The sequence below is a fragment of the Capsicum annuum genome, chromosome 6 (assembly GCF_002878395.1).
Source record: "Capsicum annuum cultivar UCD-10X-F1 chromosome 6, UCD10Xv1.1, whole genome shotgun sequence".
Classification (NCBI taxonomy): Eukaryota; Viridiplantae; Streptophyta; class Magnoliopsida; order Solanales; family Solanaceae; genus Capsicum; species Capsicum annuum.
The window spans coordinates 164,793,999-164,916,092 of record NC_061116.1 but is presented as its reverse complement, the minus strand read 5'-3'; the positions used below and the strand labels follow the sequence as shown (position 1 = coordinate 164,916,092).

Sequence of the window (122,094 nt, the reverse complement as noted above, 5' to 3'; positions counted from 1 at the left end):
TAATCATTTTCAAGTGACTAAGTCACCAAACTAAACCACATTCAAAACAAAAATTCACATTTCAACTACTTACACATAATCAATTTCAACTCACTAAGTCATCACCCAAGTCACCAAACTAAACCACGTTCAAAAAAAAAATTCACCTTTCACCTACTTACACTTAATCATTTTCAAGTGACTAAGTCACCTCACAAGTCACCAAACTAAACCACATTCAAAACAAAAATTCACCTTTCAACTACTTACACTTAATCTATTTCAACTCACTAAGTCATCACCCAAGTCACCAAACTAAACCACATTCAAAATAAAAATTCACCTTTCACCTACTTACACTTAATCATTTTCAAGTGACTAAGTCACTAAATTAAGCCACATTCAAAACAAAAATTCAGATTTCAACTACTTACACATAATCAATTTCAACTCACTAAGTCATCACCCAAGTCACCAAACTAAACCACGTTCAAAAAAAAAAATCACGTTTCACCTACTAAGTCACCTCCCATATTACCAAGCATAGCAAAATTCATAATAAAAAGTTCACATTTCAAGTACCTGCGCTTCAACAAAATTCAAAATATAAGTTCACCTTCAAGTAACTACACTTATTCACTTTTAAGAAACATATTCATTTATAGTATAATAAGTCAAACAACTGAACAAGTGTAACAAAATAAATAAGTAGAGGCGTCGCATGTCCCTCTCACACCATATAATCATCACAAAATTCCTATGGCGTTCAAAGCCTTCTACAACGAACAATCCCAAACTAAACTACATTTAAAGACTTCATTATAAGAAAATAGAGAGAAATCAACTTACCTTTGCTTGATCTAAATTAAAGAGAAAGAGATAAGCGGTCACCGAAAAAATAGCAAAGCAATCCTTTTCTCGACTTCGGATTCTGTCAAACAGTAACATCAAATTCCAAGCAACCCATTAGGCAATTAGAATAAAAAAATCTTGATCATTAGGCAAAATAACAAAAATTTTGACATCCTTATTTTATCATATTCTTAGCTTAAAATCACCATAAACAAACCACCAAAATATTAAAACTATAATGGAGTATCAACACATGACAAATTACACTCACACAATGTCAAAATGAAGAAATAAATGAAATCTTGATAAACCCCAAGTGACCAAAAAACACACAAAAATTTACAAAATATCAAAATAAAGAAACAAATTGAATCTTGATAAGATCCTAGTTGACAAAACACACACACTGTACATAAAGTGAATATATAGTAAAAAGATTGAAATCCCAGCTCACAAAACACACACATACACTCACAAACTGAGAATGAGCAAGAAAATGAATCTTGATAAACCCCAAGTGACAAAACACACACACTGTGACAATGTGAAACAATTTTGATGAAAAATAACACAATCCCACAAAAAAATTATCAAAAAGAAACTATTTTCAGCTTAAAAAAGGCTAAAAAAAAAAAAAAAAACATATCTGCTCAGGTCGCAGGCGTCACTCTGATCGGCAGCGACAAGGATCAGCGGCAAAGGGTGGAGTCAATTTTTTTTTGTGTGTGTATGTCGACTGTGTGTGTGTATATCGAGTGTATGTGTGTGTTTTTCAATTTGGGGGTTTGTTGCATGTGTGTGTTAAATCTGAGTGGGTCGGGTCGGGTCGGGTCGTGTGGGGTGGGATCAAGTAGAGTTATTTTATAAAATAATTTTTTTAATTAATTTCTCGAAAACCGACCATATATGATCGATTTTTTGGATTTTTTTTTGAAAACCAACCACATGTGGTCGATTTTTACAAAAATTTTTAAAAAGTAAAATGTAAGTGTTCGATTTAGTTTTAAAATAGTTATTATCAGAAAACGATCACATGTGGTCAATTTTAATAAAAAAGTTAAATCATATAATTAGTTATTTTATCATCATATTAACATGAGTAGTATATTTTCTTAATCGTATAATACCAAAATACGTGTATAATATTTATAACAACATTCAAATAATTTAACACAATGCATATATGTATAAATCAGATAATTAGGTTTTTTATCATCACATTAACACGAGTAATATATTTTCTTAATCGTATAATAATATCAATGAATTTTCCAAATTACAATAAATTTTTGGTTAATTACCTTTTAAATATGATATATATATATATATATATATATATACACACACCTCGTAATACTTGTCTTACGTTATTACAACTTTAACAACATACGCGTGTCTACACTGACATAAGATAGTATATCTGTTTCCTCAATAGTATGATATATATCAACCTATCATTTAAAATATTTTAATATATAGATTAAGTTATCTAGCTTTCGATTACTACATACGTCACTATACGAGTTATACATATATATACATATATTCAATTGTCAATCAGATTTCAAATACGTACTATAAACACTACATGCACAATTTTACTATTCTATAATAATATACAATGTATTTCACATATACTCAGATACAAAATTTGTAAGTGAAAAAACTCAAATTCATCGCCAAAATTTGGCGGTCGTTCAAAATTTGAAATTCAAAGCAAATGGTAAGTATATGCCAGTTTCAGAATTTAATTTTTCGTCCCCCCCCCCGTTTCCCCCCCCCCCCCCCCCCATCCCAGATATATACCTCGTAATACTTGTCTTACATTATTACAACTTCAATAACATATGTGTGTCTATATTGACACAAAATAGTATATCTATTTCCTCAATAGTATGATATATATCAATGTATCATTCAAAATATTTTGATATATAGATTCAGTTATCTAGATTTCGATTACTGCATACATCACTACACGAGATATACGTATATATTCATATATTCAATTGTCTATCAGCTTTCAAATACGTACTGTAAACATCACATACACGATTTTACTACCCCATAATAATATACAACGTATTTCACATATACTCAGATGAATTATCGGTTAGTTTATCTTATGTCATTAATATACCTTCACTAGATAATATGTATATACTATATATATACTTATACATACACACACATAGACACACTATCGGCTATATCCAATTCTAAATACATACTATATACATCACATACGTACACGAGTATATTATCTAATAATATAATGCGACGTATTTTCATATACATGCTCTGATGTGTGATCGATTAATTTGATTAACTTAGATTAATATAACTTCAACATACAATATATATTATTACTTCTGTCGTTTCAAATCAAGGTTTTCAATATGGTTGGATAGATTCTACTAGGATTTGACTACATTGCTCATCAATCGATCACTACATTATATATATATATATATATATATATATATATATATATATATATATGAACTCTTGAATGCGTACTACATACATCACATCCAAAAGTATATTACCTTATAATAGAACACGTTCATTATATTCTGATGAATTATCGGTTGTATATTACATTATTATGACTGCAATAGTAGCATAATATCATTATCCCAATAGTATGATATATATATATATACATGTTTTACGTCATTTAACGTATATACAAAGGAAAATATTTATTTTATATATTGAAACATAAGTAAAAGATAATGATTATGTTTAACGTAGTTTGTTTATTCTATTTGATATATTTCTAAGTGTAATTTTTTCACAAAATCTAAAATTGATTGATTTTTATTTTTCTAATATTGGCTATTGATTACGTGTGATCAGTGTAATTTTATAAAATAATATATTAGAGTATACATATAATTATTTATTAATAAAAATCGACCACAAGTGGTCGGCATCCTAAAAATTATTTTTCTTTTTAATTCCAAAACCGACCACAAGTGGTCGATTTTTTTTATTTTTTTTTTTAAAATCGACGACAAGTGGTCGGTTTCTTAAAATTATTTTTTTCAATTTTAATTAAAAATCGACCACAAGTGATCAGTTTTTTAAAATTATTTTTTTTATTTTATTTAAAAACCGACCACAAGTAGTCGATTTTTTAAAATTATTTTTTTAATTTTAATTAAAAATCGACCCCTTGTGGTCGCTTTTTTAAAACTATTTTCTTTTTTATTTTAATTAAAAACTAACCACAAGTGGTCGATTTTTTAAAATTATTTTCTTTTTATTTTAATTAAAAACCGACCACTTGTGGTCGGTTTATCATTTTTTTTAAATCGACCATAAGTGGTCGTTTTTCTATTTTTTTATTTTTTTGTAAAAGAAATAAAAATTAATATAAAAAAATTATTAAATTAATATTTTGAAATTTTAAAATATTAAAGCGACCACTTGTGATCGGTTTTAAAAAACAAAATTAAAACTATAAAACCGATCACATGTGGTCGATTTTTTCCGACCACAATATGTGATCGATTTTTTGTGGTCGGAAAAACTATTTTTTAGTAGTGCAAGTGTCATGTTTCAAGTCTATCTCTATCTTCTTACATATGACTCCGATCCATTCAAGGAACAGACAAAACTTTATTGCATAAAGATGACAAGGTGCGGATAGCAATATTGTCCATGAAGCAAAAAGTTGATTATATAAGGATTGTAGCACAAAGGTTCTACATCTTCTAAGCCCGCATATAGGCTAGATGGTTTTTTCTTCGAGTTTAGTAGAGTTACTTTTGAAGAACTAATTACTATGTTTATGTTGTGTGAAGCTTTTGTTATTTTGTCATGAACAATTTGATTAGTTTCAATCAATATTTAGAATAACTTATGAATTTATCCGATTTTATATAGTATGTTGTTATTTGTCTAACAATATCTAATTTTAATTACGCAACTACATTTGGTATTTGGTGTATCAGGAATTAAATTGAATTATTCAATGAAAAATTTAAATTTAATGATATTTTTAGAAGAACAATTAGATGATTTTGTCAATATAGATTAATATTAGATAAAATTTTTAAATGATAATTGCACGTGTTCTTGAAAGTTTGGGCATCCACTTATCCTCATCGCAACTCACTTGATCCTGGTAGTAAGAAACCGTTGATATATGATCAAAGTTGGTTGTTACCGAACCTGAAGGTAGTTGATCTTATTTCTATTTTCTCTTTATTTAACATTTGGGAGCTCATAAAATTATGGTCAAATGATGTATCAAGTGACAATCTTATAAAAACGTATTTATTTGTCTTAATAAACTTTTTCTCACATTTTTTTCATTTGTTAAATAAACAAAATTCTCTAATTACAATCGACTTTTATCTTTCACCTATAATTATTACATAGATATTAGAATGTCAATTTATGTGATATTTATGACATCAAGATACACGTGCATTTTTCGTTAGTGTATTTGTGCTCATGCAATTATCTATATCTTCATTATTCGTTGATCAATACGTTTTTCTTTATTGAAAAATATGTCACTTTGTTAGTATTTTGTATGCAAAATGAGAAGAGCATTTTACTATTGTTAAGTAAATTATCATATTAGATGTATTTTTACCTCCTAATTTACATGTTTTTCACCATTTTTAATCTCTTCCCTCTCAAGAAGTTTGCCCATTTTTCTTCTTTTTTTTAAATCAAATGTGTGAAGTAAGAAAAATATGATTTTGCTATTACTATTTTTAGCAATTATATTTGGATAAATAAGTTCCTAATTCTATAGCAAGCAAAGTTTGTCATCAATTTCATTCCATAGCAAAGTTTCATGTGTATGAATAATACAAAATCGAAAGAGGACATCAATTAAATGGAGGCGAGATTCAATTCTTAACTATTTTCAAAGCTTTCTCTATAAATTTTCGTTTTGTATTAAATTTTCATGTTCTTTTCTTTACAAAATCACATTATAGTTACCAACTCATTACAATTACTCAAACTTCTTTTCATTAGAAATCAAGAAATTTAATTAATTAAAACATACACATCAAATTTTCATATATTAATTGGCTCATTCGTAGAAGTATGAATCATTACAGTTTTAAGATGTAGCGTGCTTGAAGCACATTGTACCATAAAAATTTAATATTATTTAAATTTTATAAGCACGCACATTGTACCATAAAAATTTAATATTATTTAAATTTTATATTTGTTATTTGATCAATACATATGTGTATGTGAAAAATCTTTTTTGTCTCAATTAAATTTATAAACTATCATTTTTAAAAGGAAAAGGGTCAAATATACCCCTTAACTTTGTGAAAATGTCCAAATATACCATCTGTTATAAGTTTGGTCCAAATATGCCCTCGCTGTTAAAGTTTAGGAGCAAATATACCCCTAAACTTTACGAAAAGGTTCAAATATACGTACTCTCCGTTACAAGTTTAGTCCAAATATGCCCTCGCTGTTAAAGTTTAAGAGCAAATATACCCCTTAACTTTGCGAAAAAGGTCCAAATATACCCTCTGTTATAGCCCATAACACAAACCACTAAGTTGGACCACCCATAAACTAACCCAAATTTTGTTTATCAAAATTTCAATCTTATAATGTTATCGAAATATTCATCAGTTCAATGACTCTTCAAATATTATGTTAATGTTGCATTTTTCTTATTACCAGAGTGTTTTACTTTAAATATTGTGTTGATATTGCATTTTTCAAACTTTGATTTGTTTTCATATTGTTTGATTTTATCACGAAGGACTCTAATCAACAGAAATATTTCAAAATAGTTGTAAAATGTGGAAGAATCAGGGTCATGGCTTCTCCAGCTGTTTCAGCTCCTAAGAGAGAGACAGACCCCCAAAAATTGGATTGTCATATTCGAAATAGGCCTTATTTCAATCTTTGAAAGTAATATCGATAACTTTTACAACAAATTTCTCTAGGGGCAAAGTAGAATCACTTTAATATATAAATTTAATGCCTTAAGTTACACAGTTAGGTTCGCGGAACAGATTCGTAATTTCTCCTCCGAAGTCTAGACAAACGGAAAAAATGATCCTCGTTTAGATGACTATTAGAGATATTGTCTTATTGCTGGAAAAAGGGCCCTCAGTGATGGAAAACAAAATTTGAGTTAGGTTATGGATTGGTCCAAATTGGTGGGTCAGGTTATAGGTTGGTCCAAATATGGGTTGGTCCAAATTGGTAGGTCGGGTTATGGGTTGTAACGTAGGGTGTATTTAGACCTTTTCGCAGGGTTAAGGGGTATATTTGCTCCTAAACTTTAACAGCGAGGGCATATTTAGGCTAAACTTGTAACAGAGGGTATATTTAGACCTTTTCGCAAAGTTTAGGGGTATAATGGCTTCTAAACTTTAACAGTAAGGGCATATTTAGACCAAACTTGTAACAGAGGGTATATTAGGACCTTTTCGCAAAGCTAAGGGATATATTTGACCCTTTACCCTTTTTAAAATTTACTAATATGTCTTTTAATTGCGCGAAGCGTGGACACATTCATTAATTTAGTGAGAAAGAAGGCGTTAAGTTCTATTAACCTGACAAAACACGCACACTGTAACTAAGTAAAGATACGTGTGCACACAACACATGACAGAAAAAATAAAACAACTAACAACCTGTTTGGATGGTGGTTTGACATGGTTTCATAATGTATGGTATGGTGTAGTATGGTATGGTATGATACAGTACTATGTTTGGATGGACTATATCGTTCACTGCGGTTTAATAATAGATTTTTTGTTTGGTTTGATGGTATGGTACGGTATGGTAACAGGTAAATTTACTAAAATGCCCCTACTTGTAATACATTTGAGATATCAACTCTTTTATTCATATCAGTGCTAGCGTAACCAGTTGTCATTTTTTTCTTGATGCTTCTCATAGCTACCCGATGATCCTTTTAAGACGCTAAATTCACAAGGGTATTCGCTAAACAAAGATTTGATGAACGCAAATTAATGCAATCGGGAAGTACTTCCCAATCAATAAAACAATTGGTATACATGTATGTATCTTAGAGTTCAAAAATCACTTACCATGTATATGCTTTTTGTGCATTCACTCTGTTTCCCTCCATTTCAGTTTTTAATTTTTTTTGATCGAATTGAGTTTTTATTGACATTAAAAACTACTACTAAATAACTGTGATCATTTTTCTCACTCTTTGAATTTTTATATAGCTGACAAGAAGTCTTGCAATCTTCTATCTTGTTAATAAATGCGTAGCCTTAGCATGTATTTTGTTGATAAAGATAATATAGGATTAAAGAAAATTATACAAAGATATAGTTGGAAAAGAAAAATGAAAACCATGGCACACCATCAATTTAGTGGTTCAATAAATTACTTCATTCCATGATTATCAAATCATGGCATAGTAACATACCATACCACCATTTTTAGAAAACTATGAAAACAAACATGTTTCTATGGTAACCATACCATACCATGCGAAACCACCATCCAAACAGGCTGTAACAAAAAGCCATTTCTCTTTTGTCTCTCCAAAATATACTTTTGTAACGCCTTTTGTCATTTGATCAAAACTCATTTCACACTTCTCTAAACTCATTTCACACTTCTTTACTTCTCTTCTCTCCTTCTCTCTTTGTTGTATAGGTGTTTATAGTTAATTTAAGGCAAAAACACAGAGATGTATAGTGATATCCAGCCAATGGACACTGCTCCGGTGACAGAAATGACTTTCTCCGGCGCCGAAACTGGGCTCGAAGGCGAGTTACTCTCTTACCTGCATTTGAATTCCATTTAAGCTATATTGCTCGACACTTCAAAAATATCGATGGAGTGTGTGTTGGTGCAACAATATTTTTGGAGAGTCCGAGCAAATTAGCATTTTAGAACACTAATTCAAGTAAATGTGGACGGTGCATGTGACTCATTTTATTTTGTTTTTCTCGCTGGGTGTAATGCTGTAGAGCCACTCGATTGTGGTTATTACCTGAGGAATGGATTCTGCGGCTATGGCGCTCGTTGTCGGTTCAATCATCCTCGCAACCGTAGTTTGGTACTCCTTCAGTCCCATTTTGGAGTAAATTCCTCGAGTGGTTCACCAAATTGTATATAAATATTATTTTTATTTTATTTAGGATAAGAATATCATTCAATTTTTATTTTTTTTAAATATACTTTCCCCATTTTATTTTACTTGCCTCAAATTTTTTAATTTAATTTTCTATTTTACTTATAATTTTTATAAATTAAGAAGAGATAATTTTTTTTTATATTTTACTATTTGCATTAATTATTTTTTCTTCAAATTAAAATGTAACTATTATTTAATAACAATACTATGATAAAATAATCAATGTATCAAGTTAAATTAAGACAAATAAAATAGGACGGAGGGAGTACTTAATATCTCAAAATCTTTTTCTCTCCTACTTGAAATGTCATGTCATTAAAATTTCTTTCCTTTTTTTGATAAAATGTATAGCTTATCAAACTTATTTAACTAAAATTTTATTTTAATTCTTTTATTAAAAAAATTACACATGATATATTAATCATTGACGATTAATTTAATTATACTAAAAGTTTGGATTATTTTATTTAATATGTAATCTTTACAGTTTATTTTATTTACTTATTTATTTCACCACTTAATAATAATTTTAAACTACAAGTACTTATTCGAATTGGTACAATAATTTTTTTTATCGTTTATTTTATATAAAAAAAAATTTAGAATGTAAAAGAAATAAAACGATTGATTTCAGACTTTAGATATTAAATTTGTTATTTGTACGAGAATAAAAGAATAAAATCTCCTTTTTTGAAGGAAAGAAAAATTGTGTAGTCTTGAAACAAATTGAATTTTGTAAGAAATATTAACAAAATGATACCTTCTTCGGTACTATTACAAATGGATTTTTAAAATATCACACCATCAATTATTCGTTGCTTTTGTAAATTAGTGTTTAATTGTATAATAAAATAAAATATAAATATAATGATCACAAAAAAAGTGAAGAAACTAAATTAATAATAATTTTTTTCTAAATATATGTTTAATTGTAAAAGATCTATAAGAAAAAAAAATATTTTCACTATATATTTATCAAAAATTATCTTGCATAAAAAATTGCAAGTAATCTATGTCCAAATTGAATTTTTCAGGTAATAATACATATTAAAATTTTCTTATTGAATTTTGTTTGGCAACAAAAAATACCATAGGTTTGCCATCAATACTTTTAAATAACAAATTATATTCGTTTATTCTCTACAACAACAACAACAACAGCATATCCAGTATATTTCCACCAAGTGGGGTCTGAGGAGGGTAAGTGTACGCAGTCCATACCACTACCTCAGATGTGAGCCGATAGATCCCCGACTCAAAATAAAACAATCTAGACAAGGAAAAAGTCAGATGCTATAACAGCTCAAAAACAATCTTTCATCATGAGATTTTAAGATTAGTTTATGCAGCTAAACCAAATTGCATACACCACAAAAGAATAGAAACCAAAAACCTTAAAAAGGACAACAAATTCTGTTACTCTATATTAGAAGGAAATCTAATATCTTTGGATTATATTAATCCAAAAATTCTTTTGTATAATTCAAAAAAGTGAATTTTATTTTTTTATTTTCATATAAATAACAAATTTAATGTCTAAAATATGAAATCCGTCATTTTTATTTCTTTTACATTTTAAAATTTTTTAATATATAAAGCAAATAGCAAAAAAAATTAGATGAGTATTAATTTTTATAGGTACTTGAGTTTTAAATATTATTAAGTGGTGAAATAAATAGTAAATAAAAGAAACTTTGAAAAGTACATATCAAATAAAATAATTTAAGCTTTTGTTGTAATTAAATTAATCTTCAATAACTAGTATATTATGTGTTATTTTTTTTTAAAAAAGGTTAGGATAAAACTTTAGTAAAATAAATTTGATAAGTTAAATAGATCTATTTATTAAAAAAAAAAAATTTAATGACATAAAATTGCAAGTAGGAGAAAGAAAGTTTTTAAAGTGTTAAGTATATTTTAAGAAAAATAGAAAGAATTGAGTGATATTTTTGTCTTAAATGAAAAAAATGATATTTGTAGATAATTTTCCAAACATCATAATCATTAGGCAATTTACTCCCCATTTTGAAATGGGACACACTTTTTTTCTTTTTAGTTGTCCAAAAAAATATCACGTTATTATAATTAATTTCTTTTAAAAATTTTGAAATGGGACACACTTTTTTTCTTTTTAGTTGTCCGAAAAAATATCTCGTTATTATAATCAATTTTTTTTAAAAGAATTTCTCTTTTATTTTTTAATAAAATAATTTATGACCACACAAATATTCAATGATCATTAGGGCTGTCACATAAAATGGTAGGGAGGGCATAGTTTTTGTATAAGACCCATTAAAAGTCATGTAATTCTAATATGCTTGATCACTTGATTTACTTTGTTACTGTTCAATTCAGATTGATCTTAAATTGTTTTTTTCTTTTCCTATCGTCATTATGATTTTTTGTTTGTTATTAATTCTTTAAAATTGTAGTCCGAAAGAAGAAAGATTTTTTTTTGTTTTTACATTTTGCACTGTTGATATTTAGTGAAGTTAGAAGGAAAGATTTGAAATTTCATGTATGCAAACTGGTAACTGCTTATGGAAGCACTAAGAGCTACTATAGGAGAACATCCTGAGAGGTTCGGTCTAGCTGTTTGCCAGTTAGTTTTCATTAAACGTGATAGCAATCAGTTTGGAATTTGGTGTTGGTAAATGATCAAGAGTGTTTGGTATGAAGTTTCCAATTTTCTCATGGCCTTAATGTTAGGAAAATATTTTTCAAAGCAGCTTGTTTATCTCAAATTTAAGGAAAAAGACTTAAAAAAAAAAAAAAATTCAAAACTTTTCTTTAAACTAATTCTCATGTTAAAATGTTCATACAACTCTTACAATCACTCATCTCTACCCCTACCCCCAATCCCCTACCACCTTCATCCCAAACAAAATATTTAATTTTTAGAAAATATTTCAAATTTTTTCTTACTCCATCTCCTAATCCGATCGGAAACCCCTACCAGCCCCCTCTCCTTCCAGAAAGATATTTATTTTTTTCTAAAAATATCATTTTTTTTCTAACCCCACCCCCTATCCAACTAGAGTTGTCAACCTAACCCAATCCAACTGGGCTATAGAATTAAATGGGATAGGTCGGACTAGTCCTTTTAACTAAAGGGCCTTTACATAGCGGTCCAACCCAACCCTAAATGGGCCACGGGTTAAAACGGGTTGGTCTTTCAAAAAAATAAAAACAAATGAAAATATTGTAAGTATCAGACAATCACCAACTTTTATGATTTCACTTTAATATGTCTGCTAGTAATTTTAGCATGTTATAGGCATTTTATTGATACCTTTAAGGGTCGTTTGGTTGGGAAAAAGTTATCCTGAGATAATTAATCTTGGGATTAGTTATTCCAAAATTAGTTATCCCACCATGTATATGGGATAATTTATCTCATCAATATGGTATAAATGGTGTGATAGATAATGTCGGTACTAACTAATACCTCACATCAAACATGAGATAAAATAGTCCTTCATTTTATCTCGGACTATTTATCCATTATATCTCATAGCAAATGATCCCTTAGTTGTAATTAGCTCATGACTTTTACTGTAATAAGTAGAGAAATGATGATTAGCTACAAATTCCATAGGAAAATTCTAATATGATTAAGCTAATAAATACAGATATCTACATAAAAGCAGCAAGATATAACAGGTGAGAGCCTAAATTTAAATAACAGGCAATAACTACTAAACCATCACAAGTAAAAGCAACTTTTTGAAGTTCACAACTAACAGCAGCTTACCAATCATTTCAAGCACACACTAAGACTTTAAAAAAATTAGTAGCAAGCAAAGAATGGATAAAGAAATAAGTAGCTAGTTAGAAAAGATTGACAAAATCCTAATTCCTAAAAAATAAATGATCGATTTAAAAATATTTAATAATTATTTTTAATGCCCCAGCCCACGGGCTGACCTCTGAGGCTGACGGGCCAAGTGAGACCTGGCTTATAAGCCTCGTTTCTAAATGGGCTGAAAAAACTTAATCCAAACCCACTTAATTAAAGAATTGGGTTGGGACGACCTCACGGGCCAAGTCCATTTTGACAGCTCTATATCCAATCCTCTACCCCTACCATCCCTCCTCCCTCCAAAATAAATAAATAATTTTTTTAAATTTATTTTTCTTACAGAATTCAATTCTTTTCTTACCTCATCTTCACTCCCCTATCCCGACCACCCTACTAACCCCCCTCCCACCCCACACAATTTTTTATTTTTTTTTAAATTCTGAACTTTTTTCTTATCGACTCCTGCCACCTATTCTGACACCCCACCCCGCTAAAAAAACAAATTTAATTTTTAATTTATTTTTAAAAAGAGTTTCAATTTTTTTTTACCCCGCTCTTTATCATATTCGTTCTCATTATTTTTTGCTAAATATATATAAAATTTTAGAAAACATTTTCCTATTTCATAACAAACACAAGAATATAAGTGAAAAACAATTTATTTTCCTAGAAAATATTTCCCTCCCCACACCGAACACACCCTAAAAAAAAATTTTCTAAAAGGTATTTTCTACTCTTTAGCTAAATACTAAAATGCATTTTATGATAAATATTTTTTTATCCACCAACTAAATACTAAAAAATATTTTCGAAAAAATACTTTGCACTCACCAATCAAACGTAAGAAAATAAGTAAAAAACCAAGTTATTTTCCATGAAAACATTTTCTAGAAAAATATTTTGCATGGAAAAGATTTTCCTTGGTACCAAACACACCCTACATTCGAGAGAAAATATGTGCCACTGGATTTGGCTCTCAGTAACTTTGTTTACGTTTCTTTGCTGATCTTGTACCAATTGAGCTGCCATTTTTGTTAACGAATGAAGATTTGTGTGTTACCATCTTATCAGATTTCTAATGTGGTGTATGACATCTTGTGTCGTCCTAGAATGTTAGTATGCTATTTATAATTTTGATCATGCTGAGATTTCTCATCTCATCTTTTAAATGCTCTATGGATGATCTAGTTTACTAGACATGCTGTGTCATAATGTTCATTATTTTGCTGTATCTAGTAAATGTTTACCCTAGAAGTATTTAGCAGAGAATTATATTTTAAATATTGATTTTCCAATTTGTTTGCTTATACTTGTATCATTTTCTTCCAATTATGATTGATCATGGTTGTATAATGTTGGTGCATGAGATGAATTTAAATAGAGAAACATGATCAATATGAAGTCATAGCAGACCCAACTTGTTTGGGACTAAGACATAATAGTTAATTTTTATTTTTTTTTATATATGTTATGAATGACCATTGTATGACATTTCTCTCTTCCATTAGCTCCCCATTTCATGATTTACAAAATCTTGTAGTTAGTTGTCATATATATGTCCAAGACTTTCTTGATACTCAAAAATGCACACACTTGGCTGTCTCTGCTTTCTCACGAGTGTCTGCTGTTTGTCCAGGGAGAAGGAACTTTTTCTCTGTTTTAATTTGCTTCTTTTTCTTACTCCACTGCTAGAATGTTCTAAGTTACATTTTGACATTCTGTTCTGCTCTCAATATATGTTCTACTAAGTTCATATTTCTATTTTTTAAAATTCCTTTTGGTCTTTTGGAATATGTTTTTGAATTGGGCTACTGGTAAGTGCTTTAGTTTAAATAATCGGAGTTAGTTTGTACTTTTTACTGTTGAGGTGCTACTGTCGAGCTTCTGTTGGAGGAAATGCTTCTGAGACTTTTTACATTACCTCGATTCATCTGGCCACTTGCCTGTCTAGAGTGATGTTATGGTTTTCTTTTATTTTTTTTTATTTTTGTATGAAAGAGTGAGGTTATGGTTTCCTTGTAGCGAATCAATCACTTTTTTATTATGAGTGTTTAATTTTCTGGAAGATTTCAGTGTCTTTGTCTCTCTATCATCTATAGTGTTTTGACACATATCAAATGTTTAATTTTACAGAGTTCATTTATGCACAGTTCTTTTGGAAAGTGTAAAGTCTTTTGTCGCGTCTTCTAGCATTTACATATGCGTACGGACTACCTTCATCAGATTTCACTTGTGGGATCACAACGAGTTAGTTTTTTGTTGTTGTTCTTGCTGTTGTTGTCATTCTTACCATTTTTTCATGTCTCATGCTGAAGCTGTTGTTCTTTGGAAAATTTTCCTTCTACTTTATGATATAATTTTAGAATGTGAACCTATTGCTATTTTGTGGTTTAGATAAATATGCTGTTGAAACCTACTGTGTTTTTTTCTTTTTTGATCTGTTACTTATTGGTTTTGATAGGTTTAGCTCTTTTTCGGTTTTGCCTTGTCTTTATCTGTTGAAGAAATTACTTTTCTTGTAATTAAGGATCACTAATCAGAGGGAAAAAAATTGTTTCGTCTGCTATGCTATTCCATTTCTTATCTTGTACTAAATGATCTATCAGCTGTATGCATTCTATTCCTAACTATGGTTCAGATTCATAGTTTTTTTTTTAATATATGATTATGATCTATCACCTGTATGCATTCTATTCCTAACTATGGTTCAGATTCATAGTTTTTTTTTTAATATATGATTTGCTGCTAATTAACCTAAGTGATTGTTGAATATGAGAATTATCGGTCACTAAAGTTAGATGGTTATTTGTCATGCTTTTGGAATTCTTGCAAAACTTTCACTGTCTCAATGCTAGTTATTCCTGGTTATGATTTACAATTACAGTACTATATGATGACGGGAATGTGTAAATTTGGTGCTTTCTGCAAATATCACCATCCAAATCAAGGAGAGGGATATCCAAGCCTGGTGAGACATAACATTCATGGTTACCCCTGCGACCGGTTTGCCTTCTTTTCATGTTCATTATGTTCCTTCTATCTTCTTATATTGCTATCTCCATTCATTTGTGTTTTCATTCCTTTTTCGTGTCTTCTCTAAAATTTTTACCATTAAATTATTTTTTTGATTCGACTCATTGAGTTATGAAAGAAAATGTTTGCACTATTTGAGAATGGGGCAGTGTAAATATGGCATCACCTATAAATTTCACCATCCACTGCTAGCTGGGGTGCAAGCGCCAGCATCAGTAGCTGGATCTTTTCCTTTTCTAACAGGGGAACCTTTTCCTTTACCAGCGGCTATTCCCCACCATCCACTTATCCAGCACTGCATTCTCCTTTTGTTCATTCAACCGAACAATATGGAATGGTTGTTGGCAACTAGCCAGTTGTAAGGCCTACTCTGCTTTCAGGTTCCTATCTACCTAGCACATATGGTCCTATGCATTTTCCTCCTGAAATGGTTTCCATGTTGGATTGGATTCCTTGTCTGGTATGTATATTATTAATGTTTCTTGCAACTGTTGTTATTGATCTTTCCTATAATGCACTATTTGTGTGCCAAGTATTAAATTATATAGATAGTTACCCACAAATACCTTTCAATCATCTGGTTAATCAAATTTGTCCAATTATTAGTTTATTACCCATAACTTCTTATTTTAGCATTTTAACCAGATTATTTTTCAATCCACTTCTCTTACCCCTTTTCTCTCTTTTAATGACATTTGTTATTGTGGGAGAAATTTGAAGAACGATTCTATGCTTTCTTTCTCTTCTTCTTTCATCTTCTATTATTTGACAATAAATTATATGTCTAGCGTAGTAGCTTTTAAAATAATGAAATATATCAGTTAATTTATTTGTAATATTTATTCAATGTAATGATGCAAGTTCTCGTAAAAGATACATCAAGTTTCAGGAACTTTAATAGGTTGTAAAATGAAAAGCAATAAAACTCTTTGTGTTTTAATCTAATCGCTCCCCTTTTGGCTTCAAATTAACTAGAAATAGTGTGAATATATTGTTTATACATAGTTCTACAAAACATATACGTTACTCAATACATTAAACGTAATGTATAAAAAGTGTATCATCTTGTACATATTCTTAAAAATGAAAAAATAAACAATGAAGAGGGTTCTATGGTACACAAAAGAACTTGAAAAATAACATAAAAAGAGATTTGATTTCATATTTTTCATGGTCTCTGAAAAATATTTAAAGTTATTGGGCCATGGCTATAACAAAGTTATTTTTCATGGCTATAACAAATCTACATATAAAAAGTTGTTGGGCCATGGTCTCTGAAAAATATTTATTTGAGCTGTACATATGAGTGATTAGTCCTAAATTATATGGTACAGGCTTCGGCTAGTCTAGTGGCCTCTCAATCTACTCAGTCTGCTGGTGGAGCAGGTCCAGTTTATGGACCTATGATAGTCTGCAACTATCTGCTTCAGCACTTGCCTACACGGGACCGTGTATGTCTCTTACTGCTTTTGCTGGTGCTTCGCAACATCCAGAAGGAATTTTCATTTCCAGATAGTCCTAGATAGACCTGACCAGCCTGAATGCCGCTACTACATGAAGTTTGGAGAAAGCTAATATAGATCTTCATATAAATACCATCATCCACCTTCATCCTGTAAGCAACTTGACATTTAATCCTTAGATTGAGATTCTTCATTGCAAGTTAATGCTTTGTTATTTTGGTCTTGCTTGTTAGTTAGTTAGATAATAACAGGCTGTCTGGCAACATTTCGTTAGTGTTTTTAAGTGCAAATTTCCAATTTACTGTTCTATGGAAAATATATTAACAATGAAATGATATCTTAGGTGTGCTTCTCCTATCTAATCTCAATTAGGCAGTTGGGGATTCATTTTCTTCCTTTCTTTCCTTCTTGATATTGAAATATCTATAGCGTGCAAGTTCTGGTAGTTGATGCAGGACTTCACTTTATTCATCTCTCCTAGTATTTTATTGTGTTTACCCGTGGCATTTGGCCTGTGCTACGCCTTAGCCCAACCAACATTAAAATTTATATTTGCAACTTTTTCTGTTAATTTGTTACTCTTGTTTTTTGTGACATATATTAGTTGTAAAGGTAGTTTGATATTTTTTTAATATTTCTAAATTATAAATCATATAGAAGTTTTTGTAAGTTAAAAAAACAACCATTTTCTTAGAGTATATTTTACACTTTCTTTTTATTTTTAAACAAATGCATGCACCAAAGCTCTTCTCTTTTTTATTTTACTTTAATGATTCAAATTGTGTTTCACCTTATGTTGGATTAACTTCATTATCTTTTTCCTACTAGACTTATATTGCCTAACTCAGGTTTTACATAAAAGAAAGACGATGTTCAAGTAATACAAAAAATAATTAATGCCGCATGTTGTTTGATGATGTCGATGAAGTTTAACTTATAAATAAAGGTTTAAAATTAGATAATTAAAAGTCTTGATATATGTTCCTTCAAATAAAACCATACAAAAAGAGTTGGAAAGTAAATAAAGTTTTTTTGTTTTTCTTACTTTAATCCTTCTTTCTCCTTAAAGAATGCATGTTTAAGATGTAATGTAGTTTTGCGCCTAAGGGTGTGGCCTAGTGGTTCAATAAAGTTGAGTTGAGCACCATGAGGTTTCAGGTTCAATTCCCAATAGAGATAGACACTAGGTGATTTCTTCCCATCCGTTCTAGCTTGGAGAATAGGGTTACCTGACACCTGTTGCCCTTGGGAGGTGGCAGGTATCTTGTCGAATTAGTCAAGGTGGGCGATAGCTGGCTCGGACACCATGATTATCAAAAAGACATAATGTACTTTCAAATTTTTCTTAGTATAATATATTTTTGTAATAAATCTATGTTATAATTTCTTAGATCTGTATAGAGCTATAGTATTTTTTTCTGATAACCATATGGAGCTATAGTATTTTGTATTTAGCTTAACTATTTTGTCCTAAATCAAACTCCTTCCGTCCTATTTTATGTGGCTCTCTTTCTTTTTTAGTTCGTCCCAAAAAAGAATGTCACCTTACTGTAATTAGAAATAATTTAACTTTAAAATTCCTCTTTTACCCTTAATGAAATGATTTTCAACGGCACAAATACTCTAAGGATTGTTTTAGACCACAAGTTTTAAGAATCTTTCGTTTTTTCTTAAATACCATGTCAAATCAAATGGTGCCACATAAAACAGGACGAGGGGATCAGAGTATAAAACATCGATTATCCCATTTTTTGTAAAACCTTTAAATATTCAAAAATATGAAGAAGAAAAAACTTACTCTCATTTGCAATTATTTAGTGTTATTACTATTTGGAGAGTTAAACTGTATTTTTAATTATTTTTTAAACTTTCTTAGCTATATTTTAAAAAGTATTTTAATTTAATAATCAAGCATGTATAAAGTAGAAAGGGAATGCCACGATAATTCTTTTACGTGTCTATAATAAATTTCTTAAGAAAAAGAATAATGTGTACTAAGTTTAGTTATCAACAACAACAACAAACCCAGTGTATTCCCAGATAGTGAGGACTAAGTTTAGTTATCATTTCCACATAAAGGAAAGACTGTTAACTTTTGGATCAATTTCAAATTTGGTCGAATAAACAGATATTATGTGGTGTCACTATCACCTTATCCATGACATCATCACTCCTGGTAGCATTTAAGAGCCTCATATAGATATTCAAATTTACCAAAATGGGTGAGAACTTGCAAGGTCGTTATAGCTTCAATTAGGGATAAAATGAACAAGAAAATTTCCTTTGAGGACTACAAAGGTTGGGTCTTCTTTCGTATATAGTAGTAATATAACACCTTTCTTGGTTCATGTTTCCAAAGTAATGCTAACGAGTTTCATTGTAATTTCCTAAATAATGTTGTGGTCTCCCCACCCAAACCAAGGGCAATGCTAAATCTAATGGGAGTTTAAATCTATAAAGACTTATGATGAATTATAGCTTTAAAACGACCAAAAAAGGCCACGTGTCAACTTCAAGCTAGTTAAATTCAGCTAATGTGAATCCTCACCATCCATTTTGCTTCACTTGGACCTACTTCATTCCAATATTCAATCATTTAGGTTCTTTATTAACTAGAGGTTATCTACATTTTCCATTAATATACACATCACTACCTAAGAATAAAAGGACTCTAGCAATCTCTGGACCTAATGCAAAGTATACCAACATGGTAAGCATTAACTCCAGCCGATTGCTATTTCCTGTACAAATGTTTTGCTTTCAATGTATTCTACTTTCTTGAGAAGTATATCTATTCAAAAGATTGTAGGTCCTTCGAGACAAACTTCCTTCCTTGAGATTCTAGCTCTAGCTTGTCCTCTTTTTTTTACATTGCCTTATAGAAAAGGTCTAGCTCGTTTACACTTTTAACACTTCCAATCATCATGATTTTACACTATAGGCGGATGCATTTATTGGCATACATAGGACGTAATCAAATCATATCAAGCGACATTTCATTTATCCGCTATGTGTGTTGCTAGTACCTTCTGTCGCGTTCTGATCCATACATCCATTTGCAGGTCTGCATAGTATCTAACCAAAATATCTCAAAGTGACCTCTCGTCTTACTCTCTATGTGTATTGTTTGCACCTTTTATAGGAGGTGATCATTCCGATATAGTCTAATCTTGTATGAGTGCACATTCATCTTAACATTCTTATTTGAACATTATGTTCCCATAACAATCACCTTGTGGAACAATGTTGAAGGATTCATTTAGTGTAGAAATTAAATACTCCTTGTACATGTGATACAATTGATCAGGTGTTATTCCTAGTTTTGCAAGTTTGGTACCTTCCTTATCTATCTTTTAGGTCCATTTCATAATAAACGTGCAAATATAAATCAGTTTTATTTTCTATATATATTTCATGATATTTAAGAAACCTATGTCAATCAGCTATTAGAAATGCTATCTTGCAGTGGTCTATGTTGTACACAGCTGCATGTTTTTTTTCACCTATTACAGCCTCTAAGTGCCGTCTCCAACGTTCCATGGAATTTCACATAAGTTCTTTTACAATTTTTCTTAAGATTTTGAAGTTGAGTTGGGGTACTTGAAATGTTCGTCCAGCTCAAATCATCCACTTTCCCAGTTAGTGAAGCAACTGTCCTATAACATTTTATGTAACGCACTTTCCTTTTTAGTTTTATCCCGAAAAGAATGATATCTTTCTAAATTCATTGTGTTAGAAAGTCAGAATTTGTCTAGTTTGGTTGCATGGACTCTTCAAATATGTTAACAGGTGCGTGTCAGATTCACGAAAACTAGTGTATTTTGGAGAATCCGACACGGGTACAGCATCGGAAGCAACTTAGGTTTGGTCAACATGTCAATTTGGATTATGGACTATATTTGGACATGCTGCTTATCAATGATTAAACACCATATTTACTGACTTTATGATGCCATGTTATCATCCTTATTATGTTATTTATGCATCCATTACCAAGTTGATGTTGTGTTCTTATTCTAATTATGAAAAGAGATTACTAGCTGTCCGTTGATCTTTTGGCAAGATGCATCTTGTTATCCAATCATCAGCTATCTGGTGGTCAGTTTCCATGAATGATTCTGTACTAATATAGTACTTTGACTAGTTTCTATGTTAACTACATGGTCCAGCAATTGGTTCGTCTTTTGATCTCCTTCTCTATTCTAAACAGTTGTTTCTTACTGAGGCATATTGATGTTTCAACAGAGTGCATTTTGTGCTTTAATAATACCTGTGCTCAAACGGGAAGATAATTTTTTTCTGTTCTTTCTATTGTTATTAGGGTGCACCAATTTGCTGTCACTACTCACAAGTAGGAGTGTGCAAATTTGGACCTTCGTGCAAGTTTGATCATCCACTTGGAATAAGTTACAGTCCCTCGGCATCTTCTCTCACTGATATGCCTGTTGCGCCATACCCTGGTGGATCTTCTGTTGGTACTTTGGCTCCATCTTCCTCTTCCTCAGACTTGAGGCCTGAACTTGTTTCTGGATCCAGCAAGGAAGTCTTCTCTACCCAAGCATCTTCTATGAGAGCTGCGAGCGGTCCAGTTGGTTCAATGTTCTCAAAAGGTGATTCTGTTTCTCATTCTGGTGTTTGCCATAGTTATACCTCTTCTAGTTGTAGCAGGAGTACAGGCCACGATGGTGAGTCCCACACATCAAGTGAGAGAAAATATTGAGTGATCATAAATGAAGATCCCATTTTTGATGCTAGTCCTTGCTAGGATGCTTTTGCTTTACTCATCTTGGTCCTTCCACACACTAGTTATGTCTTTCTGTGTTCATAAAATCACCGTACGGGCTTTTCTCAATAGCAAATGACAAAAACCGCCTTCCACATTAGATATCATTTGGAATTATGCCAACATCTTGGACCTTCTTGTCCTTATGATTCCTCCTATGTCATTCTCCTTCCAATTAGACCATCTTTACGCCGATCCTGCTTGTGCCCTTTAAAAACTAGGGACGAATTCCAACTTTTCTTTAGGAATGATGTATACCTTGGTCTTGTTGTTTTGATCTGGGATTTTCTTGTAAATAAAACAGTTGATTAATAGATTACGAGAGAGGCAATATTTTACTGCCTTTGCGGGATCTGGTTGATACTTGTGTTGTGATATGGGATATTGCTCAACTTTTTCTAATACTCCTATTTATCACCGTATACAGCAAAATTTCCAAGTGAAACATTTGACTACGTAATTCATTTTGATGCTCTTAGTTTGTTCTGCCTTTCTATAAGTCATCCGGTCAATATAAATAAGGGCTTGATAGTTCGATAATACCTGACCTTGACACCTTTTACGGTGTATGCTTAAATTATTTTTGGTCCAAAACCCTGTATAATTGGCTATTTGATAGTCACCCCCTGAGACGACCTCAGACAAAGAGGTGTGCTACACTAGCTGCCCTGTGGATATTGATATTTAAATATATTATTATTTTTCTTCATTCTCATTCGTTTCAAAGAGTGTATCCACTCTCTTTGCCATGTCAACGTTCACCCGTGAATGCTATCAAATTGACAAGTTCAAAGAGAAATTTGATAAAACAATAGTATTATTTTACTGCTCCTTCCAGTTTTGCATGTTATGAACAACCACATTGAAACGAAATTGTCCAAAAAAGTACTCCTCGGTTTTACTCTCCGTGTATTAGTTGTCATGATTTCTTTACTGTCATATTTTTTTCATTACTTTGATTTGATCTACTTGAGCCAAGGGTCTTTCCAAATAGTCTACCTCCACGAGGCAGGGTTAAAGTCTACGTGTACTCTACTCTCCGAGACCCCACTTACGGAATTATACTGGGTATTGTTGTTATTGTTCTGCTATTTTTCGAGTAGAAGTAGGGATAATAAGTTTCATAAATGACATGGTGAATTCATTATCTCCTTCACCCATCCTAATGCTTGAATGGTGCCTCCTAGGGCGCAGTTGATGGGTGGAAGGAGTTCATTAGAGCTCCTTTCGCCAAAAAATTCAACTACATATGTAAGGTTAAAATTTTATTTTATGTATGTATAGTAGATATTGAATTTTTTCTATACTGTTTTGTGTGTTTAGTTTTTCTATATTTTAAACCTCCTAACTGAAAAATCCTGACTCCATCACTGGTGTCACCGCTTGACCACTCCTCCCCGCTGCTCACCACCTCTTAGGAAAAGCTTTTGATGACTCCTAGCTACTATACATGCCTAGATACAAAATGGAGATAGTGTGTCTCATGTATTTTTTTAAGATAGGATAGTAATTGTATTTCCACAAAAAGGAAAAACAGTTAACTTTTGGATCAATTTCAAATTTGGTCGAATAAACAGATATTATGTGGTGTCACTGTCACCTTATCCATGACATCAACACTTCTGTTAGCATTTAAGAGCCTCATATAATTATTCAAATTTACCAAAGTGTGTGAGAACTTGCAAGGTCGTTAGAGCATCAATTAGGGATAAAATGAACCAGAAAATTTTCTGTGAGGACTACAAAAGTTGGGTCTTCTTTCGTATATAGTAGATTAGTAGTAATATGACAGCTTTCTTGGTTCATGTTTCCAAGTAATGCTAATGTGTTTCATTTTAATTTTCTAAATAATGTTGTGGTCTCCCCACCCAAACTAAGGGAAATGCTAAATCTAATGGAAGCTTAAATCTATAAAGACTTTACTTATGACGAATTATAGCTTTAAAACCTATGTTAGTCGGACTCTTTAAAAATGACAATGGGTGCGTGTCGGATTCTCCTAAAGTAGTGTATTTTTAGAGAATCTGTCATGGGTGCAGTATCGAAAATGAAGAATCCGCGCAACTTAGTTTAAAACGGCCAAAAAGAAAAAGGTCACGTGTCAATTGCAAGCTAGTTAAGTTCAGCTAATGTGAATCCTCATCGTCCATTTTTCTTCACTTGGGCCTATTTCATTTAAATATTCAATCGTTTAGGTTCTTTCATAACTAGAGGTTATCTACATTTTCCATTAATATACACATCACTACTTAAGCTAAAAGGAATCTAGCAATTGCATTAACTCCAACTGATCGCTATTTCCTGAACAAATGTTTTGCTTTCAGTGCGTTCTACTTGCTTGAAAAGTATATCGATTCAAAAGATTGTAGGTCCTTTGAAACAAACTTCCTTCCTTGAGATTCTAGGTCTAGCTCCTCCTCTTTTTTGACATTACCTTATAAAAAAAGGTCTAGCTCGTCTACACTTTTAACACTTCCAATCATCATGATTTCACACTAAAGACGGATATATTTGTTGACATTAATAGGACGTAATCAAATCATATAGAGCGACATTTCATTTATCCTCTATGTGTGTTGCTAGCACCTCCTGTTGCATTCTGATCCATATCCATTTGTAGGTCTGCATAGTATCTAACCAAATTATCTCAAAGTGACCTCTCGCCTTATTCTCTATGTGTATTGTTTGCACCTTTTATAGGAGGTGATCATTCTGATATGGTCTAATCTTGTGTGAGTGCACATTCATCTTAACATTCTTATTTGAACATCTATGTTCCCATAACAATCACCTTGTGGAACAATGTTGAATTCATTTAGTGTCGAAGTTAAGTGCTCCCTGTACATGTTATGCAATTGATCAGGTGTTATTCCTAGTTTTGCAAGTTCAGTACCTTATCTATCTTTCGGTCCATTTCATAATAAAAACGTGCAAATATAAATCAGTTTTATTTTCTCTCTCTCTCTATATTTCATGAGATTTAAGAAACCTTTGCCAATCAGCTATTTGAAATGCAATCTTACAGTGGTCTGTTTTGTACAGAGCTGTATGTTTTTTTTCACCAGTTACAGCCTCTAGTGCTGTCTCTAGCGTTCCATGGAACTTCGCATATGTTCTTTGACATGTTTTCTTAAGTTTTTGAAGTTGAGTTGGGGTACTTGAAACGTTCCACTTTCCTAGTTAGTGAAGCAACTGTCCTATCCCATTTTATGTGTCACGCTTTCCTTTTTAGTTTATCCCGAAAAGAATAATATTTTCTAAATTTCGAAACATCATAACTTTAGGCCTTTCATTTTACCCTTAATGACATGATTTTATAGCCAAAATAATGTATATTGCATGTTTTTAGAGCATAAGTTTCATGTAAATGTGTGATAATCTAAAGTTCCAGCTGTTTAGTTGCTTCTTTTTTTGTTCATTGTGTTAGAGAGTCAAAATTTGTCTACTTTGGTGTCAATTTGGATAGTGGACTATATTTGAACTTGTTGCTTATCAATGATTAAACAACATATTTACAGACTAGTCACAAATAGATGGCTATTTGTCATGCTTTTGTAATTCTTGCAAAACTTTCATGTATAGGACTATAGTGTTCATCGTAAAAATGCTAATTATTCCTGTTTATGATTTACAGTTTTATATGAAGACGAGGATATGTAAATTTGGTGTTTCCTGCAAATATCACCATCCAAGACATGGAGAGGGATCTCTAAGCCTAGTGACACATGACATTCATGGTTACACCATGCGACTGGTCTGCTTATTTTCATGTTCATTATATTCCTTCTGTCTCCTTGTATTGCTATCTCCATTCTTTTATGTTTTCGTTTCTTTTCCGTGTCTTCTATAAAATGTTGTACCATTAAATTATTTTTCTGGTTTGACTCGTTGAGTTCGTTTCACAGAATGAAAGGAAATGTTCTAACTATATGAAAATGGGTAGTGTAAATATGGATCACCTGTAAATTTTGCCATGCACTGCCAGCTGGTGTGCAAGTACCAACATCAGTAACTGGATCCTTTTCTTTTCCAACCAGGGAGCCTTTTCCTTTGCCAGTGACGGTTCCCCCACCAACCTCTTATCCAGCATTGTAATCTCTTTATGTTCGTTCAATTGAACAATATGGAATGGATGTTGGCAACTGGGTAGTTGTAAGGCCTAATCTGCTTTCAGGTTCCTATCTTCTTGGCTCATATGGTCCTATGCTTTTCTCTCCTGAAATGGTTCCTATGTCGGATTGGACTCCTTGTCCAGTACGTATATTGTAAGTGTTTCTTGCAGCTGTTATTATTGATCTTTCTTGCAATGCCACTATTTATCTATCAAATATTAAATTATAGAGATAATTATGATACCTTTCGTTCATCTAGTTAATCAAATTGGTCCCATTATTTGTTTATTACCCATATTGTCTTATTTTAGCATTTTAACTAGTTTGTTTTTAAACCCTTGATTCACACGCCTTTTCTCTCTTTCACTGACTCATTGCTCATTAGCAATCAATGGAGACATTTGAAGAACTATTTTGTGCTTTCTCTCTTTTCTTCTTTCACCTCTTTTATTATTTGGCAATAAATTAGATGTCCAGCATAGCAACTTTTAAAAGGTAAAACATCTATGCTATGTAATTTTTCCTGTTTAAAATAATGTAAATAAGTTATTAATTAATTTATTGATAATATTTATTCAATATAAAGATGCAAGTTCCCGTGAAAGATACATCAAATTTCAAGACCTTTAATAGGTTGTAAAATGAAAAAGTAATAGAGTTCTTTGTGTTTTGATCTAATCACTCTCCTTTTGGCTTCAAATTCTCTCGATATAGTGTGAATTTTTTGTTAAGCACAGTTGTATATTGTTTATGCATACTTATACCAAACAGATACATTACTTAATACATTATATATAATGTATATGTAATACATCATGTTATACATATTTTTTAAAAGGAAAAACAAAAAAATGAAGAGGGTTCTACGGTACGCAAAAGAAGTTAAAAAATTAACACAAAAAGGGATTTGATTTCGTATTTTCATTGTGAATATATGTTGGCTAATCTACATATAAAAAATTATTGGGCTATGGTCGCGGAAAATTGGTTATTTGACCTGTACATATGGATAATTATCCCTAAATTATATGGTATAGGCTTCGGCTAGTCCAGTACCCTCCCAAACTAAACTACTCAGTCTACTGCAGTAGTAGGTCCAGTTTATGGGATTCTGCAACTATCTGCTTCAGCACCTGCCTACACAGAATTGTATATGTGTATGTCTCTTAGTGCTTCTCCCGGTGCTTCAAGAAGAATCCAGAAGGAATTTGTATTTCCAGAAAGATTCGGGCAGCCCGAATGCCACTACTACATGAAGTTTGGGGAATGCAAATATGGATCTTCGTGTGATTACCATCATCCACCTCAGTTCTATTGGTCTTCCTCTTCGTCCTGTAAGCAACTTGGCATTCAATCCCTAGATTGATATTCTTCATTGCAAGTTAATGTTTTGCTATTTTTTTCTTGCTTGTAAGTTAACTAGATAATAACAGGTTGTCTGCCAACATTTCGTTAGTATTTCTAAGTGCAAATTTGCAATTTCCTGTTTTATTGGAAAAATATTAACAATGAAGCAATAACTAAGTTGTGCTCCTCCTCTATATCTCAATTAGGCAGTTGTAAATTCCTTTACTTCCTTTCTTTCCTTGTTATTGAAATATCGATTGCTGATTACAAATGAGTTGGTGAAAGAGAGAAGCGTGGTGAGAGCCAAGGGGTTAAAAATAAACTGGTTAAAATGTTAAAATAAGCAAATATAAATTTTAATATTGTTTGGTCCAAGGCTTAGCATAAGGCCAAATACCACAGGTAAACACAATAAAATGCTAGGAGAGACTGACAAAAAGAACTCCTGCATCAACTACCCAAACTGCATCAACTACCCAAACTTGCACGTAATAGGTATTTCAATAACACGAAGAAAGAAAATGAATCTCCAACTGCCTAATTGAGATTAGAGAGGAGGTGCACCTTAGTTATCGTTTCATTGTTAATATTTTTCCAATAGAACAGGAAATTGCTAATTGCACTTAGAAACTCTAACAAAATTTTGGCAGACAACCTGTTATTATCTAGTTAACTTACAAGCAAGACCAAAACAACAAAGCATTAACTTGCAATGAAGAATCTCAATTTAAGGATTGAATGCCAAGTTGCTTACAGGACAAAGAGGAAGACCCGTAGCACTGAGATGGATAATGGTATTTATGTGAAGATCCATATTTACATTCCCCAAATTTCATGTAGTAGTGGCGTTTGGGCTGCTCGGGTCTATTTGGAAATGCAAATTCCTTCTGGATGTTGCTTGAAGCATCAGGAGAAGCAGTAAGAGACATACACGGTCCTGTGTAGGGAGGTGCTGAAGCAGATAGTTGCATAAACCCATAATCTGGACCTGCTCTAGCAGCAAATTGAGTAGTTTGGAAGGCCACTGGACTATCCAAAGTTTGTACATATAATTTAGGTATAATTACCCATATGTACAAGTCAAATTAACCGTTTTCCGGGACTATAGACCGATAATTTTTTATATGTAGATTAGCCAACATATATTCACAATGAAAAATATGAAATCAAATCTTTTTCTATGTTATTTTTTAACTTCTTTGTGCTGTAGAACCCTCTTCATTTTTTAAAATATGTATATATAATGTATCTTTTGGTATAACTGTGTTTAAACAATATATTCACACTATTTCTAGGGACTTTGAAGCCATAGAACGATTAGATCAAAGCACAAAGAACTCCATTGCTTTTTTATTGTACAACCTATTAAAGTTCCTCAAATTTGATATTCTTTTACGGGAACTTGCATATTTATATTGAATAAATATTATGGCAGAATGGTCTACTGGACTCTTGTATTTATTTGAATTTGTAAAGTGAACACCTCTACTTAGTCTTTAGTCATCTAAATCTTTTAACCTATCAAAACATAAGATTTTAAACCCCTAAAATAAATGATACGTCAAATTCACGTCAATAAATTAATGTCATGTCATAATTATTTTCATTAATTATTTTTAAAAATTATTAGTCTAACAACTAAGTTGTACAAACTCTTCATTTTTTATGCCACACCCATGTCAAATTCTTAAAAATACACTAATTTTGACAAATCCAACATGCACCCATTGACAATTTTGATGAGTCCGAGCAACATAGATCAACAATATTAAATAAAAAACAAACACCTTCCTCCACCTCTCCAAACACACAACCACTGACCCCTCCACCTCCACCTCCCCCAACCCACAACCACAGACACCACTATCCCCATCTCCCTCACACTATTTTTATTTTCTTTTGTTTTACACATAACAATTAGAACAACAACCAATACTCCATCTATTAACAATAGCAGAAAACACCTGCCTCCTATTTTATTTTATCTTCCCCATTTCACGTTAACACCGCCAGCCGTTGAATTAATGTCGCCACTCACCCTCTCATCCTCCTCTCCTCCCTTCTTCTCCCCCAACAACATCATGAATAATCTCCATTAAACCTTCAAATAACTAACTCAGTAACCTCCACCATTGATGCTTTCCTCCGTCGAGAAATCATGATTAATCGGTGACTAGCTCCATCCAAATTAACTGATCCGCCATTGATCCTTGACCAGTGAAACACCACAAGTAGCCACCTCACTGATTCTATTAGAACAATAATTCATTTATCGATTAAAAGTGTAGTACTCTAATTTAAGGAAAGAATCAAAACAATGAGTTTCTTGTTAGGGTCCACCGTCGAGGTTCTCCCTTAAACAATGTTCCTTTTAAGATATCAATTGAAGTGTTTTGAAAGAGGGAAATGGAGGGTGTGAGTAAAGGAACAAGGGTGGATGGAGCAAAGAAGAATGAAAGTTACATTTTTCTTTTTTTTTTTTCTTTTAAAAAGAAATTTTAATCAAGATTTTGTGTATACGTGCCCTATATGTATGAAATTGCTCATTTGTTCCAATTCACCCATTAAGTTACCACTTAAACTTGATCAACGGTCATGAGGGTTTAAAATCTTGAATTTTAATGGATTGACGGGTTCATATGACAAAGGGCTAAGTAGAGTGTCCACTTTATAAACTTGGACAAATACAAGGGTCCTATAGACCATTTTTCCTAAATAAATTAATTGATAACTTATTTGTATTGTTTTAAAAGCTACTACGCTAGACATGTAATTTATTGTCAAATAATAAAAGAGGTGAAAGAAAAGAAAAAGAAAGCACAAAATAGTTCTTCAAATTTCTCCACTGATTACAAATGAGTCAGTGAAAGAGACAAAAGGGGGTGAGACTCGAGGGTTCAAAAATAAACTGGTTAAAATGCTAAAATAAGATAATATGGGTAATAAATTAATAATTGGATCACTTTTGATTAACTAGATGACCGAAAGGTATCCGTGGGTAATTATTTCTATAATTTAACACTTTATAGATAAATAGTGCATTGCAAGAAAGTTCTATAATAACAGCGGCAAGAAACTCTTATAATATACATACCGAAGAAGGTGTTCAATCCGACATGGGAACCATTTTAGGAGGGAAAAGAATAAGACCATATGTGCAGGATGATAGGAACCTGAAAGCAGAGTAAGCCTTACAATTGGTCAGTTGCCAACAACCATTCCATATTGTTCAATTGAATGAACAAAAGAAGATTGTAGTGAAGGATAAGTGGCTATTGGGGGAATAGCCGCTGGCAAAGGAAAAGGTTCCTTATGAGAAATGGAAGAGATCCAGCTACTGATGGCACTTGCACACCAGCTGGCAGTGGATGATGAAATTTACAGGTGATGCCATATTTACACTGCTCCATTTTTATATAGTACGAACATTTTCTTTCATTCTGTAAAACGAACACAAATGAGTCAAATCGGAAAAATAATTTAATGGTAAAACTTTTTAGAGAGGAAAAGGAATGAAAACGCAAACGAATGGAGAAAAGAAGGCAGACCGGTCGCAACGGGTAACCATGAATATTATGTATCACTAGGCTTGGAGATCCCTCTCCCTGTCTTGGATGGTGATATTTGCTGGAAGCGGGAAGTTTACACATCCCCGTCTTCATATAGTACTGTAAATCATAACTAGCATTGTGACAGTAGTGAACAGTATATACTCATACATGAAAGTTTTGCAAGAATTCTAGAAGCATGACAAATAGCCATCTAACTTTACTGTAAGTTTGACTAGTTTCTACGTTAACTACATGGTCCAGCAATTGATTCATCTTTTGATTTCCTTCTCTATTCTAAATAGTTGTTTCTTACCGAGGCATAGTGATTTTTAATAGAGTGAATTTTGTGCTTTAATAATAACTGTGCTCAAACTGGAAGATCATTTTTTTCGGTTCTTTCTATTGTTCTTAGGGTGCACCAATTTGCTCTCACTACTCACTAATTGGAATATGCAAATTTGCACCTTCTTGCAAGTTTGACCATCCACTGGGAAAAAGTTACAGTCCCTCGGCATCTTCTCTTGGTGATATGCCCGTTGCTCCTTACCCTGTTGGTACTTTGGCTCCATCTTCCTCTTCCTCAGACTTTAGATGAACTTGTTTCTGGATCCAGCAAGGAAGTCTTTTCTACCCTAGTATCTTCTATGAGCACTGCAAATGGTCCAGTTGGTTCAATGTTCTCAAAAGGTGATCCTGTTTCTCATTCTGGTGTTCAACAGAGTTGTACCTCTTCTAGTGTTAGCAGGAGTACAGGCCACCTAGGTTAGTCCCACACATCAAGTTGAGAGAAAATATTGAGTGATCAAATTTTTCTATTGCTCAATGATCATAAATGCAGATCCCAATTTTGGTGCTAGTCCTTGTTATGATGCTTTTGTTTTAGTCATCTTGGTCCTTCCATTCACTTCTACCACACAGTAGTTATGTCTTTCTCTGTTCATAAAATTACCATACGGGTGTTTCTGAATAGCAAGTAACAAAAACCGCCTTCCACATTAGATATCATTGGGAATTATGCCAACATCTTGGACATTATTGTCCTTATAATTCCTTCTATGTCCTTCTCGGGCTATCTTTACGCCAGTCTTGTTTGTTCCCTTATTACGAATGATGAATACCTTGGTCTCCTTGTTTCGATCTGGGACTTTCTTGTAAAGAAAATAGTTGATTGACAGATGTCAAGCAAGGCAATGTTTTGTGAGTCCGGAGCCAAAATGATAACTTTTTTAAACAAAAATTCCAAAAGGAAGCTTATTTCTGAAAGAGAACAAATGGGTAAAAGCATGGGGCGATCCACGATTTAGTTCTTCCGTTTAACAGCAGCCGTTAGACAACTTTTTTTTTTTAAATTTTCTTTACTAAGGCATGCAGCTCCACACGATTGAGTCAAAATATTTTGATTTAAGTCGTAAGAAGCCACACGCCTTGATGGGGAAATTTATTCTTCCCAATTGATTTGAATGAAGATTGCAAGTCGTGTACCAGCACACGACTAGGTAGATGAATCAGGCGTTCTGTTTTTCTTGTATTGACCTCGTTCATTCCCTGCGTCTTTGCAATTAGAATACGGACCCCCAAATATGATCCTTTTGTGGTTAATAGTTCTAACCAGAACTGCTGTCTGTAAATGCTTGTCTAGTTTGACGTGTAGGCCATGAAGCATGAGCAAATTCTTCTTTCCTAGTAAGGCCTGCAAACAATAGAATAAGTTCAATAAATTAATTTTATTTTTCTGTTCTCTCATAGTGATGTTTAGTTATTCACTAATTTATTAAGGTAAATCCAATGCTGCTAATTATCCTCAAGTCTTATCATTATGCGTATGGCAACTGCCGCAGATAACAACATAAGATTGGGTTGGATCCTCTCCAACAAGAAATGCTGCAATTCGTCCAAGCCATCCCTCGTCTTGTGTGCTCAAACCTGTAGGATTGTAATGCTCGATAATCATTTGCTGATGTTGGTTCATACTAGAGCCTTCAAGTTGTACCACACGAAGCATTTCTCCTTTGGAATGATCCAATACAATACTGTCTGCGCTACCAGATCTGGCTTGCTTTCTATTTCTCAGTCCAGTGGACTGCACAATTTCTACATCATTGCTCTTTCCAATAGGGGCATTAAGCTTAGACTCATCTCCCAAATAAACTTTTAAGCCAGTATTTGCAGCAAGCTTGCACGCAAGCACAGAGGCTGCGGCTGAAAGGTCAGAGGCTCATACCTCTGGATAAAGGATTGAAAAATGAAATACGTGCATCTCATACCAACATTGAACAAAGACGTGCTTTATAGCGGCGACAAAGACTGGAGAGTGATAAACAGTAGTAAGCATGTCTTCCCTAATGCACCTACATGGTTAACTTATACGTAAAGAGCTTATCATAAAGCCCAAAAACACGTGTATTGCCATCAGCTGAATGAGCTGCCTAATGCAATTGAATGGAAAATCATCTGTGAAGAGCTCAGCAGAAACCCTGAAGCTTGCATTTTGCTATCTCACCTGAATGAGCTGATGCGTTGTATAGTAATTTGTCTTCTCTTTGAGTTCATCAATCTTTGCTTGCCTTTCAGCTCGAAGCCTTTCCAAAGTTTTCTGATCCTTGCGTTCATCTGCAAGGACACGTGTGAAGGATTTAAAATTGAAAATCAAAGAAAGGATTGTTCATTCCAAGGCAAAACCATCAGTAGTGTGAATACTCAGCAACTTTAGAAGCAATGTTTTCAATGAATATCGTTTGAGGTGGATCAAAATGACTAAGTTGAAGACCTTTGGCATTCATGGAGTTTTCACACATTCATCAAATTGCCAAAACGAAGTTACTCTTAACAATTTGATCTAACATATTCAAAAGACACAGAAAGGAGAATCTCAATGTTGAGGAATTGGAACTTATTGTAGTAAGCAGGGATTTGTCCTGATCTTCTACAACCTTTTCACTCCTAATTTTCCTGAGAAGAAAATGCAAACTAGAGTTATATCACCTTATACCGCCACTAAGTTTCACTTAAAAGTCCATGGTCTTTTTTCTTCACTTAAAAAGTCCATGGTCTTTTTTCTATCTTCTCATACCCGCTGAACTGCTATTTGCCAAACGAGAAGTAACAAAACTTTTCAGTCTTTTTCTTAAACTGGTAATGTCTATTCCTCAGCATTAAGGAGATGCTGGAGACCACCGCAAAATTATTACAATCAATCTAGATTACCTACTGAGAACCTAAAAGATCAACCAACTATTCAACTTTTCCTGTCTTCCCAACATATCTAGCCATAGTCCATCTAATCAAATAAATATCGCATCCGTAGGCTGATTTTTTTGAATAGGTTAAAATTTGGGAAAAGGACATGGGGTGGCTATTTTTACAAAAAATGGACACAATTTGAAAAGATGGACAAATGTAACTTATCGGCTAAATTTAATTCCTTTTTTAGCCATTTGGCCCAATTGGGCACATGCAGTTTCTACACTCAATTGATACACTTTTATACCAAATTGATACACTTTTATATTATATTGATACGCTTTTTAAAAAAGAGAAAGGAAATTCTATTGAAGCACATGCAATCCCTATACCCAATTGGTACTCTTTTATACCATATTAATACACTTTTATACTACATTGATACACTTTTATACTACATTAATATACTTTGATACTGCATTGATACACTTTTATACTAGATTGATACACTTTTATATCACGTTGATACAATATATATACCATATAAATACATCTTTTACAGAGAAAATCTGTGCAAGCATGTATAGTAATTCGTTATTCATGAATTTGTTAACTTCACCTAAATTTTTGTGAAAATTTGTACAAGCATATACAAAATTTATTAAACCCTGTACCTTTACTGTCCAAACATTCCTTAATTTTTTTGATTAAAAAGCGAGAGATAGCAAAAAAAAAAAAGTCAAAGTGTCACTATAGTGTTAACTCATATGAAAAGAGATAGAATAATTATGGGTGGACTTGTATTTCATGTTTTTATTTTCGTGATCGCATCTGAAAAAATAAATGGGTGGACAGAGTGGACTTTTTTCAAAAAAATAAAATAAATTAACAACATTAAAAGAATAAAATAGTGAAAATCAAGCAAAAAAAAAAGTACGAAGAAAGAGAACGTAACATGTAAAATAATTGACATTAAAAATTAAATAATAAATAAAGAAAAGACTAAAAAAAAGGGGTAGTAGCAACAGAAAAACCTAAATGGCTATCTATTGGAATTGCCAAATCAATGGCTATATCAGTGGAAATATTTGGGCGAGCTGACATTTGTATCCTTTCCCCTAAAAACTTTTCATAGGGATCTCACTCCTTGCACTACAAAACATTACATACTTGGGGCAGGGGTGGGCGTTCGGCATTCAGTTTGGCATTTTCAAATTTTGGGTTCGTTAATCGATATTTGAAAGTAGATACCACATACCATACTTATAAACATCGGTTCGATAATTCAGTAATCGGTAAATTAAACTTCGGTTCGGTACGATTTTTGGTAGTACCATATTAAAGTTGAAAATGTCCACATGTACATCTAAACTTCAAAGAGTATATCTAATATAAACTCTATTTAGTATTCCTTTTGTTACTTTTTACGAATATATAACCAAGATCCAGGAGATTATTTGGGATTGACTAATACTATTGAGTTGTTTATATATATATATATATATATATATATATATATATATATATAGAGAGAGAGAGAGAGAGAGAGAGAGAGAGAGAGAGAGAGAGAGAGAGAGAGAGAGAGAGAGAGAGAGAGAATTCGATATTCAGTAAAATACAGAATACCAAACTGTATTAATATCTTTTACCAAACCCAATCCCAAATATCAACATATTAAAATTTTACTCCCAAATACAATACCGTATACCGAATATCAATTATCAATTTTTTTAGTTCGGTTCAGTAATTTGGTTTTCGGTAATTTATGCCCAGCCCTACTTGGGGGTGTTTGAATTAGCCCTTTTTAAGAGACTCATAAGCTAAAAGCTAAAAGCTAAAAGCCAAAAATTAATTTTTTCTTTAAGCTTAAAATAAAATGCTTAAAAGTTTGTTTTGTATTTACCATACATCTCCAAAAATATAAAAATATTTAAAAGCTAAAAACACCTAAAAAATAAGTCAATCCAAACATTCTCTAAATACACAACAAAAGAAAGCTACAACGAGTGACAAAGTCATCTTGCCGAAGATTATACAAACTAAAATAGGATGAAAACGTGTTCTCCTTGCCCCAAAGGAGAAGGTGAATGTGAAGCTCCATTTAAATTTATTAAGGATCCATTCGACCACAAATAGTCGACTCCCAAAAATATTAATAAAACACCTTCATTGTTGGAATTCAATATTTTTTCCTTGTTGGGATTCAATATTTTTTCTTGTTGGAATTCATTGTGAATATTTAATCAATTATTGTGAATATATTTTAGGTACATACTAATTTTTTTTTTCCTTTTTCAGATGTACAAAATATTTTTTTCTTTTATTATGTAGGATTATTGTATTAGGATGACTATAAATAGGGGTATTTTGTACAAAGAATTCATCAGTCGATAAAAAGGAAAATTTCATACTTTGCTTTGTTTATTTTTGCATGGTATCAAGAGCAAGTTTTTTAATTTCTGTCCTTAATTTCTGACTTCTTCTTTGTCATTTTTTTAAGATGAATGATGTTGTATCACCCTCAAAATCACCTTTTGTTGTTAACACTTCACAATTTGAAAGAAGTGATAGTGTCCCTACAATCAATATAGTAGACTCTTCACATGTTTTCTACATTCACCCTTCTGATTATCCAGGTATGAACTTTGTTTCCACCATCTTTAATGGGAGAATCTATGATGGATGGAGAAGGACAATTATTATAGCTCTCTCAGTAAAGAACAACCTAGAATTCGTTGATGGATCCCTAACTTATCCTAATGCTGATACAGACTTTAACGAGCTTGGTTAAGATGTAATGATATGGTCCTATCCTGATTATTGAATTCTCTTTTCAAAGAAATTGTTGAGTCTGTTTTGTATTTCAAAAGTGCTAAAGTGTTGTGGTCTGACCTTGAAGATAGACAGACTAATGGGGCTAAATTATTGCAATTTCAAAAAGATTTAAATGCAGTAGTTCAAGAAAAATTTCAGTATCTCTACCTATTTTACAAAAATGAAGAGTCTATGGAATGAGTTAGATGCACTAAATACGCTCTCTGCATGTACTTGTAAGTGTAAATGTGGAGCAAAAGAAAAAGGTGCAAAGGCTGATCAACATGAGAGTCTTTTCCAATTTCTTAATAAGTCTTAATGACATTTTCATAGGTTTTAGGAGTAATATTTTGTTGTATTCTCCTCTACCCACTATTGGTCAGATTTATTCCCTTTTTATTCAAGATGAAAAGCAAAAGAAATTCATATTACCTCTTGTTTATCCAGGAGAATCAACCCCTTTTTTTGTTGGTAATAGTGAGGAAAAGAAGTCCAATAAGTATAAAACTCAAACTGAAAATTTTATTAAGAAAAGTTCTCTAATGTGCAATTATTGTAAGAAAATAGGACATGACATCGACCACTGTTATAAGATCTATGGTTTTTCCTCTGATTATAAATTGACTAAATCTAAAAAATATTAAAAGAAATTTGCTGCTCGTAATATTTTTAACATAATTGAAGGATCTCAACAGACTATAGATAATGTCACAAATCTGAACTTTTTAAGACAAGATAATGTTGCACAACTCTTGCAACTTTTACAAAAGTTGAGTCAGAAATCTGTTGGAAATGTAAATGCATGTGCAAACATAACATTCGCTGGTATGACTAAGTTCTTTAATTCTTATGCTTTTTTGTTTACAATTGACGGTGATGCTTGTATATTAGATAGTGGAGCATCTGAGCACATGACTTTTAATAAAAAATATTTTAAAAACTTTAATATTCTTCATAAATTTGTAACAGTAATCCTTCCTAACTCCCAAAAGGTCAAAGTTACTCATTCAAGATCTGTTTCTCTCCTGCATAATCTAACTTTGCAAACTGTTTAATACATTCCATCTTTTAGGTTCAATCTATTTTTTATTCATAAGTTGTGTAAACAACATCAGAAATTTATTCTTATCACTCCCAACACTTGTTTTATGTTGCAGGGCCCTTCAATGAAGAGCTCTCAGGTGCTTAGTAGAGAGCAAGAAGCTCTATATATTCTCAAGTCAAGTCATTTGGAAGTTTCTATAAAGAGTCTACCTAATTTTAATCCTCATAGTCTTTTCTTTTCTAGTTAATTTTAATCCTCATAGTCTTTTCTTTTCTAGTTATTTACAAGATAAATTTACTTTTTGTTCAAGTTGTTTTGATTTCAATGTAAACAAAAAACTATGACACAATAAATTAGGGCATATGCCAAGAAATAATATGAAGAAAGTTTTTCTAAATTCTGCATCTTGTTCAATTTTTTGTCTCCTTGTGTTATTTGTCCTATTTCAAGACAATCTAAGCTATATTTTCCTTCTAGTATTATTTCAACTAAATCTGTTTTTGATCTAATACATGCGGATACTTGGGGACCTTACAAATCTACTACCCATGATGGTTTCAAAATGCTATCTTACAATTGTTGATGATTTTAGTAGAGCTACTTGGACACATCTTCTAAGTACTAAGTCTAATGCTTTTTCATCCTTCAATCTTTTCATTCTATGGTAGAAAGACAATTTAATTCTAAAATTAAAATTACAAGAACTAATAATTCTCTTGAGTTGGGAAATGAAAAAGTGCAATCTGATTTCTTTCTTTCCAAGGAAATTATTCATCAAACAACTTGCGTTTATACTCCACAACAGAATGAAGTAGTGAAGAGAAAACACAAGCATTTATTGAAAACATCAAAAGATCTTTTATTTCAATCTCATTTTCCTATTAGTTATTGCGGGGGAAGGTCTTTTAATTGCAACTTATCTAATAAAGAGATTTTCCTCAAGTGTTTTGAATTCAGAAGCTCCTTTTGAAGTTTTATTCAAGAGTAAACCATCCTATGATCATCTAAAATATTTTGGTGCTTATGTTTTGTATCTACTCTATCTATCAATAGAACTAAATTTGATCCTAAAATAACACCTTGTGTTTTTATAGGATATTCATATGGAAAGAAATGGTAAAAAGTATTAGATTTGCAACCTAATAAAATTACAATTTCCAAGGATGTTATTTTTATGAAGAATATTTTTATTTTATGTCACAATCTGCCTTCCCTTCTACTATATTTTCTTTTGATATGTTGAATTCTTTTGCTTCTCTACCACAATATTTTATTCCATCATTAGATTACTCTACTGATTCTGAATCTACTCTTGATTCACTATTTTTACAACCTACTATGCCTTAACTTCCATCAAGTTCTATTAGTATGCCATCCACTAGCTCTACATATGATATGACTCCAAGTTCTCCTCCATTACCTATTCTTCAAACTATAGTAAGAAAATCTTTTAGGATTTATAAGAAGCCTGATTATTTGGAAGACTATATTTGTAATGTTGTTCACCTTATAGATGTGGTTGCTACCCATTTTCTCAGTCCTGTTACTCCTAGTTCCTTATTTTTTAATGCCTTATATTCTAATAATCAAGTCATGCTCAACTCTATTACTAGTATACAGGAACCTATTAATTATATTCAAGAAACATATCATCTAGGTTGTCAAGAAGTCATGGATAAAGAATTTGCAGCTTTGTAGTTAAACAACACATGAGGTATTATTATTCTTCCTATTGGAAATAAAGCACTTCCTTCTAAGTGGGACTATAAAGTTAAACAGAACTCTGATGAAAACATTGAAAGGCTAAAGACTTGATTGATCATTAGAGAACGAGAAGGTATTGATTATAATAAAACTTTCTCTCCAGTAGTCAAGATGACTACCATCAGATGTATTTTAGATATTACACTGAAGAATAATTAGGAGGTTTTTCAATTAGATGTTAATAATACTTTTTTTCATAGTGATCTTTATAAAAAAGTTTATATGTATAATACCCCAGGTTTGGACTCTAAAAATTTTAGGGGTTTTGATGAACACTACCCAGGCAATGACTCAGGTGACGAGTCGTACCTACTCGTCATGAGTCGTACCCACTCATCACGAGTCATATAGGGCCTATCGTAATCTAACTAGTAAGGTTGTCCAGTGTTTTTGTTGGGATCCCGATTTGGCCCTCACGAGTCATAGGATACGGTCACGAGATTTTATATAAAGGCATATGTTATATCATTATTCATGTGATTTCAATATTTGATTTTAGAATTGGGTTAAGGGTTTTTGGATGGTATTTACTTGAATTGGATTTTTATGGTTTTAAATGCATTGTTTATGCTTTATTTGGTTAATTTTGGAACTATTTGGGTGCACGGGCATGGTGAACGGGATGGAGGTTGTGGATTCCCCTAAATTGATGGATTTTGGTATTAGAATTGGTATTAACCTCAACCCACTTTATGAATTTGGTTTTAAAATATGGATAGATGCATAATATAACTTGCTTTTGGAATTTTGCATTGCATAAAAGGTTAATGGAACATAAACATAGTTTTGAAAGGCTGTGCTAGCCATGGATTGGTTTAAAATTGGAACTTGGGAGTTTAATTTGGTTTAATGGTTTGTAATAATACAATGGAATTAGCTTGCAAGCTTAATTGGTATGATGATACCATTTGGTAAATACCTTAATGGATGGCTCCTTGGTCTAATGGATGAGTTTATGTGCAAATATTTTAAATTGGTCTTAAAGGGGGTTGTGTAGTTCATTGTGAAGGTGAAGGTCTTGGGTAGACCAATATTGAAAACCACGCTTGTCAGTGTAAGGGTCTTGGTGGTCGTATGCATAGTTCACACATTGATATATATATATATATATATTGGGATGGTTGGAGCCATGGTATCTTCGACTCTCCATCACATTTCTCTAGTTCGTGCATCTAACACGCACTGGTGGCCCTTTTAACAGGGGGAGCTAATCTCATATAGCCCGTGGGTGCCCTTACGACAAACAGAGATACATAGTCTAGGTTAATGGTTTTAAATCTCATGCTTAAATCCAGTACCCCATCCTATCATCTTATATATATTTATATATGTATGTGAACATGTATATGGAGTTTTAATGTATTTTAGAACTGATATTATTTTGTCCCTTATCCTGAGTTATATGCTAGTTCTCATCCCACTTACCGTCCCCGAACGCTGCATCATTTCATGATGTAGGTTCCTAAGGGTTTCTCTATTGCCTTGTTTAGTGATAGGTGATTCGGTTCTTTGATTGGTCTGCTTTGAAATGTTGAGCTTTCATCTTTTAGAAGGCCATCATTTATTTGGTTTTATTATGTTCCCTTAGTATCTTATTTTGGATTTTTTTGGTCATGGTTAGGGGCATGTCCCAACCAATTTGGTATTCTGGATTGTAGAGGCTTTTATGGACAAGTGTGGGATTGACTGTTATTTTGACTCTTATATTCTGTTTGAGTTACATTAACTATTTTATCTTTATGTATTAGTTATCTTTTGCTATTTATTTTGATTATGCTCGGTTGGTCAGGCTATGAGGGTGCTCTCTAGCCTTGGTAGGATTGAGATACCCGTCATGAGTAGGCGCTAGTTTGCATCATGACAAGCTTGGTATTAGAGCATGGTTCAAGGTCTTTGGGCATCCACAAAGCCGTGTCGAATAGAGTCCCTTTTATGAGTGTGTAGTATGCCACACTTATAAAGGGGAGGCTATAAGGCAATTAGGAATGTTTTCCTTTCTTGTGTTCTTGTTCAGGCTATAGAGTCTGGTATCTTGGAATTCCTCTAACTACTAATTTAATCACATTGTAGATCATGTCTCCTTGAAGATCTAATGTTTATAGAAACTCTTCTGGAACATTTTCCCCACCTGAGGGATATGTGGAAAAGATATTCCCTACTTATAGAGTACAAAAATAGTCTAGGATCCCTGCTCCTGATTGTGATGCTCCACCTGGGGTCCCATGGTCCCCACTAGTCTTTTTCTGGTGACACTAATGCTCAGTCACCTCAAGGAGATATCTCTAATGTGGAGTTCCACTGATCTATTCATCTTCTTACTCAGTTGGTAGCCTCTCAATCATGTCGGTCTGGTCCTGGTGGTTTTATGGTTACTTTATCTGAGGTTACTCAGGTTGGCCAATTCATGAGATTGAATCCCCCAACCTTTACAGAAACTAAGGTTGAAGAGGATCCTTAGGGGTTTATTGATGAGATGGAGAAGATCTTTAGGGTGATGCATACTTATGATTTGAAGGTGTGGAGTTTTTTACATATCAGTTGAAGGGTGTACCATATTAGTAGTATGAGGACTGGGAATAGTTGAGGGGTGATGATGCTGAGCTGGCATTATGAGATAAGTTTTTTGGTGCTTTACTTGTTCGTTTCTTTTCTCAAGAGTTGAGAAAAGCTAAGGTAGAGGATTTTGTGAACCTAAAATAGGGTAGGATGAGTGTGAAAAAGTATTCCTTAAAGTTCTATCAGTTGTCTCGTTATGCTTTGGAGTTAGTGTCAAGTATGAGGGCTAGAATAAGAAATTTTGCTTTTGGGTTGTCTCGTGACCTGGTGTTAGAGTATAAGGATGGTATATTGAATAATGATATGGATATCTCTAGACTTATAGTTTATATGCAACAGGTTAAAGATAAAAAGAAGAAGCAGGTGGAAATAGGGGAGAGGTAGAATAAGAAGTTTAGATATTCAGAGCAAGACACAAATTAGTAGAATGGTGGGAGAGATGGTAGGCAGTGGACCAAGAGAAAGAAATAGGGGAGTTTAAACTCCCATCCGACTGCCAACGCTCCTTATCCTAAGCTATCTGGTGATTGTCTTTTTTAGACTAGCAGTGGTATTAAGGCACGTGGTGCCCAATCTCAGTCTAGTAGAGCACAGTCAGCCCCAACTTCTCCTTCTTGTTGATTTTGTGGACAACTCTACTATAGTTACTGTAATGAGAGGAGGAACTTATGTTTCAATTATGCTCAGCCAAGGCACATGGGGAGAAACTATCCTGCAGCTAAGGTAGCCATGGGGCTAATAAGGTCTCGGTCCATACTTCATCATCTCTTGCACCAAAGGGTGCTACTTCAGGTATCAAAACTAACCGAAATCATCTATATGCTTTTTCCATTTGTCAGAAGTCCGAGACATTTTTTAATGTTGTTACTAGTATATTACATCTCGTCTCTGATGATGTTTATTATCTGTCTGGGGTCTATCCTTTCTTATGTAACACCTTATATGGCTGTGGATTTTGGTTTTGGTCCTAAAACTATTTTTGAGCCTTTCTCTATCTATTCCAGTGGGTGACTCTTTTATGGCTAGAAAAATCTATAGGGGTTGTGTGGTGTCCATCATTCATAGGAAAACATTGGTGGATCTGATAGAGCCGGACATGGTAGATTTTGATTTTATCTTGGGGATGGATTTGATCCATTCATGCTGTTCTTCTCTGGATTGTAAGACCCGAAAGGTTAGTTTCTATTTTTCTAATGAACCGGTAATAGAATGGGAGGGGAGTTCCGTAGTACCTAAAAAGAGATTTATTTTTTATCTTAGAGTCCAAAATTTGATTTCTAAAGGGTGTCTCTATCATTTGGTTCGGGTTAAAAATTCTAACTCTGAAGGTCCTTCCTTGTAATCTATCCCCGTGGTTAATAAATTTCCCGAAGTGTTCCCCGATGATCTTCTTGGCAATTCTCCCGATAGGGAGATAGCTTTTGGAATTGATCTTTTATTGAAAACCTTTCCCATTTTTATTCCTCCTTATAGGATGGCTCCGGATGAATTGAAGGAGCTGAAGGATCAATTGAAGTATCTTTTTTCATAAGGGATTTATCCATCCTAGTATATCTCCATGGGGTGCTCCTGTGCTTTTTGTTTGAAAGAAAGATGGGTCTCTTCGAATGTGTATAGATTATCGACAGCTGAATAAGGTTACAGTGAAGAATAAGTACCCTCTTCCTAGGATTGATGATATTTTTGACTAGCTTCAGGGTGCTAGATATTTCTCTAAAATTGATCTTTGTTCCCATTATCATTAATTGAAGATTAGGGAGGTTGATATTCCTAAGACTGCTTTTCGTACTCGACATGGGCACTTTGAGTTTCTAGTTATGTCATTTGGTTAATGCTCTGGCTGCTTTTATGGATTTTATGAATCAAGTATTTTGGTAGTTTCTGGATTTTTTTGTGATAGTCTTCATTAATGACATCTTGGTATATTCTAAGAGTGAGAAGGATCATGCCAATCACCTCCAAATTGCATTATAGACTCTTAAGGATCAATGGTTGTGTGGAAGATTTTCTAAGTGTGTGTTTTTGTTGAATGCTATAACTTTTCTTGGGCTTATTATTTCTAGTGAAGGGATCAAGGTGGATCTACAGAACATTGAGGCGGTTAAGAGATGGCCTAGACCCCTGACTCCAACCGATATTAGGAGCTTCTTGGGCTTGGATGGGTGCTATAGGAGTTTGTAGAGAGTTTTTCTTCTATTGCTACTCCATTGATGAAGTTGACTCAGAAAAAGGTAGAATTCTTATGGTCTGATGCTTGTGAAGGTAGTTTTGAGAAGTTAAAGGATAAGTTAACTTTGACTTTGATTTTTACCTTGCCCAAGGACACTGAGGGATTTGTTATGTACTGTGATGCACCTTGTGTGGGACTAGGTTGTGTCTTGATGCAACATATTAAGGTTGTGGCCTATGCTTCTAGATAACTTAAGGTTCATGAAAGGAATTATCCGACTCATGATTTAGAGTTGGGTTGGTTGTGGTATTTGATTTGAATATTTGGCACCATTATTTTATATGGTTCATGTGGATATCTACTCACATCATAAGAGCTTACAGTATGTGTTTACCTAGAAGGAATTGAATCTCAAGAAGAGGCAGAGGCTTGAGTTACTTAAGAATTATGATATAAGTCTTCATTACCATCTAGATAAAGCTAATGTGGTTGTTGATACTCTTAGCAGGTTATATATGAGGAGCTTATCTTATGTGGATAAGGAGAAAATAGGACTGGTGAAGGACATTCACTGGTTGGCTAATTTGGGTGTTCATCTCTTGGACTCTGAGAATGTAGGAGTAATTGTTCAAAAGGTGGAGAAATTATCTCTTGGTACAGAGGTAAAGGAGAAACAGGCTTTGGATACAATAATTATGTAGATTAAGAATGATGTAGACTAATAAAAGGTTATGGTTTTTAAGATTGGTGGTGATGGCATCTTGAGGTATCAAGAAAGGTTGTGTGTTCCTTATGTTGATGGACCGTGGGAAAGGATTTTGAATGAGGCTCATGAATCTATATATACAGTACATTCAGGTTCAACTAAGATGTATCATGACTTAAAGGAAATCTATTGGTGGAACAATATAAGGAGAGATGTGGCAAAATTTTACTGCCAAGTGTATGGTTTGTCAGCAAGTCAAGGTTGAGTACTTGAGGCCTGGTGGCATATCTTAAGAGATAGAGTTACCCATATGGAAGTGGGAGATGATCAATATGGATTTTGTTACAGGTCTTTCGTGGTCTCACAATAAGTATGATTCAATTTGGGTTATTGTGGATAGGATAACTAAGTATGCTCATTTTTTTCCTTTGAGGACTACCTACTCTGGAGAGGATTATGCTAAACTTTTCATTGAGGAGATAACTAGATTGCATGGGGCATCGATGTCAATTATTTCAGAATGAGGTACACAATTTTCTTCTCACTTTTAGCATTTATTTCAGAAAGGTTTGGGGACTATGGTGAACGTTAGCACCACTTTCGACCCTCAAATAGATGGACAAGTGGAACAAACTATTCTAATATTGAAAGATATTCTAAGGGCTCGTGTGATTAACTTTTGAGGTAGTTAGGTTGATCATTTACCTCTTATTGAGTTTCTATGCAATAATAGCTATCATTCGAGTATTTAGATGGCTCTAGACCTTTATGGTAGAAGGTGTAGGTATCCTATTGGGCGGTTTGAGGTTGGTGAGACTAAGTGTTTTGGATTTGATTTAGTTCACCAAGCCATGGAAAAGGTGAAGGTAATAAGGGATAGTCTTAAGACTACTCAGAGTCGCCAGAAGTCTTATGGGGCTGTGAAGCGAAGAGAGTTGGTGTTTTTTGTTAATGATTAGGTATTCTTAAAGATTTCTTCTATGAAAGAAGTCATGAGGTTTGGGAAGAAGGAGAAGCTTAGTCCCTGTTATGTTGGTCCGTATCAGATCTTAAGAGAGTTGGTAATGTAATACCCCAGGTTTGGACTCCAAAAATTTTAGGGGTTTTGATGAACACTGCCCTGACAATGACTTAGGTGATGAGTCATACCCACTCATCATGAGTTGTATAATGCCTATCATAGTATAACTAGTAAGGTTGTCCAGTGTTTTTTTTGGGTTCACAATTTGACCCTCATGAGTCATAAGGTAAGGTCATGAGCTGTGGTAAGGGGCTTATGCCCTATCAGTAAGATTGTCTAGGTTTTTTCTTTGGGTACGACTCAACCTCATGAGTCATAAGGTCTGGTCATGAGTATTTGGGTTTGACTCGTGACCATAAAAGTGAAGGGTCAGGGTTTGGGGCCTTAGATGACGAGTCAAGGTAACAACTCGTCACTAGTCATTATGAGTCATTACCCAACCCGTAATGACTGGGGGTAACTTTTCCGACACATTTCTGATTAAGGGCACTTTGGTTATTTTACTTTCTTTTACACTTAACTCCTACGAGCTAATTACACTAAGGGACCCTATTTTCCTCTATTTTTCACATCAAACACTCTTTTTCTCTCTCTCAAACTTCCAAGGTCAAGAACAAGATAGGGTTTCTAAGGATTAAGCATTCAGGGTTCAAATGATGGTTTCCTCTTCAAATTTCTTTAGTTTTCTAGGCGTGTATCTCTCCCCTAACTTGATTTTATATAAAGACATGTGTTGTATCATTATTCATGTGATTTCAATGTTGGATTTTAGAATTGGGTTGAGGGTTTTTGGATGGTATTTACTTGAGTTGGATTTTCATGGTTTTAAATGCATTGTTTATGCTTTATTTGGTTAATTTTGGAACGAATTGTGCGGATGGGCACAATGAATGAGACGGGGGTCGTGGATTCTCCTCAATTGATGGATTTTGGTATTGAAATTTCTATTAACCTCCACCCACTTTATGAAATTTGTTTTGAAACATAAATATATGCACAATTTAACTTGTTTTTGTAACATTACATTGTATAAAAGGTTAATGGAATATAAACATGGTTTTGAAAGACCTTGGTGGCCATGGATTGGTTTTAAATTCGAACTTGGGAGTCTAATTTGGTTTAATGGTTTGGAATGGTACAATGAAATTGGCTTGCAAACTTATTTGGTACGACAGTACAATTTGGTAAATGCCTTAATGGATGACTCCTTGGATTAATGGTTGGGTTTATGTGCAAATATTTTAATTTGGGCTTAAAAAGGTTGTCTAGCGCGTTGTGAAGGTAAAGGTCCCAGGGGGACCAATACTGGAAATCACGTATGCCGTCGAGGGGGTCTTTGTGATCATGTACATAGTTCACACATTATATATATATTTTGGGATGGTTGGAGTGACGGTGTCTCCGACTATTCCTCGAATTTCTTCAGTTCGTGCAGCTAACATGCACTGGGGCTCTTTCAGCGGGGGGATCTGAACCTATATAGCCTATGGGTGCCCGTAGGATGGACAGAGCTATATAGTATAGGTTAATGGTTTTAAATCTCATGGTTAAACCCGTACCCTATACCAATATCTTATATATATATATATATATTTATGTATGTGAACATGTATATGGAGTTTTGATGTATTTTGGAACTGACATTATTTGGTCCCTTATCCCAAGTTACATGCTCGTGCTCATCCCACTAACCGTCTTTAGATGCTGCATTATTTCATGATGTAGGGTCCTAGGGGCTTCTCTGTTGCCTTGTGTAGTTTCAGATGATCTGATTCATTGGTTGGTCTACTTCGAAGTGGTGAGCTTCCATCATTCGGAAGGCCGTCATTTCTTTGGTTTCATTATGTTCCTTAGTATCTTACTTTGGATTTTTTTGGTCATGATCAAGGGTATGTCCCAACCAATTTGGTATTCTAGTATTGTAGAGGCTTTTGTGGACAAATGTGGGATTGGATGTTGTTTTGAATCTTATATTTTGTTTGAGTTACATTAACTATTTTATCTTTATGTTCTGGTTGTCTTTCTCTATTTATTTTGATTATGTTCAGTTGGTCAGGCTATAAGGGTGGTCTACAACCTTAGTGGGCTTGAAATATCCGTCATAACTAAGCCTTGGGTCGAGTCGTGACGATATAGAATTTTCACCTAGTGTTATGCCACCCTCTCCAAATCATGTTTGTTTGCTGAAGAAATCTATTCATGGGCTTAAACAAGCATCTAGACAATGGTATGTTAAGCTTCCTTTCACTCTCAATTTTAAGGGTTTCAATTACTCCCTCAATGATTATTCACTTGTTTTTAAGAAGTCTGGTGATTCTATCTCTAGTGTAGTAGTGTATGTAGGTGACATATTGTTGACAGGCAATAATGAAGGTGAACCACAAGCTTTAAAGTTGTTTTTAGACAAGGAGTTCAAATTTAATGATCTTGGTCCTTTGCATTTATTCTTGGCAAGGACGCTGTTCGAGAATCTACAAGGATACTTATTTCGCAAAGAAAATATACACTAGATTTATTTAAAAAAATTTCACTCTTCATTTATCTTATGTTTCCTCCATTTTGGATCACAGTGTCAAACTACAGGCTAATCAAGGGATTCCTATGCAGAATCCTACTTTATACAGACCTTTATTGGGTAAACTCAATTATCTAACGCATACAATGCTTGATTTGTCATTCACAGTGCAACATTTGAGTCAATTTATGTAGTATCCATGTGAACCTCATTTTAAAGCTATATTGCGAGTGCTTCATTAATGGCTCAATAATCTGGGTCTTGGTATATTCATGTCTACTTTCGCTTCTTTTGAATTGATGGAATTTGTAACTCTAACTAGGTTACCTGTCCAGATTCAATAATCAGTAAGTGGGTATTATATTTTTCTTGGTTCCTCTTCTATTTAATGGAAATCAAAGAAACAAACATCTATCTCAATCAGCTCGGCTGAAGCTGAGTATCGCTCTATGAGGAGGGTCATAGCTGAGCTTATCTAGCTGATTAGCCTTTTTGAAGATCTCAGCATCTCAATTCCTTTGTCGGTACCTCTTCATTCAGACAGCCTTGCCTCCTTCATTCATAACATAAAAAATCCAATTTTTCGTGAACGAACGAAGCATGTTGAAATTGACTCTCACTTCGTTCATCAGTAGTAACTTGCCGGATTAATCTCATTATCGTATGTAAAATCTTCTTCCGAGCTCTCATATATATATATTCACTAAGTCATTTATGGGGCCTTTGCATTATCAACATCTCAACAAGTTGGGCTTCTCTTCCACACCTCCAACTTGGGGGGGGGGGGGGTTGGAATTCAATATCTTTTCCTTGTTGGAATTTATTGTGAATATTTAGTCAATTATTGTGAATATATTTAGGTACATACTAGATATTTTTTTTTCTTTTTTAGATGTGCATAGTATTTTCTTCCCTTTTATTATGTAGGGTTATTGGATTAGGTTGGCTATAAATAGGGGTATTTTGTACAAAAGATTCATCATGTAATAAAATGGAAATTTTCATAGTTTTTTTTATTTGTTTTTGCATTCAGTAGGTGAAACAAACCAATGGATTCTTGATAAGTTCAAACAATACATAGCTTGATGGACATATTTCATCAATCTTTCTCACACAAGTATTAACATAAACACAGACCTAGGGGGAAGGAAGTGGGGGAGGGAGAGAATAAGTAAGTTCGAAAGGTGACAACATTGTAATCTCAATCCATTAAACAGACTGAGCAACATTATCTATTCAATAGAGGCATAAAATAAAAACGTCTTTTAGCCAGCTACCTAAAATCTTATTAAAAGCAACTTAATAAAGCTAGAAGTTCAACCAACCTAATACCGATCACAAATGTTTCTGCCTAGGCAGTTCATTTTACAACTTAAAATTATTTCTAAAACTCATCAGCCATCTTCATCACTCTACTTATAGAATCTATTGAAATGTAGAACTAAGCAGTCAATATACCTAGCTCTATCATTTATTACATTAACTCAAACTAGAATAAATAACAAAAAAATGCTCTTATCTAAGTTAAAGCATCCAAGAAAGCTACAGACTACTTAAGAAAAATAAAAGAGACTGAGAAATGAGTTGTGAACACTATACCATAAGATTCAAAAATCAATAATAAAAATGAAGAATACAATTCTCGCATTATCTCTCAGTTATCTACTAATTTTGCCCACTAAAATCCGACACAGGTGTTACTATAAGAGTTAGAAAGAAATGAGAAAAGAAGAAATTATATTATCTAACATGATGAAGGTTAGTAACAATGAAAAAGAAAAATATGGAAGGAACTATGATATAATTTGGAAATAGTGAATAGTTTTAGAACTTTAGTAGCAGAGAATCATGAACTACTTACTAATCATCTTTGTAAAGATTCCAAGCACTGAATATGTAAGGAAGGATAATCCAGGCAAAAGAAACATTGGTAAAACTCACAATGCACTCATTTTTTAGTTTAACTCGAGCGATCTTATTGTTATGATAACATAAGCCACTATAGTAACCTGAAATGAAACAACCTCAATACTAAACATAATTAAGTATTGATAACATATGGTCAATGGATAAGAAACTTGAGCAGATTGACATATATATAACATTAATACATTGATCACTATATATAACACCCTGGATTTTCTACCCTTAGATATTTTCCTAGATTTCTGGTTTCTGGATATGATATGACTAAGGGGTACCAATCATATGTTAGGGTATTGTTCTTATGGGTTGGTCGTATGCTGACCAGTATTGGTTGGTGGGTTGGATTGGTTTCTGGAATGGATATGACTTGGTTGATACTAGTCTTATTGGTGGATACGGGTCATTTTGTTTAGAGTTTTTCCTTCACTTAATCTTAGACTTGGTATCTTAACTTGGATTAGAGTCCGAGTGGCTTACCCTGAGCCATAAGCTAGAGTATGAGTCATACCATGGAATCGTATGGTGGATAACATTCAATTCTCTTTGATTCTATTCTGCAAGGGGTGCGGGTCAAAGGTACGGGTTATGTTCTTTGGGTACGACTTGGTTTGGGTAAGTCGTACCTCGAACAATGTTAGGTCCAAGGGGGATTTAGAGGGTACGAGTAGTGGGTACCACTCGTATTGGATGGTACAACTGGTATGTGTAGTCGTCCCCCCCGACGGGAATTCTATGCACTTTAAGTGAGTGCAATCTAGATATTTCTCCACTTAACCTATTAAGGCCCCATAACTTTTAACATACTTGGGAGGTTATTTTCTCTATTATTCTATTCATTAACACATAGAAAACACTCTCTAATCCTCTCTAAGGCTTTTGGGTAAAAAAAGGCTAGGGTTTCACTGAGGCGATCAATTTTGGGCTTGTGTTAGTGATTTCTCTCCAGCATCTACTCAATTTAAGGCATGTACTACTTCCCTCATTGTTAGTTCCAACTAAAAGCTTATTTTATAAATTATTTTCATGGCATAATTGTTATATGGTTTTGGGTTTTCAAACATATATTGGGGTTTTTGGTTGTAATGGTTTGGTTATGGGTTTCCCATGTTTTAATGGTGGTTTGGATACTTGGTTGCATGGGAATGTTTAATTGGTATTTGGTTTTGGAAACACTATGCCCTCAATATGTTTAATAAAATGCCTATGAGAATGCTTTTACTATATTGTTGGACTTTTTAATGGAACTATTGCATGGTATGGTAGCTTAGAATGGTCTGGTGGTCATTGTTATTGGTAATTGAACTCCTTTTGGGGTATGATGGAATCCCTCAAGTAAACATGTTAATGAACAACTTGTGGGGTATGATGTTGGGTGTATTTATGCATTCTAGTGTTACTATTCTAGCTTATTTAGCCTTGTTTAAGGATAATTCATGTTCTTTATGTGTGAATATGATATAAATAAGCATATAAGTGTCAAAAGATTTTATTACAATGGTTCAAAGTGTTTCCAACAAGTTTGTACCTAATTGAGTCATTTAGAGTTCAATCGAGAAAACTAGTTTTTCTAGCTTGAGCTAGTTGCTTGTCTAGTCTATCTTGATGGATTCTATTGTGTTTAATGAGATCCTCATGGTTTAAATATGTGATTATGAGTGGAATAACTTATTGATGATGTGCAAAGTTCAATTTGATTAAGTGTAAAGGTGGAACAATAAGTTGAAGATTATCATGAATTAGCTTAGTTTTAGCTCTTGTTTTGATTCATTGTCATGGATATTGTGTTTTAATTGTCTCTAATTCGTAGTGTTTGATTATGTAGGAAACTTTGTGAGATGAATATGATTATATTTTGATGATGAATAGGATGGAAATCCATGGGAAATATACCACAAGTCAAGGGATGAAAGATTGGAGGATCAACACTTAACCAAAATTTGAGAAACAACTTCCAGTGAGCTGAGGTGATGAACCCGTGGTGCCATAGCCATAGCAAGGCTATAACTAGGGTGGTGGCTTGACTGGAGTGGTGCTCTATATCAGGCTCATCCTAGGCTAGAGCGGGGCTCTATCTGGGTCGGCGCCCACTCTACTTACGGGCTTAATTTTTGGATGCTTCCAACTCCTACATGGCTTTGGATTACCTTGTGCTATATATACAACCTTGTACACGCTTTTAGAGACTTTTGGACATCTTTGGACAATTGGAGGCTGCTCTACACATTCTTTAGGGTTTTATTATCTTAATTTTAGTTTCTTTCATGGTTTGTATCGTCAATCTAAGAAATTGGATGATGAGTATTTTTGTTAAAGGCTAAACTCCATTTTCGGGGTTAAGGCCACGATCATGATTACTTTCATTTTGAATTAAGTTTTTTGGTTTTCTTAGCATTAGGGTTGTTTATTTATCCTTGTTTTAACTATTTTAAGGATTAGCTACCCTTAGAATACATCAATTGTCGACCTTGTGATCTCGGGAGGGGGAATAGGAAGATAGAACACGGGGATGAACAAAGTATTATTCTTATTCTTTTATGAAATAAGGAATTTAAATTAGCGTCTAGGAAAGGGATGTACTTAGAAGCCTTACTTGATTCACATGTAGGATGATAGCTTAATACACTTAATTGGATTATTTCATCCCCGCTTAATAATGTAGTTGTAATGTCCAAGTTAGGTAAACTGTTAGAGGTTGGGAAACCATAATCATGCGATTAACCCTTTGAATCAACAACCAAGATAGGAAATCTAACAAATAAAGTTCAATAACGTAGTATGATTGTTCGTAAGCCTTAACCCTGGGCTTTTATCAATTAATTGTCCCAAGTCATTACTTTTCTGCATTAGTTTAGTTTACTTGTAGATTACAATTCTAAAACTTTCTTGGTTACTTCATCTCAATTGTTAAACTAGACTTGGGTAGTTGTTTAACATAAGTCCCTGTGGGATCGATATTCGGCTTCCTTGAAGGCCACTATATTATTTGTTAGACCACATACACTTGTATATGCGCTTGAGCATTGTCAAGTTTTTGGCACCATTGCTGAAGACTTTTAAATTGGAAACTATCTTATTTTTAGTTTAGCTATATTAAGTTGTACATAGTTTATTAATTTTTTCTTTTTATTTCCTTTTACTTTTTATTATCATACTTCTTGATATGGCAGCCCGGGATAGATGGTTTTCGAGTGATGGTGATTCTTGTTGTTTTTTTGGGGGTCCCCATCAAGAGGATTTTGTCCAAATTTTGATGAAAGTACGTGGAGGTTCCATCCATAAGATGAGGTGGATACTGTTCTATCTGTGGAGCAGACCGCAAAGTGGTGTATGGTTTGTGGTAATTGTGATCATTTTGCAGCTATGTGTGCTGTCAATCCTAATTTAGAATTATTTGTGGGCTATGATAAAAGGCAATATTATGTGAACACCTATAATCAAATGTTGCAGACTCAGCCAGAAATGCAATCATGGGATAACCAACAATAGTAGTTAAAACAACAACAACCAAATATGCTGGCCACAACTCAAACTAGCAATTTGAAAGAGATGCTGAAACAAGTTTTAGTGTCTCAGGTACAGTTGTTGGAAGACATGAAGAACCAACAAGTGGCTACAAAAAATTTGTATAATCAGATGGATGTAGATGCAGAGTTGACTCCCTAACCTGTTGAAGACAAAGTTGCTGATAATTCGAGAAAGTCTGAGTTCTTAGAAATTAAAGTTACTGAGCAGGTTAAGGATATACCACCACCATCTCCACAGAAGATGAGAAAAGAAATGGAAGATCCTAGAAAATCCATGGAACAAACACAAGAATCACAACCACTCAACTATCATCTTTCTTTTGAGATTGAAATTGAGAAGGTGAAGAAAAGTGAGTGTGATGTTGATAGTTTAAATTTTGAAGTGGGATTTGTTGGGACTCACTCAAAACACTTTTATACATTATATTTAGATGATGACTTGTCTGTGGAATCATTTAAAATAGTAGAAGAGTGTGAAGATGAGGAACAAGAATCCTATATTCTTGATTTTACACCGCGTAAGCAACATAAAAACACACCTCACCTCAAGGAGGAGTGGTTTACTATGCATCATCCATTACTCAATTCCTTAATATTTGTACCACCTCCCTATAAGCGAGGCAAGAAGATGGATGCGATGTTGGGGGTGAAATTTATATCCTCAAGATGGAGGAAAAACTTAATATGGGTCATTTTACAACACGAAATCAGGCGCTTCTTGGGAGGCAACCCAAGTAAAATAGGTATGTTTTCTTTTTAGTTTTTTTAATTTTACTTCACATAGTTTTTGTTTTATTGAGTCACAGGTTGATGGAAAGTCCGAGTACCGGAAACTTGAGCTAAGGAGCATAACAAAGATTGAGTGTGGGGTCCACAAACCTTTCTTGATATTTAAAGATGCTACTAGCTAGGCCTAGATGCCTAAGGAAGTATTTCTATCTCTTACTTTTAAGTTCACTTTGGGGACAAAGTAAATTTTTAAATGTGGGGTGGAAAAGGCCCAAATTTTGTGTAACACCTTGAGTCTGCACCTCGGATGTCACACGGTGCTCATAATCCTAAAAGAGCACAAGGTAACCTATGAATGGTACCTACTTTAAATACTGAATAATAACACTATAATAATATGGAAATTAGGCTGAATCTGCTATAAGGTTCATAACTGAAATCAAATACTAAAAAATAAATATTGGAAACTGAACATCTGTCTGAAATAGTCTAGTCTAAAAGCCTCTAACTATCTGAATATGGAGTTGATGGGACAATTTCCCAACTAACTCTGACTACTGAATATACTGAAATACTAAAATGATAACTCTGTCCTTGAACTATGAGGACTCATCACTAAATCTACCGTTGTTGAAAGTCTGGGCTGCTAAGTACGGTCAGGAGCCTGTGTGTCTGACCTATGATATAAGATATCATAGTGCAAAGAAAGAGTATGCGTCAGTACTTTGAATGTATTGGTATGCTGAGTGAGGTAGGCTAATATGCAAGGGTTTATATGCATGAAAAATAACTGACTAAGTAACATGAGTATGACTGAATGAGAGTATATATATATCTAACACTGCTGTAAATACTGATTACATATATATCTAACACTGCTGTAAATACTGATATGCAATATTGCATGTAAATCTATTTACTGTAACTAAGATTACTGATAACTGAATTACTGAAAACTGAGTTACTAATAACTGGGTGACTATTTCTAACAGTTCTGATTCTGTAGAACTAAACTAAGTTCTGTACTGAGCTGGGTGACTGTGACTAACAGTCCTGATTTTGAAAACTGATCTGACATTTTATATTGAGTTTTAAACTAAAACTGTAACTGTAGGAGTGTTCATCTAACTGAGTTGGGGTCCAACTTGTGATCCCAGTTGGAAGGGTGTTAGCAACTTGCTAAGGGATACTAACAGTGGCTATAGGTTAACCCTCTCTGGTAGAAAGATATTTCATCAACCCTTGTTGGTAGGAAAACTCGTACGAGATGTATCAGCCCTTGTCTAGTAGGAAGGCATCTCAACCTATGCTATCTATGTAGTTCTATAATGCTGGGATTGCTACTAAGGGTCAAACCCTCTGCTGGCAAGAATGCCCCCATCCTTGGGTTCGTTCGGTGCTGATTCCTACTCCTAACTGAATATACACTGAACTAATTTCTAGACTATTCTAGGCTTGATTAAAATATTACTGATCATGCTTACTGACTGAATTGGACTGAGTTCACTGAGTTCTATTGACTGACTTATGAATACACTAAATTTTGTAACTCATTGAGTACTACTATATGTGACATCACTGAGACTATTCTGAAGCTACTGTAATTCTACATAAACAGCTAGATTTTGGGTATTGAATACCCCCAGGACTCGATAACATTGAAATTAAAACATGGTGTGGTCGTAATAACATAACAATAGTAGCTTGTTAACAATTCTTTCTTTTAAACATTTTGTCATACACTTGAGAGGCATGAATTTGTGAACATAATAAAATCAACATTCAATCATCATGATCACAATCCCAACTTACAAATTCAAGGGTTTTTAAACATAAATCGATATAACACTACACACATGTTAATTACTTCACATGAAACTTGTAATAATTCATGGATTAAAACCCAAATAACATCATAGTCATGAATACAATCAAATTAAACATGAAATTTATGAAGGCAATCAACTTACAGTTTTAAAAGAGGTTCTTGAATTCCAAGGGTGGAAGGAAACCCTTGGATGAACACCTAACATACCTTGTCTATTAATTTCGTGAAGATTGTGGTGAGTTCTTAAGCTTGATGAAACTAGGGCTTATTCTTGGGATGATTTTTGAGAACAATGAGTGTATTTAGCCCTTTGGGATATTAAATTTTGTGTTAAGGCTGAATAATGTAATGGGAAAATCCCCCATTTCCCCCCATAAACCTGGATAAAATAATGCTGGATGGGGCCTTCATCGATTCGCGACCCTGCTTGGGTCAAGTGGCCCTTGCAGCGCGACCCCTACTCAGGTCAAGCAGCCATAGTAGTACGACCCCTGCTTAGGTCAACTTGCCCTCGCGGAGCGGGCCTATCGCGACCTTTTGCTGTTTTAGACATCCAAACTCACCTTTATACTAGTTCAAAAAATCTGAAACTTATCTGGGATGACCTATAAGTGACCTTGATTATGAATCAATTTGAAAATCGACATACTAAAATCGGAAAGGTAAAAAATAAGATCTTTCAATCTCGAAGGCTAAAAATGATTCTAAGCCTTGAAACTTAGCTAAATTTTCTTAGTCTGAGGCTTGTTTTAGTGTGTTGTTAAGGACTAAAATAATGAGGATTTTGCGGGATTTTACTATATCTCCCCCTTGGGAATATTCGTCCTCGAATGAGACTGACTAAGCTAAGAATACTGAAAGACTGAGTTTACATACTGATAATACACAACTGAAGCATGATTACATGACTGAAACTACTAATATACTGAGTTTCCATACTGAACATGCATAACCGAAGCATGACTGAATTTTGAAGAAATGACACATGACTGAGCTGTTTCATGATGATATGCATGATTTGAGAATGCTATGCAACTGAACCGATATAGAGTTTGTAATGGTAATCTGAGCATGAAACTGAGTAAATTTAAGGAAAATTATTACCTTGAGCTGAGTCTGAGTTTGTAGAGGAGAGGTGGGGATACTTGGTCTGTATGTCTGCTTCTACTTCCCAAGTAGCCCCCTCAACGGATCGATTCCACCAAAGAACTTTGACTAGAGAAACTTCTTTGTTCCTCAGTCTACGAAACTGATAATCAAGTATTTTGACTAGAATTTCCTCATAAGAGAAACTATTCTAGACATCAATGCCCTCTATCGGGACTACAACTATTGGGTCACTTATGTACTTCGTTAGCAAGGAGACATGAAACACTGGATGCACTGAATCTAAGTCTAAAGGCAACTCAAGCTCGTAAGCTACCTTTCCAAAATGACTGAGAATTTGGTAAGGACCGACATACCAGGGACTGAGCTTTCCCTTTTTGCCAAACCTCTTCACTCCCTTTATGGAAGAGATCTTGAGATACACATAATCACCAATCTCAAACTCGAGATCTTTTCTTCTCACATTTGCATACGATTTTTGTTGGCTTTGAGCTGTATTAAGCCTCTCTCTAATTAATTGAACCTTCTCTAAGGCATCAAATACTAGGTCAGGCGCTAATACTGCGACCTCACCTACTTCAAACCAACCAATGGGAGATCTAAATATCCTTCCATAAAGCGCCTCAAATGGAGCCATCTGAATACTAGAATAATAGTTGTTATTATATGCAAATTCAATCAAAGGCAGGTTGTCATCCCAACTACCTTTAAAATCAATAATGCAGGCTCTTAACATATCTTCTAAAGTCTGAATGGTTCTTTCTGCTTGACCATCTGTCTAAGGATGAAAGGATGTACTGACGTGAACTTGGGTACCAAAATCCTTCTGGAAAGCTTTCCAAAAGTGAGAGGTGAACTGCGTACCTCTATCTGAAATGATGGACAAAAGAACTCCGTGCAACCTAACCAACTCTCTGACATAGAGCTTGGCATAATCCTCGGCTGAATAAGAGGTATGAACTGGTAAGAAGTAAGCTAATTTCGTCATCCTATCCACAATGACCCAAATTGAATCATTCTGACTATGAGTACGAGGCAAACCCATCACGAAGTCCATGTTCACTTTCTCCCACTTCTAATTAGGAATATTTAACTCCTTCATAGACCCACTTGGATTCTGATGCTCAATCTTAACTTGCTAACATGTAGATCACTTAGCCATAAACTCTGCAGTGTCTCTCTTCATCCCACTCCACCAATAGACTTCCCACAAATTGCGGTACTTCTTGGTGGCCCCTATGTGAATCTAGTAACGCACATCATGCGTTTCTGCAAGAATTCTCTGCCTCATGCCATCCATACATGGCATAAAAAGTCTACCCTGACAACGCAACACACCATCTCCCCCTTGGGAGAAAACCTCTACCTTCTGATCTCTGACCAATTCTTTCAACTTAAATAGACTGGGATCAACTAAGCGGACACCTAGTCAGGCATGCTGATGAACTTCCTGAACTAACTTTCTCTTACCATTCTCTACATGAGCAATACTACCCATAGACATACTACTGTGAGCATCAACCACTATATTGGCTTTTCCTGAATGATACAAAACACTTATGTCATAATCTTTTAACAACTTTAGCCACCTCCTCTGATGCAGATTCAAGTATTTATGAGAAAATACATACTGAAGGCTTTTATGGTTTGCAAACACATCAACATGTACCCCATACAAATAATGCCTCTAAATCTTTAAGGCAAACACTATAGCTACTAACTCAAGATCATGAGTAGGGTAATTCTTTTTATAGGGCTAAAGCTATTTAGAGGCGTAGGCTATGAACTTACCTCTGTGCATCAAAACACACCCCACACTAACTCTGGAAGTATCAAAATATACCACAAATTTGTCTGAACTATCTGGTAAAGTCAAAACTGGGGCTGTAGTGAGTCGAGTCTTCAACTCCTAGAAACTCTTTTCACAAGAATTTGACCACTGGAACTTGACTTTCTTCAGAGTCAATCTAGACATAGGGGATGCAATAGACAAAAACCCTTTCATAAACCAACAATAATAGCAAGCTAAACCCAAGAAAATCCTGATATCTAATAGAGAAATTGGTCTGGGCTGGTTTCTCACTGCTTCAGTCTTTTGAGGGTCAACTCTAATGCCATCACCGAAAATGATATGACCAAGTAAAGCTACTGAACTTAGCCAAAATTCACACTTGCTGAATTTGGTGAACAATTGATGGGCTTTTGAGAGTTTGTAATACTATTCTAAGATGGTCTGCATGATCATGTTCACTGCGGGAGTATACAAGGATGTTATCGATGAAGACTATAATGAACATGTCCAGGTACTGCTTGAACAAGAGGTTCATCAAGTCCATGAAAGCTGCTAGGGCATTAGTAATAATAAATGAAATGAATAGGAATTCAAAGTGACCACCGAGTTCTAAAAGATATTTTTAGAATGTCACATTCTCTGACTCAGAGCTGATGATAGCATAATCGGAGGTCTATCTTAGAAAAGTAAATGGCACCCTAAAGTTGGTCAAATAATTTATTGATTCTGGGAAGTAGATACTTGTTCTTGACCATGAATTTGATCAACTAATGGTATTCAATACACATTCTGAGAGAACCATCTTTTTTATGCACGAATAAGACTAGTGCACCCCACGGGGAAATGCTAGGTATGATAAATCCCTTAGCTAGGAGATCCTTCAATTATTCTTTTAACTCTCTGAGTTTAGTTGGTGCCATTCTATATGGTAGAATAGAGATGGGCTAAGTGTCTGGAAGAAGGTCTATTCTAAAGTCGATTTCCCATTTGGGAGGGACTCCAGGAAGATCTTCGGGAAACACATCTAGAAATTCACATGCCACTAGAATTGACTCAAGACTAAGAGTCTTGGAACTAGAATCTTTAACTCAAACAAAATGGTAGACACACCCCTTAGATATCATTTTTCTCACTCTAAGGTAAGAAATAAGCTAACCCCTAAGTTTTGAAGTACTACCTCTCCATTCTAGGAAAGATTTATTCAAAAACTAAAAATAGACAATTTTGTTTCTGTAGTCAACTGAAGCATAGCATGAATGAAGCCAGTGTATGCTAACAATAACATCAAAATTTGTCATCTCTAATTCTACTAAGTCTATTGAAGTACTTTCTAAAATACCATAATCGAACAGTTCCTGTATATCCATCGAATTATGATAGATTTATCCACTTGGGTACAGATTAAGAAGGGATTTACTAGGATTTCAGGACTGACTCCAAAGTGAACAGCTATATAAGGAGTTACAAATGACAAAGAAGCTCCTGGATCTAGCAAAGTATAAACATGTAAATGATAAACTTGTAACGTACCAGTGACTATATCAGGAGAACTTTCTTGATCCTATCGAGACTAAAGTGCAAGTGTCTATTTGGGAATTTTCCACTGGTGGCACTGGAAGCGGCACCCTACTGATTTGGGTGACCGGACTATGCTAGGGGACAAGTATGCTGACTCTGTGCACCCACCTAAGGACACTTTCTAAACCTATGACTTGGCTTGCCATATTCAAAGCATACATCACTGCCAGCTCTACAGACACCCTGGTGGTTTCTACCACACTTTTGGCAAAGAAGATTTGTTCGAGCAATGCTAAGGAGCCACACTACCTTAAGGTTTAGGGCCTGATGCCCTATCTTTATTTCCATCTCTAAATTTTAGCATTAGAGTAATGGCTGAGGACGGAGGTAGAACTAAAGATTTTGGGTGAAACTTAGAATGATTTCTATCCTCTAACTTAGGATGAGTAAAGTTAGAGCTACCTATTCTAGATTTCTTATTCTCCCTCTTTTTTTCCTTATTCTTAACCTTCTCTATCTGCTGAGCATGGACCATGAGCCTGGATATGTCTATCTCCTTAATCAGCATTATGGTTCTACACTCCTTGACCATACTGCTAGACACACCCAATACAAACTTACTCATTTTAGATCTGCTATCTACTACCACATGAGGGGCTCTAGCTAACTGAGTAAACTTGAGAGAATACTTTTTCACTGTCATGTTGCCCTATTTTAGGTTAATAAACTCCAAAACCTTAGCTTCCCTCAACTCTAGTGGGAAGAACCTATCCAGAAAAGCAGTGGCAAACTCCTCCCATTCTATAGGCCCTGCATATGCGGCCCTCTCTACCTTTCACTACTTGAACCATGAGTGAGCCACATCCTGCAACTGATATGTAACCAACTCAGCACTCTCACTTAGAGTCACCCCATAATATCTATGACTTTCTTCACCTGATCAAGGAATTTCTGTAGGTTTTTATCTGACTTGGACCCTGTAAATAATGGTGGATTCATTGGGGTGAAAGCCCAAATCCTGGCCGTAATATTATTGGCCACTAGGTTAGCCTGAATAGCAGTTGGCCGCTCATTCTGGGCTGCTACAAATAGGCTAGGGTGGTGAAAGTAGCTCTAAATTCTGTATAGGATACATGCTCATCCAGGGGTCAGCATAAACGAGCTGAGGTGCTGGCTGGTTTCCTATTCTTCTTTTGTTGGTTCTTTAGGGAGGCATATTCTATAAACAAAAGGGGAAAACTAGATTAAACTAAGAGTTTGAATTGAGCTCATGCTCACTCACCTGATATGAACACTGAAAGAAGGGAAACTTTTCCTAAAAGGCCTCATAGCCTCTTGTCCATAAGTGTGGCGCGCTACACACCATGGATAAGACTCTACTTAACGTGGCTTTCATACTTCCTAGGACTCTTGATAACATTAGACTTTGATACCAAGTTTGTAACGCCCTGAGTCTACACCCTAGACATCACATGATGCTCATAATCTGAAAGGATAACAAGCTAACCCATGAATGGTACCTATTGTAAACACTGAATAACAACGCTGTAATAATGCAAAAATTAGGCTGAATTTGCCATAAGGTTCATAAATGAAATCAAATACTGATAAATAAATACTAGAAACTGAACATCTGTCTAAAATAGTCTAGTCTAAAAGCCTCTAACTGTCTGAATATGGAGTTGATGGGACAAGTCCCCAACTAACTTCGACAACTAAATATACTGAAATACTAAAATGATAACTCTATCCTCAGACTATGAAGACTCACCACTAAATCTATAGCTACTGAAAGTCTAGGCTTCTAAGTACGATCAGGGGCTCGTCTGAACCTATGATATAAGACATCATAGTGCAAAGAAAGAGTATGCATCAGTACTTTGAATGTACTAGTATGCTAAGTGAGGTAGGCTGATATGCAAGGGTTCATGTGCATGAACAATAACTGATTGAGTAACATGAGTATGACTGAATGAGAGTACATATATATCTAAAATTGCTATAAATACTAATTATACAATATTGCATGTAAATCTACTTTACTGTAACTAAGATCGTTGATAACTGAATTACTAAGAACTGAGTTACTAATAACTAGGTGACTATTTCTGACAGTCCTAATTTTGTAGAACTAAACTGAGTTCTATACTGAGCTGGGTGACTCTGACTGACAGTCCTGATTTTGAAAACTGATCTGAGGTTTTATATTGAGTTCGAAACTGAAACTGTAACTGTGGAAGTTTTCATCTAACTGGCATACCCCAATTATAAATTGAGTTGGGGTCTAACCTCTGACCCCAGATGGAAGGGTTTTAGCACCTTGCTAAGGGATACTAACAATGGCTATGAGTTAACCCTCTCTGGTAGGAAGATATTTTATCAACCCTCACTAGCAGGAAAACTCATATGAGATATATCAACCCTTTTATAGTAAGAAGGCATCTCAACCTATGCTGACTACATAGTTCTATAATGCTAGGATTACTACTAAGGGTTAAACCCTATGCTGGCAAGAATGCCCCCATCCCTGGGTTTGCTCAGTGCTGATTTCTACTTCTAACTGAATATACACTAAACTGATTTCTAGACCGTTCTAGGCTTGACTGAACTATTACTGATCATGCTAACTGACTGAATTGGATTGAGTTTATTAAGTTCTATTAACTGCCTGAATACGCTAAATTCTATAACTGACTGAGTACTACTATACGTGAAATCACTGAGACTATTCTGAAGCTATTGTAATTCTAGGTAAATAGCTAGATTTTGGGTATTAAATACCCCCAGGACTCGATTGCATTGAAATTAAAACATGGTGTGGTCATAATAACATAACAAGAATAGCTTGTTAACAATGCTTTCTTTTAAATATTTTTTCATATATTTGAGAGGCATGAATTTGTGCACATAATAAAATCAACATGCAAGTATCATGATCACAATCCCAACTTACAAATTCAAGGGGTTTTAAAACATAAACCCATATTACACTACACACATGTTAATTATTTCTTATGAGACTTGTAATAATTCATGAATTAAAACCCAAATAGTATTATAGTCATGAATACAATCAAATTCAACATGAAATTCATGAAGGCAATCAATTTGTATTTTTAAAAGAGGTTCTTGAACTCCAAGGGTGGAAGGAAACCCTTGGATAAACACCTAACATACCTTCACTATTAATTTCATGAAGATTGTGGAGAGTTCATGAGACTTGATTCTTGAGCTTGATGAAACTAGGGCTTATTCTTGGGATGATTTTTGAGAACAATGAGTGTATTTAGCCCTTTGGGATATTAAATTTCATGTTAAGGTTGAATAATATAAGGGGAAAATGACTCATTTTGCCCCATAAACTCTGATAAAATAATGTGGGATAGGGCCCTTATCGCGTCGCGACCCCTGCTTGGGTCAAGCGGCCCTCGTGGTGAAATCCTTGCTTAGGTCAAGCAGCCATCGTGGTGTGACCCCTGCTTGGGTCAACTAGCCCTCATGACATGGGCCTATCACGACCCTTTGCTGTTTTAGAATTCCAAATTCACCCTTACGCTTGTTCAAAAAATCCAAAACTCATCTGAGATGACCTACAAGTAACCTTGATCATGAATTAATTTAAAAATTGACATACTAAGGTTGAAAAGGTCGAAAATAAGATCCTTCAATCTCGAAGGCTAAAAATAATTCTGAGCCTTAGCACTTTGCTGAAATTTTCTAAGGCTGAGGCCTCTTTTAGCGTGCTGTTAAGGACATAAATAACTAGGATTTTGTGGGGTCTTACATTTTGGCTCAATTTAATTTTTTTTTGTGTAAGATATTCTTGTTGGTGTGATTTTTGATTGCATGATGCAAGTGTTTTGTTTGGCAAAAGCATGTTAGTTGATGTGATGCTACATTTTAGACCCCTAGGCTCATGTTTATGACTTATATTTGTTGGCTTAAAATTGAGTTCATTCTATTGTTTGGTTGAGTTCAATGATGATCCTATGTGAGTCAAGCATGTTCTATGTGCGTGTGTGGTATAGTATATTCCTTGTTGCATGTGATGTTTAGAACTTGCCCGATGTTTGTGTAAATTAAAATAAAGAATGTGAGTTTAGGAGATGATTTAGGCATTTCTTTGATAACCTTGTTTTATTCCTTCTTTTTGACCTACCCATGTACGTAATCCTAGTCAACCTCGTTGAACCTTTAGCTTGTTCTTTGTCAACGTCATACGTAGCCTAATCCCTTCTATGATAGACCTTCATTTGATCCAAAAAATCCTAGGCACTTTAATGAAACATTAATTGAGTAAGGAGATAGATAAAAAGAGGAAAAAGGTGAATGTGATACCCCAAGGCAATAGTTATTGGTGTTTATCATTGATATATGGTGGATGGGTGTGATGGAAAGTATGCCAAAAATATTACCATGGTTGTGAAAAAGAAAAAGAAAAATTAAAAAATTAATTCATGTGGTAATAAACAATACTTCCACTATATGTTTGTGAAAATGCTTAAAAGAGATGGGGTGAAAAATAAGAGAATGGGGTAGTCAAAAATGGTGTAATTTGGTTTTTGAAGAGTGGTCTTAATTGCATAAAGTGATGTATTAAAGAGCTTAGGAAAGATAGTCACTATTCCTGATCAAAATTGTTCCTACCCATCCCTTAGCCTACATTACAACCCGAAAAATAACTAATTGATCCTAAGTTCATCAATCTAATATTAGTGAAACACTAGACTAAAGTCAAGCTTATGGTTCATTGTGTGTAACTTGTAAATTCTTTGTGAGAGTGAGCGTAACTTAATTCTTGTACCCATCATGTTATAAAATACTTTTATGTGAGTGATTATGGGTAACTCTCTTGTTGTGAGGGGCATATGTTTGATGAATGTGGGTGATTTGTATGATGTCCATTATTGAGAAAAATTCATGAGTTTGCTAACTTGTTAAGTCTATTCTCTAGGCTAGGATGTTTTGGAGTAGTATTCATGAACTTTCAAGTGTGTTTGTAACATGCTTACTGTAGAAACTTGCATTCTATGTAGTTACTGTAGTACTAGCTTGAGTGTCTTGCATTTAGCTGAAGTTTAGACTCTCCTCAATGTATGATGCTTAGAGTAAAGAGTTGTTTGAGGATGAACAAGGCTTTAAGTGTGGGGTGGTAATGTTGGGTGTATTTATGCATTCTAGTGTTACTATTCTAGCTTATTTAGCCTTATTTTGAGGATAATTCGTGTGATTTATGTGTGAATATGATATAAATAAGCATATAAGTGTCAAAGGACGTGATTACAATGGTTCAAAGTGTTTCCAACAAGTTTGTACCTAATTGAGTCATTTAGAGTTCAATCGAGAAAACTAGTTTTACTAGTTTGAGCTAGTTGCTTGTCTAGTCTATCTTGATGGATTCTATTGTGTTTAATGAGATCCTTATGGTTTAAATGTGTGATTATGAGTGGAATAACTTGTTGATGATGTGAAAAGTTCAATTTGATTAAGTTTAGGGGTGGAACAATAAGTTGAAGATTAACATGAATTAGCCAAGTCTTAGCTCTTATTTTGATTCATCGTCATGGATATTGTGTTGTGATTGTCTCTAATTTGTGGTGAGTGATTATGTAGGAAGATTTGTGAGCTGAATATGATGATATTTTGATGTTGAATAGGCTGGATATCCATGAGAAATAAACCACAAGTCAAGGGATGAAAGATAAGAGGATCAACTCTTAACAAAATTTTAAGAAAAACTTTCAGTGAGCTGAGGCGATGATCCCGGGCGCACTAGCTGTAGAAAGGCTATATCCAAGGCCGCACTTTGGCTGGAGCGATTCTCTACAGTAGGCTCAGCCTTGGCTGGAGCGGGGCTCTACCTGGGGCGGCGCCCTCTCTACTCCCGGGCTTAATTTTTGAACGGTTCCAACTCCTACACGACTTTGGCTTGCCCTGTGCTACATATACAACCTTGTACATAATTTCAGATACTTTTGGAGGTATTTGGACAATTGGAGGTTGCTCTACACATTCTTTAGGGTTTTATTATCTTAATTTTAGTTTATTTCATGGTTTGTATCATCAATCCAAGAAATTGGATGATAAATATTTTCGCTAAAGGCTAAACTCCATTTCCGGGGTTAAGGCAACAATCATGATTGCTTTCATTTTGAATTAAGTTTGTTGATTTTTTGATCATTTTATTTTGACTATTTTAAGGATAAGCTACCCTTAGAATACATCAATTGTTGACCTTGTGATCTTGAGAGGGGGAATAGAAAGATAGAACATGGGGATGAACAAAGTATGTTCTTATTCTTTTATGGAATAAGGAATTTGAATTAGCATCTAGGATAGGGATTTACTTAGAACCCTTACTTGATTCACACGTAGGATGATAGCTTAATACACTTAATTGGATTATTGCATCCCCTCTCAACGATGTAGTTTAATGTCTAAGATAGGTAAACAGTTAGAGGTCGGTAGACCATGATCATGCAATTAACCCTACAAGTCAACAACCAAGATAATAAATTTAATGAATGAAGTTTAATAACGTAGTATGATTGTTCGTAAGCCTTAACCCTGGGCTTCTATCCATTGATTGTCCTAAGTCATTACTTTTCCGCATTAGTTTAGTTTACTTGTAGTTTACAATTCTAAAACTTTTTTGGTTACTTCATCTCAATTTTTAAACTAGACTTGGATAGTTGTTTAACACAAGTCCCTATGGGATTGATATTTGACTTTCTTGAAGGAAACTATATTACTTGGTAGACCACGTACACTTGCTTGTGTGCTTGGACGCTGTCAGGGTACATGAGACTCCCCCAAGCAAACTTAATAATGGAACACTTGTGGGGTACATGGGACTCTCCCATGTTAACTTGATAAATGGGTACACGGGAATCCCTTAACCTCTTTAGGTTTGTCTAAGGACAATACTTGTAAGTTATAGTCGGTATGACGATACCACTATTAATAGGCTTGGTTAATAATAAATGGAATAAAGGATTGGTTGGTTGAAAATGGTTTTAATTAGGCAATAATGGCAGGGTGTGATAGCTAATCGTGAAGGTGGGAGTTCAATAAATGAACACTGGAAACTCATATTTGCCGACATGAAGGGTTGGTCATAGCGACTATATATGATACTATGAGGTACACGAGAATCCTCTAAGTACACTGTACATATGTATCATGGAGAGCGAAAGGTACTTGGGAATCCCCTACTCTTATGGTATCGCTGGTTTGTGGGGAAACACGCATCGGGGCCCGTTTAGGGGGTTATACTGGACCCATATAGCCCATGGGTGATTTTAGGATGATTTAGCTACACATATCTAGGTTAATAGTTTTAAATGCCTGCTAAACTCGATTCCCTTTCCCAACAGAGTTATAGATATATGTATGGTTTGTATGCATATGGTTGGTTTACTTGGTTTTACTGGATAACATTATTTCATCCTCATGAAATCTTGAATCTAGGATATAGAGGAATCATCTACATGATGATGCAGAACTGCAGCCTAGTTATTGTCCTGAACATTCTCGATGACTGCTTAGGCTAATGCCTAAAAAGTAGCCCAAAACTCAGTGTGAGACACATTCTCATTCAAGGGACCGACCAATTGAGGTGGCTGATCAACATTCCTAGGGGCATTAGCTCTTCGGGGAGGCATTTAATATCATAAGAGACCATAAGTAAATAGTAGATAGAGATAGTAGTAGGTACGATAAACTCTGAAAGAAAGAGATAACTTTTTCCTAAAACATCCCATAGCCTCTTGCTCATAGATATGGCGCGCTTGGCACCGATCATCAAGACTCTACGTAACGCGGCTTGTCAGACTCCCTAGGAATCCTTAAACCTTAGATTCTGATACCAAGTTTGTAATTCCCCAAAACTCATCCTAGAATGTCACACGGTGCTTAAGGCTACAAGTAGCCCCAAGCTAACCCTTTGAGCCTGCTACTATATAGAAAACTTACTTTGAGATGAATAAAATAAAACGATGGTACTGTCATATCAAAATCATAATGGAATACGAATAAATACTAGTCTGACAGTCAAAATATTGAAAGTCTAAACATACTGATAATCTAGTCTAACATAGCCTTTAATAATCAAGGACTAGAGAGTTGTTAGGACAGACCCCCAACTGACTCGACTAAACTAAAAACAATAACAACTAAAAATATGAGAAATAGGTCCTCAAACTATGAGGACTCACCAGCTACAGAGTGTAGACAAAGGTACTCGAGAATCACTGTTACTGCTGAGACTGAGCACCTGAACCTACATTATAAGACAATGTAGCACACAAACGTATATGTGGATCAGTACTTTGAGGATGTACTAAGTATATCGGGGTGTGTGCATTTAAGTAAACAATGTTATCATTCTTTATAAAACATGCATGCTGATATGAATGACTCACATAGCTTGAGTAACATTGAAATTTGAATCTCATAAATCAAGTATAATGAAGCATATAGTACAAAGCTAGTGAGTCATTACACTTAGTTCTAAAATCTATATTCTCCATCTTATTCTCAAAACTTGTAAGTGAGAGGAATCTTAAAAACAATAGCTTCCAAAACTTATACTTTCATCTTATGGAGAATAAGGGACTTCTTTAAAACTTAGAGATTTTAGGACTTTGGAATCCTCAAAATCAAACTTTTAACATATAAAATTTTATCTTAATTAGAGTAGGGGACTGCTTTAGGAGTTTCTTATAACCGACATAAACCATATGAGCCACATGGAGTCCAATGTCTTGACCACGTTGGGGAGAAATGCTCTACCCTTGCCATCAAAATAGAACCTTAACTTTAGTGATCACTTATCTTAACCTACTTGGGGTAAATTAGAAACCTACGGGGCATATAGTTCTGGGTAATGAGACCTTGGAATCATACCCAACTCGGTGCTAAATACTACTCCCACACTTAAGCTCAGAACTTTTAGGAAATCAACTTTAAAATAATTCAAGGGTCTATAATAAAGACCAAATATACTTCTCTTGACTTTAAGTCATAATTAAGGTGGACTTTTATCTTAGCTTAGACCCAAAAGGGTTAAATCTTTATTTTAAATCTGAAGATAACCTAACTAAGGGGTGCTTATAGCATAAACAATCTTGAACAAGAATCTTTAAATGGGGTCTATTTACCCAATCATCAGTCTCATATCAAAATATCTTAAAATTCATACTTGGTAATGCAATTACTCATAATCATCTTAAAATCTGTAAACATCATCAATAGACATAGAAATATAAACAAAATCATAAAATTCAACTCTTAATCCAGGGGAACTCTCAAAATCTTGCAAACAATAGAAAAGGGGTACAAACACTAACTTCAATTTCATGGACAATCTCATAAATTATAGAAATTTTTTATTTAAAATAAGCCTTTGGGCATGAGGGTGAAAGAGTTACCCTTGTTCAAACCCCACATACCTTAGATTATGACTTGTAGATGAACAAGCTTGCTTGAGACTCTTTTTTATACTCTTGAGTGAGGGTTCTTGAAGCTTTTGACTTGGGACGTTGATTCTTAAATCAATTTTCAAGAACTATGGTGAAATCTTATAGAAGGAATTAGGTCTTGCTCTTAAGGGAGAAACCCTAGTTTTTGATGCTATGGAAGAATCTGAAGTTCTATGCTTCATGTTGATAAATCTAGGTGTTAAAAGGGGTGAAAAAAAAAAACCAAAAAGCCCTTTTAAAAATGTCTTTAAAATGCTGAACAAGACCAATGATGGCTCGTGTGATGGTCCATCATGGGCTCGATGGTCCATCGGTCTGGCTGTCACACTTGGACCAGAATAGAGGCTCACTGCCTTAGTAGCGAGGGCTTGGGCGGCGGTCTATTACTAGCTCGACGGTCTATCGTCCCGACCGTCGCACTTGGACATTGAATAGGTTAACAACCTTGGTTGCGATGGCTTGAGCGACAGTCCGTCGCAAGCTCGACGGTTCGTCAACCTGCCCGTCATTCCTTGGCAGTTCTGACAGCTCACAGTAAAATGGCCATAACTTCTCACCCCGATATCGGATTTGGACGAAATTGGTATCGTTGAAAAGCTAATTCCCATATGATAAAAAGCCAAAATTAGGAAAACTCTATATGATTTAAAAACTGCTCATTTTGGAAGTCATTTCTTAATCTTATAAAGATTCAATTTAGGCTTAAGGAAAGTTTGGGGTATTACACTTAGGCTTGATTCAGCTCTTAGTTGCATGTTTAAGGGGTCCAAGCTTGAAATTTTCACTAAGTGTTGAGGACTTAGTCATTCTCAAGACCCCTAAACTTTGATGATTTTATTTTTAGCCTTCCCGACCTCAAGACATTGATTTTTAAGTTGATTCATGTATTGGATTGTTAAAGGTTTGTCTCGAGAAAGTTTTGGGTTTTTTAGATGGGCGTAGGTGTGTATTTGGAAAATGAAACCAGTAGAGCCACTGGGATAGGCCTATGGTGCCTATCTAGTCTTCCGGGACAGAGCCCACGGTGCAGGACTTACTATACTAGTCTTGAGCCTGCAGCGCGCCCATGCCCATTTGTCCAGCCTCTCAGCCATCAAGATAAGGGATATTTGGGTTATTTTCCCTTATCCTATTTCGTCCATAATATAAATTGGGGCTTCTAAAAGGGTATTATTTACCTCTTTCACTCAAATTGCTCCCAAGAAAACCCTACTTCTTCCCTAAGAACAAATTCAATCTTCATTCTTAAGAAATCAAGATTTAAGGCTTCCAATCTAAGAAATCTTCTAGAATTTAGTTGCTAAGGTGTGTGGGATATTCATTCATGGGTCCCTTTCACCCATGGAGCCCAAAAACCCTCTTTTGGTTTACTTTATGAGTTTATACATGTTCAAGATGAAATAAATCCATAAATCTCTTGTTAATTCAATGTCAACAAGTGTTTTTAAGTGGAATGAGTAATATTATGTTTTAAGTGTTGCAATTCCCATGTCATGTTCTATTGATTTCAGAATAAATCCCCAAATTATAAATTTAGCCATGTAATCATGTTATTTCCTTATGTTAAGACATTCCTATGCTTGAATTTATGATTCTTACATGTTTGATGAAAATTCTACACTTTGAGTCTTTGAATCATGATTTCATACTACAGTTTTAAACCAGAATATTATATTTCATGTTTATTTAGTGCTCGTGGGTTATCAATATCCGATACCTACATGTTTTACATGATTTTAAATCTTTCATATTATAATTTAGTGAACCATGATTCTTATTATTTACTCAGATATTAATTATCATGATGAGCACTATCAATTATGTAATAATGTTCAATTGAGTTTAGTTCAGTCCAGTGCCAGTGTCAGTTCAGTTGGGAGTAGGATTTAGCACCGAGCGAACTCAGGGATGGGGACTCACATTCCAGTAAAGGGTGTGACCTTGAGTAATAGTGGATGAGTTCCAGAACTATGTAGCCAGAGTAGGTTTGAGATGTCTTCCTGCCAGTTGAGGGTTGACATGTATCTCATAAGAGCACCTGCCAGTACAGGGTGACTCCTTAATCCTTTGGGACACTAGTTTAGTAGATCCACATAGCCAATATTAGTACCCGTGGCACGGTACTGACACCCTTTCAACTGGGGTTACAGATTGACCCTGATTAGCTCAGATTGGGGAATATCGATTATATGATACCTCCCACAGTCTCAGTACAGTAATCAGTGTATTTTAGTTCAGGTCTGCTTGACCTAGTGTACAGATTTTCAGTTATTCAGTTATACATCTTTCAGTCTTTCAGATTACAGATTATCTAAAAAATATATTTATGCTTGGTCTTACATTCTCAGATATTACATGTTCATGCATTTATGCTCAGTTACTTTATGCATATTAGCCAGTCCTCATCTTATATACCAGTACATTCAAAGTACTGACTACATACTTTTCTTTACGCTATGTTACTTATAACATAGGTTCAGATGCGCAGTTTTCCAACCACTCTTAGACAGTTTAGTATTACTTAGCAACGACAGTGGTGAGTCCTCATCCATAGAAGACATGATTTGTTTATTTCAGTTACTTTAATGCTTTCTTATAATCAGTCAGTTGGAGTTATTTAGGGATCTATCCCATCAACTCCTCATGGTGTTTAGAGGCTTTTAGACAATCAGCTAGACAGTCAGTTAGTCATTTCAGTGTTATCAGTTGTTATCAAATATTTTAGACATGTTTTGATTTGTATTTTAGCATCCAATTTTACAGTATCTTATCAGCTTACCTTCCGCATATGTGATGTATTACTAATTTTTTCAATGCTCACAGAAGGTACCTGCTCATGGGTTAGCTTGTGGCACTTTTGGTCGTAAGCACAATTGTCGCGACTAGGGGGTAGCCTCGGGTCGTGACACATTCCCATTTATTAAACCAATTTATTCATTAAGGCATACCATTGGTATCGTCATACCAACTTCACTTGTAAGTTAACATTATCATCCCATATCTATTATCCACTACATGGGGAAACTCTTGACCCTCTTAGGTTCAATTATTCATTCATACGGGAAATACATAATTTTCAAAGTCCAATGAAATCTATTTTTGTTTGATTAACCCTTTTATTTCATGTAATAGTATAAGTGAATAAGTCAAATCATGTGACAAAACCACATTTCAACATCAATTTCATAAATGGGTTGAGGGCAGCTAATTTCCAAAACATATGTTAAGCCAAAATTATCAAATTAGGGGAAAACCATTACCCCTTTAGTTTGTTCACCATACCCATGTATCCCACACGTTCAAAATCATTAATAAAGCATAAACAATGCATATAAATCATAGAAATGAATTTAAGAATTAGCTGTGCCAAAGCCCTCAACACATATGATTACCCATGAACAAATACACATAAATAACCATGTAAATTCATGTTTTAGGTGAAACAAGTTTAAGAGTAGAGTCACATGCATGAAATATCAAGAGTTATGGAGAGAATTTTTCCTTGGAAGACCTAGACAATCAACCTTGAGAAATCCTAAGTGTTCTTTGACTTAGGGATTTGAGAGAAGAGAGCATATGTTTTGATTTGTTAAATTATGAAAATAATGCCTCAAAGGTATTTTATGATCGTGGGTCACAAGTGGAGAAAGGGAAAATATCCAAAGTGTCCTTAATAATAGATTGAAAAACCATCGCCCAGTCGTTATGAGTAACCTTACAACTCATAGGGTCACCTTACGAATCATTATGCACACTCATAGTCTGCACAATACCCATTGGAACCAATACTGGTATGGCTATGATTCATTCTATATGACTCATACTCAGACATTACGACTCATCGGATCAAATTTTAGGCAAGACAACAACATTTGGGCATCACATTGGTTTGGTTACGGGGGGAGGGGAGACTATTCAACTCGTATAGAGTCCTTAAGAATCGTAACCCCTAGTCATAGTCACAATAGAAGCTCCATGCTAACACATTGGTTAGGCTATGATTGGGTCTCTCAAGACCCATAATGACACCCTACGACTCGTAGGACGAGTCATAGTCTGGGAAGTGAGCTCAAAGGTCAAGAAATTTTCAAGGACCAAAAATCCGAGGTGTTACATATTCTTGACAATTTACTACATATCTCTATTGCAGTTAAATATTTTATAAGCCATGATTACAAGAATATACATGAATGGTTGTTTTGGTATAACTTACTTTTTTTATAGAATGAAACATAAATTAAGTGATAATAACATTCTAAGACCCAGTAAATTTTGGATACTTAATGCTATAGGCGAATGAAAATAAAACTGATTTAAATATTTCATGCACTCCATTGCATATAAGTTCTCTGGCAGGTCCATAGATTTTAACTCTTATGTTTTTGCAATTCTGCTATAATAAATTTGTATTGTGGATGTTCTTAAAAGTGTTCTCTTAATTGGATCCTAAGCTTAACATGCAAAATCAATTTTTCCTATGGCAAAGTATCAACCTCAATTTTGAGATGTTTATAGAATATATATCTTTCTAATGGGAATTAATGGTTGAAACCAAAAGACGGAAGAAATTTACATTCAATCTCCAATCAACTAACAACCATTTCTTTCCTAACATGTCTCTAATTCGTAAGTTGCCTAGCTTTCTCTACATTTCCTCATATCCAAAGTACATCATAAATACTTGAAAACAACAAATATGTGGTAGAGAAAAGATGCAATGATGGACAACTTGGTATGTTGTCTTTCTATTGCACTGTTATCTCATTTTTAAGTTATATATATTTGTATGAGGTTTAAAAAAGTCTTTTAATAGCATCCAATTATACATTTGATGATACCTTTTATACATAAATCATACATAACTTCAAGTATGAATAAACCTATGAGTAACACTACTTTATATTAAAAATTTGTAATTCTTAATTGCTACATTAAGTAAACTTATTATGAAACAATTTGCTGGGAAAATTTTTTCCCTATAAAACTATGACATAATCTTGCATAAAAATGAACTTAAATAAAGGAAAAGATAGTGAAAAATACCCAAAAAAGCATTACTATATTTGACATAAATATTAGCATTTCTCTTTCTCGCTTTCACCTAGTGATGGACCCGAAATTTAAGGATTGTGGAAACCGAAAAAATAAAAGATCACCTCAACGAGGTTCGAAGCCGAGGTTCCCCTTCTAGTGGAGAACATTAACATCAACCTAAATGCAACGTAGGTCCACCTCTGCTTTCACCGGTCTCCATTTCACATCTTTGGGAGCCTTTCTTCTCCTGTCATGGGATTTTTCAATAGATATACCAAATAGAAAAAGAATCATGAAATCCACCGAAAGATATCTATAATGATTCTCCCATTATCGAGACATGATCAAACTTTGAGGCAACGTTTAAGATTAGACACAACATACAAATTTTAAATAATTTTATACCTTTCATGCTTATTATAATCATCTCATTTACTGTAAAATTCCTCCATTAAGCATATAAAATTTTAGAATTATTTACAACACTGCAACAAAGATCGATGTATTCCAGTATCAGAAAAAATGTTGAAGAAAGTACTATAGAATGGTGATGATAGGCGAAATTACGCGCCTATATCAATATATTTTGCCCATATTTTAGCCTAGTTTCGAGAACTAATTATCTATTTCGTACACTTTTAGTCCTTTTTCCTGTAAATGAGCTAACAAATGTGATTAGGAAAGTTTCAGGTATAAATGATGCAAAATACAGCAATTTATGGCTTACTTGACGCAAAAGAAAGCTCACAAACGAGATGGAAAGGAGCTGGACGCATAAAGGACTAAATCTGCTGCATGGAAAATCTGTCCCGGGCTAAAACAGCATTTCTGAAGACTTTGGGACTTACAGACACAAAGCTGGATTTTTGCCATAATACATTAACCTAGTGCAATTAGGTTATGTGTTTCATCATTCTATTTGGATTATAATTTTGTAACCTTACCCTAGTACAATTGGGTCAAGGATTTCATTAGTATATTAGGATTTGGTTATTTATTTTATTAGTTTAGTAGGAGTAGGATAGGAGTATTATAAATACCCTATCATGTTAGAGATTTTCAAGAAAGAAGAAAAGGGGGGGAGACATTCTGACAATTCATTCATCTCCTTACAATTAAGACATCTTCCTACAACCCATTCTCAATTCTTCATTCTTCTACTCTTAAATTCCACAACAAGAGAATCGTTACTTGCTACGGAATCACTAAAACCACACGCCAAACACCTACTATTCACGCCATCCACCATGCAAAGCGTGATATCCTTCGCATTCATGGGTAACTAAATCTCTTAGTTGGGGTTATGGAAGCCGAATGAGTTACTATCTATAGCTATGAGTTTGTGAGTTCAAGACAAGTATATTGCTTATATCATTATTCTCTTCATCTTAAATCTACATTCTTTGCGGTTCAAACACAAGAACACGCCATTCTAACATCTAACCTGTTCGAGAGAAAGGTTATTTGTCTAGAAAAGAAGACGCATAGACCAACGCCAGTCTAACATCTGACTTGTTCGAGAGAAAAGTTATTTGTCTGGAAAAGAGATAATGTCAAGGTAGTAGGACACCCTTTCCTATTAAAAAGCTAGTGCCGTACCTGGACTAACTTCTTGGAGAATTCGTACCGTTAGTCACGCTTTAAGCTCGAGAGAGTTAAAGTGAAATAGTCCTTGTTTAGGTCGAGAGACGCTTGGATTTACCATCGACTACAATTCTCTATAAGCAATTACATGTCAAGACTCTACACACTCATAGCCAATAGAGACGTATACCTCAGAAGGTGGACATAACCCCAACGCCTCAATTCTCATTGTTTACAACACACGTGACAATCTCTCTTTATTTTGCTATTTTCAGTTCTTACATTCTTGTTTTGGTTACATACTACAATCCCCCCTTTCCTACGAGACTTGCACTAAAAGTCTAGTAATTTCTCTTGCTTGTTGGCCAAGCTATTCTCTGTGGGATCGATACCCAACCCAGGTTGGGTTCTATATTTGCTAACGACCGCTTTACACTCCCACGAGAGCTGTAGATTGAGCGTTATCAAATGGCAAGTATAATTTCAATATGAAGGGGAGATGAAGAAGAATATACTTGTAAACACTTATGGGTCAGCTTCATCTCCTCCTGCCTTACGTTCTTAGGAGTGATAGACAGATAAGATTCGATAATCTTACTCTTAACACCCTTAAGATCAAATCAAAACACATTGTTCCTCACTCCTTCGAATTTGTAAGGTATCATCTTTGAAACTTCCATTGCTAGAAAAGTAACTAAAGAAACAAAAATTTACAAAACGATGAAAACTCCTACAGTTATAACAAAAGGGATAAAGTAGAGAAGTTGTAAATCTCCAAACCTGTAGGTACTGAATTCAAATTTTGAATTTTTATCAAGCAGAATATATTGAAAATTGAGTTGATCGGTGAGGTCTAAATTAAAATATTTTGCCTTCCTACGTGTGCGATTGATAGAATCAATGAAATTTCATCCATATGCCAATTTTCTTAACCATCTTGTAGAACACAAAATATCAAATCATAAATTGAAAAGATATAGCTAGAAAATCCTAAAATCTATACCAAAGATTGAAAAAGAATCAAATTTTTGTGGGGCAGAATTACCAAATCAGTATGAAATTAAAGTTTCACCACAAACAGAACAAAAAAGGCAAAATTGATTTTAAAAATTGCAAATAAAATTCATGAGAAGATAATCTATGGAATGATGAATCCTAGATGGTATGAACTCTTGATCATTGTTCCATTTGCTGAGTAAGTACCACCATAATGATATATTATGGGATCTTTTATGATTTACGTTTGTACTTATATCAGAAAAACAAAACTACAATAGACCATGTGATGATGACGATGGGAGTAAATTTTTTTAATGCTTCCTAGTCCACCCAGCATATCTTGGTGAGTCAATAACAATGCATGCTTACAAATGCTATGAGGTTTGACTATTTGGTGTACATAATGAAATCTTATTAGGGTAATGTTGCTATTTTTTAAATAAAACAACGTACATGGTCTGTAAATCTCCTTCCGTTCATATTAATGGAAACAGTAGAACACTTGACGAAATTAGATAGACTGTAAACTTCTCCCAAGAAAAGAAGAGAGAAATGATTGATCTATGTAGCAGTTATCCTGTAAGAAGTTGTATCAGTTTCAAACTTCAAAACCACCAAAACTTAGCATTTTATTAGGAACTCCAAGTCATATATATCTATACAATTGATAAAATTTCAATTTTTTTTAAAACTGTCGACATCAGATGAACTATCAAAATTTGAATTTATTAAAAAACTAAAAAAAGCAAATTAAAAAAATAATAACTAATTAGTAACCTAACTATTTTTTGTTTTAAACCACCAACTGTCATATTCTGATACTGTCACGTGGCTTAATGTGGAGGCTTTGTCCTCTCCTTTTAATAATATATAGATAGATTTGAGTGCCTGATAAAATTAATATAAGAAGAAATGAAACATACATCATCAAACACTTCACCGTGTGTAATTTTTTTTGGGAAGGTTTCATTAGAAAATTTTGTTCTCCTTATATTAGCATAAAATCAAAATACAAAGATGTGTTTTTTCACTTTCTAATATATTTGTCATTATCCATAATTCAATGGGCCTAATGAGATAGTTCATATATAAATGTAATTTAGTGGTAAATGCATATTGAAATTCAAAAGACAACCAAACTACTAAACTATGTAAAAACATGCGGTTTAACTTCTTAAGATCAATCATTGTAAAATAATGCATCGTCGATTATATAATCACAACAAGAAGTCAAATTGTTCTTACTCAGAGTTGTATGATATTCTACTAGAAGAAAATAAGTTACGAAGTACTCCTGTTGCATTATCAATCACCCTCGGCACCTAGTTGCTTAATATATTAAATTTGATCAAATACATCATCAGATTTCTAAATTAGCACAAATTTTTATTTTGGTATCTCAACTGATCGTTGTTCATTTTAAACACCTTATGTAAGGCCTCGATGTGTCATTTTGATATTTTTTGCTAAAATTACAAAGTGAGTATATCACTCACTGAAGCCGTGTGAAAAGCTTATTATTAGACAATTTTCATTTTATTTTTCTTCCCTTCTTCCACATGTACCATTTCCAAAGCTTAAATATGTTCTTCAATGGTAACTTTGTTTGTAGCCAAATAGGAAGAAAATGGATTTTTCTTTACTGGGATTAATTTGCAACTATATTTTCAACACAAAAAAGAAAAGAGAAATTTATTCAAAAATCGAGTCTCAACATAATACAATTTTGTTTGAAAGCTTCCATCTCAAGTCTTTTTTACACCTATGTTTTAATTTTAGGAAAAAACCCATCCAAGATTTTTCGTGTGTTTTGAATTTTCCATGTGTTTTGGATTAAAAGAAATTTGATGAATAATGGTGATTAAAATTTGAAAATCTTTAATTTTTAATTATATTTTTCTTACTTTTTGAGTTATTGTTAGAAAAATACATTAGAGAAGAACTTTAAATGAATTTTTCTATAATAGATAGAGATAACTTGGTGGTATGGGATGTAGGGGGTGGGAGGTGGGGGTATGTCAAAGAATATGATCTAGAGAGGGGATGCGTCGAATATGGCAATCTCAGGGAGGATGTAATACTCCATAATTGTCTTAGCTCAATTCAGCCCATAGTACATGTACAAGAGGCTTAGAACCTGAAAATTTGGCTAAGTGTTGGAGACTTAGTTTCATTTTTGGCCTCTAAACTTCGTTGATTTTTAAAGTGACCTTCCTAACCTTGGGCACAAGTTTTTGAGTTGATTCATGTTCAGAGGTGTAAGGGATATGTCTCGGGTAATTTTTGGATTTTTCGGATGAGGTTTGGACTATGTTTGGATTTCCAAATTAGCAGCTCACCGCGATTGTGGCGCGTCGCAGTGAGTATAGTGATAGAGGGGTCACCGCGTCGCGGTGAAGTTCAAAATGACAATTGTCAAATTCCAACAAGTCACCGCAATTGCATTGCATCGCAGTGGAATCGTGATGACAACTTTGGTACATCGCGATGAAGGCCCAATTGGCGTTCTAGTTATGAATTTTAAATTCTCAAGGGTAGTCTTGTCATTTTCCCTTACCCAAATCCATCCAAAACACAGAATTAAAACCCCAAAGGGGCATTATATGTCCTATTATTCATAATTTCTCTCCAAGAAAGTAATTCTATCTCAAGAACAAATCCTAGACCCTTCAACATTCAAGCTCAAATTTTAAGAAAACAACCAAGAACCTTCAAGAATTCTTCAATTTAGGCATGTTAAATGTTCATCCATGGATCCTTTTCAGCCATAGAGTCCAAGAACCCAATTTCAAGTTTTAAAGATATGGTTTCTACATGATATCATGAATTTTACCCATGAATTTCCATGAATCTTGATTTTTTATATTATGTTTACATGTAATTGTTGTTGTTATTAAACCCTACATATTTTGAATGATGCTTGTTCGCTGATTTAAGCCTTAATTGGTGATTTTATTAGTGAAACCATGCTATCTTTACATGTTAAGACTATCCCAATGTTTAAACCATGAATTGCAAGTGTTTGATGAAATTTCCAAAGGAATGAGTTTTGAACAATAACTACTTATCATGTCCTTAAGGTTTTAGTACGGTCTTTTTGTTATTACTATCGAGTCTTGGGGGTTATGAATACCCAACATTTAGTTGTTTACTTTGTCTTAGTACTTTCAGAATGGTTTTAAGGCATATATGATTACTATTAGTTCAGTCAGTTATCCTATCAGTCAGGTTTAGATCAGTTCAGTATTTTGAGTCAGTTCAGTTAGGAATAGGATTTATCACCGAGCGAACCCTGAGATAGGGGTTCACCTACCAGTTGAGGGTGTGACCTTTAGTAGCTGTCCCTGCATTCCAGAAATATGTAGCCAACGTAGGTTAGAGATGTTAACCTACCAATTAAGGGTTAACATATATCTCACTAGAGCATCTGCCAGTAGAGGGTGACTCTTTAGTCCTTCGGGACTTCATTTTAGTGCATCCATGCAGCCAGTGTTAGTACCCGTGGCACTGTACTGATACCCTTCCAACTGGGGTCACTGGTTGGACCCCAAATTAGCTCATATTGGGGCATGTCTGTTAGATGATAACTCCCATAGTCTCAGTCTAGTATTCAGTTCAGATTTCAGTTTCCTGGATTTTTTGACCATGATATACAATTATTAGTTGTTCAGTATCAGTATTTCAGTATTTGAGTTTACAGACTATCCCAGTCTCTTGTCATATGCTTGGTTATGCATTCTTAGATTTTACAATTTTTTCCCATACTATACATCAGTTATACCATGCTATTTATTTAGTCAGTTATTATTCATGCATATGAGCCATGCATATCAGCCTAGCCTAATTTAGCTTACTAGTACATTCAAAGTACTGACTGCATACACATTTCTTACGCTATGATGTCTTATATCATATGTTCGGATGCTCAGGTTCTCGACTGTACCTAGACATACCAATGCACCAACAACATCAACAGTGGTGAGTTCTCATATTCTGATAACTGTTTAAGTTTATTTTAGTGTGTCAATTCAGTAGTCAGCTGGAGTTAGTTAGGGACTTGTCCCATTAACTCCACAGTCAGTCAATTTAGAGGTTTTTAGACAAGTAAAAATAGATAGTCAATTTTCAATTGTTATTATCAATTGTTTTATCAGTATTGATAGTATGTTTCAAATATTTTAAAACTATGATGCAATATTGATTTTCAATTGTTAAAACCCTATGGCATTTTTTAGTTAAGTTCCACACATGTCTTTGTTATTTTATTTAGTGCTCAAGGCAGGTACCAGCTCATGGGTTACCTTGTGGTCCTTTGGGGCTTTAAGCACCATATGGTGTCTAGGGTGTACTCTCAGGGCGTTACAAACTTTGTATAAGAGCCTAAGGTTTCAAAGTGTCCTAGGGAGTCTTAAAGTCGCGTTGAGTAGAGTCTTGTGCACGGGTTTGAAGCACTCCATACTTATGGACTAGAGGCTACAAGACATTTTAGGAAAAGTTTCCCTTTTTTCAGTATTCATTTTGTGCGAGTAAGCATGAGCTTAATTTATACCCTCTTTCTAATTCAATCTTTTTTTTTATTTACAGAACATACCTTACAGAAAGACTAATAGAAGGAGAAATGGGAATTAACCCACACCTTCACCCAATCAGGAAGATCTCTGAATGGAATGAGCATGTCTCCCATGCCGAATTCAGAGCTGTATTCAATACTTTAGCTCACTTAGTATAAGCTAAAAATAATTAGTTGGCTACCATCTTAGTTATTCCGGTGGATAATACTTCCGCAACTAGGATTTGGGACTTCACCCGAATGAAACCTCCTCTATTTTCGAGATCTAAGTCTGATGAGTATCTACAGGAGTTCTTTGACATAGTTTAAAAAGTAACTGACACTATGGGTGTGACTTCCTGTTGAAGTGCAGATTTGGGTGCTTACCAGTTATAGGATGTTGCTCACACCCGGTATAAGTAGTGGAATAGAGATAGAGGCACAGATGCAGGGCCTATTGAATGGGAGGAGTTTACTACAGCTTTTATAGATAGGTTCTTTACCTTCAACTTAAGGAAAGCTAAGGTGAAAGAGTTTATTAATTTGATCAGGAAAACATAAGTGAGAAAGAGTATTCTCTTAAGTTTATTCAGCTAGCTAAGTATGCTCCTAATGTTGTGTCTAATGGTAGGTCTAGGATGAGAAAGTTTCTCTCTAGAGTGGACGATAGCATGGTCAAAGAGTGTAGGAACACAATTTTGATTAAGTAGATGGACTTGTCTAGGTTGATGGTCCATGCTCAACAGATTAAGGAGTAGAAGTTTAAGGAAAGAGAGAGGGATACTAAGAGGGCTAGAATAAGTAGCTTTAGTTTTACTCAACCGAGGTCAGAGGGTGGTAACCATCCTTAATTCCATCAAAAATCTTAGTCCCATCTCCATCTTCACTAGTAAACCAGTACTAAAGTTCAGAAATAATAATCTAGATAGGGCGCCAAGCACTAAGCCCTAGGAAAGGGTGAACAGTGTTCGCACAAATTTTTTTTGTCAGAAATGCGGTAGAAACCATTAGGGTGTGTGCATAGCTAGTAGTGATGTATGCTTTGGGTATGGCAAGCCAGGCTACAGGGTCAGGGATTGCCTACAGAGTGGTCAGCAGGGTCAGTTTACTCATCCCCCAATTCTATCTGGTCGCCGAACTCAGAAGGGTGCCACTTCCAGTGCCACCATTGGTCAGCAATCAAATAGATTCTATGCACTTCAGTCCCGATAGGATCAGTAAAATTCTCCTAATGTGGTTACTGGTATGCTGCAGGTTTTTCATATATACGTTTACGCTTTGTTAGATCCCGTAACTTCTCTTTCTTTTGTAACCCCTTACATAATTGTTAATTTTAGTGTCGGTATTGAGACTTTAGAAGAACCCTTCTCTGTGTCTAACCTAGTAGGTGTCTCTATTGTAGCCAGGTAGGTATATAGGAACTGTCCAGTTATAATATCACAGAAAGTCACCTTAGTTGATCTAGTAGAGTTAGAAATGACTGATTTTGATGTCATTCTTGGCGTGGATTGGCTCTAGTCATGCTATGATTCAGTTGATTGTACAAATAGACTTGTTCATTTTCAGTTTTTGAATGAACCAGTCCTTGAATGGAGGGGTAGTACTTCAGAACTTAGGGGTCGGCTTATTTCATACCTTAGAATGAGAAAAATAATATCCAAGGGGTGTGTCTACTATCTAGTTCGAGTTAAAGACTCTAATTCCGAGACTTCTAGTCTTGAGTTAGTTTCAATAGTGAGGGAATTCCCAGATATGTTCCCTAAAGATCTTCTCAAAATTCCTCCCGAAAGGGAAATTTAATTTGGAATAGACCTTCTTTTAGATACCTAGCCTATCTCTATTCCGCCCTACAGAATGGCTCCAATAGATCTTAGAGAGTTAAAGGATCAGTTGAAAGACCTCTTAGACAAAGGATTCATCGAACCCAGTGTTTTCTATAGGGCACTCCAGTCCTTTTCGTGAGAAAGAAAGATGGTTCTCTAAAAATATGCATCGATTATCGTCAGTTAAACAAACTCACAATTAAGAATAAGTACCCACTCCTCAGAATCAATAACTTGTTAGATCAACTTCAAGGTGATAATTAATTCTCAAAGATAGACCTCAAATTCGGCTATCATCAGCTTGCAGTTAGAGAATATGACATTCCAAAAATAGCTTTGAGAACTCAGTATGGTCACTTTGAGTTCCTAGTCATGTCCTTTGGTCTAAAAAATGCCCCAACAACTTTCATGGACTTGATAAATCGAGTGTTCCAAGTATTACTTGGACATGTTCTTCATAGTCTTCATTGATGATATTCTTATCTATTACCGTGATGAAAATGATCATACGGACCACCTCAAAATAGTATTGCAGACTCTTAGAGCCCATTAGTTGTTCGCCAAATTCAGTAAGTACGAGTTTTAGTTAAGATCAGTAGCTTTTCTTGGCCATTGTTTCTGGTGATGGCATTAGAGTCGGCCCTCAAAAGACCAAAGCAGTGAGGAACTGGACCAGACCTATTTCTTCATCAGATATCAGGAGTTTTTTAGGTTTGGCTGGCTATTACAGATGGTTTGTCGAAGGGTTTTCGTCTATTGCATCCCCTATGTCCATATCGACTCAAAAAAAGTTAAATTTAAGTGGTCAGATTCTTGTGAAAAGAGTTTTCAGGAGTAGAAGACTTGACTTACCTCAGCCCCAATTTTGATGTTGCCCGATGGTTCAGATAGGTTTGTTGTTTACTGTGATGCTTTTAAAGTTGGTTTGGGTTATGTGTTTATGCAAAGAGGTAAGGTCATAGCCTATGCCTCCAGATAGGTTAATCCCCATAAAAAGAACTAGCCTACCCATGATCTTGAGTTAGCAGCGGTTGTTTTTGCCTTAAAAATTTTGAGGCATTATTTATATGGGGTGTATGTTGATGTGTTCATGGATCACAAAAGTTTGCAGTATGTATTTTTATAGAGAGAGTTAAATCTCCGTCAGATAAGGTGGTTAGAATTATTGAAAGATTATGATATGAGTGCTTTGTATCATCTGGGTAAGGACAACGTAGTGGCAGATGCCCTTAATAGATTTTTGATGGGTAGTGTTGCTCATATTAAGAGCGATAAGAAGAAGTTAGTTCAGGAGGTTCTTTAGTTGGCTAGATTAGGCGACCGTTTGGTTGACTTAGTTGAGAGCAGTGTATGGGTTCAGAATAGTTTGGAATCTTCTTTGGTTGGCGAAGTGAAAGAAAAGCAAGATAGGGACCTCAGTCTAGTTAAGTTGAAGGAGTCAGTCAGAGATCAAAAAGTAGAGGTTTTCTCCCAAGGGGAAGATGGTGTGTTACAATGCCCGGGTAGACTATGTATGTAGTGTGTAGACAATTTGAGACAGTGGATTCTCACAGAAGCACATGGTGCGCATTACTCTATTCATTCAGGAACCACTAAGATGTACCGCGATTTGTGGGAAATCTATTGGTAGAGTGGCATGAAGGGAGATGTTGCAGAGTTTGTAGCCAAGTGCGCTAATTATCAGTGGGTTAAGGTTGAGGATAAATACCTAGTGGAACTATGCAGAAGTTCAGCATACCTACATGGAATTAGGAAGAAATGAACATGAATTTTATGATAGGGTTGCCTCGTTCACGTCCCAACATGATTCGATTTGGATTATTATGGTCAGAATGACTAAATCATCCCATTTCTTGCCAGTCCATTCTTTTTATTCAGTCGAGGATTATTCCAAACTCTATATTAGAGAGCTGGTTAGATTGCATAGAGTCCCATTGTCCATCATTTCAAATAGAGGTACTCTATTTACCTCTTATTTTTTGAAGGATTTTCAGAAGGGTCTTGGTACCTAAGTTCTTCTCAGTATAGCTTTTCACCCTCAGAAATATGGTTAGGAAGAGAGGACCATTCATACCTTGGAGGACATATTCATAGCTTTTGTTATCGACTTTAAGGGAAATTGGGATATCACTCGCCATTGATTGAGTTTGCTTACAATAACAGCTATTATTCCAGTATTCAGATAGCTCCATTTTAGGCTCTCTATAGGAGGAGATGTAGATCTCCGATTTATATGTTTGAGGTAGGTGAGACTGCATTGATAGGTCCAGATCAATGTTCGATGTTTTATAGAAAGTTTAGTTAATCAGGGAGAAACTTAAGACAACCTAAGGCCGATAGAAATCTTATACAGATTTAAGGAGAAAAGATCTCGAATTTGAGATTGGTGATTTTGTATATTTAAAGATCTCTCCTATGAGGGTACTGAAGAGATATAGTAAAAAGAGGAAGCTCAGTCCCCGATATGTTGGCCCTTTTAGGATCATGAGTCATTTTGGGAAGGTAGCATATGAGATTGAGTTGCCTGCAGATTTGGCATCAGCCCATCCAATATTCCATGTTTCTTAATTAAAGAAGTGTATTGGTGGCCCATCTTTCGTTGTTCCTTTAGAAAACTTAGATGTTCAGAATAGACTTTCTTATGAAGAACTCCCAGTTGAAATCTTATATTGCGAGATTCACAGACTAAGGAACAAAAAAGTTCCCTTGGTCAAAGTTCTTTGGAGGAATAAGTCAGTTGAGGGAGATACTTGGGAAGCAAAAGCAGACATGCGTACCAAGTACCCTCACCTTTTCTCCGCAAACTTAGACTTAGCTCAAGGTAATAGTTTTTCCTAGCCTTCCTCTTTTTCATTCTCAGTTCTATCCATATAATCATGTTCATGTTATTGCAAATCAGTTTAGTTAGTCACCATGTTTTAGGCTCAATCATGTAATCATGTTTTCAGTCATGCATATTCAGTATGTAATCTCAATACATCTACATTTTCTCAGTTTAATCAGTCTCATTAGAGGATGAATGTTCCCAAGGGGAGATATAGTAATACACCGTAATTGTCTTAGCTCAATTCAGTCCATATTACATGTACACGAGGCTTAGAATATGAAAATTTGGCCAAGTGTTGGAAACTTAGTTTTATTTTTGGCCTATTAACTTTGTTGATTTTTAAAGTAATCTTCCCGACCCTGAGACATAAGTTTTTGAGTTGATTCAAGTTCAGGGGGTTAAGGGGCATGTCTCGGGTAAGTTTCAAATTTTTTGGATGAGGTTTGGAGCACGTTTGGATTTCCAAAACAACAGCTCACCCCAATTATGGTGTATCGCGGTGAGAATAGTGATGGAGGGGTCACCGTATCATGGTGAAGTTCAAAATGACAATTGTAAGATTCTAGCAAGTCACCGCAATTGCACCGCATCATGGTGGAATTGCGATGGCAGCCTTGGCACGTCGCGGTGAAGGCCCAATCGGCATTTCAGTTATGTAATGTTAATTTCCCAAGGGTAGTCTTGTAATTTTTTCTCTCCCAAAACCGTCCAAAACACAAAATTAAAACCCCAAATAGGCATTATATTCCCCATTATTCATAATTTTCTCTGTAAGAAAGTAATTCTCTCTTAAGAACAAACCCTATCCCCTTCAATATTCAAGCTCAAGTTTCAAGAATACCACCAAGAACCTTCAAGAATTCTTCAATTTAGGTATGCTAAATGTTCATCCATGGGTCCTTTTCACCCATGGAGTCCAAAAACCATATTTAAAGCTGTAAATCTATGGTTTTTACATGTTATCATGAATTTTACCCATGAATTTCCATGAATCTCAATTTTATATCATTTTTACATGCACGTGTTGTTGTTATTAAAACCGTACATTTTGAATGATGGTTGTTCGTTGATTTAATCCTTAATTAGTGATTTTAGTATTAAAACTATGCTATCTTTACATGTTAAAATTATCCCATGTTTAAACCATGAATTGCAAGTGTTAGATGAAATGCCCAGAGGAATGAGTTTTGAATAATGACTACTTATCATGTCCTAAAGGTTTTAGTACGGTCTTGTTGTTATTTCTATAAGGTCCTGGGGGTTATGAATACCCCAAATTTATCTATTTACTTAGTCTTAGTACTTTTAAAATGATTTTAGGCATATATGATTATTATTAGTTCAATCAGTTATCCTATCAGTCAGGTTTAGATCAGTTCAATATTTTGAGTCAGTTCAGTTGGGAGTAGGATTTAGCATCGAGCGAACCCAGGGATGTGGGCTCACCTGCCAATTGAGGGTGTGACCTTTAGTAGTAGTCCCTGTGCTCTAGAACTACGTAGCCAGTATAGGTTACAGATGTTAACCTGCCAGTTGAGGGTTAACATATATCTCACTAGAGGACCTACCAGTAGAGGGTGACTCTTTAGTCCTTCGGGACTTTATTTTAGTAGATCCACGCAGCCAGTATTAGTACCCGAGGGGCGGTACTGACACCCTTCCAACTGGGATCATAGGTTGACCCTAAATTATCTTATATTGGGGCATTTCGGTTAGATGATAGCTCACATAGTCTTAGTTCAGTATTCAGTTCAGAGTTTAGTTTAGAGGCTTTCTTGACCATTGCATACAGTTATTAGTTGTGCAGTATCAGTATTTCAGTATTTAGGTTTAAAGACTATCCCAGTATCATGTCATATGCTTGATCATGCATTCTCAGATTTTACAGTTTTCTCCCATACTATACATCAGTTATCTCATGCTATTTATTTAGTCAGTTATTATTCATGCGGATAAGCCATGCATATCAGCCTAACTTCATTTAGCATACCAGTACATTTAAAGTACTTACCGTATACTCGTTTCTTGCACTATGATGTCTCATATCATAGGTTTGGATGCGTAGGTTCCTGACCACACCTAGATATTCCAGTGCACCACCAGCAGCAGCAGTGGTGAGTCCTCATATTTTGAGGATGATTTATGTTTATTTCAGTGTTTCAATTCAGTAGTCAGCCGGAGTTATTTAGGGACTTGTCCCATCAACTACACAGTCAATTTAGAAGCTTTTAGACTAGTAAAAATAGATAGTCAGTGTTCCGTAGTTATTATCAGTTGTTTTATAAGTATTGACAGTATGTTTTAGATGTTTTAAAACTATGATGGAACATTGATTTTCAGTTGTTAAAACCTTATGGCATTTTTTATTTAAGTTTCACACATGTCTTTGTTATTTTATTTAGTGCTCACAACAGGTACCAATTATCAGTTGTTGTATCAATATTGACAGTATGTTTTAGATGTTTTGAAACTATGATGGAACATTGATTTTTAGTAGTTAAAACCTTATGGCATTTTTCATTTAAGTTTCACACATGTCTTTGTTATTTTATTCAGTGCTCACAACAGGTACCAGCTCATGGGTTAACTTGTGATCCTTCAGGGTTGTAAGCATCATGTGGTATCTAGGGTTTAATCTCGGGGTGTTATAGAGGGGCTCCGCCAAACACATTTATTTAAATATCCTTGTAATTATTTGGGGAAAAAATACCACGTGTAAGCAATTCATAGGTCCACTTGCCATGTGTAAAGACTTTATTTTTCTCTTCAATATATTTGTGTGTGTATAATTATGTGGACAATTAAAATGAGTTGGCATGATTTAATTAGTTAATTAATCCACATAGAAATAATTTGTTACCACACATTTGTATTTTTAAAAGTTGTTGTAAAAAGTGTCAAAATAACAGTGGAGCACTAGCTTAGGTATTTAAAATGAACAATGGTTAGTTGAGGTATCCAACTGAAAGTTCGTACAAAATTTAAGGGTCTGGCGATGTGTTTGCCATTAAATTTATCTGCGAAAAACGGTCGTTAAACAACCTGCTAGAAAATTAAATAGCCCTTTACTTTATATTTTAGTAATAAGTAAGATCAATATAAATAGCACAATGTTAAATATTTTTAAGTAAAAACCTACCAAATTTCTACTTAATTTCACATGCAAAACAAAATTAATATCCTAATAACCTCTATGATACGTTAGTAAAATTGTCTAAGCCATAACTTATAACACTTTAAAACTAAAAATAAAAAGTCTCACTGAACCAAAGAAAACGGCCAAAGATGATGTACGTCGTAAGCTCATGGATGAGGAATCTGATTATAAGGAGGAGGAACCCTTGCTCGGGAAACAAAAGAAGTGAATTCCAAAGAAAACTCCACCAATTGAGGTGGAGGACACTGATGATACTGAGTCGACCACAACTTTTGAGTAAGAAAAGTATGAAGGGTGATTCTGAATAGCATGAGTCTAAATATGCTGACTCTGATGAAGGGGATCAAGAGAAGTCTGAAGAATCTAAGTTCGAGGGTACAACTTCTGGGTCCTCATCCACTGAGCAACAAAATGATGAAGAGTCTCCACCTCGGAGGACTCTTATCAAGTGTAAGAACCCAAAAGTGAGGAACAATGCTAGATGAAAAATCCCTAGAGCTAAGGACATCTATATTACTGGGTTGCAAAGAACTGATAGAAGGAATATGAAGAGGCCAATCCAATAAGAAAAGATGATCATCACGAAAGAGTTGAGTAAATACCCTGAAGTGGAGAAAAAATTCAAGGAATATGGCTTAGGACGGACTACAGAACGGGGAGGTTCATTTTGTTCCATACTAATTTGAGAGTTCTATACAAACTACCAAGCTAGGTTGGAGAACATGTGCAAACTAGATGAGAAAGTAGTGGATCAACCTCTTCTTGATAGAGTTCGGGTGAGGGGCATAATGGTTGATGTTTTGGTCAGGACCATCAATAGATTCTTGCACAGCCCCGACTTAATGCCTCAGGCCACCACACCATTATTTTATGCTTGGATAAAGAATAAGGACAAACAACGTACTTAGTTGGCCAACATCATAGCTGACGGAGAACCGACTTGGGTGACAAACCTAAATAAGAGAATCTATAAGTCCTCGTTGGCTCAGGAGGCAAAATTTTGGCATGGCATAGTGTGAGTATTGCTAATGCCTACTAAGGGAGATAATATTCTAGGTAATAACTAGGCTATTTTGGTGGCAAGTTTGGTGCAGCAGCTTTCCTTGAACTTTGGGGAAATCATTACGGATGAGATAAAGATAAGGATGTCAAGGATCGACACTGCTTATCCTTTTTCTTATCTTGTTACAGAATTGTGTAGAGCTGTGGGGGTACCAAAGATTGCAAGAGTTGATGAAAACATTCTTGCCCGGAAGACTCATAACCCCATTCAGTTTGATGAGGTACAACCAGGACTTAGGCTTGACAGGGGTGCAGAGGTAGCAGCAGACCTTCTAGTTACAGATGCAGGAGCAGCACGTCATATAGATGTATAGGATTCTTTAGCACAGGCAGCTTTAGTACCTGAGACTGAAGCTATCCCCTCAGTTCCTCCAGTAGTAATAGGTTCTGCATTTCAGTCGATTAATATTAGTAAGGTGGCTAACCAAGCCAAGTGGTGTGAGGCATAGCTACATGCCTTCGCCAAATAGTTCGTTGCTGCTATGGACAAAAGAATCAAGGCTGTACTAGAGCCCTTTATGATATTACCTGCGAGAGTTACAGATTTAGAAAACAGATTCAATGCTTGGGCAAAGGAGATGAGAGGTGCTGATCTTGTTGCATTTAGGGTTGTATTGAATAAAGTAAAGGCAGATGTTAGGGTGCTGTAGAAACACCAAATTATGATGCTAATAGGTTCGGCTGTGGAAGAATTGGAGGAAGAAATTTCTATACTTGATCTCACTGCAGACTCACCAAGGAATAAGAAGAAAAAGAGGAAAAAGAAGGGCAAGAATAAGAGATAAGATCCAGACAGTGAAGAAGAAAGAAAAGTGGAAAAGAAGGTAAAAAAGGAGAATGAAAAGGAGGAGGTAAAGAAAGCAAGATTGGAGTACCTGGTTGATACTGAGAAATGGGAGGCAGCCATCAGAGCTAGGGTGCAGGTACTTCATCTAGCCAGGCATCAACCACCACAAAGCCAGATGCTCCTAATGGGGAGAAGACAGCAGATGATGCAGTAGTAGGGTCGAAGACCCAGGATCCACGTGCTTGAATGTCTTCAAGTATACCCTAACCCCATAGTGCATCTTATTTTTAATTTTAAGTTGAGGGTGTAGGATAAATTGTTATTGTAACATATTTTGTAGATAATTAGGAGTAGTACAAGTACTTGAGGTAGTTAGCTTATTCTGTGATTTTTGAGTACCTATCCAATGGTCTGATCTATTGGGTACTGTGTGAATCGCATCCATTGTGACCACTATGTATCTTTTTATGGATTTAGTACGGAAAATGAATGACATGTGTTAAATAAGTGCATGAACTGGATAAGTAGTGATATGCATGATACTTATGTTCCATGTGTGTGTAAGGTATTATTTAATTTCTGTTATGCATTGAATCTAGAACTTGCCCTGTTAGTCATGCCATAGTCATAGGATAGGCGTTAGGAAAGGATCATAGGTCATTTTTGCATGTTAGCCCATTTTATCCTAAATGACCTTCCCAATATGAATAATATCCCTTGATCCCTGTTTGAGCCTCAATAGCCTATTTCTTTCTTTAACCTCTTTCACTTTCCCATTTATATCATAATGAACCTATCTTGGCCCTGGTCCTCCTTGTACACTGTGCACCTTGACTTAGGCAAATAACCTAAGTAGAGGGTGGCTATTATAGGGGTGCATGATGTAATATATATATGGAGAGGGGTAGAATAAGAAGGATGAATAAAAAGTTGAGTGCGGTGAAACAGAAATAATAAAAGAGAAAACTGTGTGAAAAATGATAGAAAGATAATCTGATAAATAAAAAGACCACATCCATCTTGAGCATGCATGATCAATAACAGAGGGAAGAAAAGAAGGGTTAAGAGTTGAAACCCGAGAGTTTAATGTAGTGTCAAGGAGGCATAGTCACTATGAAATATCCATGAATATCATACCAGTCCCTACCCTACATTACAAGCTTAAGAAAATCCCTACAGTGATCCTAACTGACATGTCTGAAGACTTGGGTACTGACTATAAGGGCAAGCCTATGGCATTTGATGCGCAATGTTGGAACTTTATTTCGAGAGTGAGTCTTGTGTTTATCCTTATGTTTATAATTTCTGATATAAGTGAAAAAAGGGATTTATTTATTGTGAGGGCATACTAGGTATGTTGCTATTCACTATCTTGTTCGGATAAGTGCGATTTGGGTATGTCCTGGATTGTTATTACTAGAATTTTTGCTATATCTAGATCTTTGTGAGTTGCATGGGTGTTTTCAATAATAGACACAATTGCTCTTATTTTGACTGACCTTAGAGATAGTGCATGTATTCTGAACTGATGAGTAGTTAGCTACCAAATTGTACTTTGAATACTCTTAGTTATGCTATGGTTTCTTGAGGACAAGCAATTGTTTAAGTTAAGGGTGTTGATGGTCAGCCCATGCTAACATATTTGAAGCTTTTAACTCTAAATAATTCAAAGTTTTGAGCAACTGTAGTCGCTTTTTATTATTTTACTTTCATTTGGCAGCAAAATTAGAGGAGAGAGGGAACCATAAATAAAGGAAGGAAAAAGCATGAAATCGGAAGCAAATAGAGAGCTAAGTGTGGCTGACGACATCCATGACATGCCGTCAGCCTGGTGATAGGCTATCACGGATGTCGTCAACCTTAAATAAAAGATGTAAAACTACAGGAAGTTTTTGTGACAGCAATCATGACACGCCATCAAGATGATGATAGGGCGTCACCATCGTCGTCAACCTTAGCCAGCGCCGTCATCTAATCCGAAGAAAATTAGAAACTTTAATTTTATTTCCTTATTTAGGGTTAACTATTAAAAACCTTGTTTTAGGGTTTTTAAGGGGATTTTTATCCATCATTCATTGACATATTGACAATATATGACTTTTATCTCTCTCTCTCTCTCTCTCTAAACCAATATTTTAGTGTTTGCTTTATGATTCATTAGAAGTTCACTTTTGATTTCTTTCATTATTGTAAGTTAATCTTCTCAATTATGAATTCAATTTGTGTGCTAATTTCTTGCATCATGAGTTGCTGAACACCCTTAACCTGGATTATGGGATCTAGGGTTAGGTCATGATAAGGTGGTAATTAATTACTCAAGGTTTAATAGGTATTAGGATTTCTTGGTAATTCTGAGATTAGAATTTATGTCTGTTGGTTGCAAACAGTAGGCGTACCTACTTTGGTTTGCTTGAGAAAGAAATCACAAACAGTAGGAAGTGAATTATTAATAGGGACTAAGAAAAGCTTCGTTTAATAATCAGCGCTGTAACAAGGTTGATTAACCTGAGCTAAAATTTGGGCAGTGAGTTGCGATTCCCTAAGTCCGAGAGGATTAGGAAATTAGACGCTCGAATAGGTCGAGAGATATTTGAGCATATCATCGATAAAGATAGCTTGTCATCGTAACCACCGTGAGAACCTTGAGTTAATGGTAGCATCTATCATGTTCCGTAAGCCTTAGTGAACATAATCCTGGTTATCTTATAAAATCTTGGTAACAAACATTAAATTCAAAGTGATAAACAATTATCTACAAAACTTAAATGCCCATTTTAGGAAACAATAAACTATTAGTAAATTATAATGAAAACAACTTGAGTTCACACCTTATTCCCTGTGGGATTCGACCCCAACCTAGTTAGATTTTATATTGAGAACGATCGCTTACACCTATTCAAGAGTGTAATTTGAGTGTTATCAGTGAAATGTTTTACAGATTCTAAAACTGGGCTTAAGAGAGTTAGATGGTTACCCAAATATGGCACGAGTTAAATAACTCATTTTCCAAAACTGTGATTTGCCGACACGGGTTCATGATTGCCCTGACTTAGGGATTGTATGCTGGCAACGACCCTGTGCTGTTCTAGAGATGTAGAGACTCCAACCCTTGTAGAAATCTTGGGTTAGGGTCTTAGCCGATGAGTGAATGGCAGATTCTATATAGCCCATGGAATTACAGATTGTAGGGTGTACCATCTAGCTCAGAAGAGAAATAAAGAGCAGAGTCATGATTCTGAGAAAGTGTTGAAATTTATCAAATTATGCCCATGTTTTTACAAATGTTTTACTAAATGCTCACACCTATTTTGTATTAAAAAATAAGTTTTGTTTTTGGATTATTCTACGTACCAGTACATTGTGTATTGACCCCCTATATTTTAGAATCTGAGGCTCAATCCTGTGGCCCCGCTAAGAAGTAGACCAGTGTCAGACATCTGGAATTAGTGAGCCTCCCCTATTTTGAAAGGCCTCGTTCCATGTGATATTTTTATTTGGTTTTAGTTCATGGTCCGACCGGGAGTCTTGTCCTGATTTCAGACAAATTTTTATTTTCAATTTATTAGAGATTTTGTAGACTTGTTTCTAGATGGTTTTGGGTCATTCTTTACTTAATTTCCACATTGTTAGATTGCAATAATAAGATGACCATGTTTCCAGTTTGTTTTCGTATTTTGATAATAGATGAATTATGTAGATGATTATAAGTTAAAAGGGCTCTCGGGCCTTAATGATTTGGGATGTTCGTCGCGGCCAGGGCCTCAGTTTGGGTCATGTTAAATAAGTTTGTAAAGAACCATATGTCTAACTTTGGATTTATTAATTACTATATTTAAATATAGAGGTGCACCCGTCAAGCTCAAATACTGGGTTTGCCTCTGGATATTAGGCAGCAGGGATGAATGCCATCTCTGAGTTTTATTTTCCTTCTAGGTGTTCTTATAAAAAATAGATAGTTACTCTAACCAAGTTACAAATAAAACCACCACACTTGAATACACTTTCCCTACACAAATCCATTTAAGTTGTAGTACAGAAGACTATATTGTTACTTTCTAATTTTTCCACAACAGCAGCTATAAGGTTGCTACTTATGGAGTCTCTCTCAACTATGGATCCACTATCTTGTTTGACCTCAACATCAGCTGACATAGTTATTGTGCCATATTTAGTGTAGTAGAACCAGAAGTGCCATCAGAAAGATACTTAGGCATATTCAGGGCTTTGCAGCGAGGGTAATAGTAGGTTATATAGGGCAAATTCGTTCATTGTTATAGAAAATGTAATCTTAATCCATATAATTTGAGGTTTCATTTAGGTTTTTTGGTTATGCAGAGGAGTTAATAACTCAATTGGTCACTCAACTTATGACTTTTTGAAAGGATTGGGGTAGGTGGCTTCTCGACTAAGGGAACTATTCCTAGGACCAAACAAGCAATGAGAACTAGAAAATAAACAAAATAATAAGTGCAGGAGTACAAAAAAGTAAAGACACAAGATTTTTACATGGAAACACCTTGCTCAAGGAAGAAAAACCATGACCTACATCCAGGATTTCAAGCGCCACTATATTCAAGCAACCTTTTGAATACAAACTCCAAGGATTATGCTCATAATCCTTTGTTTCCTAGAAATAAATCTATTACAAGAAAACCAAGTAGCAACTCTACTGCTTCCATCTCCAGCTAACTCTAACTGGACCCATCAAGCTAACTCTATCTTGAACAATCACTTAATTATATATGATTTATAATGAGATAGTCACACCATAACTGCTACTACAATCATAAGAAAATGTAGGCAAACTTTTAAGAAAAAAATACAAAGATTCAACTTTAACAAGGAAATAAAGATACAACTTAAAGAACAATAGGTTCTCTATTATAGTTTTTGTCCTTGATTACAGTGCTGCGACACTTCAGAAAGATCTTTAATTGTAATATAACACCCAAGGTTTTTGACCCTTTGAAAATTTCCTGGATTTTTGGTTTCTAGACAAGTTACAACTAGGGAGAATAAGTCATACATTGCGTACAAGTGGTATGGGTTGGCCGTATGCTGACCAGTGATTGATGGTGGGTTAAATTTAGTTTCTAGAATGGATACGACTTAGGTGGTATGAGTCATATTGGTGGATACAGGTTGTTGGTTTTGGTTCTCCCCTTCACTTTATCTTAGACTTGGAAACTTAAGTTAGATCTGAGTACGAGTGACTTACCATGAGCTATAAGAGAGGGTACGAGCCATACCATGGACTCAAATAATGGATATTATTCAAACCTCTTATGATTCTATTCTGTTAAAAGAATGGGTTGAAGGTATGGGTTGTATATTTTGGGTATGACTTGGTTAGGGTAAGTCATACCTTGGATAGTGTTGGATCCAAGAGGGAGGCCTAGGGTACGAGTAGTGGGTACCACTCATATTAGAGGGTACGACTAGTATGGGTAGTCGTACTCTTGGTGAGAATTTCATGCAATTTAAGTGAGGGCAATCTAGACACTTCACCACTCTTTATTAAGTCCCCGTGACTTTTAGCACACTTGGGAGGTTATTTTCCCTATAATTCTACTCATTAATACTTAGAAAACACTCTCTAATCCTCTCTAAAGTTCTTGGGCAAAGAAAACTAGGGTTTTATCTTAAGGATTAATTTGGGGCTTGTGTTGGTGATTCTCTCAATTATTTTCTCAATTAAGGCATGTACTCCTTACCTTATTGTTAGTTCCAACTAAAGGCATATTTTGTAAATTTCTATCATGTCATAATGGTTATGGGTTTTCAAATAGATAATGGGGGTTTTGGTTATAATGGCTTTGTCATGGTTTTTCTATGTTTTAATTATGTATTTACATATTTTAAAGGTGGTTTGGATACTTGGTTGCATGGGAAAGGTTAATTGGTATTTGATTTTGGTTTTGGAAACACTATGCCCCCAATATGTCTGATAAAATGCCTATGTGAATGCTTTTACTATATTATTCGACTTTTAAGGGAACCATTGCATGGTATGGTTTGGTAATGGAACCCTAAACAGTTTAAATGACTTGGGATGGTTAAATGGAATGGTTTAGTGGTCATGGTTATGGTTAATTGAACTTCTTCTAGGATACATGGGACTCCCCAAAGCAAACTTAATAATTGAACGCTAGTGGGGCACATGGAACTCCCCCAAGTTAGCTTGCTAAATGGGTACACGAGAATCCCTTTACCCAAAAAGGTTTGGCTAAGGAAAATACTTGTAAGTTATAGTTGGTATGAAGATACAACTATTAATTTCCTTGGTTAATAATAAATAGAATAATGGATTGGTTGCTTGGAAATGATTTTAATTGGACAATAATAGCGGGGTGTGATAGCTAACCATAAAGGTGGGAGTTCAATAAACGAATATTGGAAACTCATGTCTGTCGATATGAGAGGCTGGTCATCGTGACCATATATGATACTATGAGGTACACGGGAATACTCTAAGTACACTATACAAATGTATCAAAGAGCTCGAAGGGTACGTAGGAAACCCCTACTCTTATGGTAACTCCAGTTTGTGTAGTTCACGTATCAGGGGACGTTCAAGAGAAAACAGTGGACTCATATAGTCCATGGGTAGTTTTAGGATAGTTAAGCTGTACATACCCAAGTTAATGGTTTTAAATACATCCTAAACCTGATTTTCTTTCCCGACATGGTTATATATTTATATATATGTATGGTTTGTATTCATATGGTTGGTTTACTTGGTTTTACTAGATGGTATCATTTTATACTTATTTTGAGTTCATGCTAGTGTTCACTCACTAACCTATCCTTGGACGACTGTATCCCCACATGATGAGAAACTGGTCGTTCTACTCCTCTTGCATAGTGATTGGATTTTGGGATCATCTTTTGGATTGAAGTGGTGAGCTTCCATCTTTACGGAAGGATCAATTTCATGTTATGGGAATTTTTATATATATTGTTTTATTTATGGATATCGGTTTTGGTATGGTTGGGGGCATGTCCTAACCTAATATTGGTTTTCTTTTGGTTAAAGGCTTTTGTGGAACTACTATGGGTTGGTATAGGCAGGATCGGTATTACAGTCAACCTTAGTTTTGGCATTGGTATTGGGACTAATACCGATTGACTATATTTTTGGTTGTTCAATCCTCCTATATTATGTTATAGAACTTAGTTTGAATATTTTTTTGGTTTTTGCTTACAGTTTTGGTTAGTTATGGTTATTGGTTTGATTTGGGATGGTTGGGCTTATTTTGGTCAGTCTCGATCATAGACCTATCCCAGAGTCAGGATTAGTTATATTACACACCATCTTGTAATATGGTCAAAATTTATTTGACTCAGGGTATATGTTGGATAGTTGGGTTAGGTATCGGGGGTGGTCTCTGATCCTGGTTGGACTTGAGATGCCCATTACGATAAGTCCCCTGGTCGGGCCATGTCAAGTTGGTATCAAACGTTTAGGTTCATGGTCAATTAGGAGTCCACAAAGCCGTGTCTAGTACATTCTATTTTAAGGGTGTGTAGCAGTCCACACTCATAAAATAGAGGCTACAAGGCATTTAGGAATGTGTCACTTTCTTGGTATTCTATTCTCAAACTTGGAGCCTAAGTCCTAGAATCTTCACTAATCCTGGTTTTTTTACTTTTCAAATTATTCCTTGACGATCTGGAACACAAAAAAACTCTTCTGTCCCATCTGGGAACAACGTGGAAAGGACATAAGGGATCCATACTTGTTCTAGGGTTCTAGTCCCAGATATTTTTGGGGTTCCACTAGTTACTACTAGTCCTCTTCAGGGTGAGGTGACAAATATAGAATTTTGTTAATCAATTTATATTATTTCTAAGTTGGTTGTTGCTTAGGCTCAGCGGGATGAATATGGTGTTTCATCTACTGAGGCCACAAGGGTTGGCCAGTTCATGAAGATGAATCCTCTCAGTTTTATTGGTTTGATGATGGAGGAGGATCCACAAGGTTTCTTGGATAAAATGGAGAAAACATTCAGGGTGATGCAGCACATGAATGTGGAAAGGGTGAATTTTTAAGCTTATTAGCTCAAGGATGTTGTGTGTCAGTGGTATAAGGAGTGAGACAAGGATAGAGGTAATGTTGAAGAGTTATCCTTGTGGGAGACTTTCTCATATTATTTTTTGGATAACTCTTTCCTTGGGAGCTGAGGAAAGTGAAGGTACAGGAATTTGTCAATCTGATACAAGGGAAAATGTTAGTGAAGGAACATGCCTTGAAATTTCATTAGCTGTCAAGGAATGCTCTAAAATTAATGTCTCATATGAGTGCGAGGATGAGAAAGTTTTCTTCAAGACTTTCTCATAATTTGATCCTTGAAAGCAAAACTACGTTGTTGATCAAGGATATGGATATATCTTGGTTGGTGGTTCATATGAAGCAGGTGAAGAAAAAGAAGAGGAAGTAGGCTGAATTCAGGGAAAGGTAGAGTAAGAAGTTTAGGTCTGCTGAACAAGGTGGTGGGCAATAACAAGGTAGTCGGGATGGCAGTAAGTGGCAAAAAAAGAAGTGGGTGAGTTCTGGTTTCTTTTTTTTAATTTATTGCTCCTTACTCGAAGCCTTCGGGTGATAGGTTTTAGAAAGGTCTCCAATCTCAGGTGAGTGGGGCACATTCGACTTCTTTATGCTCTTCTTGTCCGTTCTATGGTCATCTTCATTGGGGATTTTGTGATGAACGGAGCAACAAGTTTTTAAAATGTGGTCAGCCAGGACATATTCTTAGAAACTATCAGATTGGTAGGGGTGCTTCGGGAGAGGTCAAAGCTCTGTGTTGCTTCATCTTCTGTCCCTGCACCTAGTGGTGTTGCTTTGGCGTTTACTCCTGCTTCTGGTGTTGGCGCTGGTCAAAATAGGTTATATGCTCTTGCTACTCGATAGTAATCTGAGGCATCACCTAATATTATGACTGGTATGTTACAGCACTTTTCTCATGATGTGTATTGCTTGCTTGATCTGGGGACCACTCTTTCTTATGTGACCCCATTTGTGGCTGTGTATTTTGGTTTTGATCTTGAGGTTATTTTGGATCTTTTTTCGGTTACTACCTCAAGAGGAGACTCTGTGGTTGCCAAAAGAGTCTATAGGGGGTGTGTGGCATCTGTTGGTAGTAGGAAGACTTTGATGGATTTGCTTAAATTGGATATGGTCGATTTCTATGTTATTCTAGTATGGATTGGTTACACTTTTGTTATGTGTCCTTAGATTGTTGGGCCCGTAAGATTGTTTTTAGGTTCCCTGATAAATCGGTTATTGAGTGGGTGGGTGGTTCCCTTGCTCCTAGGGGGAGGTTTATTTCTTATCTTAAAGCTCAAAGATTAATTTCCAAAGGGTTCTTCTATCATTTGTTCCAGGTTAAATATTCTAACTCAAAGGGACCTTCTTTAAATTTGATTCTGGTGGTGACTAAGTTCCCTGAGGCTTTTTTGGATGATAATTCTAGAGTTCCTCCGAATAGGGAGATTGAATTGGTTCAAGATACTCGTCCAATAGCTATTTCTTCTTATAGAATGGCTCCGGCTGAGTTGAGGGAACTCAAGGAGTAACTTAAGGATCTTCTAGATAAGGGGTTTATTCATCTGAGTGCATCCCTGTTGGGCGCATCGGTATTATTTATGCATAAGAAGGATGGTTCCTGTAAGACACTGCAAAAATTTCTAGCTTAATTCAGTCTTTTAAGCTTGTTAAGGGGTCCCAGACTTAGAATATATTAGCTAAGTATTCAGACTTAGTGTCATTTTAGCCTTTGAAAGTTGGCAATCTTATTTCGAGACCTTTACGTCCCTTAAATGCTGATATTTGAGTTAATTCATGATTAGAAAGGTCAATAGATGTTCTCGGACAAGTTTTAGAATTTTTGGATCTAAGATCTCGTTTAGATCATGTTTGAGTACCTAAAATAGTAGGTCGATGAGACTCGATGCATTGCGTCGACCATCGTGTCGATAAGATAGTTTTTCCCCAACTTTAGTGCAAATTCCAGTGAATCGACGCGGACTCAACGCGGCATGTTGGTTATCGCATCGATGCTAATGACGCGGTGCGTCGTCCTGTGCGTTGGTAACACAGTGTACAGGCATTAAAAGGTTGCATCCTCAGGGTTAATTAGGTCTTTTTCCCAAGCCCTTCAGCCCCCATAGCACGAAATGAAACCCTTTGGAGAGCAATTATACTCATTCATTCTTAAAATTTCTCAAGAACAAAACCCTAGGTGTTCAAATTTCAAATCAAGAACTCACAATCAATCTCTAAGAATTCAGGCACTAAGGTATGTGAAGTGTTCATCCAAGGGTCCTTTCCACCCTTGAAGTCCAAGAAACTATTTTTAAACTTCAAGTTTATGGATTTCATGAATTCTATGTTGGGTTTGATTATGTTCATGTTTATAATGATTAATTGGAATTCTAATCTATGTTTTATGATACGTTCCATGTGAGGTTAACTGATATGGATGTAATATCATGAAGATCTATGTAAAACCCTTGAAATTGTCAATGGGGATTTGAATTATGATGTCTACTTATTTTTTTAGTGTTACGTGCATATGTATGCTCACCAAGTGCTTGATGAATTGTGTATGTTAACTAATAAGGGAAAGAAATCATGTCATGCTAGCTTATTTGCAAGTTATACTATGCAAGAGTTTGATAAGATGTCTCTATAGATGTATTATGAATTCAATGTGCATTCTCATGCTAAGAAAGATCATGTTATGCTTTATTTTCATGCTATCGAATCCTGGGGATATTTAATACCCAATAATTTAGTTGTTTTTCTAGAGATAGTGTCAATTACAGAATAATCTCAGTCACGTCACAATCTTAGTACTCTCAGTCAGTTACAGGACTCAGGAAAACTTAGTAGATACTGTATTAGCCCAGTCTAGTCCAGTATTCAGTTCAGACCTCAGTAAGCTCAGTCAGCTAATAGAACTTAGGAGTATTTTGGCAGTCCACAGAATCCCTTGAACTTAGTTCAGTTTAATTAAATAGTACGATAAGTAACAGTTCAGTCAAGCCTAGTATGAACTAGGAAATCAGTTCAGTGTCCATTCAGTTAGGAGTAGGATTCAGCACCGAGTGAACCCAAGAATAGGGGCTCACCTGCCAGTAGAGGGTGTGGTCCTTAGAAGCAATACTTGCATTCTAGAACTACGTTACAGTATATACAGTCATGCATGTATTCTTATTCAGTCATACTCATGTTATTCAGTTATTATTGTTCATGATTATGAACCCATGCATTTCAGCCTACCTCACTGAGCATACTTATACATTCAAAGTACTGACACATGCTTTTATTTTACGGTATGATGTCTTTTATCATTGGTTCAAACGCACGGGCTCTAGAGCACCCTTAGCAGTTTAGATTTTCAGCAGTCCGAGTAGTGGTAAGTCCTCATAGTTCAAGGACATAGTTGTTTTTAGTATTTCAATATTATTTTCAGTAGTCAAAGTTATTTGGGGACTTGTCCCATCAACTCCACAATTCAGATAGTTTAGAGGCTTTTCATACTAGAGTATTTTCAGACAGTTGTTAAGTTTTCAGTATTTATGTTCAGCTTTGGTATGGTGATACCATATCCAGTATTATTTATAGTATCGAACCTTATGGACAGTTTTTCACCTACTTTCTGCATATTTACAGTATTATTATTCAATTGTTACAGCAGGTACCAATCATGGGTTAGCTTGTGGTCCTTTGGGATTATGAGCATTGTGAAGCATCCGGGGTACAGACTCGGGGTGTTACAAACTTGGAATCAGCGCTTAAGGTTCAACAGTGTCCAAGGAAGTCTAAAATCCACATCTATTAGAGTCTTGCACATGGGTGTGCTATACTCCACACTTATGGACAAGAGGCTACGAGGTATTTTAGGAACAGTTTCCCTTCTTTCAGTATTCATGTTGTGTGAGTGAGCATAAGATCCAGTTAAATTCTCAGTCTAATCCTTTCTCTTACATTTACAGATGCCTCCAAAGAGGACTAAAGAAAGAGGAATGGGAGACAAGTCAGAACCTCAGCCCGTCCAACCAGATCTCCTAGACGAACACGTCTCCAATGTTGAGTTTAGAGCAGCCTTCACTACCGTAGCTCATTCTATGTCAGCCTAGAATGAATGTTCAGCTACTGTTCCGGCTGACCCAATGGGCAATACTGCTGCTGTTAGGATTTAAGATTTCACCCGAATGAACCCTTCATCTTTTACAGGGTCTGAGACAGACGAAGACCCCCAAGAATTTCTTTATTAGGTTTAAAAAGTCACAGATATCATGGGAGTGACTCTAGTGAGAGTGCTGAGTTAGCCGCCTATCAGCTACAAGATGTATCCCATACGTGGTTTAAGTAGTGAAAGGTAGACATGGGTGCATATGCAGAGCCCATAGAATGGGAAGAGTTTGCTACGGACTTTTTAGATAGATTCTTTCCCTTAGAGTTGAAAGAAGCCAAGGTGTTAGAGTTCATCAATCTTAGGAAAAGAAGTATGAGTATGAAAGAGTATTTAATCAAGTTTACTCAGTTAGCTAGGTATGCTTCCCATGTAGTAGCAGACAATATATCTAGAATGAGCAAGTTTGTGTCTAGGGTATTAGGTAGAGTGGTTAAGGAGTACAGGACTACGATGTTGATTAGGGAGATAGACATATCTCGGCTCATGGTCCATGCTCACTAGATTGAAGAATAGAAACTTAATAAGAAGGAGAGATAAAATATGAGAGCCAGAATAGGTAGCTTTAGTTTTGCCCAGCCAAGGTCAGAGGGTGATAACCATTCTCAGTCTAGTCAGAAGTTTTCTACCTCAGTTCCACCTTCAACTAGTACACCAGTACTAAGGTTCAGGAATGACAGTCATGATGGGGTGCCAGGCTCCAAAACCCAGAGTAGTTTAACCAGTGTTTGTACTAATCCACTTTGCAAAAAATATGGTAAGAATCATAAGGTTATATGTAGATATAATAGTGATGTGTCTTTTAGATGTGGCGATTCAGGTCACAAAGTTCGAGACTGTCCTAAGGCTGATCTACAAAGTCAGCACAATCGTCCTTCAACTCAATTCGATTGCCCGAATCAGCAGGGTGCTACTTCCAGTGTTGCCAGTAGGCAACGCCCAAATAGGCTTTATGCACTTCAATCCAGGAAATATCGAGAAAGTTCCCCCCGATGCATTCATTGGTACATTATAGACCTCTCATTTACCTATTTATGTATTATCAGATCCAGGAGCTTCTCTATCTTTTGAAATTATTTGCATAATAGTTGACTTTAAAGTCACAGCAAATATTAACAAAACCTTTCCCAGCCTCACCCCAGTGGGTCAGTCTATCATAGCTCGGTGGGTATACAAGAACTGTCCGTTCATGATATCTCAAGAAGTCAGGATTTCAGATTTCAGTAGTAATAGTAGTATGTGTAGAAAAGTAATGGGTGGGAATGATGCCCAACCCTTCTTTACCTCAGTTCAAAGTTTGTACTTCAGTCATCATGATACCTATGTATGCTATACGTCTCAACTCTATGAACACAACTTATACTCAAGTATTTTCCATAAAATCGTGTGTGTTTCCAGTTCTTAGTACGAGGTGTTCCAATTTACTTAGTAGTACGAATTATATTCCATGAACATAGAAGTTCCAAACATAGGTCATATAACTCATGACTTCTGTAGTCATGCCTTATAGTGTATTCAGTCCCAGTTACCATCTGAAGTATGGTCTTAGTTACAGTCTTAGTTATAGTATCAGTCTCAGTCCAGTAATTAGATCAGAAAGTTAGTTCAGTTTCAGGTTTGCTTGACCATAGCATATAGTTATCAGTTATTTAGTTATCAGTATTTCAGTACCTCAGTTTACAAACTATTTTAGAACCATGTTATATGCTTGGTCTTGCATTAATAAATAATACAGCTTTTATGAATTCATGCTCAGTTATCTCATATTACTCAGTCAGTCCTTACCTCATATACATGATACTCTACAGTTTCAGTCCAGTTATTCAGACTAAGTACAGTTCAGTCTTGCAGACCCAATATTCAGCTGTCAGTCAATCAGATAAGTTAGTGTACTTATGCATTTGTGCACAACACCCATGCAAATATTTTTTAGTAGTCCTAAGAGAAGTATCATACTTAGGTGGAGATTATAGTTGAGAGAGTATTCAAGGGATATTTCTAAGCTAAAAAAATGTAGTTATCATGAATAACTCTTACTCACTCTATCTTCGATGATGATTAGTAGGCCTCGCTTCATTTTACAGAATTCTATCCACGTTGTGATGTCTTATTCAGACAATGTCAAGCTTTCCTTGCTACCTAAAGTTGCTGGCAGCTTAATAAAAAGAGTGTCATAGAAAAGCTTTAGTTGAGAATAAGTTTTCAATATGAGTTAGTCTGTAAAGCCAGTAATTTTGTTTAGCAGTCAAACAAAAAAATTCGTGTGGTGTGGTTTTCTATTTTTTACATCTAGTTGCACTATTCGAAGTCTCGCGAATGTAACTATTCTAAGATGGACCAACCAGCCAGTTGCATATTCAGTTTAGTTCATGTATCATGTCTCAGTTTCAGGCCTCAAATATTCAGTCACAATTCAGTTTGTAGGTACCTTATGTATCACCCCCAGTTTCCTCAGTATCTTAGCCAAGTCAGTATTTTTTGGGGGATAAAATGTCCCAAGGGGGAGATGCACTATAACCCTGAGCTTTCATGTCCTAACCCTTCCAGTTCTTTTCATACAACGAATTAAATTTAGAGTAGTGGGTACTTATAAGTTGACCCTCAAGCTCCAATCTCAATTGTAAGCCACGTATTCAAGGGGCTCAATTTCGTTCATGATATTCAGTTTATGTATCACATTCTAGTCTCAGTCCTGTTCTCATATTCCCGTTCCATGTTCAGATTACCTTTACAAACTTGGTACCAGTTACCATTGCATATTCGATCATATGTTCATGAGTTAGTTCAGTCATATACCCATGCATCAGATATGCATGTTCAGTATATATATGAGAAAATCAGCATATCAATATTCCCAGTTAAGCATTCATGAATCATGTTCAGCTATGTACTTATGAATTAGATATGCATGTTCATTATACTAGTAATCTCAATCATGAAATCATGTTTCAGTTGTGCGTGTCTAGTATCTAAATTCAGTCTACCAGTATTCCTAGTTTAGTTAGTCTCATTTGAGGATGAATGTTCCCAAGGGGGAGATATTGTAAGACCCCGCAAAAATTTCAAGCTTAATTTAGTCCTTTAAGCTTGTTAAGGGGTCCTAGACTTAAGAATAAATTAGCTAAGTATTCAGATTTAGTTCCATTTTTACCTTCGAAAGTTGACAATATTATTTTGAGATTGTTACATCCGTTAAATATTGATATTTGATTTAATTCATGATCAGAAAGGTCAATAGATGCTCTCAAACAAGTTTTGGCATTTTTAGATCTCGTTTAGACTATGTTTGAGTGCCCAAAATAGTGGGTTGATGTAATCTCAATACGGCATGTTGACCATCGCATCGATAAGATAGTTTTTTCCCAGCTTCAGTGCAAATTCCAAAAAACCAATGCAGACTCAACACGGCGCATTGGCTATCGCGTCAATACCAACGATGAGATGCGTCGGCCTAGGCGTCGGTAACACAGTTTACAGGTATTAAAAAGATGCATTCTCAGGGTTAATTAAGTCTTTTTCCCACACCCTTTAACCCCTATAACACAAAATTAAACCCTTTAGAGAGAAATTATACTCATTCATTCTCAAAATTTCTTAAGAACAAAACCCTAGGTATTCAAATTTCAAATCAAGAACTCACCATCAATCTCTCAGAATTCAGGCAATAAGGTATGTGAAGTGTTATCTAATGGTCCCTTCCACCCTAGGAGTCCAAGAAATAATTTTTAAACTACAAGTTTATAGATTTCATGAATTCCATGTTAGGTTTGATTATGTTCATATTTATAATGATTAATTGGGATTCTAATCCATATTTTATGATACGTTTTATGTGAGGTTAATTAATATGTATATAATATCATAAGGATCTATGGAGGTAGATAAGATAAGAGAGAGAGATAGAATGAGGGGTAACAAGAGGGCTAGATCTGAGTTGCATGAGCTAGAGGCAGGTAGGAGAAAGAGAGCAGGTCTTTTATGTCTAGGTCATAGAATAGTGTTGGTAACAGGCCCTGTTGTCCTCCTTATGCTAAGTATGGTAGGGATCATCTCGATGAGTGTTTCACAGATTTGAGGGGTTTTTTTGGTTATGGAAAGTAGGGCTAAAGACTTAGATATTGTCCGCATGCTAATCAGGGAACCAGAGATGCCTGACCTCAGCCACAAACTACTAGTACACCAGCTCATGTCCCTTGTTCCGCCCCTATTTAAGGCACTTTATCTAGATTGCTGGCGGTCAGCGCCAGAATAGATTTTATGCATTACCATCCCATCAGGAATAGGAGGACTCTCCCAATGTTGTTAGTGGTATGCTCCGCGTCTTTTGGTTTGATGTTTATGTGTTGTTTGACCCTGGGTCAAGTCTCTCCTATATGGCATCACTTGTGGCTATGAATTTTAAAATGAGTCCCAAAAAGACTCCTAATCCTTTCTTAGTCTCCACACCAGCAATGGAGTCATTTATTGCTAAACAAGTGTATAGAGATTGTCCTATTACTATTCTTCATAGAGTCATACTTACTGATCTGATAGAGTTAGACATGGTGGATTTTGACCTTATTCTGGGTATGGATTGGCTTCATTCTTATTATGCATCTATAGACTATCGTACTCGTGTGGTCAAGTTTTAGTTCCCTCATAAACTAATTTTTGAGTGGTCTGAGAGTTTGGTGTCTCCCAAGAGTCATTTTATCTCCTATCTCAAAGCCAAAAAGCTAATATCCAAGGGTTGCATCTATCACCTAGTTAGAGTCATAGGCACTAAGTCTGAGGCTCCAACTATTCAGTCAGTGGATATTGTTAATGAGTTTTCAGATATTTTTTTGGAAGATCTCCCAGGGGTACCTCCCGATAAAGAGATAGAGTTTGGGATTGACTCTCTTCCTGACACTCATCCCATTTCTATTCTGCCATACCATATGGCACCTACTGATCTTAAGGAGTTGAAAGAGAAACTCAAAGATCTTTTAGATGAAGGTTTCATAAGGCCCAGTATTTCTTCTTGGGGCACACCTGTTTTATTCATGCTGAAGAAAGAAGGTTCTTTGTGTATGTGCATTGACTATCGTTAGCTTAACAAGTTCAAACTAAAAAATAAGTATCCTCTTTTGAGACTTGATGACCTGTTTGATCAGTTGCAAGATGCAAGTTATTTCTCCAAGATAGACCTTAGATTTGGCAATCATAAACTTAAAGTGGGGGAATATGATATTCCAAAGACAGTCTTTCGAACCCGCTATGATCACTTTGAGTTTTTAGTGATGTCTTTCTGGCTAACCAATGCCCCAACAACTTTTATAGACCTTATAAATTGAGTGTTTAAGCAATATCTTGATATATTTGTCATAGTGTTCATAGATGACATCTTTGTCTACTCCCGCAGTGAGTATGATCATGCAGATCACCTTAGAATTGTCTTGCAAACTCTTAGAGGTCGCCAGTTATTCGCCAAATTCAGTAAGTCTGAATTTTGGCTAAGGTTTGTATCCTTTTTGGGTTATGTTATTTTAGCCTAAGGTATTAGAGTTGATCCCCAAAAGACAGAAGATGTAAGAAATTAGCCTAGACCTATCTCTCTGTCTGATATTAGAAGTTTCTTGGGTCTAGCGGGCTACTACCTCCATTTTGTTAAAGGTTTCTCCTTTTTTACTTCTCCCATGACCTGGTTGAACCAAAACAAAGTTAAGTTCTAGTGGTCAGATTCCTGTGAGAAGTTTCCAGGAGTTGAAGAATCGAATGACTTTGCCTAATGGTATAGATGGTTTTTTGGTGTATTGTGATGCCTCTAGAATTGTTTTGGGTTGTGTGTTGATGCAAAGATGTAAGGTTATAGCCTATTCCTCTAGATAGTTAAAGCCGAATAAGAAGAATTACCCAACCCATGATCTTGAGTTAGCTGTTGTGGTCTTTGCTTTGAAAATCTAGATACACTATCTTTATGGTGTTCATGTTGATGTGTTTACTGATCATAAAAGCCTGTAGTATGTGTTTACTCAGAGGGAGTTGAATCTTAGGCAGAGGAGGTGGTTAGAGTTGTTAAAAGATTATGATATGAGGGTGTTAAATCACTCGGGAAAGGCCAATATAGTGACAAATGCCCTAAGTAGACTGTCTATGGGTAGTGTTGCTCATATAGAGGAAGGTAAGAAAGATTTAGCTTATGATGTGCATTGTCTGGCTAGATTGGGTGTTAGGTTGCTTGATTCAGCTGAGGGAAGTACTTTGGTGAAAAGCAGTTCCGAATCTTCTTTAATTTTAGAAGTGAAGGAGAAGCAAGATAGAGATCCTAGTTTGGTCAGTCTGAAGGAGTCAGTTAAGGACCAAAAGGTAGAGGTCTTCTCCTAAGGGGGAGATGGTGTGCTGATATTACAGGGTAGATTGTGTGTTCCTTGTGTTTATGATCTAAGGCAAAGAATTATAGATGAAGCACATGGCGCGCGATATTCTATTCATCCTAGCACTACTAAGATGTACCATGACTTGCGGAAAATCTATTAATGGAGTGGTATGAAGAAGGATATAGCTGGGTTTGTAGCAAAGTGTCCAATATACAAATAGGTTAAAATAGAGCACCAAAGACCTGGTGGTATGATGCAAAAGTTTGGTATCCCCATTTGGAAGTAGGAAGAGATGAATATGGATTTTCTGGCAGGTTTACCTCTTTTGCGATGTCATCATTTTTCTATTTGGGTTGTTGTAGATAGATTGACTAAGTACGCATATTTCCTTCCTATGCATACATCTTATACAGCTAAGGATTATAATAGATTATATATTCGGGAGTTGTTTAGGTTATATGGAGTCCCCTTGTCTATCATTTTGGATAGGGGTACTCAGTTCACTTCACAGTTTTAGAGAGCTTTCCAGAGGGGTGTTGGCACACAAGTTCATTTGAGTTCCGCATTTCATCTACAGAGTGATGGTCAGGCTGAGAGGACCATCAAAACTTTGGAGGATATGTTGAGGGCATGTACTCTAGATTTCAAAGGTAGTTGGGATGAGCATTTGCGACTGATCGAGTTTGCATATAACAATAGTTACAATGCTAGCATCGAGATGGAACTATTTGAGGCTTTGTATGGTGGGAGATGTAGATCACCCATAGTTTGGTTTGAAGTGGGTGAAGCTGCTTTGGTTAGACCTGATGCAGTATTTAAGGCTATGGAGAAGGCGAAAATGATTAGAGAAAGGTTGAAAACAGCTCAGAGTCGTCAAAATTCGTACACTAATGTGAGGAGAAGGGATCTTGAGTTTGAGGTGGGTGATTTCATGTACTTGAAGATTTCACCCATGAAAGAGGTAAAGAGGTTTGGTATAAAGAGGAAGCTTAGCCTTCGTTATGTTGGCCCCTAAAGAGTCTTGAGCCGTGTTGGTAAAGTAGCCTATGAAGTTGAGTTACCTGCAGAGTTGTCAGCCGTTCATCCTATTTTTCATGTCTCCATGATTAAAAATCATATCGGTGATTCCATTTAGTAGATCCTTCAGAGAGTGCTGATATTCAGAACAGTCTTTTATTTGATGAGATTCCTGTTGAAATTCTTGATTTTCAAATTCGTGGACTGAGGAACAAAGAAGTTCCCTTGGTCAAAGTTTTGTGGCAGAACCAGTCAGTTAAGGGCGCTACTTGGGAGGTAGAAGCAGATACGCGAGCCACGTGCCTGTACCTTTTTTCCGCTAGTTTAGATCAAGCCGAAGGTAATATTCTTCCTTAATTCAGCTCTTCTAATCTAAAGTTTCAGCTATGCATCTACCTTTATTAAGTTCATGCATTCTCTAAAGGATTCAAGAGTTTAGAAAGACATAGATTCAGTTTAATGAGTTCTTCAAGATTTACGTACTCAATTTCCTCAGTGTTCTTAGCTTAACAAGCAACATTCGTGGACAAATGTTTCCAAGGGGCAGATATTATAATACCCCAAATTTTTCCTAAGCTTAATTTCTCCACGAGAAGAGTGACTTCCTAAGTGAGTATCATTTTTACCATATAGAATTTCCCTAATTTTGATAAGCTTTCCGTTGATATAAGATTTTCCCAAATCCGATGCCCGGATAAGAACTTTTGGCTAATTTAAGTCCTAGTTGTAAAACAGTGTTATTTTAGTGATTGTCGCATCGCGGAGAGGGTCTTTTTGACAATTATCAAATTCCAGTAGTACTCCGCGATAGTGGCGCATCGCGGAGTACCCCACTTTCTCAACAGTCAATTTCCAGTGGCCTAAGGCGATTGTGACACATCTCGCTGAAGTTCCAGGTCCCAACCAGTGGGACAACGCTATGTCTCTGCGTCGCGGTGACTCCCAAATTACCATTTGTCAATTTCAAGTAAGCCACCGTGATGGTGGCGCATTGCGGTGGCCCAAAAAAATTGGGTTCCCAGTTCAATTTTTCCAGCTTCGTATAGAAGTTAAAAGGGGCACTTTGGACTTTTTCCAAGCCTCTTAAACCGTACAAACTCCAAATTAAAGTCATTTACAAGCATTCTATGAAGTTTTTCTCAAGTTTTCTCTCAACAAAAACCCTAAGTATCCAAAACCTCTTCCAAGAATCTCAAGAATCCACCATAGATTTTCTAAATTGAGTCAAGATTCAAGGTTCCCAAATCAAAGGCGTCAAGAACCCTCATTCAAGAGTATGAATAGAGTCCCAAAAGCGAGAGTTCATCCAAAGCTTCTAATTCAAGATATGTGGGGTTTTGAATAAGGGTAATCCTTTTACCCTTGTGCCTAAAGGCTTACTTCAACTATAATTTTCTGCAATCTATGAGATCGTACATGATATTGAATTATGGTTTTTTACCCATTGTTATTGATTGCAATATCTTGATGTTTCCTATGAATTGAAGGTCAAATAGCATGATTTTTGCATGTTTTTTTTAGAAATTAAAGCTAGGTTTGTACCCTATGTTGTTACTCCTTGAGATTTTAAGAGTTCCATGTTCTAAAAATTGAAGTATATGAGTATGTTGATATTTTGAGACAAATTGTTGTAACTTCCAGATTTCTACATGCATTATGAATCTATATACTATCTATTATGCATTATGATGAGTTTTAACTTGAGATTGAATTATGGGTCATTAAGCCCTACTTGAGACTTGATATTTTATGAAATATTGTACTATAAGCACCCATTATTTGAGTACTTTGAGATTATTGAGAAATCTTTTGACCTAATGGTCATAGAGTTTTAAAATCCACTCTACCACATGAGATTACAGATTTGATTGTTGGGTTCTTATGAACCCTAAGATCATTTTGAAAGTGGATTTTCATGAGATGAGCGAGATAAAATAAAGGGAGTAGTATTTAGCATCGAGTTAGATAAGTTACTACGGTTTCTTACCCCAGAACTACATTCCACCGTAGGTTTAAGATTTTGGGCCTGAGGTCGAGATGATTGGGTTTGAGGCCGAGATAAGGGATCACTGATTTGAGGTTATACTCCTTGGCAAGAATATGATGCCTTTCCCCAATGTGAGGTTTCTTTCTTAGGAGGACAAGACCTTGGACTCTATGTAGCTCACATGGTTTATATCGGTTAAGAGAACCTCCCTAAACTAAAGTATTTTCCATTGAGATAGAATATTTTCCCTAAAGCTTTGGGATGAGATATTTTCTAAAATGAATGAAATTCTTTGAGTATTTTCAAAATAAGGAAGTATTTTTCTCTACTAATATGAGTTGATCACCGGTTTTCAAACCAAATTTATATTATTCCGTGTTCCAAGTGTTTGAGTTCAAAAGAGTTACAAGTTCTTGAGCATTAAAGAAGTTTTACTCCCCATGAGATATATGCCTAAGTTGAAGGTATTGTTTAAAGTTTTCTTCAGCCTAAGAGTAATGAGAATAAGAGAAGAGTACGAATTTTAAAGCCAAAGTATAATGACTTACGAGATTTGTTTTACATGCTTCATTCTACATGATTTATGAGCTTTACATTTTAGACTTATTCAAGCTATGTACTTCATTCCTATTTACATGCATGATTTGATTAAAGTGTATTCATATTGTTTTAGGTAAATGCATAAACCCCCATATACTCAGTACATTCCTAAGTGTTGATTCACATATACGTCTATGTGCTACATTGTCTATAATATAGGTTTAGGTGCTCAGTCCCATCCTCGTTAGTGATTCCCGAGTACCTTTTTGTCTATATTTCTCCAGTGGTAAGTACTCATGGTTCGAGGGCCTATCTGTAGAACATTCAAAACTTGAGTGTTTATGTCATTACTTTCAGTTCAGTTTGAGTCAGTTGGGGACTTGTCCCTACAGCTCTCTAGTCCATGGAGTAGTAGAGGCTTTGTCAGACTAGTTATCAGACTGTGGTTGTGTTGAGATTTCCTGTATTATGGTCATTTGGATCGAGTATTACCTTTGTATTTCCTTTCATATGATATGACAGTGCCAGTGTTTTGTATATTCATTCTTGAATAAGCTATTATGAGGAGTGATAGGCTCAAAGGGTTAGCTTGGGGATACTTGTAGCCCTAAGTACCGTGTGACATCCTGGGAGGTTATTTTGGGTTGTTACAAACTTGGTATCAGAGCCTAAGGTTTTAAAGGAGTCCTATGGATTCTGACAAGCTCCGTTGAGTACAGTCTTTATCATCGGTGTATAGAGCACCACATCTATGAGCAAGAGCCTACAAAATGTTTTAGGAAAAAGTTGTTTCTTTCTTTCAGATTCCATCATTCCTGTAGTTGTCCCTCTCATATAATAATTTGGGCTCTTCTATTTAAGAAAATGCCTCTCCGAAGAGTGAATGCCCATAGAAATGATAATGAGCAACCCTATCCCATTGATCCCTTGAATGAGATAGTCTTATGCTGAGTTTTGGGCGGCCTTTTAGGTGTTAGCCCAAGTAGTCACCGCTAATGTTTGGGCTAATAACCAGGCCACAGTTGCAAATAAGTAGGGAGGTGATGTAGCTGCTTTTAGGATCTGTGATTTCATGCGGATGAATTCACCAGAGTTTAATAGGTCCAAGGCAGGTGAGGACCCATAGTTACACCTTGAGGAGGTGAGAAAGATCACGCAGGTGATGCATGTTTCTGAGGAACAAAGTGTTGAGTTAGCATTTTTTAGGTTGAAGGACATAGCTTATGATTGGGTTATATCGTGGAGGAAAAGTAGAGGTGGGGATGCTGCTACTATGACTCGGCAGGTGTTCCAATATGTATTCTTGGACAATTTATTTTCGCTTGAGATGAGGGAAGCAAAGATTGAGGAGTTTATGAACTTGAGGTAGGGCTCTATGACTGTTAAGGATTACTGTTTGAATTTCAAATAGTTTGCCAAGTATGCTCTTGATTTGATTTCTGACACTCGAGCTAGTATGAGCAAGTTCGTGATAGGTGTTTCTGGTTTGGTGCTGAAAGAGTGTAGCACTGTGATGCTGCATAAGGATATGGATCTTTCTAGGTTGATGATGCATGCAAAGCAGATAGAGACGGATAACATAAGAGTGAGAGAGAGAGTGAGGGATAATAAGAGGGCTATATCTAAGCAGCATGAGTATAGTCAACCTAGGTTCCATGGAGGAAACTTCCCCTCAGTTTTAGAGAAGTCCATCTATTCTAGCGCCTTCATCAGCTAGTGCTCTCGTGCCTAGAGGCAGGCAAGAGAAAGGGAGAAGGTCTTTTATGTCTAGGTTGCAGAACAGTATTGGTAACAGGCCCCGTTATCCTCTTTGTGCTAAGTGTGGTAGGGATTATCACGATGAGTGTTTCGCAGATTTGAGGGGTTATTTTGGTTATGGAAAACAAGGCCACAGACTTAGAGATTGTCCGCATGCTAGTACACTAGCTACTGTACCTCATCTTGACCCTGTTCAGGGTGCTTCATCTAGCACTGCTGGCGGTCAGCACCATAGCAGATTCTATGCCTTACTATCCCATCAGAAATAGGAGGACTCTCCCGATGTTGTTACTGGTATGCTCCACGTCTTTGGTTTTGATGTTTATATATTATTGAACCCCGGGTCAAGTCTCTCCTATGTGACCCTACTTGGGTGCTGTGAATTTCAAAATGAGTCCCAAAAATATTCCTAAGCCTTTCTTAGTCTCCATACCAATAGGGGAGTCAATTGTTACTAAACAAGTGTATAAAGATTGTCCTGTTGCTGTTCTTCATAGAGTCATACTTGTTGATCTAATAATGTTAGACATGGTGGATTTTGACCTCATTCTGGGTATGGATTGGCTTCATTCTTGTTATGTATTTATAGACTGTCGTACCCGTATGGTAAAGTTTCAGCTCCCTAATGAGCCAGTTTTTATGTGGTCCAGGAGTTTGGTATCTCCCAAGAGTCATTTTATCTCCTATCTCAAAGCCAAAAAGCTAATATCTAAGGGTTGTATCTATCACCTAGTTAGAGTCAAAGACACTAAGTCTGAGGCTCTAACTATTCAGTCAGTCAATATTGTTAATGAGTTTTCAGATGTTTTTCTGGAAGATCTCCCAGGGATACCTCCCGATAGAGAGATAGAGTTTGGGATTGACCTTGTTCTCGACACTCATCCCATTTCTATTCTGCCATACCGTATGGCTCCTACTGAGCTTAAGGAGTTGAAAGAGCAACTCAAAGATCTTTTAGACAAAGGTTTCATAAGGTCCAGTATTTCTTCTTGGGGTACACCTGTTCTATTCATGTGGAGAAAAGATGGTTCTTTGCGTATGTGCATTTACTATCGTCATCTTAACAAGGTCACAGTAAAAAATAAGTATCCTCTTTCGAGAATTGATAACCTTTTTGATCAGTTGCAAGGTGCAAGTTATCTCTCCAAGATAGACCTTAGATCCGGCTATCATCAACTTTAAGTAAGGAAATATGATATTCCAAAGACAACCTTCTGAACCCGCTATGGTCACTTTGAGTTTCTAGTCATGTCTTTCGAGCTAACCAATGCCCCAATAGCTTTTATAGATATCATGAATTGAGTTTTCAAGCAATATCTTGATATGTTTGGCATTGTTCATAGATGACATCCTTGTCTACTCCCGCAGTGAGCATGATCACACAGAAAACCTTAGAATTGTCTTACAAACTCTTAGAGGTCACCAGTTGTTTGCCAAATTTACTAAGTGTGAATTTTGGCTAACATCTGTAGCCTTTCTGGGTTATGTTGTTTTATCCAAAGGTATTATAGTTAATCTCCAAAAGACAAAAGCTGTAAAAAAATTAGTGTACACCTATCTCTCTGACTGATATTAGAAGTTTCTTGGGTCTAGCGAGATACTACTGCCGTTTTGTTTAAGGTTTCTCCTCTATTGCATATCTATTTCCTGGTTGAACCAAAAAAAAGTTAACTTCAAGTGGTCAAATTCCTATGAGAAGAGTTTTCTGGAGTTAAAGACTCGACTTACCTCAGCCCCTGTGTTGACTTTGCCTGATGCTACAGATGGGTTTTTGGTGTATTGTGATGCCTCTAGAATTGGTTTGGGTTATGTATTGATGCAAAGAGCTAAGGTTATAGTCAATGCCTCTGGATAGTTAAAGTCGCATAAGAAGAATTACCCAACCTATGATCTTGAGTTAGCTACTGTGGTCTTTTCTTTAAATATCTGGATACACTATCTTTATGGTGTTCATATTGATGTGTTTACTGATCATAAGAGCCTGCAGTATGTGTTTGCTCAGAGGGATTTCAATCTAAGCCAGAGAAGGTGATTAGAGTTGTTACAAGACTATGATATGAGTGTGCTGTATCACCCGGGTATGGTTGATATAGTGGCAGATACCCTTAACATATTGTCAATGGGTAGTGGTTTTTATGTAGAGGAAGGTAAGAAAGAGTTAGCTCATGATGTGCATTGTCTGGCTAAATTGGGTGTTAGGTTGCTTGATTTAACTGAGGGAAGTACTTTGGTGCAAAGCAGTTCTGAATCCTCTTTATTTTTAGAAATGAAGGAGAAGTAAGATAGAGATCCTAGTTTGGTCAGTCTGAAGTAGTCAGTTAAGGACCAATAGGTAGAGGTCTTCTCCCAAGGTGGAGATGGTACGCTGAGATTACAGGGTAGATTATCTGTTCCTTGTGTTGATGATCTAAGGCAGAGAATTATGTCTGAAGCGCATGGCGCGCGATATTCTATTCATCCTGGCACTACCAAGATGTACTACGACTTGCGAGAAATCTATTGGTGGAGTGGTATGAAGAAGGATATAGCTGGGTTTGTAGCAAAGTATCTAATATACAAATAGGTTAAAATAGAGCACCAAAGACCTGGTGGTGTGATGCAAGAGTTTGGTATCCCCACTTGGAAGTGGGAAGAGGTGAATATAGATTTGTGACTAGTTTACCTCTTTTGCGACATCATTATGATTCTATTTGGGTTGTTGTAGATAGATTGACTAAGTTAGTGCATTTCCTACCTATGCATACATCTTATACAACTGAGGATTATGCTAGATTGTATATTTAGGAGTTGGTCAGGTTGTATGGAGTCCCCTTGTCTATCATTTTGGATAGGGGTACTCAGTTTACTTCTCAGTTTTGAAGAGCTTTACAGAGGGGTCTTGGCACCCAAGTTCATTTGATTTCCATGTTTTATCCATAGAGTAGTGTTCAGGCTGATAGGACCATCCAAACTTTGGAGGATATGTTGAGGGTATGTACTCTAGATTTCAAAGGTAGTTGGGATGAGCATTTTCCACTGATCGAGTTTACATACAACAATGGTTACCATGCTAGCATCGAGATGGCACCATTTGAGGCTTTGTATGGTAAGATATGTAGATTACCCATAGGTTAGTTTGAAGTGGGTGAAGCTACTTTGGTTTGACCTGATGCATTATTTGAGGCTATGAAGAAGGTGAAGTTGACTAGAGAAAGGTTGAAGACAGCTCAGAGTCGTCAAAACTCGTACGCTAATTTGAGGAGAAGGGATCTTGAGTTTGAGGTGGGTAATTTGGCGTACTTGAAGATTTCACCCATGAAAGAGGTGAAGAGGTTTGGTAGAAAGGGAAAGCTTAGCCCCCCTTATGTTGGACCCTATAGAGTCTTAAGTTGTGTTGGTAAAGTAGCCTATGAAGTTGAGTTTCCCGTAGAGTTGTCAGCCGTTTATCCTATTTTTCATGTCTCCATGCTTAAAAAGAATATCGGTGATTCTGTTGTAGTAGATCCTTCAGAGAGTGCCGATATTCGGAATAGTTTTTCATTTGATGAGTGTTGACATTCTAGATTTTTAGATCCGTGGACTGAGGAACAAAGAAGTTCCCTTGGTCAAATTTTTGCGGTGGAACCAGTCAGTTGAGGGCGCTACTTGGGAGGCAGAAGCAGATATGCGAGCCAAGTACCCGCACCTCTTTTCTGTGAGTTCAGATCAAGCCGAAGGTAATATTCTTCCTTAATTCAGCTCTTCTAATATAAAGTTTCAGCTATGCATCTACCCTTATAGAGTTCATGCATTCTCTAAAGTATTCAAGAGTTTAGAAAGAATAGAGTCAGTTTAATGAGTTTTTCAAGATTTATGTACTCAATTTCCCTCGTGATCTTAGCTTAACTAGCGATATTCGTGGACGAATTTTTTCAAGGGGGAGATATTGTAATACCCTGAATTTTTCCTAAGCTTAATTTCTCCTCGAGAAGGTTAAGGAGTGACTTCCTAAGTGAGTGTCATTTTAACCATATAGAATTTCAGTAATTTTGACTTTTTATCATATGGGAAATATGATAAACTTTTCATCGATATAAGATTCACCCAAATCTGATGCCCAGGTAAGAAGTTATGGCTAATTTAAGTCCTAGTTGTAAAACAGCATCATTTTAGTGCTTGGAGTATCGCGGAGAGGATTTTTTTGGCAATTGTCAAACTCCAGTAGAACTCCGCGATAGTGGCGTGTCGCGGAGGACCCCAATTTCTCAATAGTCAATTTCCAGTGGCCTAGCGTGATTGTTATGTGTCGCGCTGAAGTTTCAGGTCCCAACCAGTGGGACATCGCGATGGCTCCACATCGCGGTGACTCCCAGATTCCCAATTGTCAATTTCCAGTGAGTAACCGTGATAGTTGCGCGTCGCAGTGGCCCAAAAAAATTGGGTTCCCAGTTCAATTTTTCCAGCTTCGTACATAAGTTAAAATGGGTACTTTGGGCTTTTTCCAAGCCTCTTAAACCGTACAAACACCGAATTAAAATTATTTACAAGCATTCTATGAAGTTTTTCTCAAGTTTTCTCTCAACAAAAACCCTAAGTATCCAAAATCTCTTCCAAGAATCTCAAGAATCCACCATAGATTTTCGAAACTGAGTCAAGATTCAAGGTTCCCAAGTCAAGGTCTTCAAGAACCCTCATTCAAGAGTACGAATACAGTCCCAAAAGCGAGAGTTCATCCAAAGCTTCTACTTCAAGGTATGTGGGGTTTTGAACAAGAGTAATCCTTTCACCCTTGTGCCCAAAGGCTTATTTTAACTATAATTTTCTGCAATCTATGAGATTTTACATGATATTGTATTAGGGTTTTTCACCCATTGTTATTGATTGCAATATCTTGAGAATATAAGTTTCCATGTTCTAAAAATTGAAGTATATGAGTATGTTGATATTTTGAGACAAATTGTTGTAACTTCCAGATTTCAATTCGAATTATGAATCTATATGCTATTTATTATGCAGTATGATGAGTTTTAACTTAAGATTGAATTATGGGTCATTAATCCCTACTTGAGACTTGCAATTTTATGAACTATTATGCTATAAGCACCCATGATTTGAGTACTTTGAGATTATTGAGAAATGTTTTGACCTAATGGTCATAGAGTTTTGAAATACACTCTACCACATGAGATTACAAATTTTATTGTTGGGTTCTTATGAACCATAAGATTATTTTGAAAGTGGATTTTCATGAGATGAGTGAGATAAAATAAAGGGAGCAGTATTTAGCACCGAGTTGGGTAAGTTACTACAGTTTGTTACCCCAGAACTATGTGCCACCGTGGGTTCGAGATTTTGGGCCCGACGTTGAGATGATTGGGCCCGAGGCTGAGATAAGTGATCACTGAGTTGAGGTTATGCTCCTTTGCAAGAGTTTGACACCTCTCCCCAATGTGATTTTTCTTTCTTAAGAGGACAAGATGTTGGACTCCATGTAGCTCGCATGGTTTATGTCGGTTAAGAGAACCTCCCTAAACTAAAGAATTTTCCATTGAGATAGAATATTTTTCCTAAAGTTTTGGATGAGATATTTTCTAAAATGAATGAACTTCTTTGAGTAGTTTCCAAAGAAAGAACTAGTTTTCTCTACTAATACGAGTTGATCACTGATTTTCATTCCAAAGTTATATGATTCCGAGTTCCAAGTGTTTGAGTTTAAAAGAGTTACAAGTTCTTGAGCATTAAA

The 122,094-nt window shown here is 35.4% G+C and overlaps 1 protein-coding gene and 1 pseudogene across 1 annotated transcript; one reads left to right on the top strand and one right to left on the bottom strand.

Moving 5' to 3' along the window:
- Nucleotides 1-8,512: 8,512 nt before the first annotated feature.
- On the top strand, nucleotides 8,513-25,969 carry LOC107874939 (zinc finger CCCH domain-containing protein 6-like). Its single transcript, XM_047414452.1, has 8 exons — nucleotides 8,513-8,591; nucleotides 8,796-8,884; nucleotides 15,649-15,732; nucleotides 16,041-16,134; nucleotides 16,178-16,257; nucleotides 17,132-17,248; nucleotides 21,582-21,870; nucleotides 25,678-25,969. Exons 1-8 carry the CDS (start codon nucleotides 8,513-8,515, stop codon nucleotides 25,701-25,703), a joined length of 858 nt encoding a protein of 285 aa, XP_047270408.1. The 3' UTR covers nucleotides 25,704-25,969.
- Nucleotides 25,970-31,812: 5,843 nt separating this feature from the next.
- Nucleotides 31,813-50,864, bottom strand: LOC107874121 (annotated as a pseudogene).
- Nucleotides 50,865-122,094: the final 71,230 nt, after the last annotated feature.

Coding starts and splice junctions, on each gene's coding strand:
- LOC107874939 (XM_047414452.1), top strand. CDS start 8,513: ATGTATAGTGATATCCAGCCAATGGACACTGCTCCGGTGACAGAAATG. Junction 15,733..16,040: donor GAGAGGGATATCCAAGCCTG/GTGAGACATAAC, acceptor CTTTTCTAACAG/GGGAACCTTTTCCTTTACCA. Junction 16,258..17,131: donor TGGATTGGATTCCTTGTCTG/GTATGTATATTA, acceptor TATATGGTACAG/GCTTCGGCTAGTCTAGTGGC.